General features: G+C 37.0%; 3 protein-coding genes across 3 annotated transcripts; 2 read left to right on the forward strand and 1 right to left on the reverse strand.

Moving 5' to 3' along the window:
* Positions 1–14,974: 14,974 nt before the first annotated feature.
* LOC100431565 (olfactory receptor 6K2) lies at positions 14,975–15,952 on the forward strand. Its single transcript, XM_002809965.3, has one exon. The coding sequence runs from the start codon at positions 14,975–14,977 to the stop codon at positions 15,950–15,952; it is 978 nt and encodes a 325-aa protein (XP_002810011.2).
* Positions 15,953–31,222: 15,270 nt separating this feature from the next.
* On the forward strand, positions 31,223–114,264 carry SPTA1 (spectrin alpha, erythrocytic 1). Its single transcript, XM_024255030.2, has 52 exons — positions 31,223–31,469; positions 32,617–32,856; positions 34,474–34,599; positions 36,301–36,441; positions 37,237–37,383; positions 45,077–45,210; positions 45,777–45,921; positions 47,311–47,465; positions 48,930–49,065; positions 49,175–49,276; positions 51,400–51,537; positions 52,142–52,252; positions 53,808–53,885; positions 54,031–54,186; positions 55,517–55,721; positions 57,128–57,309; positions 60,951–61,194; positions 62,488–62,610; positions 65,875–66,092; positions 66,913–67,005; positions 68,806–68,943; positions 70,128–70,279; positions 70,899–71,085; positions 72,114–72,215; positions 73,640–73,731; positions 74,933–75,077; positions 75,866–76,047; positions 77,990–78,089; positions 78,199–78,396; positions 79,188–79,331; positions 80,162–80,265; positions 80,611–80,773; positions 81,046–81,177; positions 83,544–83,681; positions 83,865–83,969; positions 85,309–85,517; positions 86,663–86,783; positions 87,391–87,512; positions 88,745–88,877; positions 95,692–95,790; positions 96,510–96,678; positions 97,302–97,378; positions 101,989–102,198; positions 104,495–104,791; positions 105,635–105,747; positions 106,911–106,928; positions 107,379–107,430; positions 109,562–109,749; positions 110,657–110,710; positions 111,096–111,242; positions 112,002–112,146; positions 113,578–114,264. The coding sequence occupies exons 1-52, from the start codon at positions 31,263–31,265 to the stop codon at positions 113,701–113,703; spliced, it is 7,443 nt and encodes a 2,480-aa protein (XP_024110798.2). The 5' UTR covers positions 31,223–31,262; the 3' UTR covers positions 113,704–114,264.
* Positions 114,265–117,604: 3,340 nt separating this feature from the next.
* Positions 117,605–118,579, reverse strand: LOC100438911 (olfactory receptor 10Z1). The gene has a single exon (XM_024243950.2). It carries the CDS (start codon positions 118,577–118,579, stop codon positions 117,605–117,607), a length of 975 nt encoding a protein of 324 aa, XP_024099718.1.
* Between the last annotated feature and the right edge of the window lie 25,600 nt (positions 118,580–144,179).

The raw sequence follows: 144,179 nt of genomic DNA on the forward strand, positions 1-144,179 counted from the left end.
AAACCATTACAATTAAAATACTGCTGTTAAAAGCAGCTAAGAAAGGGGAGATGGTCTTTCAATCCCATATGACATTTTAACCTGTTTCCTTCCCAATCATTTTAAACATGGTTCATACTAATTATAAATAAAGAAAACAAAAACTTACATCAAAAGACTTGTACTTGACTAAAGGTTGTATTTCATGGCTTCATGGTGGCCTCCTCAGGAAACATATTATTTTCTCATGGGAATTTGAACCTGCTGTATTATCATTCCCAGGTTTCCAGCAACGTGAGTTGAAGAAGAGGATGGACCAGGGGTGCTGGAGAATCCACAGAGAGACCGTAGAGTGCAACTTTTACCCCAGTGGATACCTTTAGGAACTGTCCTCACAAGTACCTGCATGCATAGTAACCAAACAATTTAGCCCAGAGAGAGAGAGAGAGAAAGAGAGAGAGAGAGAGAGAGAGAAGGGGGAGGGAGAAAGGAAGAAGAAACTTGTTTCTTCCCCTTCTGTGACTAAAAGATTTACAGGAGGTATTCACAATGTCTTATATAATTCAACCAGAATAGTTCTTCTTCTATAAGAATTAGCAAACAGAAAATTAGCCTAATTAAAAATATAGTTTTGGAGGTGATATTGGTATATATCTGAATAAAAACAATCAACATTTACAGTGACCTTAGGGATGTCTTCATTAGTTTAGTTCTTTAAACAGAACCCCAAAAGAGGTAGGGTGTAGCAATTTGTGCTTTCTCCTCTCAAAAGCATATTTATGAGCCAGAGAGGTGCTTGCTTACTTCATGCTCTAACCTCTCAATATATGATTAGAAGACCAACTCAAGGGTATCTTGCCCCTGAAAATCCCAATAATCTATAAAAAGGTACAAAGTGTTCACACACACTGAAATACAACTGTTCTGAATCTTAAGTGAAGCATTATCCAAACTCACTTACTGATAATATTTCATCTAAAGTAAAATGTAAATTGCCATCCTGAATTTAGAAGGGGGTTATATAGGGTTGATTTAGTGGCCCTTCTGTCTCTTTAGAAACTCACCCATGAAAATCTGAAAGGATGTCTCCCACTTTCTCTTTATCAATATCCTTATCTCAAGGACAACAGCAACGGGGATGAACGCATGTGAAGTCTCTCAACACCCACTCTAAGGTGTAGGAGGCTGAATCTACAGGAAAGTCAATGTTTCCTAAGTGGAACTGTGGCTTTTCTCATTTGTTTGAAATCCTCAGGCAATGGGCGAGAAGGCAGCTTTTCCAGGGTTAGTGTCTCCTGAACTTCCAGTTTGGTCTTCCTGACTCAACGTGGCAACCAGGACTTCACAATGCAGCTAACAGGGAATGTCCACATGCGATTGATTCAGAGTGCCAAGCAGAGGCCCTGGTAGCAGCTTACATGGGTCAGGATTTTCCTCAGGAATGGTTAATAATTAATGGTTTACCCTGCATGTCAAAATGTATTACAAATAAATTCCCAGTCCTTATGTCCTCAACTGATATCTGAGGCTGGTAACTGCAATACATGCTACCATGAACCTCAAAACAATCAAGTGAGCAACTGGCAGGGCTGTTAACAGTGTTAACCAATTTTCTGGATGCCCAGTCACAAAGATATGTTAAAACAAAGTCTTCTGTATTTGATTTTACTGTTATGGGGGAAAAAATACCTTTAAACCACTGGAGGAAGTTCCTCCCCCGAAAAAAAATTATGCATGAGAAAAACATAAGGAACTGTGTTCTTAAATCTCATTGATGAAAAATTTGATGTCAGGTAGGGAAAAATTTTATTTGAAAGTCCTTTACGCATTGTATTCATTAGTCTTAGCTCTCTCAGTGTTGCATTTTCTTAGGCTGATAGAAAACTTGGTCATAACATTGTTTTCAGTTCAGACTATCATTGGAGATGAACTAACACTGGTGGCTGGAATTCTCTGGTGGGAAATAGAAGGACAATTAACATTCATCCAGCATTATCTAGGCACCAGGCACTATGCTAATATTTTACTTATGATATTATTTAATTTTTAAAGCCTCAAATTAATTCCTACCATTCTACTTTTTTCCACAGCAGTCCAGTCCACAGTTTTGTGGGTTGTAAACAGCAGAGCGGTTTTGGAGTATTTCTCAAACCATTCCCCAAGTTGAATGCTCTCTGGGTGACCAACAGCCGGTTAAGAGCTCTGGGCCACTTTTTGGCCACATTACACGCAGTTTTTCTTGTCTACTTTAAGCAACCATAATTCCTACAGACTAAGCCACTTGGCACTTGCCTTGTTGACTCTGTAATTTTTTATGTAACACTAGGTTATCTCCCGATTAGAATTAAGAAGTGTAAATGAGGGATAAATGGAGGAGATATCAAACTTTTATGAACTGCCTTCTAGCTGCCAGGGGCCATGCAGTCATTTGCATATGGCATATCTTATTTAGGCATCACCATCCTAGTTTACAGATGAACAAATTCAGGCTGAAGGAGTTTAATTAGCTTGACAACATCATATTGCTGGTGATGCAAATGTCAAAGTGTGCACTTTTTCTGCACCTCAAATGCCTCCCTGTAAATCAGTGGTCTCAACCAGAAGGGATTTTTGTCCCCTATAGGACATTTGTCAATGTCTAGAGACATTTTTGGTTGTTATATTGGGCGAGGTGCGGGGGGAGTGCTATTGGCATCTAGTGGGTAAAGATGAAGGATGTTGCTAAACATCTTACTATACATAGGACAGCCCCCATGACAGAGTTATCCAGCTCCAAATATCAATAGTGCCAAGGTTAAGAAACCCACTCCAAATCAATAAACTTTGAATTTACCAAAAAAAAAAAAAAAAAGGTAAATCCATTATATCTGCATTCTTTAAAAGATTGTAAATCAAACCAAAAGGAGAAAACCAAGGAAAATTCATGTGCACAACATACTATATTTCTAGCCAGCAAACATTAGTTTGAAAAATGTTAAAACATGATGCATTCTATATTGCATAAAACTCTTGAGACATTTTCATCAGGAGATTAAGATCTACAACTCTTTTTCGTGATCAGTTGAAAACATGATTTTGGAAAGAAGTGACCAATCAGGTGTTAATGTCTATATATTCTTTTTGCTTGTTTTGAGGGTATTTATGTCCCCTAAACACCTTCCCAAATGCTTTGTATATATATGTGTGTGTTTGTGTGTGTATTTAGCATGTGTCGTTTGGAGATTTGTGTGTGTGTGTATGAAAACTACATTGAAAAGTGCATTTTCAGGTACGTGATGCACCTTTGGACACAGGCTAATGTAATTTTTAAAATGAAAATGTTCTGTTAATAATACCAAATCTTTTGCCATTAATCACTCTAAGCACATGCATACATATGTAAGTAACCTGCACATTGTGCACATGTACCCTAAAACTTAAAGTAGAATAATAATAATGATAATAATAAAAAAGAGTCACAAAAATAATTTTAAATATATAATGAAATCATAGAGAACTCTTACTATTAATACATGAAATAAATTAGTTTGTGATGGCAAAGTTAGTGATAATAAAAAACATTACAGAATATAAAAATGCAATGGAAGAAGAAGAAAATGGAATGCTCCAGAAAACTAAACTAGAGAGTTAGAATTTGACTTCAGAAAGTATCATAAAGCTCAAAAAATAATAAATAAAGTGCCCTATCAAGATTGATGACAAAAAAACTAAATCCTAGAAATGCAATATTGATGACATACGTATTCCAGAAAGAGAAGGCATAGCAGACTGAGAATAAAATGAAAGTGCTACAACAGTTAGCAATAAAAAAATTACCTTAAAACGAAATCAGACAACTATTTATGCTTCTAATCAAAGTAAAATAGCTTGTGGTAGACCCAACTTTTCACTGAAAATAATGAGGAAGCTGAATAAAATAAGATTAAAAACTGCTTAGAGGTATTACAGATAGAAACACTATGGGCACTTAATCCCCATAGACACTGAGGATTATAATTCAAGATAAGATTTTAGGTGGGGACACAACCAAACCATGTCATGCTTGCATTAGGTAGCTCCTTCCCTTTCAACACTAAACCCATATGAAGCCATGCCCCGAGAGCCACTGGTTCACAGAACGAGAACATGTAAAGGTCACCTGAACCCAACCTGCCTAAAGCCTGGTGCCTGGGGTCCAGAATCTGAAGCGTAGCCTCTCTCATCCTGTTGCCTCTGACTTACAGATTTACTAGCACAAAGCTAATTAATTGTTGTTTTAGTACCCATGTGTAAAACATTTGATAAGTCACTATATTTGGTTGTGTGTGTACTTCATTTGACAATGTACCTTTCTGAGATTGCATAAATTTAATATATAGTACTTACTATCTGAATCTTAAGATATTCTATTGAGTTGTATATACTTTTGAATTGTATTGTTAATTTTTAAAACAATTCTATCATTTTCAGAAAGATTATCTGTGTCAAATGTGTTGTTATTTAACCACACGCTGCTCATTTATATGCTGAAGAGTTTTTACCCCTTAAAGAGATTTTAGCTTATTTATCAATAGAGCAGGTGCTGAAGATTTGAGACTGAGTGCTGGGTTGTGAAGAAATACAAGGGAGTCAATCTTTGAAAGTTGCATTCTCCTTTTTGTAACATTTTCTTCATCATTTTTGTGGCTCATAATCATCTTTACTTGATCTGTGCTTGAAAATAAAGTTATGGCATTTAAAAAGTCTTTTAAAATAAAAACTAAATCCAAAAGCTCTTCATACCATATAGAAATAAGAAATATGTACAAGAGATGAAAGAATTATAGAACATTTTACTTTATCCTTATTGGTTACCATCCGTATGTAAGCAAATGTTTTGGGTTATTCCAAACAGCACAAAATTCAGATGTATTTTACATGATATTCTATAACTAGAAACTGCTGTGTTAGGTAAGTTGGTCAGTGTATCTTTGTCTGAAATCATAATACTACCTCTTAGTTCACATTTATTTAGTTTGTTTTGGATGGAAAATTCATTGCACTTTAATGAAAAAAATATGACCTCTTTAAAGAAGTGAGAAAATAGAGAAAACAGAAGAAATTTGGCAAATGATATAGACAAACAATTTACAGGCACATAAACTCGAAAGTCTAGTAATTACATGAAGAGATGCTTAAAAATCTTTATTAAGGCCAAGTGTTAGAGCAGATGAAGAGACAAAGAAATACATGCACAACTGATAAGAATGTAAACTGGTGTGGCCATTTTGGAGAAAAATCTGGTAGAAATGAAGTTCAAGTGTATCGTCTGTTTTAATAATCCTGCTTCTAGGAATATTTGTCAAAGACGTTTTTACACATGTTTGTAAGTTGACATACATGAAGATGTTCTTCAGAATGTAAGGTATTTGGAGGCAATCTGGAGCTTATTATGGAGAAAACAGGTACTTAACATATGCCAAATGAATAGTTCAGAGAATAATGCAGGTGTTAAATATTATGAGCTATTGAACACAAAGAAACAAAAATAATTCCTGTAAATAATACTAAAAGGTAAAAATAAGCAATACAATGAAATCAACACCATTTACATAAATAAAAAGTACATGCGTATGAAACAAAAGCACGTGTTTTATAAGAATACATAGAGAAAATATTTGTCAAGTTAATTTAAATAGCGTATAAAAATGAGGATAAGTAGAATTAGAGGGAAATACATAAAAATATGCAGAATGGAGTGCTATTTAGCCATAAAAAAGAATGAGATTCTGTCATTTGAAACAACATGGATGTAATTGGGGGTCATTATATTCAGTGAAATAAGCCAGGCACAGAAAGAAAAACTTTGCATGTTCTCACTCTTTTGTGGGAGCTAAAAATAAACACAATTGAATTCGTGGAGATAGTAGAATAACGGTTACTAGAGACGGGGAAGGGAAGTGGAGAGGTTGGAGGAGGAGTGGGGATGGTTAATTGGCATAAAAAATGGAAAGAATAAATAAGATCTAGGACGTGATAGCACAAAAAAAATAAATTTCAATATAAACTTAGATGTAAACATGTATTTTTTTAAAAAAACACATGAAATTAGTGTTTTGATATTTGCTTTCTGAGTTGACAATATGTTTATGTCTTTCCAATATTTGTTTATGACTCTATTTTTATAGTCACAGCATACAGATCTATTATTTCCCTATAAAACAGCTGCAGCATAATATTCTGTGTTGTGTCTGCATGCACCTTATGTTATTTATTCCTATCGATGGAAATTTAGATTGTTTTCAAACACTTCTAATTTTAAATGGGGCTACAGTGAAACTTGATATACAAATTTGAATACTGCAATATTATTGTGAGATCAATTTTTAGAAGTATAACTACAGTATCCAATATTATTCAAGATTAAAAATTGAGTAAATAATGACAAATCACCATTCCAAATATTTTAAAACACTATATCTATCCAGTAGCATTCATTGGAAGTTCCTATTTCAACACGTTATCCCACATAGTGTATATCGCTTCTTGTATTCATTGTCAATCTAATTAGGCAAAAAATACATGTATGCATATATTTAAAAATTACCAGAGAATAATAAACTGACATATATCTAATAGCCAATCATAGTTTGTTGTTGTTGTTAACTACTTTATTATTTGTTGCCAATTATTTTCCATTGAGCTCTTTATTTTATGAATTTCAATTCATTCAAAAACAACCACATATTTTATTCTTTTATAATTATTCATAATTTAAAAATTAATATTTATACACATAATTTAGTAAAATATTGAACTTTTAAAATAAATCTAAAATGGCTGAAATTATATACATTTCCTATACATGCTTTTATAAACAACTTGAAGGCTACCACTATCTGATTTTGTAATCTATAACAATAATAGAATTAAATGTAATCATATATTTTCAACTAAATGTGTTACTATGTTAAAAACTAATGTTTCCTTATAAAGTCTCATAAAACAAATTTAATACTTAAAATTGTACAGATCTTTAAATTCCAAATCTAAAAACTGGCTCAACTGTCTGTTGCAAAAACCATATTCAAACCAATTACTCTTTGTCCACCTTTGTAAATGAGTTCTTCCCGTTGTGTTACAGGCAGAAATCTACTAGGGTTTTCGGGATAGCTTTTGCTGTTTGCCTCCCAATCACACAACATTTTGCCTTGAATATGGAAGTGATGCCTGAAACTTAGAGATTTACTTTGTAACCATAAGGAAAAGTCCAGGAGAATGGTTTTTTAAATTAGGAATTGAATAAGCTAAGAGCATGCCTAACTGATATAAGTGTAAAATATAGTTTAATTACAGAATTACTAAACCATTGTATGTTGAAAAACAATGTTAGCATCCAGTTGAAGTTGTCAATGTGAAACAAGTTTAGAAAAATAAATTTCTAGCTGTCTATTCTCATATGAAATAATACTCAAAGGACAAAAAAAATGTCATTTATTTCCCTAACATGTTCGTTTGAGTTACTAATAGTTATTTTTAATAAGGAAACTGGAACTTCTTGAAAAAGAGCTTACTCCATATCATGGGGCAGGATAAATTTAAGAAGAGAATGTACTGTCTTAAGGGCTCAAAGGATGTTTACATTAAAAAAATCCTGCAGCATTTAGGTTGGTTCCAAGTCTTTGCTATTTTGAATAGTGCTGCTATAAACATAGGGACATAGATGAAACTGGAAACCATCATTCTCAGCAAACTATCGCAAGGACAAAAAACCAAACACTGCATGTTCTCACTCATAGGTGGGAATTGAACAATGAGAACACATGGACACAGGAAGGGGAACATCACACACCAGGGACTGTTGTGGGGTAGGGGGCGGGGAGAGGGCTAGCATTAGGAGATATACCTAATGCTAAATGGCGAGTTAATGGGTGCAGCACACCAACATGGCACATGTATACGTATGTAACAAACCTGCACATTGTGCACATGTACCCTAAAACTTAAAGTATAATAATAATAAAATTAAAAAAAATTCTGGAACAAAACATAAAATAATAAATAACAACTGAAACATAGATGTTTCAATTAAAAATAAGCTTATAAAATCTATATGTCAATAAGGATACTCAAAAATGAAACAATTCAATTTAAATGATTTTGTCAAATAATTAATATATGTGATTTGAATTTATACAAAAAAAACTCTCATAAATCAGTTATGCGAACCTTAAAAATATGATGAAAAGTCTATTCAAGCACATTTATACTCAGGAATAGGTAACTAAATAAATAAATGTCATTACTCCTAGGTTTTAAAACACCTACGTCCTTCATTGTAAAACCATTTTAAGACTTTCAGCATGCAATTTCATCTTTTATTACTGTATCTTCCCTAAAAGCTAGAATGAGATTAGCCCTTTGGACAGCCCCCTGAAAAATTCTATTCTATTAAATAGCCAAGTGCTTACATGAGATTAATATATTAGACAATGATAAAGTAGATTATAAAAAACATGTAAAACTATTTTCAAGTGTTTTACTCACAGATGTTAAAAGCCCTTTTAATGAATAAGAACAGTCTATGCTATTATCTTTATAACATACAAGTTAAATTCATGTCAAGTTTCCTCCAGAGACATTTTAAACAATGTTAACAATTACAATGAAAGGACTGTAAGGCCTACAAGAGTCTCCATATTTGCCTACTTTCATAGGAGCACTCCGCTATTTTCCAGATTACTGAGCACCCCATATTTTATTCTTTTTATCCAATGCTATTAAAATTCCAGGAAAAGTAAGATACTTCTTATTACCATTCTTCAGGTAAAAGAAAGTAGTTAATCATTTCTCCCTCATGGGACAGAGAGTAGATTTTCTTGAAACATTCTCTATGACTCGGAGCACAGAGCTAAAGCAACAGTTTTAGCCCAGTAGCCACTCTTCTGTCAAAAAAGACACAGTCCAAATAACAGAGACAAGGACAGTAAAGTATAGCAGAGGCTCTGACATTAAACTTCTAGAGCAGAACTCTAATTCTAACGCTTACCAGTTGTGTGACCCTAGGAAGGATTCTTAACCTCTCTATACCACACTATTCTCATTTGTAAAATTGGCATAATCACAGTTCTTAAATGAGTTAAATGGAGTTCCTGACCCATAGTAAGGGTTTAATAAATGTTCTTTTATTATTAAGGTCATCTGTATAATGACCTAGTTTGCCTAGTTTTCTTTCAGTCAACAAATAATGTTTTCTGAAGGTATCTGTAACCACTGGTCTTTGATCTTCAACTCTTGTTATCCATATTACCTGTGGACTGCCAAACCTTCTTGGTTAATTCATTGCATTGCTGTCTTCATTATGTTGATAGCACCCTCCTCATCTCAAGTCTGAAAATTCACAGAAATTTACCCATTTACTTTTCCCTTTCCCATCCAAAACACACATGAAAAAACTAACAGGAGGAAAGCATAGGAAGAGTTGTATTCCTGAACATAATTGTGTGTGTGTTTGTTTGGTTTTAATAACAGATATTTTTGATTAAAAGTGAACAAATCCAGCACTTTAGGACTTTGACTTTGTGAATTTTATATAAGAAACCCCTTAACAGTGTTAAAAGTCAATAGAAAGAGAAGAGAAGAGCTGGAAAAGGAAACAGGGACCTTGGTTCCTAAAACGAAAGGTAAGATCTGTCTGTCAGATCCTGATTTCCTAAGACAGCACCTAGGAAGAGACAGCTCTGCAGAGCATAGGAAGCGAGCACACACCCTACTGACACCAGTACCTGCAGGCAGGCCATCTGCTTTTCATGCTTCTGATACTTACCTACATAACAGTGTGTTCTTCGGGAGTTGAACAGAGCTGAAATTGGATCTTCATCGCACCATTTCAAAGTATGGGATCTTAGCAAGCTATGTTCTTTCAGATGCAGTTATTTTTGGTCAAGCCTCCTCTGAATTCATGAGGGAGAATTAATTGCCCCCTTCCAGCACTTTGTTTTGATATCTATTTGGGAGATTAACATTTTGCAAAATGCAAATTTGCCAGCATTTCTTTATTCTATAGTAGATACTGATTTTATTAAAAAGGGAATCATATCACATTAATCTTTTTATTCTCAAAGTTTTCATGAATAAATGAAGGAAAGTGGAAACAATTTTGATGGGACTAGCACACAATGCTGTTAATTTGCTTTAGCCTTGGGAGTCCTCCCTGCCTGTCATTTCTCTGCCTAGAAATGTCTCTGACCTCTGTGCATAAAGAAAGTAAAACAAGAGAAAATCAATATTATTAGATAAAATATTGGCCCCAAATTTCAATAGGAACTAGTAGATGGAACATGTGGAAGATCAATTGTTTCTTCTAAGGTGGGGAAAACGGCCTGGAAAGAAACAGAATGTAAGTCTAGCTCCCTCCTTTCATTATCTCCTTCCCTCTATTGTATGAACATCCCTCAAACCTGGGTCTTGGATTTTAGCATTTTGATTCATTAACAATTCAGTCCAACAAAAGGTGCCACAGAAAAAAGAAGTTTTTAAGAAGAACATTTATTCTGATGCCTACGACTCTGTGAATTGGAGTTCCCTGGGAGTAGTAGGGTTTCCCTAATTACCAGCCTAAATTGCTTTACCTAATTGGACCCATTATAGGGATAGTTGTTTTCCTACTTAAATCTTGAGTCATCTGTGTAGAATTCCCAAGAGAGTCTATCTTCTTATTCTAGTTATGCTTAGGAAAACATACCCACATACACACATACAGAGGGAAAGAGAGGAGACAAAGACAGAGAGGAGAGGCAAAGAGAGAGAGAAGAATTCTACAGAAAGAGTCAGATCTATACATCACTGAATAAAGGAAATTCATCTTGAGGGACTCAGGGTAGAAAGATGGCAGAAGAGCAAAGAAAGTTTGTCTTAGTAGCTCTATATACCCCTTAACAAAGTAGAAAAGATAGTCTTCATCCATGCTTATTTTAACTCCAGAACCCAACAGCAGCAAGGTCAGTGAATTAACTCATTTTGGGGAATAAGAGATAGAGGAAAAATAACATAACTGTGTAAAAACAGATATCCAAATATGCCTATAGATATTCAGAATAGCGGTTGGGAAGGTTCTGAGCGAGGAGAACTTAGGAAAGAGTATTATAGGGCACGTTAATACAAAGCGTAAAGATTTCAGTTACTAAATATCCTAGGTAAGGGGTGGGATTCAAATAGGGTCAAAGCTCAAAGGATATCTTTAAAACCACAAATAAGTATTGTGATTAACTTCTGATATATTTCAGGAATAAATGTTGCAGCAATCAGGTGAGATTTCCAGTTATCTGTTGGTCATTGAATGTCATTGACATTTGCACTAGACTTACTATTACTCAGTTTTGCATGTAGATAGAGTGTTCAATAGGTAAAGCTGAAGTTGAAGGTGTTTCTTTTTGGTTTAAATCTTACTGATTATTTCTTTGTCATAATTGCATCTCTTCAAAAGATTAGGGAATTAGGTCTTGGTCTGCTCAGAAGACACCATCTTGAACTCATAGCCCGATTCAACTTGTAAAATCCTGTCCTGAGGGCCATAGTTAGATGTGGTGACTACTTTTAGAGACATCAAGACTTATGGAAAAATCAGAAGAGTATGTAAAAACTCAAGAATACTTAAAAATATTTTTATAGGAATATATATATATGTAACACACACATCATCTCTATATATGCACACGCGTGCATACACACACACTTGTTAAAACTAGAAAAGACACATGTAGAACTTAGGAAACATAGAGGCAGAAATTCAGAAATTGGAGGGGAAAGGAGAGGAAGGAGAGATTCCTTTTAGGAATGTTCAGAGACCAGAAAAACATATGTTACATGTTTGAAATAACAGTTTTGCTAAACTGGATAGATAATTTGCAAGTTTCAATAGCAGCAGGAGACAAGGTCTCCCTGTTTTCTGCAGAAAATAACAACAAATAAATTTTAGGACCATATTAAAGGAAGATGATGCTATCTTTTGTGTGTAAAAAAATAGGAGTTTGATGGGACTTAGTCATATAATCAATTAACAAATACATGTATAGCTAATATAAATAGGAAGTTATTAATAAATTTCCATTACCTAAAGCATATAGAAAGCAAGACAATTATCAATGCCAGACAATAAAGGGAATTTATTATTTCCTGATTCAGTGATTAGGAAAGAGTTACCCTAGAGGATATGAGGTTGTTTCACTTTTAAAGAAGAGACAATTTGGATGAAGAAAATGATGAGAAAATGATACTTAAGTATAGATATGAGAGGAGAGTCACAAGAGGAAACAAGCTTCACAAAGATGACCTTCAGAGAATGGAGGCTTGGGTAGCCAAAAGTAAGACTGGATGCAGAAACTTCTGGAAACTCATGCAATAGTGTATACATTATGACTAGGCATCCAATTAGGGTAAAAAGAGTGGAAATAAAAGATATTAGTGATATAGTAAAAAAATAAATAAATTGTGCAAACCTTGATGATTAATTTGGTTTGAGAGTGTAAGGAATAATAGACATAAAATGAGTAAAGTTGTTATCTAGGTGGACAAAAATTTAAAAAGTCAGCAAGAGAAACTGGTTTAGTGCTGAGGGTAAGGGTGTTATATTTGTTTGCTAGGGTTGCCATAAGAATCACTACACACTGAGTGGTTTAAACAACAGAAATTTAATTTCTCACAATTCTAGAGACTAGAAGTATGAGATCGAGTTTTCAGCAGGGTTGCTTTCTTTCGACTCCTTTCTTCTTGGCTTGTAGGTGGCTGTTTTCTTACTGAGTCTTCATATGGTTCTCCCTCTGAAACTGTGTCTAAATTCCCTCTTCTTTATTATTATTATCATTATTATTATTATTTTGAGACAGAGTCTCACTCTGTTGCTCAGGTTGGAGTGCAGTGGCACAATCTCGGCTCACTGGAACCTCCACCTCCTGGGTTCACTCATTCTCCCACCTCAGCCTCCAGAGTAGCTGGGACTACAGGCGCCCGCCACTACACGGAGCTAATTTTGTTTTCGTATGGTTAGTAGAGACGGGGTTTCACTGTTTTAGCCAGGATGGTCTCGATCTGCTGACCTCGTGATCCACCCGCCTCAGCCTCCCGAAGTGCTGGGATTACAGGCGTGAGACACCGCGCCCGGCCTGTTTCCTCTTCTTGTAAGGACACGACCATCCTGGCTAACACGGTGAAACCCCATCTCTACTAAAAATACAAAAAATTAGCTGGGCGTGGTGGTGCACACCTGTAGTCTCAGCTACTTGGGAGGCTGAGGCAGGAGAATGGCGTGAACCTGGGAGGCGGAGCTTTCAGTGAGCCAAGATTGCGCCACTGCACTCCAGCCTGGGAGATGAGTGAGACTCTGACTCAAAAAAAAAAAAAAAAAGAAAAAAAGAAAAAAAAGAAAATGTGGAGGTCATGAGAGATATCAAAAACAAGGAATTCTGGAGTCATAATAACTACCGAGAATAGAAGGCCAATACAAGTTGATAAATAATCTTGAATAAATAAGATCTTGAAACAATAGATTCTTCTGTGTGAAAGGAAATATAGAGAAAAGAGAAAATGATCACACAATTTGGGGTTATGTTTACACTTGGGATATAAAACATTGAATAATCAATGAGAAAAACCAAGAGAGTGTGGTGTCAAATAGGCAAAGAAAGGAGAGAGTTTCAAACATTGGGCAACTGACCTTTGGAAGTTAGTGGCAATGAGACAGAGGGAGGCCATTAAATTTCAATGGCAAAGTCGCTAGTATACCTTAAGAAAAGAGATATGGGAAGTTGAGGGTGGATAAATTATTCAGAGATTCAAAGAAGAATGAATAGAATAAATACCTTTTATACATTGGAAAAATAATGCAGTTGTTACAAAGGAGGGAAATAATCTGAATAGAAACAGTATTTTCTCCCAAGATAAGAAGAAATGTGGATGTTTGATTGCAGAAGAGACAAATAAATAAAGTAAAACAAAACATTCTGAAAAGAGAATAAGTTAATAGGACAATTTCCTATAATGTGTGTAGTTTAAATTGTATTCTACAGCGCACTGCAGCTCTGCCCTTCCTTCTAACTACCACCATTCAATTGTACCAGAGCAAGTGTATAACTATATTAAGGATTTATTTATTAATATAGTTAGTTTTCATAAATTACTTCATTTGACCAAAGGCTTCTGGTACAAAACCCCTTCAAGATCTCCTTACCAAGAAGACGTGGAAGAGAAGGAAAGGAAGGAGATAGAATAGACCATCTTATAAAAGAAGGTAAAATAACTTATGATTATTTATATAGCTTTTCTTCTCCAAATATCCTCTGAATTATGGTTAAGAATATACATATGAAGAGAGGAAGAGTTATTAGACAGAGAAAGAGGGTTGAAATAATTCACCAGTAATGGCTTTGTCTTTATTATAAAAACATGCCAATCAAATCATATGTCAAGAATCCAATAAACTGGGAGCTTGAAAAAAAATATATGGAACAGTGTGGGGAGATTATTAGGGAATCAATAAGATTTAAATATCAAAAAGAACGTCCTCTTAATTATTTGTTATTCCTTCAATGCCCTGTCTAATTCTATATTTGCCTAAACAAAATCATTTTAAAATACAGTCCCCTGACCAGCAGGACCACCATTGCCTGAAAATTTGTTGGAAATGAAAATTTTGGGGTCCTACCTCAGAACTACAGATTAGGAACAAACTCTCAGTATGAGGACCAGCAATGTGAATTTTAACAAGCCCTCCAGGTGATTCTGATGCATGTTAATATTTGAGAATCTCACATCCAAAATATTGACTGTGCTTTCTGACTGGATTTTTTCCACACTACAACTTAAGTCGTAAGCAACTATGGAATATGGACCATGTCCTTCTTCCTTGTCTTCCTCTCTATCCCCATTACAGGGCTCTATTCAGAGGCTGGCTTCTTGTAAGTGTATTCCTTTATCCAATAGTAGATGCCTCCTAGAAGGCTTGAGTGAACTGGAAATTGAAACTCTCACTTCCAACTTGGAGATGGAGAGCCCCAATCGAACCACCGCTCAGGAGTTTATCTTCTCCGCTTTCCCTTATTCCTGGGTTAAGTCTGTTGTCTGCTTTGTTCCACTGCTCTTCATCTATGCTTTCATTGTTGTTGGAAACCTGGTCATCATCACAGTGGTCCAGTTGAATACTCACCTCCACACTCCCATGTATGTTTTTATCAGTGCTCTTTCTTTCCTGGAGATTTGGTATACCACAGCCACAATCCCAAAGATGCTGTCTAGCCTGCTTAGTGAGAGGAGGAGCATTTCCTTCAATGGTTGTCTCCTGCAGATGTATTTCTTCCATTCCACTGGCATCAGTGAGGTGTGTCTCTTGACAGCTATGGCCTTTGACCGCTACCTGGCCATCTGCAGCCCTCTTCATTATCCCTCTGTCATGACCCCCAAGCTATGTACCCAACTGACTTTAAGTTGCTGTGTTTGTGGCTTTATCACACCCCTTCCTGAGATTGCCTGGATCTCTACACTGCCATTTTGTGGTTCGAATCACCTTGAGCATATCTTCTGTGACTTCCTCCCAGTGCTGCACCTGGCCTGCACAGACACACGAGCCGTCGTCATGATTCAGGTAGTGGATGTCATCCATGCAGTGGAGATTATTACAGCTGTGATGCTCATCTTCATGTCCTACGTTGGTATTGTGGCTGTAATTCTACGTATTCGTTCAGCTGGAGGCCGCCGCAAAGCATTTTCCACATGTGTCTCTCACCTCATTGTCTTTTCGCTCTTCTTTGGCAGTGTGGCTGTCATGTACCTACGCTTCTCTGCCACCTACTCTTTGTTCTGGGATATAGCCATTGCTCTGGCCTTTGCAGTTTTGTCTCCCTTCTTCAACCCCATTATCTATAGCCTGAGGAATAAAGAAATAAAAGAAGCTATAAAAAAGCACATAGGTCAAGCTAAGATATTTTTTTCCATAAGACCAGGGACCTCAAGTAAGATATTTTAGTTGAGGTCTTGTACAGTTGCTGGCTCCTCTTCACCTTCAGCTCTCAGCAATCTGTCTTTTCCTATCAGCCTTTTATTCAAACTGGTCTCCCAGAGCTCACCAAACCAAACCAAACCAAACCAAACAAAAGAAAACAAATTCAGTAATAGCTAACATGAATAACTTCTATTTAATCTTTACTCAATTAGACATATTTTTCAATCTGACTTTATTAATTACACTTTCTGCCACTCAAGTTATTCAAAGTAAATTCATTTTGTTGAAATGTTCTGCATAAACATTTACTTTAATTTTAAAGCAATTAAAATATTTGTCTGTAAGACATGGTAATTTAAAAAGTATCCTTCATAAGACTAAGTTTTATCCATGGTGCCTCCAGTTTCTATAGTTGAAGAATGACTCAGATTTTTAAATTAAGTATCCAAGTATTGATCAATAAGCAATTTAATTACGTTACTCATTAAATAATCAGTTTTTTCATGATAAATGAAAAACTTAGATGTTGCATTCACTGTGATCAAATGCATTGTACATATTAAGTAATAAACATAAATATTATCTGTTGAATGAATAAACCAACATACCACCATGCTGCATTCTGATTGTTTTAGGCAATCAAGCAATTGTGTTAGGCAACAATGCTTTCAAGCTCTCTTCTTTGGCTTTTAGGATTCCAGACTCTTCTTTATCCTACCTCATTGACACTTCTTTCTCTTGCTGAGTCTTCATGTCATACATGCTTTATAAAAAGCGATTTTTCTCCAGGGCTCATGATTCAGCTGGGATAGGATAAAGCTTATTACTGTGCAAATGTTAATAAATTTTTACCCTTCTCTAGCCTGCCAACACAAATCCTATAGCTGTCAGTATGATTTCCCCACTTTTGTGCCACAATCCTTTCATTACTTTTACTCCTAAATCTTATGATATTTTAAAATCAAATGGAAAGACAGAAGTTAAGGAGATATCTTATAAAAAGGGTTAATGCCATCAAATGAAAGTCTGGGATACAGAAGAGAAGAAAAATCAGAGAAAACCTGTTGATTGTGGGTGCAGGGGGTCTGGGTAAAAGAAAGGCTTTAGGGGATACTTGGTTTAAGAACAGGAGGACAGAGGGAAAAAGAAAGGCAAAAAGTATCACTGAGTTTAAGTCGTGTATTTTTGATATTCTTCAAATGACATGAAAAACATCATTATTTTTCCAATTTATTGACTAATTGATGCTATTGTAAGTGCAATATTGTTACAGAGCTGATCTACATAAAGCTCCATTATATGAAAGGGTCACACCATTTTTTCTCTGTCCTCTCTATTTTTAATTTTTGCAATAAATCATTTCCTAAATATTATCAACATCCCTAAAAAGTAATATAGCTAACACTACCTGCCTTACATCCATACTTTCTCAACTTCAAGCTTCTTTCCCCACTGCAAACTGAGCTGTTCTTACAACTTAAATCTGATTGCTTTATTAGCCTGCCTCAAAAACTTCTGTGATTAAACATATCTTCATTTCAAATTATGAACATAAAGTAATTTTACTAGTTCTGTGTGTGTGTGTGCATGCATGTAATAAAAAAAATTCCAAGCTGTGGAAAAAACAAGAGAAAATAAAACAGAGAAAAAAAGTTCATCGTGTGTTGATGTTCCTGTTACCTTGTAAATGTGCTCTTAGTGAATACACAGGATTAAGGAAATATATGCCTTCCGGCCTGGAGAGGACAGAAACTGCTAACTTATTCCCTGTTAATTTTAAATATATTTATTTTACCTAAAATTGCACTGCATTTATTAATCAAATTTTTACTAGTAATAACAAAATATCATATGTGATGTTTAATATTGAGTGTCAACTTGATTGGATTGAAGGATGCAAAGTATTGTTCCTGGGTGTGTCTGTGAAGGTGTTGCCAAAGGAGATGAACATTTGAGTCAGTGGACTGGGAAAGGCAGATCCACCCACATTCTGGGTGGGCACAATCTAATCAGCTGCCAGTGCAGTCAGAATAAAAGCTGGCAGAAGAACGTGGAAAGACTAAACTGGTTTAGTCTTCTGGCCTACATCTTTCTCTCATGCTCTGTGGTTCTTGAATACCAGACTCCAAGTTTCTCTTCAGCTTTGGGACTCGGACTGGTTTCCTTGCTCTTCAGCTTGCAGATGGCCAATTGTGGTACCCCACCTTGTGATAGTGTGTCAATATGCTTTAATAATACATCTATCCTATTATTTCTGTCCCTTTAGAGAACCCTGACTAATACACCTAGTATATTCACAATTGTAATTATATTTATTGATAATAATATTAATGCAATTTTCCTCTTATTGGGCACTCTTCACTTTTAAGACATTGTCATACACACACACACATACACATATGTTATTTTATAGAAATTCTTTGCAATAGGTATTAATATCAGTACTGCTTTAAGAGGGAGGAAACTATAGCTTATAGGGCGTAAGCTTTCGTCCAAGGATACACATTTAGTAAGAAGCTGAGTTATAATTTGAACCCAGGTCTATGCTTGTTCAAAAGCCTTTCTATTAACTACCATGCTACATTTTTTAATATTCTAGCTATATTCTTGAGGAAATAGAGAGATGTATTATCTAACATTCTTTGGAAACACCGAACCAATAGGATATTTATCTATTTATCTATAAAGATGTATTATAAATATTGGCTCATGTGTTTATGGAGACCAAGAACTTCATGATCTGCTGCCTATAAGCTAGAGAACCAGGAAACTGGTGACATAATTTAGCCTGAGTCTGAAGGCCTGAAAACAAGGGAAGCTGATAGTATAAACCCAGGTCCAAATCCAAAGGCCTGAGAATCAGGAGCACCCAGTGTCCAAAGGCAGAAGGAGATGAAAATCCCATCTCAAAACAAAAACAAATTTGCCCTTCCTTTACCTTTTTGTTCTATTTAGGGTTTCAAAGGATCAGAAAAGGTGGTAAATCCTTGAGTGATGTTTACTTTTTTCTTAATATCTCATAACTTAAATACTATGATGTAAAATTAACAATTATTAAATATTGATATAAAGCAATGTGTCTTATATGATAAAAGTAAGAGAGGAAAGAAAACACATTTGCTAATGTGTGTGTATATATATATGTGTGTGAGTATATATATAAACATGTTCACAACAAAATAAGGAGGAAACACTCCTGGCAATTATAATTATAGTTTCCATTTTTATAACTAGTCATGTTATCATAGCTAGTATTTATAACTACCTTCTTCTACTACTCATTCTGTATTCACTTTGCCTTCATCAAGCACGTCTATTGGTCATAGTTCCATAACTGATATGGTGACCTGAACATTAATTCCTCAGGGATCTTGGTCATCAGTAGTCCTTTCTGGATTGTGGTGTTGTAATGTTTTATTGTACTTAATCACAGGGCATGGAAATATTAAAAGACATCCTAAAGAATCTCCTGTGTACCAGACATACTCTTCCCTTCACTGTGGAATCTGTGGAATAACAGTCCAATTTCAGGCATTTCCTCTGCTTTTGGTGGGTCATCTTTTGAGCCATCTTTCAACCAGTCAACCAACCAACCAACCAACCAACCAACCTATTACAGCCCTTTCCTACTCCCTGAGCTGGAACATTAAATTCAAAATCTCTGCTTAGTGAGCCCATATCAATAAATTTAACTTGATCCAACTTTATGTTCCTTCCACTATTTTTCCATAACCTTATTATCTATTCTTATATATGTTCTCTAGATTTCTAATCGTATAAACTTGAGCTTAAACAATGTAGCACACTTCTTCATGGGTTGCATATTATACCTAACCTTTGGAGACCTCCTGGGTCTTGAGTCTAGCTCTAGGTCTAGAAGAAAAGAGGAATAGTGGGGATGGGTCCTAAGGAGAATCTGTATTGTTTTGCATGGCAATTGCTTCAGGGGCAATTTTCTCAGCAAAACAAGGTTAATTATCTCAGAAGGAAGTAGAAAGGCTGATATCACTGTGAGTAGGGAGGCCACTTCCATTGGCAAAAAAAGGCTCGTCAGAATTTAGGAGCACAATTTCCCCAGATCATCAGAATTTTCCCACGTGTCCCCATCCCAACTTAGAGATAGATAATATGTATATTATCTACTATGTGCTGGAGAGTGTTTTAAGTGTTGGAACAACATGGGTCCAAGGTTTATTCTCTGATGTCTAGAATCTCATAATTCAGGGGGAATTAGGGCTTAAGAAATAGAAGAAACTGAAATAGTTCTTTGGCTTTTCCTTGTCCATTTAAGTAACCACTCTCTACTCTTTCCACAGTAAAGAAAAAAGATCAGAGTACATAATATTAGCAAAAGCATTCCCTAAGTGGTAAAATAAAATGAAATATCTTTATTAAAATATGGGGCTGTCTTGACATTTGCTCTTTTCTGTCTTATTTTTGGTGGAGATCAGCTATGTGCCTATTCTTTTATCCATTAAACAGTGTGAAGGCAAACAAAACTCTATTTCTGTTTAGGATATTACTAAAGTGATAGAGAATAGAAACCGAATATCCTAATATTGGATGTGTTTGCAACATTTACTTTCTATCATCTCAGATCTTTCCCATTGGTGCTCAGATGATTAAGATAAGTGATCTGGCCATAGGTGACAAAAGGACATGATGATCAAGTCCAGCTTAATTTAGATTTCATGTTAGAGAAGGAAGGTGAAAATTGGTGGATTAAAAAAAAGAATCTAGACATCAAAAAGTAAAGAAAACTCGAGATCATCGTGGTGGACGGGAGGCATGACCAGACTGCAGCTCCGACTCATACAGACAAAGCAGCGTGTGGAGATGCACATTGTGAATTTTAGCTCAAAATCGACTGCAAGAACAAACCAGCAATCCCGAGAGGACCCATAGACCCTCTGAAGGAAGTGGACTGCTCCTGCAGGATCCAGGAAACACCCCAAATACTGTGAGTGCCCCAAATGCGGAAGTGGGAAAAGGAGAACCTCCTCACCCGAACACACACTCCCACCGGAGAAATTGAAGGTCTGTTTGTAGGAGTTTCTGACATTACCTGGAGCTGAGTCAATTTAGAGAGCTGAGTGAAATACAGGGGTAGAGGAAGTAGCAGAAAGGCCCTGGGAGCTCGCTGGATCCCCAGGCAGGTCATTCCTGTCTGGCACCACAGGGATCCATTGGGAGGGTGGCCACAGGAGCAGGGGAGAAAACACCACAGGGAGAAGGAAATCCCCAGCTGAACTTTGTAACAATTTGAATGGGGTGAGAAACCTCCTGGCCAGAACTTGGGGGAGGGCACGAATCTGGTGTGCAGATTCCACAGGCAGGAGAAGAACCAAGCCCTTTTCTTTCGCAGCTAGAGGCGGGTAGCCTGGGGCAAGTTCTCAAGCCCTGCTTGCCCACTACCTGGAAACAGACTCGGGGCTGTTGGGAGTGCACAGTGGAAGTAGTGAGATCAGTCATTCATTTGCGTGGGAGCTGGGTGAGGCCTCAGACTGCCAGTTTTCTCCCACTTCCCTGACAACCTGCATAACTCAGCAGAGGCAGCCATAATCCTCCTAGGTACACAACTCCATTGACCTGGGAACCTCACCCAGATCCCCAACAGCAGCCGCACTAGACCCGCCCAGGGAGAGTCTAAGCTCATACACACCTAGCCCTGCCCCGACCTGATGGTCCTTCCCTACCCACTCTGGTAGCCTAAGGCAAAGGGCTTATAACCTCGGGAGTTCTAGGGCCCCACCCACCACCAGTTCCTCTCAATACTACCACAGCTGATGCTCTTTGGAAAGCGCCACCTACTGTCAGGACGCCAACCAGCTTAAAATAGAACATTAAACCACCAAAGATAAGAACCCTCATGGAGTCCATTTCAACCCCCTGCCACCTCTACTGGAGGTGAATCTTATGGTGTGGCTGGCTAGGACAAATGCAGCAATTTATGTATTTGGAATGCTGGCTTTTAAAATAGTGGCCCTTTTCATTCTGGCATATTATACAGTACATGGAACATAGTGAGCGCTTGCTAAATATTTGAATAAACTAATGAAAATGTAATAAATGAATAAATTGAATATCCAATTAGTTTTCTAAACTAGACATCCAGGAGCCTCATTTCTTCTTTTTGCCTCACAGCTGAGAAGATGATAAATAAGAATCAGACAGCTGTGATTGAATTTGTATTCACTGGCTTTACTTGCTTGCAGGAGGGTGAACTGGGTCTTTTGTTTGTTTGTTTGTTTTTTGTTTTTGAGACAGAGTCTCTCTTTGTTGCCCAGGCTGGAGTGCAATGGCACCATCTCGGCTCACTGCAACCTCCACCTCCCGAGTTCAAGTGATTCTCCTGCCTCAGACTCCTGAGTAGCTGGGATTACAGGCGCCTGCCACCACGCCCAGCTAATTTTTGTATTTTTACTAGAGACAGGGTTTCACCATGTTGGCCAGGTTGGTCTCGAACTCCTGGCCTCAGGTGATCCACCCGCCTCAGCCTCCCAAAGTGCTGGGATTACAGGCATGAGCCACCGCGCCCAGCTGGCTTTTGTTTTTTATCCTTCTGCTCCTCATTTACCTATTCACCATCATTGGCAGTCTTATGGTGTTCTTTGCCATCAAACTGGATTTCTGCCGCACAGCTCCTTGTATTTCTTCATCAGTGTCCTCTCCTTCCTAGAGATCTGGTATACCACCATCACCATCCCCAAAATGTTCTTCAACCTAGCCAGTGAGCAGAAGACCACCTCCCTGGATGGTTGCCTCTTGCAGATGTATTTCTTTCACTCCCTCGGCATCACTGAGGTTTGCTTGCTCACCACCATGGCTATGGACAGATACCTGGCCATCTGTAATCCCCTTTGCTGCCCCACAGTCATGACACCTTAGCTCTACACTCAGGTGATTCTGGGTTGTTGCATCTGTGGCTTTTTCACTCTGCTCCATGAGATTGCTTGGATATCCACACTGCCATTTTGTGGTCCAAATCAAATCCAGAATATTTTCTGTGACCTTGATCCTATCCTGAATCTATCATGTGTGGACACTGGCCCAGTTGTATTAATCAAGGTTGTGGACGTTGTACATGCTGTGGAGATCATCACAGCTATAATGCTTGTGACTTTGGCTTACGTCCAGATTATTGCAGTGATCCTAAGAAACTGCTCTGCTGATGGATGCCAAAAGGCATTTTCTACCTATACTTTCCACCTTGCTATTTTCTTAATCTTTTTTGGAAGTGTAGCCCTGATGTACCTGCTCTTCTCCGCCAAGCACTCCTTTTTCTGGGACACAACCATCAGCCTAATGTTTGCAGTGCTGTCACCGACACAATTATCTGTAGTCTGAGGAATAAAGAGATAAAGGAAGCAATAAAAAAGCACATGCGCCAATCAATGATATGCACACATCATGTCAAATAAGACCAAATACACACCTCTTAATTACCAAAGAATATTTATGCAAATATTTACATTAATACGTTCAGTGTGTTTGTTGCTGCTGTGCTTCCTTTTTTGGTGTACAGGTAGTAAATGATGTTTAGCAGTTCTTATTATCTCTGTGGACTTAGTAAATGTCCTCAGAGGTTGATTAACCATAGAATTCAAAGAAAGTAAGATAAAACTGTACACAGGTCCTTGGTTTATTATTTTTTGAATTCAGCGAGAGTCATAAAATATTGTCTCTCCCCTGAGGTCTTCTCCAGCTTATCATAGAGCAGTAAACACCCATTTCTTTGTTTCTATAACACATTGTTTGGACCCTCTATTTGGCATGATTTTTATACTTTCTTATGTCACAGTTTATATATCTTATGTTTTTCTAATTTGTATGCTACTTGAAAGAAGGTATCTTACTTTGTTTATCTCCACATTCCCAATGCTTAACAGAATGCTTTGCCTGTAGAAACTCGCTATAATAGTTTGCTGAATGAGTAAATGAATAATTAGAGGCAGCCTTTATCTCTTGAAGCTATACATTATAGAAAAGGAAACTCAGACTATTTTCATATTCAACAGAAAATGGCAGGGATGGAGAGAGAATGCGCAACGATAAGATGCAGAGTATATTTTCACTTAAAGACAATTTTTTTTTTTGTTAAGACAGAATCTTGCCCTGTCCCTCAGACCAAAGTGCAGTGGCACAATCTCTGTTCACTGCAACCTCAGCCTCCCTGGGTTCCAGTGAACCTTGAGTAACTGGGATTACAGGTATTCACCACCATGCCCGGCTAATTTTTGTTTTGTTGTTTGTTCTGTTTTGTTTTGTTTTAGTAGAGACGAGGTTTCACCATATTGCCCAGGCTAGTCTTGAACTCCTGACCTTAAGTCATCCACCTACTTCAGCCTCCCAAAGTGCTGGGATTACAGGCATGAGTCACAGCACCTGGCACATAAGAGACAATTTTTAATGGTAAAATGAAGCTATACAACAGGTAATCCACTTAGATTTGTATGACTGACATAAACCTAGATGTTAAATGGGGCTTTCATTAATATCTTGAGACTCTAGTACCATCAACATAGTAATTAAACTTCATAGTTTAGTCATGGCTTTGAAGGCAATGATACATTTAGTTCCACACTTGGCTTTATTTCCTACTTGCCTCTATTCAAATGAGAAATTATATTCTTCCATTGAGCTCTTTTTAAGTTTATTTCCCTGAGTGGGACCACATCACCAAGTATGCTGGTTTTGTAAAGCTTCTGAAAATTTAGGCTTAGATAATTCCCTTCAGGGTTGCTGTAATCAGAGATAATTATTAGCGGACAGGAGCATGAAGCAATTTTATGCAAGATATGCTAATGATACATTGCAAAATTATTCTTCAAGAGATAAGTACTTAGCTTTATGAGAAATTATCCCATATCAAATCCCTGTCTTTTACATTCTGGTTTTCAAAATTGAATGATTCACAATGAAATGTATAAATTTAAAGGCTTAAATGTATGTGGTTGACATTATTCAAATCAGTTTACAATAATAATTATTTTACTATGTAGACTTACATGCAAATGCTTTTTAGTCTGCCACCTAAATTGAGCCATATAATGATTTTCTGGAATAGGGATTAGTCATTACTGTACTTATTATATGCTTAATATATTTTAAGTAATTTATTTTTTATTAAGTAATATATTTTAAGTAAATTTCCAATAATCTGATCATTAAATGCTGGAACCAGAACTTAAATCAGTGTATGTTCTGTTGGCCTAAGCTGTCTTCCAATTTCAATTACATAGTTAATTGCATTAAAGAAAACCATGGTTTTAGGGTTTTTCTTACTCAAAGCAGTAAAACCAAATAAGTCAACAGAAAGATAATAAAATAAATAAGAAAGTGAGAGATGATTAAGATAAGAAAAGAAAAGAGTTCTATTTCATTGATTAGAGAATTATAAATGAGCAATATATACATCCGATAACTTATATATTGCTCAAGTTTGCAGTTCTGAAAGCAAAGAGTCAAGGGACAAACAACCTTAGAAGACCTAAAGTGATAAATCAAGGTGGCTACAGTAAACTGCAAAAGGCCCTGTAAAATTTTTTGAATGACATTATCTACTGTTCTAACCCATTTATAAGTCAAAATTGGAGGAATTTTAAAACAAAAACTATTTCTGGAGAAACACAAAGTAAAAATTTAAAATAATAAAACTTTTATGAGAAAAAATAGTTTTACATTTAAGTTACAATATTTGTCTTTATTGGTAATCAGCAGAAAAAGCTGAACTCCAAAAGATCCACAGAAAATAGGTACGGATTTTAGTGATTCCAGTTGAGAAGACTTTAGAATTTTTGGATATAAAGCATCTCTTAAAGTTTCTGAGTCTAGGAGAAGATCAAACAGATCACTTTGCTCTGATGCCTAAACAGAGGCTGAGGTAAGCTGTTCAGTGCTGATTAAACTATCATGTAAAGTACAGACCCTCCCAGAGGTGATAACCATGGCCAAATACAGCAGCCCTCCAAATTATTCCTGCCCTTGTAAAGTGGTGTAAAATATATCTAAATATATAATTCTCATTTTAAAATCTCTTTAATTTTTGACTTCTAAATGGGCCAGAGCATTTAGATAATACAATTCAAAAAATAGTTTTTTTTTGTTTTGTTTTTTGTTTTTTGCAGATAACTGTATTCACTTTAACTTCACTTCAGGTCCTCTAAGATTATTTACCCCTTAACTTTATTTGAAAATTTACTTATTACTCAAGTTCGTAATTCTCTAATAAAAAAATAGAACTCTTTTCCAATTTTTTAAAAATAATCTGTCTGTAACAAACCCTAGTGTCTCCTGTAACCTCTCAGCACCAATTTATATAGCATAGCATGCGGTTTTTATTCATTTTATTTTATTTATTTTACTTTACGTTATGGGATACATGTGCAGAACATGCAGGTTTGTTACATAGGAATACATGTGCCACGGTGGTTTGCTGCACCTATCAACCCATCATCTAGGTTTTAAGCCCCGCGTGTATTAGGTATTTGTCCTAATGTTCTCCCTCCCCTTGCCCCTCACCCTATGACAGTCCCCAGTGTGTGATGTTTCCCTTCCTGTGTCCATGTGTTCTTTGTTCAACTCCCACTTGTGAGTGAGAACATGCAGTGTTTGGTTTTCTGTTTCTTTTAGTTTGCTGAGGATGATGACTTCCAGCTTCACCAATGTCCCTGCAAAGGACATGGACTCATTCTTTTTTATGGCTGTATAATATTCCATGGTGTATATGTGCCACATTTTCTTTATCCAGTCTATCATTGATGGGCATTTGGGGCATGCAGTTTTATAGATTGTACTTCCTTTTATACTTCCATGGTATTTGCCATCCATTTTTTTTTCCTGAGTCCTTTTAAATAAGGGTATCTATGTGATCAGAGCCAATGAATATTCTTGGGAGACTGTAGAAGTATAAGAAGAAAGTCAGAGGTCCAAGTGTTAAACCACCAAGGTATAAGACTTTTTCATCATGCCCTTCCTTCTATCTCAGCGACATGCCTTGTTATGTGGACTAATAATCATAAACAATGCTTAGAGACTGGAGAATCAATGTTAGTTTCAAGGGACTTTGAGTGCACGATGGGACTGAATTTTAAGTCACTAAATGCCAGAGTAGCAGCCAGAGTACTGTCAGAGCAAACTTTACCATGAATCTCTGCTGTCTACAATGACGGAAAACTCAAGGAACTCACCAGTTTTTATGTATCAAAACTTTCCCCTGAATGTCTCCTGTGTATTTCCATATTGCAGTTTTGCTCTAAAGACTATGATTCTGGCCAGGTGTGGTGGCTCACTCCTGTAATCCCAGCACTTTGGGAGGCCGAGGCAAGTGGATCACCTGAGATCAGGAGTTCGAAACCAGCCTGGCCAACATGATGAAACCCTGTCTCTACTAAAAATACAAAATTAGCCGGGTATGGTGGTGCATGCCTGTAATCCCAGCTACTATGGGGGCTGAGTCAGGAGGATCACTTGAACCTGGGAGGTGGAGGTTGTGGTGAAGTGAGATCGTGCCACTGCACCCCAGCCTGGGCAAAAGAGCAAGACTCCACCTCAAAAAAAAAAAAAACCAAACGAACAAAAACAACCAACCAACCAACCAACCAAACAAAAAAACCTCTATGATTCTTATACACTTTGTTTTCTAATGTGGTGAGAAACTTAACATGAGATCTATCCTCTTAACACATTTTGAAGTGTACAATACTGTATTGTTAACACTTATACGACGTGTTGTACAGCACAGCTCTAGAATTCAATCATCTTTCATGGATAAAACTTCATACCTACTTAATACCTATTTTTCCTTCCCTCAGCCTCTGACAAGCACTATTTACTCTGTTTCTATGAGTTGGACTATTTTATATACTTCATATAAGTAGTATCATGCAGTATTTGTCTTTCTGTGACTGGCTTATTTCAGTTAGCATAATTTCGTCAAGGTTCACTCGTGTTGTCATACGTGACAGGATTCCATTTGTTATTATGACTGAATTATTTCAATTGTATATACATGCCACTTTCATCAGTCATAGACATTTCAATTGTTTCCATTTCTTGACTTTTGTTAATAGTGCTGTGATAAACATAAAAGTGCAAAAGTGCAAATACCTCCTTACAATCCCGATTTTAATTCTTTTGGCTGTATACCCAGAAGGGGGACTGCTAGATTGTATGATAGGTCTATTTTTAGTTTTTAGGCAATGCTACACTGTTTTCCACAGTGGCTGCACCATTTTACATTTCTATCAACAGTGTACAATTGTTCCAATTTCTCCACATTTTCAGCAATACTTATTTTTCTATTCCTTTGAGAGTAGCCATCCTAACAGATGTGAGATAATATCTCAGTATCGCTTTGATTTGCATTTCCCTGATAATTAGTGATGTTGAGCACGTTTTCTTATACCTGTCAGCCAATTGTATATCTTCTTTGGAAAATCATCTGTTCAAGTCCTTTGCTCATTTTCTAATTTTCATTTTTGTTATAGATTTGAAGAAGCTCCTTGTATATTTTGGATTTTAACCTCTTGTTAGATGTATGCAAATATTTTCTTCCATTCCATAAGAGAACTTTTTTTTATTGTTTATTGTTTTCTTTGCTGTGCAGAAGATGTTTAGTTTGATGTAGTCCAATTTGTCTATTTTTGCTTTTATTGCGTTTCTTTCTGGTACCGTATCCAAGAAGTACTTGGCAAGACCAAACAGATCACTTTGCTCTGATGCCTGAGCAGCGGCTGAGGCAAGCTGTTCAGTACTGATTAAACTACTATGTAAAGTACAAACCCTCCCTGAGGTGATAACCATGGCCAGATACAACAGCCCTCCAAATTATCCCCACCCTTTTAAAACTGTATAATATGCTAAATATATAATTCTTATTATATATGATAAAAGTCATGAATCTTTTTCCTTGTGTTTTTTTTCCAGGAGTTTTACAGTTTCAGGTTGTAATTTAAGTCTTTAATCCCATTTGAGTTGATTTTTCTACATAACATAAGGGTCCAATTTCATTTTTTTATGTGAATATGCAATTTTTCCAACACATATGTTGAAAAGACACTTTTATTTCCTTATGATCAGTTCTGCTGATTGGGCCATGCTATTTCTTTTTTTTAAAATAAACATTATAGAATTAGTAAGCATTTTTACTTTCTTTTTATTGTGATGATTATACTTTAGTTCTAGGACACATATGCAGAACATGCAGGTTTGTTACATAGGTATACACATGCCATGGTTGTTTGCTGCACCCATCAACCCGTCATCTACATTAGGTATTTCTCCTAATGCTATCCGTCCCCAGCCCACCACCCCCGCAACAGGCTTCAGGGTGTGATATTTCCCTCCCTGTGTCCATGTGTTCTTATTGTTCAACTCCCACTTATGAGTGAAAACATGTGGTGTTTGGTTTTCTGTCCTTATGATAGTTTGCTGAGAATGATGGTTTTCAGCTTCATCCATATCCCTGCGAAGGACATGAACTCATCCTTTTTTACGGCTGCATAGTATTCCATGGTGTATAGGTACCACATTTTCTTTAGCCAGTCTTTCATTGATAGGCCTTCAGGTTGGTTCCAAAGGGCTAATATCCAGAATCTATAAGGAATTCAAACAAATTTACAGGAAAAAAACAAATGACCCCATCAAAAAGTGGGCAAAGGATATGAATAGACATTTCTCAAAAGAAGACATTTATGCAGCCAGCAAACATATGAAAAAAAGCTCATCATAACTTGTCATTAGAGAAATGCAAATCAAAACCACAATGAGATACCATCTCATGCCAGTTAGAATGGCGATCATTAAGAAGTCAGGAAACAGCAGATGCTGGAGACAATGTGGAGAAATAGGAATGCTTTTACACAGTTGGTGGGAGTGTAAGTTAGTTCAACCATTGTGGAAGACAGTGTGGCAATTCCTCGAGGATCTAGAACCATAAATACCATTTGACCCAGCAATCCCATTACTGGGTATATACCCAAAGGATTATAAATCATTCTACTATAAAGACACATGCACACATATGTTTATTGTGGCACTATTCACAATGGGCCATACTATTTCTTTGGTCACAAGGTTATCACATGTTTGGCATTCTTGCTAAGATGATTCTGGAACAGGGAAACAGAACAAACAATGTTGATGGACTAAGAGAAGATTGACTAAAAAAATGAGGAGCAGAGTGCCATGATAGTCACATTGATATGGATTTGACTATTTAAATACTTTCAAACCAAATAACCATAGAATGAAACTTTTTTAGGGACTGTTTTCTCATATAAAAATGGGTGTGATAATACTGCCTCACAGAATTTTTAAAGATTAGAAATTAATGTAAATTGATCATGTTAATATATAAATATTTCATAGATGTTGGTTCTTTTCTCTTAAAGATAAAATAATTTCCTCTCCTTATCCCAACTTCAGACAAATGTTCCTCAGTGCATGTGTTATAGTGCAGTATCTAAAATTATGTTCTTTACTACTAAATTTGACTTGAATATAATGAAACTATATGGAAAAGTAAAGTAATCCAGACTTTCAAGAAGAGAATGTAAAGGACTCTCAGTTTTTCTATGTGGGATCCAAGAACAGGGGAAACCACAAATGTAGAATCAAAATCTACTCTTGTAGATCATGGAAGTTAAATTATTCAAGCTGTATTTACACTGGAATGAAGTTTGGCATGGATAGCCCCACTGGCTTGTAGAAAGGTCTAAGAGCACCCCACTATTTTCTTTTTTGCTTGTTTGTTTCATTTTTGTAAGTTAGTCTAAAATAACTATGCCTATGGAAAAAGTCTACCTCCTTTTGTTCTCCATTAAAATTAATACATACAGTAGGATGATTTATACCATATATATCAGAAGTCAGCCATATTTTCAACTTCTTTGTGACATCATTAGTTTGTCAAATAAGGTATCCTAATTTTTGTTTTACAAAATATTAATGAACACATCATATAACTTTTTTTGTTCCTTCCATTTAAATGATTAAGAGTACAATTAATCAGATTTTTAAAGACCAAATTGATGAGGTTAGGAATAAAATCTTATTTTGTGAAAGACTCTATAGAAAAAGCCAGGATAATTCGTTGACTTAAAGACTGTGAAAAATCTGCAGTTGAGTTGGATGAAGTTGTTGAGCTGTATTTCCTAGAAATATATGGGTTTTTTTTCTAATTTTTCATCCAAAAACCTTACTTTCATTTTTTAAGTCTTATTGAGTAACTTTGAAAGCCAGAGCCTCCCAAAACTGCTGAGTCACCCAGTATCTGTAAAAGTTAGCAGTTGCCTCAGCTAAGTATGTCTTCTAAAGATAATGTCGATTGTGTATGGCTGATGGGATTCTAGGACCAAGCAAAAGGTTTTTTTTTTTTCCCCCACCCCACATACTTAACGTTTCTATATTTCTATTTGAATTCGACTGGACAGTTCCATTTGAATTATTTCTCTCTCTCTCTCTCTCTCTCTTTCTGACACATTTTATCTCGCCAGGTTCTAAACCTTTAGGAAAAATGGAGCAATTTCCAAAGGAAACCGTGAGTACATATTTCTCTTCCATGCAATTTGTCACTAATATTATTAGGAAAGATAGTTCCTTTAAACTTTCTATACTATCTTTCCCAGGAACATTAATAATTATTTTGGCTTTTAACAAGTAGGTAATTTTAATTTTAACTATTTTTTGTGAACAATAACCTTGAGCTTATGTCTGTGCAGCACCAAGACCCAGTAATGACTTAAGTCGGTTCCCATAGAGAATAAGTAGGGAGCTTGAAGCAAAATAACACCTAGTAACAACGTGAGTCTCCATGGAATGATCTAATTCTATAGCCATGCCAGTAATGGCAATTCACAGAGTAGCAATTATACTTAGGAGGAATAATGGGAGATTAAAATTTAAACTTTATGTTAAACATTTTGGCTGAGGTAAGCTAGGGAAAATGGTATCCATATCCAGATGAATGAAGGTGAACCCTATGGTGATTTTGCTGGATATTGTCACAAACAGGTTGGCTCCCTCTCTGGGAAAAGGATACTTATATATTGTTTTAGAGTAAAAGGTTTTATATTTCAAAAATCAATTGCAGACATGCTAATAATTTGAAATTTGTGATAATTGGGCAGAAGATAGCTGAACTTTTGATTTATAATGTTTGTGAGTAAAGCAAGTAAAGAGTAAATATATGAGATTTATTTTTAAGTATGAAGAAAACAAAATTTTCAAACTGTTGCATATGCCATTAACTAAACTAATTGCAAGCCATTCTTAATTATTTATTAAATTAAGTTAAAAATAATAAGCACTTCTCAACACCTTTTTAGCCCTTGAAAGCAATAACATTGTATTTCTTTTTATCTATCTGAAATTATGTGATTTTGCTAATTTAAACTTGCTCCATGATCAGTCCAATTTAATTCTATCTGTAGAACTTAAATGCTAGCACAAATTTAGGTAAAAAGTGGGGAGAGTCTTCTGGATAATCAAGAATTTTTAACCTAAACAGTAGCTATGTCTGGTTAAAAATTACATAAATATACTACAGCTCTTCTGACAATAGTCCCTACAGACTTCAGGATATCTGAATATAGGTCCAACATGAGTAAACACCTTGACACATATAAGCGGGGCAACACGTTAAATATTTGAGAACTAGCAATTAACAGAATCTTGTTAACTTGCAGGTTGTGGAGAGCAGTGGGCCAAAGGTTTTGGAAACAGCAGAAGAGATCCAGGAGAGGCGTCAGGAAGTGTTGACTCGGTATCAAAGGTTCAAGGAGCGGGTCGCTGAGAGGGGTCAGAAGCTTGAGGATTCCTATCACTTACAAGTTTTCAAGCGAGATGCAGATGATCTGGGGAAGTGGATCATGGAGAAAGTCAATATTTTAACCGATAAGAGCTATGAAGACCCAACTAATATACAGGTCACTCAGTTCTCTTGATTGCCCCAGAGCAGACCCTAAGATCTCTAGAGAAGGAAATAGGTTTTTCTTTATGTTAATGTTAATGGATATGTGTGGGTACAATTAGATTCCATTTAGAAACAAAAATAAGTCGGTGGAGTGGGAAGTTAAAGAAATGAATTAATAGAAAATCTAAAAGTGCATTTTCCCTTATGAAGTTGGAGAGGTGAGACTGAGAAAATAAGAATCAAACAAAAAGCGGCAGTTTTTCAGTTATTGAAAACACAGAACTGTTTCTTACAATGAACTTCCATTCAGAATATACATTTTTTAATCATTAACCAAGGATATTGCTTATTGATAAGGGCATAGGATACTTTTCATATTTTCATGGTGAAGCATTCATCAATGCCAAAAGTAAAAAATTACATCAATTTTTTTTTCAGATCCAGCACAAATATTATGGTAATGTAAGTGTATATCTGGTTAACTGTAGTGGGAGTGATGTTATAGAAAAATTAGACTGTCTGTTAGAAACAGTAATTCTGCCTCTAAATAGTCCATGTCTTCAACTTCATAAACATCAGGGTGTTATTTGCAAAGGAGATTTATTCTATATAGAATTTGATGGTTACAATACTCATCTGAAATTGATCTACAGGCAAAACAGCAACTGCAAATTCAAGAAATTTCTGACAAACCATGTGATTTTTGATATTTTGGGACATTAAGAAGGGAAATAGAGTGAAGAGTCATCAATGCTTCTGAAGCAACTGTTCTCCACTCTTCTCAGAAAGATAAGAGTTAACCAGGTTAACTAAAATCCAATTTAGTTAACCTGGTTAACTCAATTGCTATTCATGGCTCTTAAGTTTTTCCTAAAATGTTACTCATGGGTCTCAAGTTCTAATGAGAGGTTTCAGTAGAAGTTTGGTGAAAGCTCCTACCCGTTTCTGATCACCTAAAATTATAGCATGTGATACCTGTTCTCTACTCTTCTCAGAAAGCTGAGTTAACCAGAGTTTTTTTTTTTTTTCCCCCTAAATTGCTATTCAAGGCTCTTAACTTCAAAAGAGAGGTTTCAGTAGAAGAAATTTGGTGAAAGCGCCTACTCCTTTCTGTTCACCTAAAATTATAGCATGTGGTGTTGTCATAATCAGAAGCAATTGATGTTGGACAGGAAACACCTAGAACAAGAACAAAATAATGTGCTATATTGAATTGATCAATTTATAGATTACAAGAACAGGCACAGCATGCAAAAAAAAACTCTCAATTTTTTTTTTAAAAAACCATTATTATAACTATCATCTTTCTCATTGTGCTCTACTTCCAAAAAAAATCAGTTATTCCTCTTTTCTGATGAGGAAGGACACTGTGTGTTACACTCTTTTATTCCTATGGCAGTCTATTGAGCCTTTAAAATAAGGCTCGGCATAGATCATAAGGCTCAACATAGCTCAGGACAGTATTTACTGAAAACTTCCTAAAGCCAGTGGGGACAGGAAAACACTCTCTATGGCCTCTAACTGAGTCTGGGACCCTTTGAGAACCTGTGTTTGGTGGCTCTACATAGAGTGAACATTTCCCATGAAGACTGTGCTTCATTAGCCAAAAACTCTGATTTCTAAACTTTAGGGGAAATATCAGAAGCATCAATCCTTTGAAGCAGAGGTGCAAACAAAATCAAGACTCATGTCTGAACTGGAAAAAACAAGGGAAGAACGATTTACTATGGGTCATTCTGCCCACGAAGAAACGAAGGTATATGTATGGGCCCTTGAAGTTTCCAATTATTGATTATGTAATCAGGGTTTTAATTGATTATATGAGATATAAACCTTGAGGTGGCTGGCTTGTACCCAGGACTCCTGCCTCTTATCTTCCCCTGGGGTTGAGGCAGAAAAAATGATGGGATATCTTTGTGTTTCCTGGTGTGAAGAGAGCTGTGATATTAAAGCTGTCATTAAATGGCATAAAATTCCTCCTATAACAGTGCAGGATAATTTGGCTGAAGATCAAGCCCACTTAAACCTGTTCCACATTATCCAGATCAATTAGTTTTTTCCATTGTTCTTTCTAATTATTTCCTCTAACCTCAATGTCCTTGTCTCTTAACTTCTCCAAAGAAGGAATGCTCTCTCATTTGAATGTTTTCCAAAGTATTTTTCTTTTGTCTATGATGCCTCTTTCTTTTCACACACCATTCCCTATGACTACTATTGCACCTCTCCAAACTGTCCCTTCTTATTACTTCTAAAAACTCCTAAATGTCATGTATTCAGAAAATTTTCTCTGAACATCTAGAACTGAAGATCATCACTATTTCAATAAGCATTCATACTCTCTAACCTATTATTAATGTAACAGCTATTTTTGGACTCAATCTATGAACTCTTCCAAATGTTTGTGCTAATATTGTCAATTCAGTTTTTTTGTGTGTGAGTGAACTTTTTACTGTTTATGTATTTTTTAAATTGTCAAAACAAATTTGCATTATGTATCTTAAAACTGGGTCTGGTCTTTCTATATATAGCATAAAAATTCTAGCCCATTCTGTCATCAAAATATGGTCAAGGAACACAGATTTTAGCCAGAATAGAATCTTATTTTAAAGAAGAACCCATAAAAGGAAAATTTCAAAACTTGTTTATTTGTATAAACTATAAGTAACTTTTGTATTATGCACAGTTTTGCATATAACCAGCATCTACATTAATTACAATATTTGAGAAATGTTTGAAACATCTTCATTTCTGTCAGAATCACTGGGGCTATAGCAAATGGTACCATTTCAGGGTTTAAAGACATATGTGGTCCACACGCTACCCAGAGCAACGCAGTAGTTGAAAAATATAAGATTCTTGAAGATATGACATAGGTGACAATTTCAGTTATATAAGACAGGTAATACATAATGTTCCAAGTTAATCTGGCATTCAAAGCCCTCTGTAGAGTCTCAAACTGTATAGTCCCAAAACACTGTTATTGTTTTGGTGCCAATGATTTCCTTATAACTTATAAAAATTATAGCTCTCACACTTTCTGGCAGACAATTCATGCTAAGTTTCTCCTATGCCTTTGCTATTGCTGTTTACTCTTCTTAGAACACGCTACGCTTATTATTGACCTGTCAAAAATCTTTCTGCTCCATAAGGCTGAGTTCAGATGAACACTTTTCCATGCTTTCTTCCTCCTTCCCATCTTCTTGTTTGTAATTATTCCATTCTTTAAAACTGCAAAGCATTTTTACAAATTGTTCTCTTATGTAAGATCACATTTGGCTTGGCTTATTAGCTATTTCCATATATCTATCCTATTTCCTCTTTTAAATATTTGTTGAGCAACTAATGCATTAGTAACTAGGAGAAGAATTTTTATCCAGGTCTCTTTCTGCACAAGTCTCTGAGTGTTTCCCTGCTCCCAGTGTCTGTGGCTGAGTGGTTCTGCCCCTCTTTCCTAAAGGCCCATATAGAGGAGCTACGCCGCCTGTGGGACCTGCTGTTAGAGCTGACCCTGGAGAAGGGTGCCCTGTTGCTGCGGGCCCTGAAGTTCCAGCAGTACATACAGGAGTGTGCTGACATCTTAGAGTGGATTGGAGACAAGGTATCGAACTTAAAACAGCAATCACATAGGGCCTCCCACTCCTCTGTCCCAGGTACCCCATAGCAAATTACCACAGACTACTCACAAGGAAGTCAGGTTGTCTGTTCCTGGCCTTTGTTCTTTGGAACAAGAGGAAATTGGGGCCAAAATTTAGGGGTATCTGGAGATTAACATTGTATGGAAGTAAGTCTTAACATATGGATCTGAATATGAAAAAGGCAAGACTTACACAAAGACCATGCAATGAAAGATAATTAGGCTCATCCCTCTTCCACTTTCATGATTTTTAACTCCTTTTCCTATGTTTTTGCTCTTACTCTGGAGTCTGGCTGAGAGTATTAACAGCTCTTTTTCTAATCCTTTGTGTCTCAGTGCCTATAAAGATGGAGGGTTTTATTTTTCTAAATACTTAAGGAATAATTTAATAGTTAGGACTAAAGATTTAGATAAGCAAATGCCAAACAAAATACTTTCGTAGATACTATGTTGAATTGAGTAGAAACAGGATGAATTTATCCCTCATGTTTCAAAACACAAAAGGGTACTTTCAGGGTCTCTTTCCAGTAATGCCACAAACTTGCTAAAGAACTGCCCGAAAGAGCACTTTCCCTTGTGCCAAGGTGCTACCTTAAGAAATATACTTCTGCTGCTGGCCTTTCCCAGGAGAGCTTCTCCCAGTCTCCCCCAGTATCTCCATTTGGGTTATCCTGGGAATGCAAGCAGGAGTTTTGAGTTTTTGACCTACAGAAACTCCTAAATGTTTGCTGGCAACTCAATAAACTTATGTGTCTACAGGAGGCTATAGCGACATCAGTGGAGCTAGGTGAAGACTGGGAGCGCACAGAGGTTCTACATAAGAAATTTGAAGACTTCCAAGTGGAGCTGGTAGCTAAAGAAGGGAGAGTTGATGAAGTGAACCAATATGCCAATGAGTGTGCCGAGGTGAGGTGGGAGCAAAATATTCACTCCGTGCAAAGGGTTTTGATCCTTAAGAATAACTTCTGGCCATTAGTAGATGGATATGAAGGAGATGGGGCATTGTGAGAAAACAGAGGTTGGCATGTCCCTGGAGTAACACACTCTGAGCAGTTTCCTCTCCCCTGTGGACCCACCCCTTACAAGTCTATTGAAATGGAGGGTTGAGAGAGAAAGAGAGAGTGTGTTTTTGTGTGTTTGGAGGAATTAAATACACAATGGGCAGTGAAGCTATTGCCATTTATAGTAGCTCCTGTACCATGCAGTACACTGATTACTCATGTTAATGGGGCGCTCTTTATTTATTTATTTATTTATTCATTTATTTATTTATTTATTATTATTATTACACTTTAGGTTTTAGGGTACATGTGCGCAATGTGCAGGTTAGTTACATATGTATACATGTGCCATGCTGGTGCGCTGCACCCACTAACTCATCATCTAGCATTAGGTATATCTCCCAATGATACCCCTCCCCCCTCCCCCCACCCCACAACAGTCCCCAGAGTGTGATGTTCCCCTTCCTGTGTCCATGTGTTCTCATTGTTCAATTCCCACCTATGAGTGAGAATATGCGGTGTTTGGTTTTTTGTTCTTGCGATAGTTTACTGAGAATGATGATTTCCAATTTCATCCATGTCCCTACAAAGGACATGAACTCATCATTTTTTATGGCGGCATAGTATTTCATGGTGTATATGTGCCACATTTTCTTAATCCAGTCTATCATTGTTGGACATTTGGGTTGGTTCCAAGTCTTTGCTATTGTGAATAGTGCCGCAATAAACATACGTGTGCATGTGTCTTTATAGTAGCATGATTTATAGTCCTTTGGGTAGATACCCAGTAATGGGATGGCTGGGTCAAATAGTATTTCTAGTTCTGGATCCCTGAGGAATCGCCACACTGACTTCCACAATGGTTGAACTAGTTTACACTCCCACCAACAGTGTAAAAGTGTTCTTATTTCTCCACATCCTCTCCAGCACCTGTTGTTTCCTGACCTTTTAATGATTGCCATTCTAACTGGTGTAAGATGATATCTCATTGTGGTTTTGATTTGCGTTTCTCTGATGGCCAGTGATGGTGAGCATTTTTTCATGTGTTTTTTGGCTGCATAAATGTCTTCTTTTGAGAAGTGTCTGTTCACATCCTTCGCCCACTTTTTGATGGGGTTGTTTGTTTTTTTCTTGTAAATTTGTTGGAGTTCATTGTAGATTCTGGATATTAGCCCTTTGTCAGATGAGTAGGTTGTGAAAATTTTCTCCCATTTTGTAGGTTGCCTGTTCACTCTGATGGTAGTTTCTTTTGCTGTGCAGAAGCTCTTGAGTTTAATTAGATCCCATTTGTCAATTTTGGCTTTTGTTGCCATTGCTTTTGGTGTTTTAGACATGAAGTCCTTGCCCATGCCTATGTCCTGAATGGTATTGCCTAGGTTTTCCTCTAGGGTTTTTATGGTTTTAGGTCTACCATGTAAGTCTTTAATCCATCTTGAATTACTTTTTGTATAAGGTGTAAGGAAGGGATCCAGTTTCAGCTTTCTACATATGGCTAGCCAGTTTTCCCAGCACCATTTATTAAATAGGGAATCCTTTCCCCATTGCTTGTTTTTCTCAGGTTTGTCAAAGATCAGATAGTTGTAGATATGTGGCATTATTTCTGAGGGCTCTGTTCTGTTCCATTGATCTACATCTCTGTTTTGGTACCAGTACCATGCTGTTTTGGTTACTGTAGCCTTGTAGTATAGTTTGGAGTCAGGTAGAGTGATGCCTCCAGCTTTGTTCTTTTGGCTTAGGATTGACTTGGTGATGCGGGCTCTTTTTTGGTTCCATATGAAGTTTAAAGTAGTTTTTTCCAATTCTGTGAAGAAAGTCATTGGTAGCTTGATGGGGATGGCATTGAATCTGTAAATTACCTTGGGCAGTACGGCCATTTTCACGATACTGATTCTTCCTACCCATGATCATGGAATGTTCTTCCATTTGTTAGTATCCTCTTTTATTTCCTTGAGCAGTGGTTTGTAGTTCTCCTTGAAGAGGTCCTTCACATCCCTCGTAAGTTGGATTCTTAGGTATTTTATTCTCTTTGAAGCAATTGTGAATGGGAGTTCACTCATGATTTGGCTCTCTGTCTGTTGCTGGTGTATAAGAATGCTTGTGATTTTTGTACATTGATTTTGTATCCTGAGACTTTGCTGAAGTTGCTTATCAGCTTAAGGAGATTTTGGGCTGAGACAATGGGGTTTTCTAGATATACAATCATGTCATCTGCAAACAGGGACAATTTGACTTCCTCTTTTCCTAATTGAATACCCATTATTTCCTCCTCCTGCCTAATTGCCCTGGCCAGAACTTCCAACACTATGTTGAATAGGAGTGGTGAGAGAGGGCATCCCTGTCTTGTGCCAGTTTTCAAAGGGAATGCTTCCAGTTTTTGCCCATTCAGTATGATATTGGCTGTGGGTTTGTCATAGATAGCTCTTATTATTTTGAGATACATCCCATCAATACCTAATTTATTGAGAGTTTTTAGCATGAAGGGTTGTTGAATTTTGTCAAAGGCCTTTTCTGCATCTATTGAGATAATCATGTGGTTTTTGTCTTTGGTGCTGTTTATATGCTGGATTACATTTATTGATTTGCATATATTGAACCAGCCTTGCATCCCAGGGATGAAGCCCACTTGATCATGGTGGATAAGCTTTTTGATGTGCTGCTGGATTCGGTTTGCCGGTATTTTATTGAGGATTTTTGCATCAATTTTCATCAAGGATATTGATCTAAAATTCTCCTTTTTGGTTGTGTCTCTGCCCGGCTTTGGTATCAGGATGATGCTGGCCTCATAAAATGAGTTAGGGAGGATTCCCTCTTTTTCTATTGATTGGAATAGTTTCAGAAGGAATGGTACCAGTTCCTCCTTCTACCTCTGGTACAATTCGGCTGTGAATCCATCTGGTCCTGGACTCTTTTTGTTGGTAAGCTATTGATTATTGCCACAATTTCCGCTCCTGTTATTGGTCTATTCAGAGATTCAACTTCTTCCTGGTTTAGTCTTGGGAGAGTGTATGTGTCGAGGAATTTATCCATTTCTTCTAGATTTTCTAGTTTACTTGCATAGAGGTGTTTGTAGTATTCTCTGATGGTAGTTTGTATTTCTGTGGGATCAGTGGTGATATCCCCTTTATCATTTTTTTTTGCATCTATTTGATTCTTCTCTCTTTTTTTCTTTATTAGTCTTGCTAGTGGTCTATCAAGTTTTTTGATCTTTTCAAAAAACCAGCTCCTGGATTCATTAATTTTTTGAAGGGTTTTTTGTGTCTCTATTTCCTTCAGTTCTGCTCTGATTTTAGTTATTTCTTGCCTTCTGCTAGCTTTTGAATGTGTTTGCTCTTGCTTTTCTAGTTCTTTTAATTGTGATGTTAGGGTGTCAATTTTGGATCTTTCCTGCTTTCTCTTGTGGGCATTTAGTGCTATAAATTTGCCTCTACACACTGCTTTGAATGTGTCCCAAAGATTCTGGTGTGTTGTGTCTTTGTTCTCGTTGGTTTCAAAGAACATCTTTGTTTCTGCCTTCATTTCGTTATGTACCCAGTAGTCATTCAGGAGCAGGTTGTTCAGTTTCCATGTAGTTGAGCGGTTTTGAGTGAGATTCTTAATCCTGAGTTCTAGCTTGATTGCACTGTGGTCTGAGAGACAGTTTGTTATAATTTCTGTTCTTTTCCATTTGCTGAAGGAGAGCTTTACTTCCAAGTATGTGGTCAATTTTGGAATAGGTGTGGTGTGGTGCTGAAAAAATGTATATTCTGTTGATTTGGGGTGGAGAGTTCTGTAGATGTCTATTAGGTCCACTTGGTGCAGAGCTGAGTTCAATTCCTGGGTATCCTTGTTGACTTTCTGTCTCATTGATCTGTCTAATGTTGACAGTGGGGTGTTAAAGTCTCCCATTATTAATGTGTGGGAGTCTAAGTCTCTTTGTAGGTCACTCAGGACTTGCTTTATGAATCTGGGTGCTCCTGTATTGGGTGCATATATATTTAGGATAGTTAGCTCTTCTTGTTGAATTGATCCCTTTACCATTATGTAATGGCCTTCTTTGTCTCTTTTCATCTTTGTTGGTTTAAAGTCTGTTTTATCAGAGACTAGGATTGCAACCCCTGCCTTTTTTTGCTTTCCATTTGCTTGGTAGATCTTCCTCCATCCTTTTATTTTGAGCCTATGTGTGTCTCTGCACGTGAGATGGGTTTCCTGAATATAGCACACTGATGGGTCTTGGGTCTTTATCCAATTTGCCAGTCTGTGTCTTTTAATTAGAGCATTTAGTCCATTTACATTTAAAGTTAATATTGTTATGTGTGAATTTGATCCTGTCATTATGATGTTTGCTGGTTATTTTGCTCGTTAGTTGATGCAGTCTCTTCCTAGTCTCGATGGTCTTTACATTTTGGCATGATTTTACAGTGGCTGGTACCGGTTGTTCCTTTCCATGTTTAGCGCTTCCTTCAGGAGCTCTTTTAGGGCAGGCCTGGTGGTGACAAAATCTCTCAGCATTTGCTTGTCTGTAAAGTATTTTATTTCTCCTTCACTTATGAAGCTTAGTTTGGCTGGATATGAAATTCTGGGTTGGAAATTCTTTTCTTTAAGAATGTTGAATATTGGCCCCCACTCTCTTCTGGCTTGTAGAGTTTCTGCCGAGAGATCCGCTGTTAGTCTGATGGGCTTCCCTTTGAGGGTAACCCGACTTTTCTCTCTGGCTGCCCTTAACATTTTTTCCTTCATTTCAACTTTGGTGAATCTGACAATGATGTGTCTTGGAGTTGCTCTTCTCGAGGAGTATCTTTGTGGCGTTCTCTGTATTTCCTGAATCTGAATGTTGAACTGCCTTGCTATATTGGGAAAGTTCTCCTGGATAATATCCTGCAGAGCGTTTTCCAACTTGGTTCCATTCTCCCCATCAGTTTCAGGTACACAAATCAGACATAGATTTGGTCTTTTCACATAGTCCCATATTTCTTGGAGGCTTTGCTCGTTTCTTTTTATTCTTTTTTCTCTAAAATTCCCTTCTCGCTTCATTTCATTCATTTCATCTTCCATAGCTGATACCCTTTCTTCCAGTTGATCGCATCGGCTCGTGAGGCTTCTGCATTCTTCACGTAGTTCTCGAGCCTTGGTTTTCAGCTCCATCAGCTCCCTTAAGCACTTCCCTGTATTGATTATTCTAGTTATACATTCTTCTAAATTTTTTTCAAAGTTTTCAACTTCTTTGCCTTTGGTTTGAATATCCTCCCGTAGCTCGTAGTAATTTGATTGTCTGAAGCCTTCTTCTCTCAGCTCGTCAAAGTCATTCTCCGTCCAGCTTTGTTCTGTTGCTGGTGAGGAACTGTGTTCCTTTTGAGGAGGAGAAGCGCTCTGCTTTTTAGAGTTTCCAGTTTTTCTGCTCTGTTTTTTCCCCATCTTTGTGGTTTTATCTACTTTGGGTCTTTGATGATGGTGAAGTACAGATGGATTTTTGGTGTGGATGTCCTTTCTGTTTGTTAGTTTTCCTTCTAACAGACAGGACCCTCAGCTGCAGGTCTGTTGGAGTACCTGGCCGTGTGAGGTGTCAGTCTGCCCCTTCTGGGGGGTGCCTCCCAATTAGGCTGCTTGGGGGTGAGGGGTCAGGGGTCAGGGACCCACTTGAGGAGGCAGTCTGCCCGTTCTCAGATCTCCAGCTGCGTGCTGTGAGAACCACTGCTCTCTTCAAAGCTGTCAGACAGGGACATTTAAGTCTGCAGAGGTTACTGCTATCTTTTTGTTTGTCTGTGCCCTGCCCCCAGAGGTGGAGCCTACAGAGGCAGGCAGGCCTCCTTGAGCTGTGGTGGGCTCCACCCAGTTCGAGCTTCCTGGCTGCTTTGTTTACCTAAGGAAGCCTGGGCAATGACGGGTGCCCCTCCCAATGGGGCACTTTTTCTTCATGAAAAAACACAAAAATAAAGTAGCAGAGCATATAAAATAATGTTGAGCTATCATTATTTATACATATATATGCATAGGTAATATCATTATACAAGATTATTTCGGAGGATTGAGGAAGGAAAGGAAGCAGTTTTACTTTTATTTACTTAAGAAAATACTTAAGTTTTTGATGTATATATATATAAGTTTACATGTGTACGTAAGTATATAGATGTAAAATAAATAAACTCCAACAGTTGGCTATATTTTGCTTTTCCATTTATAGTTTCATTATGATTGCAGCTCTATAGTGAGAATGATTTTCCTGACTTAATAAAAAGAAGACTTCAGAATGAATGAGTGCTGGAGTAGGAAAATAACCTATGTTTTCCTATTTTTCTTTCAGGCCATATTTCCAGTAGTTTCTAAATTTTCTACCTCCATCACTTTTCTCTTGCTGTGGAAGTTTTTCATTTATCTATTACTGTCTAACTAATCAAGAAATTTAACATCTTACTTGTTAATGACTTTGTGAGTCAGATGATTGAGCTGCTCTGCTGGGCTGTTTTCCTGATGTTACCTGGCATTTTTATGTGTCTGAAGTTATCAGGTGGCTCAGCTGGGGTGAAGGATCTAAGGTGGCCTCAATCCCACGTCTGGGACCCTGATGAGGATGATTTGGGAGGATTGAGGAGATCTCTGGGTGACCTCTCATCATGCAGTAGACGATGCTTCTTACATACCAGTGTTACAAGAGTATGAGAGTAGAAAATGAAAGTTTTCTTGAGGTCTAGGTGCTGGAACTCATAGAAAATTACTTCTGCTACTTTCTATCAGTAAGCAAGTTAAAGACCATCCAAGATCCAAGACTTGAGGAAACATACTCTACCTTTTGAAGGGATGAGCAGCAAAATAGCATGCCATTTTTTTTCCAATCTATCACAGAAAGAATAAATCCAACACAGCTAGATTATATTCTGTGCTCTTGAGTGGGGCCTACACTGCTGTAATAGAAAGAACCATGTACATGAGAAGGAGAATGTAGAAAATTCTGTCTGGAGAGACTTGGGAATGGGAATGAAAATGGAGAGAAACAGGGACAGGAAGAGTAAGGAGACTTAGGCATATGGGAATGCCTCAAAATTGCAAAGTATCAAAACAGACTGATGCTTCCAGCTTAATCTAGTATTCACAGATCTCACTACTTTGGATGGTTTGCAAAAATGCCTGAAATTTTATGCAAAATCGTATGTGAAAGCATGTGTGTATAATTCTGGGAAGAGAAAAATAGCTTTTATTGGATTCTCAAAGGTGTGAGGACCACAAAAAAGTTAAGACCCACAGTACTAGTCTTTAAGAAAATTAAGTCATATTTCATAAAAGGAATTTCCTCTTCTTTTCCTTGGTTTCCAGGATTTCAAGGAGATTTCAAGCATTGACAAGGTGGAGCTCTAAAAATAACATTAGGGCTGGGCAACCTGTGCTAATAGGCTAGTCCACTGCTGTGGGCACAGATACAACATCTGGCAGGTTTTTTTTCTAGGTTTTGGTAATGTACATCAAGTTGGAGCTAGGGAGGAGGGCTATGATGAAGTTCAGTGCCTGGCTACAATGGTCAGTTTTCACTTCTGAAAAAGTATGAACTAATGTAAAATGAAAAGTGTTTGAATAATTTTTTAAATATAATCTCTTCTCTGTGTAACTCCAGTGTTGTTTTCCTTCAACAGGAAAACCATCCTGACCTACCCTTAATTCAGTTTAAGCAAAATGAGGTGAATGCTGCCTGGGAGCGCCTTCGTGGTTTGGCTCTCCAGAGACAGAAAGCTCTGTCCAATGCTGCAGACTTACAACGATTCAAAAGGTATGGATCTGGCCACTGCTTTATGGAAAACTTTGAAGTGCTTTATAAAAACTGTGTCTTTGTATTAGGCTCTTTCCACTTCTGTTAGCAATTAGTGGTCAACACTTCAAACAAAAGTGGATCATGTACTTGCCTTTGGGACAGCAAAGGGGAATGTAAAGAAATCTGTGACCTCCTCTATGGCCAAGGATGTAGAGATTGGAGATCAAAATAACTAAAAAAGTAGCACTGGTGACTTAGGAATGGAAGCGCTGCAGAGGGAAGGGAAGCAGGTTAATAATTAAATGGAAGATGGAGTTAGGAAGAAGAAAAGCATTCCTAAAGAGCTGACCCAGATATGGAACATATCTCTAGAGGCTCAGCTGTCAAGAAGCCCAGGACCTTAACATCTTAATAGAAATAACCATTAAGTAAGAACATTTTATATTACTTTTTGCTAGTATGTAGGAAGAAAGGATAATTGCTCCTGGGTCAACTAGGATGGTCCTTGCTGTGAGTTCTGTTGGACTGTTTGCCCTGTAATGCCTGCTGTCTTCTTTGGTTGGAGCTCTTGTTAATGTCTGCAGGGATGTGACTGAAGCCATCCAGTGGATCAAGGAGAAGGAACCTGTACTCACCTCTGAGGACTATGGCAAAGACCTTGTTGCCTCTGAAGCACTGTTTCACAGTCACAAGGGACTTGAGAGAAATCTTGCAGTCATGAGTGACAAGGTAAGGCGCTGTTAGAGAAATGGCTAGCCCATTGAGCTAGAAGAGGCAATTGTTGATTATCTTGCCTATTACCATGCCTCCAGAGGGCACAATAAGTTCACTGTTTTCAATGGAGAAGAAATTGTGTGCACTTGAATACGCTTCTTCCTTCCAGTTCTTAACTTATACGTGGATACTGGATATACCTTATTTTCATTTGAATTATTTTTATTTAAATATACACATATGTTTTATATGCTCTTGTGATTTCCTAACTTATTTCACAATTTAAAAACAAAACAAATATACCTCCAAGGTTGATTCCTAATCTCACTGAGTAAAATACACCGTGGCCAGACTCTACCCTTTCATCTAACCACATTTTGTTCTGTTGCAGCTGAATCCTGATTCTTTTTGTACTCAGTAGATCAGAAAAACATTGTCTTCTCCTTTTAAAATAAACTTCAAGACACTTAATGCTAAACCTACCTTTAGGTTTCCTTTTAAAACCTGGAAAATCTCAGGCACACTAGAACTTAGAACAAGCCTATTTTCTTAAATGATTTCCATCCTTTACTTCTTCCCCTCACAAATGTAGCCAGAACGTAAACCAATTACTATTGAGAGTGCACAGGGGAGTCAGCCCACAGAAAGATCCACATTTGCTGTAATTTAATTTTAGGCCTATCCGTGTTTCCAGTTTCTGCAAACTTCCACCATTCTACTTTTTCTTTCATTCTTCCTTTTTGTTGTTGTTGTTTTGGTCTTTTTCTCTAATAATGAATAATAAAACCCATAATTTGACAAATAATGGTGTGGAAATTCCAATCCCTAGACATCATCTGGTTATAGTTGAGTATAATGAAAGGGCTAATAACATGTGAAAAGCCACCCATGTCCACATTTTGCCCTAGTAACCCTGCTCCTCAGAGGTTGTGCTGAAAATGATCCAGCATTACTGAAATTTTCTTGGCCTTGTGGACAGAAATGTCTTTCTGCCTCCCACAGTAATATTTAGGGAAATGGCATAGAGGGGTGGGGAAGGAAAACTTAGTTCGGAACCTTGCTTCTGACGTTTTCTAGCTGAATGATCTTAAGCAAATAAAATACTTAATCTCTCAGTTTTCACATAAAAGAAAAATAAGAACAATTGCTACCTCATGGTATTATTAAATGAATAATATAAAATGAGAACATTCATGTAAAGTGCTTAGCATAATGAGAGACTGAAAATTACTTAGTGAATTGTAATTATCAATATAGTACATTAGTATATTAATAGAAATCTATTCGTATGTCTATGTCTAAATTATTATTATTCATATGACTTTTTATACCTCTCCCACAAAGCTTTGCCAGGGGGAGTCAGAGTACTTGGATTTCCTACTAGGTTTCTTTTTCATCCCAAAGGTGAAGGAGTTATGTGCTAAAGCAGAGAAGCTGACACTTTCCCATCCTTCAGATGCACCTCAGATCCAGGAGATGAAAGAAGATCTGGTCTCCAACTGGGAGCACATTCGTGCCCTGGCCACCAGCAGATATGAAAAACTGCAGGCTACTTATTGGTGGGAAATCCCTCCCCTTTATTGCTCTACCTATCTCTACAGGGCCCAGATGTAATAGCAAGAGAAGAAATAAGAGTAAAGGAAGTCAAATAGCGAGAGAATCAGCTCTCCTGCCTGCTCAGTAGAGACGAAAGATTTAAGTTGCCAAAGGAAGTCCTTTGTGACTGATATAATATAGTAGTACCCCCTTATCTGTGGTTTCAGTTAACAGCAGTCAACCACAGTTTGAAAATGTTAAATGGAAAATTCCAGTAATAAATAACTTACAAGTTTTAAATTGCTTATTATTCAAAGAGGCATTATAAAATTTCTGGCTGGTCCACTTTGTCCCACTGGAAGATGAATCATTCCTTTGTCCAGCATATCCTTGCTGTATATCTACTCACTCGTTAGTCACTTAGTAGCAGTCTAAGTTATGGATTGACTGTCTTAGTATCACAGTGCTTATGTTTAAATAATTCTTATTTTATTTAATTGTTCTATTTTATCATTAGTTATTGTTGTTAATCTCTTGCTGTACTTAACTTATAAGTCATACTCTATTATAGGCATATAGGTATAAGAAAAAACGTAGTGTATATAGTGTTTGGTACTATCTGCAGTTTCTGGCACCTTCTGGGCATATTGAAATGTATCTCCCACAAATAAAAGGAGACTACTGTGATCAGCATCACACCTCCACTCATCTGCAAATTTCCATCTTCCCCTGCTTGTATTATTGTGGGATGCTATGAAGTGGCTCAAAAAGCTGGAAAAGCAACTGAAGAAACATTTCAAAATTCTGACTCTAGATAAGGAACTGAAAGACATGAAATACAAGCTGAAGAGCATCAAAATAACTTCAGTATTATTTCCTGAATGTGGATTACAAGCTTACAAAAACCCCTAATAACCAGGCATCATTTCAGTATTAATTCTTATGGTTAGTCCTTAAATACCCAGAGGACAGTGCTTGTCATATGGTTATGATTTCAAAACAAAAGATGAGCATTTAACTTTTTAAAATAGGTAACTGTTTTGCAGCTCTTGCTTCTTATTAACAGGGTTAAAGATGAGCTAGATACACGAGGAATCCTAACGCTAATTCTAGTTCTTCCTTCCCACAAGGTGATTCTTATTTATATAGCAACACGTATTGTTTGTTGGTTGCATTGTGAGCACCTTACTCCATTTTAAGTACCTCTAGGGTAGGTGTGACCCTGAGGTGGTGGAGGTGTAATGCTCATGGGTCACATCCCACAGTGACATACCTACCCTAGAAATATAAAACCTGGGGTGAAGGACTTACAACCTGCACCACTAATCTCTGACTGTAAGTAACAGGAAATAATCAGGAAAAAGGGAACCTAGGATTAGAGTAAGGAGCAACTCATACATCTTACCTCAACCCAAACCTAAATCTTTGTTCAATGTCCTTTCATATCTGGTTTCTCCTTCCTGTCTTTTACCTCACTTTTCCCACAGGTACCATCGATTCTCATCTGACTTTGATGAACTCTCAGGCTGGATGAAGGAGAAGACTGCTGCGATCAATGCTGATGAGCTGCCAACAGATGTGGCTGGTGGAGAAGTTCTGCTGGACAGGCATCAGCAGCATAAGGTAGAGAAGAAAGGCTCGCCAGTAGGAGGAGGGGGCAGGTTATTTGGCTGAATACCAGAAATGCCAGGTTTCTTGCTGCATTTTGAGACATTTTGTTTTGTGGCCACAGCATGAGATTGACTCTTACCATGACCGATTTCAATCTGCTGCTGAGACTGGTCGAGACCTCCTGGATGCCAATCATGAAGCCTCCGATGAAGTTCGGGAAAAGGTAATCTAGTTTAATAGAGTTTGTTAAATTCCAATTATATATGTAGTCTTTACATAATCTCACAATAATATGATAATCTCTGAATGGGAAAAGGATAGAAGTCATTTAAACATGTTAATAATATGAATCAAACTTTTACACTGCTTCCTTTCATATACAGTTATCACTTATTATCCATGGGGCATTGGTTCCAGGACCTCCCTCAGGTGCCAAAATCTGCAGATGCTCAAGAAACGGCATAATATTTGCATACGATGCATGTACATTCTCCTGTACACTTTAAATTATCTTCAGATTACTTATAATACTTCATACAATGTAAATGCTATGTAAATAATTGTTATACTGTATTATTTAGGGAATAAGCAAAAAGTCTGTACATGTTCAATAGAGATGGAATTTTTAAAAAATATTTTATACCCATGGTTGGTTAAATCTACAGGTGTGGAACCTACAGATATGGGGAGTTAACTCTACTGTTTTGCTAAATTGAGTCACTTGAAATTTTCAAGACATGATGTGTGCTTCCTCATTTCTGAGCCTTTATTTCATCAACCCTCTGACTTCTACCTAATTTGAAACCTCCATTCCATTTTGCCTCCTGACATATGCCCAGTTTCGTGACCTTCCCATGCTCATCTCTAGACTGTAAACTCCAGGAGGACTGCACCTGATTCATCTCTGGGTCCCCCACAGTGCCTCTGCATGTTCTTCTTTCCTCTATCCAATCTCAAATTAAGCTGACATTCCTGCATCTGTGATTTTCAAATTTACATTAAATAACAGGACAATCTTAAACACCCAGAATTCCACTGAATGAAGAAATCAGTTTTATCATCATCCTAACCTCCTACATCACAGGGCTTCACCTCTGCACCTTGACCCAGAGAGATTTTGCACCAGTGGCAGAGTCTAGGCACACCTTGGAATGATAGTTACAGTAAGATCCGCATGCCTCTTTGCATCTCACTAGATGCCAAGCACAGCCTCTAGCACTGTTCAGTGGATGAGGTTGAGATGACCAAGTTTTGATTTCTCCCAGAACTCTGTGGGGGACATTATAATACAGTTTTGTTTTTTTTTTTTTTTTTTTTTTTTTTTTTAACAAGGCTCTGTCAAAGAAAAAGCAGAACTCAAAGAAGTCCTTAAAAACTTAACAGTTATCCTGGGATTCTGATAGTTTATTCTGCTTTTTTGTTGTTGTTGACAGAGTATCACTCTGTCGCCCAGGCTGGAGTACAGTGGCCAATCTCAGTTCACTGCAGCCTCTGCCTCCTGAGTTCCAGTGATTCTCCTGCCTCAGCCTCCTGAATAGCTGGGACTAGAGGTGTGCACCACCACATCTGGCTAATTTTTGTATTTTTATTTTATTTTACTTTTTTTTTTGTAGAAACCAGGTTTCACCGTGTTGGCCAGGCTGGTTTTGAACTCCTGACCTCAAGTGATCCATCCACCTTGGCCCCCCAAAGTGCTGGTATTACAGGCATGAATCACCGCACCTGGCCCTATTCTGCTTTTTTGATGGAGATAATACAGTTGCAGGTGTAACAAGCTGGAAATTCTTAGGCATATGCTTGACCAGAAACAAAGGCTTTTTCATGTGTTTGAGAATGTCTCTTCTCTCTTTCCCTGATGGTTTTTGTTTGTTTTGGGAATAAAATGCAAACTTCTCAGTGTGATGTTTTATGTGCTCTATGAACTTGGATTTCATCGACTGTTTACACTTTTTTAGACACTGCACTTTTCTCTAGCTCACATTACATTATCTAACAATTATTTGCAGTTCATTTGCTTATGGCATTAAGTCCTGATACCCATTCCCTACCTTTTAAATCTCTGTTTGGTATGAGATTTTCCATGCTTTCCCATGCTTCTACTTCCTGGCTCTCTTAATTAGAATTAGTCTTTTTCATTTCCTTATACATATAGTGTTTTACCTCTTTTATGGAATTTATCCCATTCTTCCTATAGTACAATCATTTGCTTAAATGTTGGAATCTTAAAAGCCCATTTGCTGTTTATTTTTGTATCCTTAAATGGCTTTGCGTTTATTATATGCATAATAAATATAGAATAAAATAAATGAATTATCTTCCATATACATTATCTCCTTCTTTCCAAAGATGGAAATACTTGCCAACAACTGGGCTGCCCTGCTGGAACTGTGGGAAAAGCGTCATCATCAGTATGAGCAGTGCTTGGACTTTCATCTCTTCTACCGAGACAGTGAGCAAGTGGACAGTTGGATGAGTAGACAAGAGGTAACGGGAGGGGTCCATGCCATCTCTAGAAGTCATTTCTCTCACCCTTCATTTGCCACCATGACTACCGTGAGTTCCCTCACAACCACTCCTGTGAGTCAAAGCTTGTCTTGGGAACTAGAGGGTGATCCACAAGAAAAAGAAAAGATGGGCCCTTTCTATAAGGCTCCTACAATTCCCTCATCAACAAAAGCATATGTACTTAAATACATAGCAGAGAGGCTTTAACTACAATTGAAATAAAGCGAAATAAATATCAAATTGGTAAAGGGTCAGGAAGAAAAAACTGATGAGTCAGGCAGGGTACACCATAGTGGAGGTGAGTAGGCCACTTGAGGCAGTTTTGAGAGCTCAGTATAATGTCTAGACTGGTTGAGGAATTCCATGTGGACAGACCCAGAAACATAGGTGAGAAAATTGTATGAGAGTGTCAGGAAGGAGGCCTGAAGCTCCTGCTGTTTAAAGTTAATCTCTATCCATTATCATAATGTGTGCTAATTCCCACCTTGTTCCCTCCTGCCTTAGTCCTTGTCTCAGAGATATGCCAAGAGGAATGTTCTTACTGGTCAGACGCAGCTTAGGTGTGTCTTTCTGTCTTCTACAGGCCTTCCTGGAAAACGAGGATCTGGGAAACTCACTGGGCAGTGCAGAAGCCCTTCTTCAGAAGCATGATGACTTTGAGGAAGCCTTTATTGCCCAGGAAGAGAAGATCATAGTAAGAAATGGGCCCTAGTTTGGGCATTGGCTCCCTCTCTGTATACATAATTTTACACAATACTTGTCCCCAGACAGCATTGCTCCTGTAACTACCAGACATAGCCTGAGCATTATCCATAATCAAGTTGCATCTCTTCTTTCATTGTTGGTGTGTTTATTTGTGTCTTTTTCAAACTCTTTAATTTTATAAACATAAAATGTTTATATAGTGAGAAAGCCAAAACCTAATACTAATCTTTAGGAAAAAAGTGAAAATAGCCAGAAAAATACTCATACCAATTTTTATCACACAATTCTTGTTCTACAAAGGATATTTGGAAAGTTTTTCTAGATGATAGGCCATGTTTTTTTTTTTTTTCTGATGAAGTGTATGATTTTTTTTAATATTTTCTGCAGTGTAAATAGAAATTATTGAATTCTTATTCAGTATAGAATCATTACTTAGAAATTTTATTTTTTTCATTTCTTACTCTCTAGCAATCTCTTAATATAATTTTCTCTTCCTTGGTAACATCTAGATATCTAAGTACTGTCTACTCTTTTCCTTTGCAGCATATTTTTCCTTTATAGTATATCTTTATCTCTGTTTTTCATCAAATACGACTACAGAGTTTTCCCGTGAGCCTTAAGTTACGATGTCCCAGAAAGCTGGTGAATGTAAAGGCAGGACTCAGAGAAGTGAAAGGAAGACTTCATGGGTCCAATACATTGTATGTCTCTGGCTGTTCCTAGGATGCTGCTGACTTTAACACCACCCTTGCCACATACACATACATACCACTACCTCCACCACCAGCAGCAGCAACAACAAAAATAACAGGCAAATTCCTAGTCTTCTCTGTTAATCTTAAATCAATATGGTGAAGAGGTGGAAGTCCAATTAATATCAAGTCCCTCATTAATTGATATGTGTGTCCTTTCTGTTGATTCTCATTGGTCAAAGCTAACAGTGTAAAATAATTTATTGTTTATAAAGTGTTATCATTTATTTTAGATCATTTTCTTATTCCAATCAATTAATTCTGAGCTCTAGTAATTTGGGGGATTTCTGATTAAACAAGGGTGAAAACTTACCTCTACAACTTCTGACTCTTCTCCTATGTAACTGGAGATAGAGATAGAGATATAGCTAGAGCTAGAGATAGAAGGAGATAGAGATAGAGGTAGAGATAGAGATAGAGATATATTTGAGAGATGAATACATGGATAGATAGATAGATGGACAGACTGGCTATGGACGTGGCTATATCATTGGTAGTGCTTACTCTTGAAGACAAGAATAAATCAATCATCTCATAGCGACATCTGCATTCATTTACTGTAACCTGTATTTAAAAAATATTGTGGTACAGAGAATGTAATTGACATGGCCTGAGGTATATATTTTGAAATACAATTTATAACAGAAACCTGAATAAGGACTTACATCTGCTGGCCTTCAAACTTCTCTTCCCACATTGCTATGCTTCATCTTTAAACAGCTACCCAAACTGTGGCCACTTACTCAGTGGTCACTGAGGGAATAGCATTCATTTTTATTTTTATTTTTTCAGACTGTAGACAAGACTGCAACCAAATTGATTGATGATGACCATTATGATTCAGAGAACATCACTGCTATCCGTGACGGGGTATGTCCAAGGGCCTAGAGCTTCTGTGTGCCTATGCACCAGAATCAAGAAGAGTTTTGGTGGGCATGGTGACCAGGGTGGTCAGCAAATCTCACGTGTCCATATTTGGTTTTGCTGACAGTAAGTTTATTCATGGTTTTTGCAGCTGTTAGCCCGGCGGAATGCACTACGTGAAAAGGCTGCCATTAGACGTAGATTGCTGAAGGATTCATTGCTTCTGCAAAAACTGTATCAGGACTCAGATGACCTAAAGAACTGGATCAACAAGAAGAAAAAGTTGGCAGATGATGAAGATTACAAGGTAGGCAGAGTTTTCAGGAGCTGGATGTAGTCATCAGGAGTTCCTTTCTTTGGAAGTACAGTCTTGAAGTAAAATGAACTTTAGCATTCAGCTGCTGATCCTCATTTTATAGATGACAAAACAGAGGCTCAGAAAAGGGCAATGACTCCCTGAAGGCTATTTATACAGTTAAATATCAAGGATCTAGATTTTGGTTTTCCTATACTCTGATGTTCTTCACCTCTTTCCTCTGGCACAATTTTTGGTGATTCTTAGCCAAATGGGGGAAAGTAGGGAATGTTCCTTATTAAGCTGCTTATTGCCCTTTTCTCACCTTTTCTGCTCCTCTCTGCATCCCTATAGTACGTAAATGTTGTGTCTAATCCCACCAATACATTTAAAGTTTGTGAAAACTACTAGGAACTCAAAAGTAACCTAAATATTTGGTATAATATAAACTTATAAAATGTTGTAGCTGGAAGAGAACAGCCCCTTATTTTATAGTTAAAGAAACCAGGATCTGAGTTGCCCAAAGTTATCCAGTTATTTAGAAGGTGGTTTAACAAAAAGTTAGAAGCATGAACTCTGGAGCAGGTAAACCTGGGCTTGAATTTTTGCTTTAGTTTGTTTATGGAAATTCCTGAATTATCTCTGTGCCATAGATTCCTCTTCCTTAGGGTTGTACTAACACATATATTGCACTCAAAAATATTATATAATATAAACTATTATGTACACACTTGTATGTTTACAAACCTTCACATTTACCATTAGGACGAGAATTAGGCTTTTGATTTCTAGGCCAGTATCTATTGAAAGTATTTATTTTCCTTATATTATTTAGTCTTAAATGTATACTTCTGATCCTTTTGTTCTTATATCTTGATAGAGCTATGAACATCTTATCCTTGCATTTCATTTTGTGAAGCTTGTTTGTATGTGTTTGCATTCACTAGATGAGTTATGGCTCCAGTATATGTTTAATAAACAGATCTCTATATGGGTCAAATGGATGGAAAGTTCATGTATGCGGTGAGGAATGGAAGATAATTTTCACCTTTCATGACAGCTCTGATTGTTAGTGCTTGAATGGGGTGTCATATTCAAAATGATCTTCAAGCCATATCTAAGTCCAGCAAAAAAAATTGCCAGCTTAGTTTGCCATGTCTGCCACATGTAGAAAGAGGGATTCATTGCATGAATTTCTCAAACGCTGGACTAGGAAGGTTCCCCCTTTTATCTTATTGTTAGCATTGTTCATTAGATTTATAGTGAGAAGTAACCTCTTATTTTCAAAATTTCTGTTCCTCATTCTTCAAGTAATTTTTTTTTTTTTTTTATCTTATCTCAGGACATACAGAACTTGAAGAGCAGGGTTCAAAAGCGGCAAGTCTTTGAAAAGGAATTGGAAGTTAATGAGACCCTGCTGAAAAACATACAGAAAACTGGCCAAGAGATGATTGAAGGTGGTCACTATGCCTCTGACAATGTGACCACTCGTCTGAGTGAAGTTGCCAGCCTCTGGAAGGAGTTGCTGGAGGCTACAGAACAGAAAGGTAAAAAGCAGAGGTTTTGGTGAAAGGTCATTTTCTAAATTCTGAAATCTACTACATTTATATTTACCACTGTAAATTTATCTAGTGGCCTCTATGAGAAGGTATACTACTCATTTGCTTCCATGTGTCTTTCTTTTATTTTTATTTTTATTCTTTTTTATATCTTTTATTTTTATTCTTTTATTGGTAAAATTTTAAAAATCCAACCTGAATTTATAACACTAAATATTAACACAATTTTATGTTTCCTTCAAGTGTGTAGGGTTTTTTAAAAAAATTTTTTTGGCAGTGGCAGGTGAGCTGAAATTGCTTTTGTTTTCCTCACTTTTTTCCTACTTTGTTGTTTTTCTTTCCTTTGAACAAGTATTTTTGAACCATGAGTTTTACATATTTTCTTTCTATAAGCTAGACAAGATATTATGACTCATTAGACATTAAAAGATTGTTGATGTCAAACATGATTTTCCTACATTTTATTCTCATAGAACCTGATGACTTGTTGATCTTTTTAAACCTATTTGAAAGTGTTTAGGCTCTGCTATAAGCTCTTAAAACAATCCTACATGTCTTCTTGGAGAGTCTTCACTTATATTTTACCCCTTACTTTGGAAAATGAATCAATTTTTAGTAATTAACACAAATAATGAGTTTTCTATTCGTGTGCCCCTTGTTATAAACATCATCTATAAACATAACTTTTCCTTGATTACAGAATAAATATGTCATACTGATTTTTTTCTGGATACCATCCTTAATTTTGGTTTAGAAAAACAAAATCAAACTTGGTATGACAATATATCACTGCTACTCTTCACCATCAGGAGACACAGCAATTCCTTTGCAGAAATAATGGAAATAATTGCAATAAGATCATAGTACAGAATCGATCTGAGCAGAGTGTGAATGAAGACATTTTCTGGAAGACAAAATTGTGGGGAACAGTTGGTGATGAAAGACAGGCACTAAGGGGGGAAAGCAAAGTTCAGTGAAATAATTTTATAAAAAGAAACTTACAAATTTGAAACTGAACCAACCTCATTATGCTTCTCCTAGAAAATAGAGTGTTTGGATTTGAATTTCCTTGAAAAAGAGGTCTGGATAGAGAGTAAAAATCACATAAGGAAACACCCAAGATGGTTAAAATCTGACACAGCAGCACTAGATCTTATCAGGCAATATAACTTCTTATTTATTTTTGCTTTGAGAACATTACTATATTCAGAAACAAATATTATCAGAATTCTACAAATTTAAGATGACTTTTTGTGAGACATGTGAGACAGTTATATTTCCCTCTTTGCAATACTAAAATATTATATTGATCCTTCAATTGGAGGAAGGTATATTATAGTGTAAAGAGGAATAGTTACGGTACCTAATGTCTTCTACCTGATGTCTTCTCCCAGGGACCCAGTTGCATGAGGCCAACCAGAAGCTGCAATTTGAAAATAATGCAGAAGATTTGCAGCGCTGGCTGGAGGAGGTGGAGTGGCAAGTCACCTCTGAGGATTATGGGAAAGGCCTGGCTGATGTGCAGAATCGACTCAGGAAACACGGCCTCCTGGAGTCGGCTGTGGCTGCTCGTCAGGTTTGTTGTTAGCTCTTTGGCCAGCCATAAGCAATGGGTGTATATGCTCTGAGCACACTCATTATTAAGCAATAAGTAATTATTACTTATTAATTACCTAATAAGTAATTATTACTATTAATTACCTAATAAGTAATTATTGCTTATTAATTACCTAATAAGTAATTATTGCTTATTATTACTTAATAAGTAATTATTACTTATTATTACTTAATAAGTAATTATTACTTATTATTACTTAATAAGTAATAATAAGCAATGGGTGTATATGCTCTGAGCACACTCATTATTAAGTAATGAGTAATTATCACTTATTAAGTAATTAATAAGTAATTATCACTTATTAAGTAATTAATAAGTAATTACCACTTATTAAGTAATTAATAAGTAATTATCACTTATTAAGTAATTAATAAGTAATTATCACTTATTAAGTAATTAATAAGTAATTATTATTATTCAGAGAGCAAAAGAGCAAAGAACCAAAGGTAAAAATTCAAAATTTTTAGTAAGCCAACTGCCTTTTCCCAAAATCTCCTCCAATCTAGCCAGGGGTGCTGGGTGCTCAGTGTCTTTGGTCAGAACCTCATGGTTGGTGTAAGGCTTTATTGACTTTTCTAAACATAAACTCTTCTTTCAATCTAGAAATCTGGGTTGTATATACATCCTTGTGGCTTACTAGTTATGTGATCTTTGATAGGTCATTTCACTTTTTGCATCTCAGTGTCCTCACTATCCTCACCTATAAAATAAGGGGTTGGGATAAAGTTGTCTTTTCCTGTTCAGGTATTCTGTGATTCAAAGCTTAAAAATATTTTAAATCTACCTTTTTTTTAAATAAGGAAAATTGAAACCAATAGAAGTAAAGTGACCTTCCCAATGTCACAGCAAAAATTAACAACAGAGCCAGAAAGAACTATGAACTGATATCAAGGTTGCTAGTTTCAGAGATATTTTCTCCAACATCATACCAGACTCTTATTTAAAATGAATTTATTCCAAAAGTTCCTAGGTTGTGGATATTCTATATGAGGTTTGGGAGATTTCAGTGGAAATCCACTTCCGGCCAACTCAATTTCTCATCCCAGGAATCCTAGCTTGTATTTAAAAATGATTTCGCCATTCCCTAGAAGACCCCACTAATCTGCCTTTTGAAAATACACTTTCATGATGCCTACTCTATGGTCACTCTGAGTTAAATGGAAAAAAAACAGAAGAATCTACAGAAAACAGGAAAAAAGTCATTTGTATACCTTTAGAGATGGCTCTCTGGGGCTTTAAATAAAGTAAAAGACTGGAGTAGGAAAAATCATACAAATATAGCTTTGAAATCTACCCGGAGAACAGAGTTTCAAAGGATGGAAGGGTATAATTTGTTTAATTTTTTTTGCTTAAAAGCAAACAAAAAAGGCCATCTTGAAGAAGATAAACTGTATGTGTAAGAGCTTAAGAAATAGGAGTGTGTGACACCATTTGGGAAAGTTAGGGTGGCTGGTCACCAGGAATTGGAACTCCTAATGTGGGTAGAGGCAAAGAAATGATACTTGCAAAGGAAATTTTAGATATAGAATGTTAAAGTTGAAAAAGATCTTCACTATCTTCTAGCCCAAAGTTTTCATTATATAGTTTAAGAAACTGAGATCAAAACAGGTGAAAGAACTTTCCCCAAGATCAAATGGCAATGGACTGGCAGCCAAGTATATGAGCCAGATATCCTCTCTCCCTCGCCTGGTGCATCCTGCACTACATTAGAGGTTTTCAAAGAGTACGGTGGATCTATAGTGATGATGATAATGATTATGTTTGAAAATCCTTCCATTATGTTCTGATTTACAAAAATGTCCTAAGAAATGAGAACAGTTGGCTACTGAGGGATTTTAGTTTTATTTCCTTATAAGTTATCTGATTTTTGGTTTTAATTTATTTTACTTTAAGTTCTGGGATACATGTGCAGAAAGTGCAGGTTTGTTATGTAGGTATACATGTACCATGGTGGTTTGCTGCACCTATCAATCCATCATCTAGATTTTAAGCCCTGCATGCATTAGGTATTTAAGCCGTCGACAGGCCTCGGTGTGTGATGTTCCCCTCCCTGTATCCATGTGTTCTCATTGTTCAACTCCTACTTATGAGTGAGAACATGCGGTGTTTGGTTTTCCATTCCTGTGTTAGTCTGCTGAGAATGATGGCTTCCAGCTTCATCCATGTCCCTGCAAAGGACATGAACTCATTCTTTTTTATGGCTGCACAGTATTCTATATTGTATATGTGCCACATTTTCTTTATCCAGTCTATCATAGATGGGCATCTGAGCTGCTTTTAAGTCTTTGCTATTGTAAATAGTGCTACAGTAAACATACATGTGCATGTGTCTTTATAGTAGAATGATTCATAATCCTTTGGGTATATACCCAGTAATGGGATTGCTGGGTCAAATGATATTTCTGGTTCTAGATCCTTGAGGAATCACCAAACTGTCTTCCACAATGGTTGAACTAATTTACACTCCTACCCACAGTGTAAAAGTGTAAGGCCTCTAATTTTTTATGGAGAAGTGAGTATGTGCTTTAACAAGTTACTGATAGTCCATATTTGTAAACTTTTTTCCAAATTGAGGAGCCATAGATAAAACCCTTTATAGATTGAGCACTGAATGGCAAAATAGCAAAAATAAAACAAAATGCCAGATGTTTCTCTGTATCTAGAAGAACTTCTTTTTTTATTATTATACTTTAAGTTCTGGGATACATGTGCAGAATGTGCAGGTTTGTTACATAGGCATACATATGCCATGGTAGTTTGCTGCACCCATCAACCTGTCATCTAGGTTTTAAGCCCTGCGTGCATTAGGTATTTGTCCTAATGCTACCTCTCACTTGCTTATGTGCCACTCTTATACCCAATGAACAAACAAGAAAAACAAGCAAATAAAAATCCTGGGTACTGTGTCTGCCAGGCCAGGTATAGTTTACCTCACTAATAAAAATGTAGTGTACTATTGTATCTATTTCACCATATAGGTAGACAACTAAAATTTGATTTCTAGGAAGAGCCTTCAAAATCCTGTTTCTGTATCCCTCCTTTCTCAGATATGGCTCAAAGGAGGACAACTAGCTGGTGGCAAGGCATTCCGTTAAATTTATCTTTCTGAGCTTCTGACAATTTTTATAACATCACATTTCATCTCATAGGTATTGTTTCTGCTATGCAACAAACTTAAGCCTGAGAAGTTTCCATTTATTTGCAGTTATAGCTCATTTTAAAGAGAGAGAAAGAATACAGAAGGTGAACTGAGATAGAAAAACACTTCCAGTTTTTTCCTTGGGGCCCAGTTTATCAATACTCTTAAACAATCAAACTCTGCAGTTCTAATTTTTCTGATTTCCTTGAAGCATTCTATAAATATTTTGATGTTTCTAAAATATGTTTTGAGAACTACTTTCGTATGAATAGCCCTCACCTGATGTGGTGGTCCCCAGTGTAGCAACCCCTCCAACTCCATTTCACTGATTTAATTAGAGATCAGAACAGAGTGCATATGGGAACTGATTTTCCCATGACCACGTTTCCACCACGACAAACTCCTATTACTTCCTACTAAATGATGGGATTTCTTGGCATTCATTCTATTTCTCCCTTAGGATCAGGTGGATACCCTTACAGACCTGGCTGCATATTTTGAAGAAATAGGCCATCCTGATTCTAAGGATATAAGGGCAAGGCAGGAGTCCTTGGTACACCGATTTGAAGCTCTGAAAGAGCCACTGGCCACCCGAAAGAAGAAGCTCTTAGACCTTCTCCATCTGCAGCTGATTTGTAGAGACACAGAGGATGAGGAGGCCTGGATCCAAGAGACTGAACCTTCAGCTACTTCCACCTACCTTGGTTAGTACAGCCCGAGCAGGCTGAGCCATTAGGAAAGGACCAAGGTCTATAGATTGAGAGATATCTGGGGTACAGTAGTTGGAGTCTAGAAAGCTTGCTCTTAGCTGTTTCTTCTCACATTCATGAAAATTTGTCCAGTCCTTCATAAAAAGATTTTTTAAAATTATACTAAAAAATTACACCTCCTAAAACTGGACATGAGCAATGCCATGAATTTAGGGCCCCTGGGAAGAGCTAGAGTGCTCAGCGTTTTGTTGCTTGCTCTAAAACTGTGAAGGTCTTTGAACAGCCATGGTTAATGTCTGAGATACTAAGTGTTTGTGTTTAGGTTGTAGCTGGCCCCTTCTTATAAATTATATGAGATTTTTCTTCTGACAATAGCAGGGGTGAAGTAGCAGATAAAGCACATATTGTCCTTTCCTTCAGAAGCTGCTAGTTCACCAGTGTCAAAGCCAGTACACTTATACTGAGGCAGAGAAAAAGGTGTACACAAATACAGTGCAACTTAGTATGCATATTTTGGAAACACCTATGAAAGGCTGGACAATGAGGACAATGGAAGGGTTGGTCTGGGAAAACTTCCTGGAAGATAAAAGCCTGAGGCTTATTGGAAAGGCATAGAAAGTTTCTAGAGAGTATATTTTGAATGGGAAGTAGTAAGAAAGAAAGTTTAGAGGGAAAAGAGATAAAGCATGGTTAGGATACAGGGAGGATAAAGCAGACAGCAGGATTTCGGGATCTTAGAAGATAAAGGAAATTCACAGTAAGTAGTATTTATTGTTTGCTTGTTAATGCTATGCAATCAATGAGGCACTTTTTGTAAGTTATTTCTAATGATTACAAATAGATCTTCAAACCAGTTACACTGTGCCTTTTTCATGATGAGAAAACTTGGGCATAGAAGATTTAAAAACTTTCTGAAGCCCATAGAAATTAGCAAGTAGAAGTTCCTTCCTTCTACATCACAATATGCTGAAAGACAATTGTGTGCATAGTATTGGACATTTGAACTAAGAAGTTACTTGCCTTTGTACCTATTTTTCAACAAAAATAGTGATGTTTTCATTATCTGTTGTATAACAGTGAATTGAAATTTATTAATAAAAAGAGGCCAGGGGAAGAACAAAGATAAGTAGAGTGAATTCAGACAGATGATATAAATTTAAAGAATCTTACTCAATGGTTAGAACTTCAAAGGGAAGAACCTGTGAGTCCAAGAGTTCTAAAAAAGTGAGGTATGCCACTTCCATACACGAGGATAATCCGAAACTTTGAAATTCCTTTCCTCTGCAGGAAAGGACCTGATTGCTTCCAAAAAGCTTCTGAATAGGCATAGAGTCATCCTGGAGAACATTGCCAGCCATGAACCACGCATTCAAGAGATAACAGAAAGGGGAAACAAAATGGTAGAGGAAGGTATGTATGATTGAGATTCAGTTGGACAAAACATCCCCAGGCCAGACCTCTGGGAAGAAGTTTGTACTATCCTAGGGTTTCAAGGGAATTTAAAAATATCTGACTCATTTTCCCACTTAATGATCTTTTGGCATTTCTGACAAATGGGCATATGGTTTTGTTTGTATATTTCAATAACAGGAATATTCCAGTCCTGTGAACCACTATTTGTTTGTAAAACAAAAATTATTAAAGTAAAATGTCTTTATCCTAATCATTAATATGTTTCTCCGTAGAAGTTCCAGAATTCAGAATCTAATTTACAAAGCCCTATGAATTAAATCAGGTCTCTTTTCCATATGGGAGCTTCCAGATCTGTGAAGGCAGATCTTAGTTATTCAGTGTTGAACTATTTTTATAGTAAACTGTTCCATTTCTTTAGCTTCTCACTTCATATAGTTTCAATACCTCTGTTCATTCTTTTCATCCAATTCAGAAATTCCTGATGCTTAAGTATGATGTTCAGTTCTGAACATCATAAGCCAGGTATGGTATAAGTAGTGCAGATTACATTGGGATTTTCCCTCTGTTGATTGAAGAATCAGTTGATGCCAACCAATATCTAGTTTTCAAAAGTATAGGTTAAAATTCAGTTTGCTGAGCAAAACTTCAGATCCCAACTGAGTGATTCAAACCAACAACTGTAGAAATTCGCCTGTTTTTTAAATCTTCAACTATACTTGTAGATTTTGTCTTCCTCTCTTTTCAGTTCTATCAGTTTTTGTTTCATATATTTTGAAGCTCTGTTATTACATGCATACACATTTAGTATTGTTATGTCTTTTTGATGAAGTTAAGTCTTCACATTATGAAATATCAATCTTTATCCCTGGTGAAATTCTTTGTTCTGAAGCCTTTAGTAAACTTTAATAAAAGCCACATGAGCTATCTTTTGATTAGTTTTTGCATGGTGCATATTTCTCCATCTTTTTGCTTGCACTCTGTTTCTTATATTTAAAGTGGGATTCTTATAAATAGCATATAATCAGGCCTTGTTTTTATTTTATTCAATCTGGTAATTTTTCTTTTTTAATTGTGATATTTAGACAATTTACACTTAGTGCAATCATCGATATGGTTTATTTTAAATTTGGCAAGTTGCTATATTTTTTCTTTTTATCTATCACTTTATGTCTCCTTTAGATCAATTTTGTATTTATTGTGATTCCATCTTATCTTCAAATTGGCCTATTAGCTACAATTGCTGTTTTGTGTTTGTGTGTGTGTTTATTATAGTGCAGTGATTTTGCCATTGTGATTTGGAGTCCTTTTAGGGTCTCTGACACACTTTTAGTGGATTCACAAAGTTAAAATATTTTCATAATAACGCTAAGACTATTATTTTCTTTTACAGATTTATTGTTTTATAAGCATAGAATGGAGTTTTCCAGAGCCTACAGATGGGTGATGATGTCACTGTTCTGTCTAATGGAGTATATACTTGTACATTCTTTTCTTTCAAAGCTTCTTGTTTTGATTTCTGATATGGGAACTATTAATCAGTCTAACTATATAAGCAAAAGATATTTTGCATCCTTAATAATTTTTAAAGTTGTAAAGGGATCCCAAAAGCACAGATTTGAGAGCCACTATTCCAGGAATTAAAATATAGATTTTTTAATCTATCATAGTCTAATTTCAAATAATATTATGCATTTCATGTTTAATATAAGATTCTTAAATTGATACTTCCATTTGTTTTCACCCTTATGCTATTGGTGTCACATATTTTAAATTTTTACATGTTATAAACCCTATAATTCAATGTCATTATTTTTGCTTTGGTAGCCAACCGGTTTTGAATGAGATTATTAAATGAGAAAAAATTCAGCCTCATATTTCCCATTTCCAGTGTTCTTCATTTCTTTCTTTAGGTTAATATTTTCATTTGTATTATTTTTCTTCTGCTTGAAGAACTTCATCTAACATTCCTTATACTGCAGGTCTTCTATCCATAAACTCTCTAGACTTTTGTTCATCTAAAGGTCTTCATTCTACCTTCCTTTTTGAAATATATTTTCACTACATATAAAATTCTCGGTTGACAACTTCTTTCTTCCAGTACTTTAAAGATGCACTGCCTTGTCTTCTGACTTTGCAGGCTTCTGATAAGAAGTCTGCTGTCATCATGATCTTTGCTCCTCTGTATGTAATATGTCTTTTTTTCCCCCTCAAACTGTTTTAAAGCTTTTCTCTTTATCACTGGTATTAAACAATTTGATTATGCTATAACTTGATGGGGTTTTCCTTGTTTCTTCAGCTCGGTGATTGTTGAGCTTCTTGGATCTGTTTTGTTATGGTACTCCTGGGGCAGGATTTATTCGGGGACTGATTTAGAGATGAGCATAATATTGAGATATGTTACTCTTCTGAGGACCCTATCTCATGTATTACAATATTTTTCCACTTTGATGGGTTGGATGTTAACTATTTTCATTCTTAATTGAGGCCTAGAAGTTGTTTGGCCACTGCTTTTAAGTCATTCTTTTCTCACCCTCCAGGATTTCCTTATACATGTGTGCATATGAGTAATCAGACAAATACTCTAGGGAACTTCTCTGAAAAGTTCTCTCTCTCTCTATAACACCCTTCTCTTTGACACTCAGCCTCACAAGTTCTAGTTCTCTTGTCTTTCCCAAATGTTGATCTCTGTGTCCTCAATTCAGTGTGACTGGTGGTTCTATTTGGGTTAACTCCCCAGGCCTACAGCCCAGAAACCTCCCGAGGCATAAGCTTGGCAATTACAGAACATATCTCATTTATTTCCCTTCTCTCAGGAATCACAGTCCTGTCTCCATTGTCTGAAAATCATTTTATTTTACAGCTTTTCCTGTTTTCTAGTTGTTTAGGGTGGAAGAGCAACTCTCACAATAATAACTCCTTTATGGGAAGAAATGGAAATCAGCTGATTTTTCTGCTTCATCTAAAGAAGACATGATTTTAGACCTCTTAATCACCCACACATTAGTATTCTGTTTTCAAGTCTGTATTTGTCAGACAATACCAACCCATTCACCACCACATGCATATCTCCCATTAGTACCTTTTTTTACTTAATCTCACTTAGGATATTTCAATTCCCAGGTAACTCAAGAAAAATATAACGTTGACTAAATAAGATACCATTTTTATCACTTCCTTTCTCTTTTCCAAGGTACCAAAAGGATTAGAGTATGGTAAACACTCATGAGGATCATACTCACCTTTTCTATAATTACTCCATAGGACACTTCGCTGCAGAAGATGTGGCCTCTAGGGTCAAGAGTTTGAACCAGAATATGGAGTCTCTCCGGGCTCGAGCTGCTAGGCGACAAAATGATCTTGAAGCCAATGTCCAGTTCCAGCAGTACTTGGCTGACTTGCATGAAGCAGAAACATGGATCAGAGAGAAGGAGCCTATTGTAGATAATACTAACTATGGGGCTGATGAAGAAGCAGCTGGGGTAAGGTGGGGGTGGATTTAACATTGTGAATCCTTAACAAATGCAACCAAATTATCAATTTAGGGTTTGCTTAGGTTGTGGGATAGCTACAGATTCTGTCAGATTATTTGGGGTTTCCAGAGTGGTCGCCTTTGGCCTTCATCTGCTGAGACTCCCTCAGAGTTGACAGGAATCCCAAAAGATATGCTACATTTTTGTCATCCCATAGAGATTCATATATTCTTTAGAGATTATTGAAATCAAAAAAGTGTGATCAGAGTCATAGTCATAATCCCATCCTAAACCTTCCAGAGTAACCTTGAGCATTTATAAATTAATCATGGTTTTAAGATAGAGACACCTTAATTACTTGATTAAAATAAAATTGGACAGCTATGTTGGGGCAAGAAGAACCGCAAAGGTTATAATCACACTTTTTATCCATTTATTTGTTTTGCACATTGTCCTATAGGAAGTTGGTATAGTATTTCACAAACCTTTGGCACTAGAAATAATTGGTATGCATATTTTAAGTTACGCTAATGTTTATCCTATAAAGTAACAGTATCAACAGCATCCTCTTTTCAGCTATAATCTGTGTTGATAAAAATACTTTTGCAAGTTTGAGTTAATTTTGATTTTAGTAAACATATTGAAATTATAATTTATTAACTTCTATTTCCTTCATGCTTGCAAATTTAGGGTTAAAAAGAACTTTATAATAGATGGAAAGTAGCTTTTACCAGGATTTAAGACAAATAGCATAACCCAAAATAATAGTAGTTGAAATAATAATGTTCCTTCTATATTCATTCTGATGATCTTCCATCAATAAATGCAGGCTCTTCTAAAGAAGCATGAGGCCTTTCTATTAGATCTCAATTCATTTGGAGACAGTATGAAAGCTCTACGGAATCAGGCAAATGCCTGCCAGGTAAGACTAACTTAGTGAAGACAGGATTCATACTTCCCACCACAGAGAAAAAGAAATTGTCTTTATTGCTGATGTTTTACTTTCTACAACCCCAAAAACAATGACAAAGAAAACACTAAGTTCTATGACCCTTGTATGCAGGAACTGTAGCATCCACAATTTAGTCCAAAGGAGACTTTGTCCAAAAGTTTTTGATAAATGGTATCATGTCTTCATTGATGTATTTTTGGCTTTCCTTTTTCCTTCCTTTTATATTTCTACCCTTCTTTCTTTCTTACTTTTCTTCATTTATATCTCTCCTTCTTATCTTTCTTTATTCCCTTCTTTTGTTTCTTAATTTTCAATGCCAAAACTTATTAAATGTCTACTATATGTAAGTATGAATAAAAAATCCTGATTTGCAGGAAAATTACAGTCTATTAGGAGGCCAAATGTTTAACAGTAAATGCATATAATAGATGTATGAACAGGACAAAGAGTCTCAAAGAAAGGACTCTTGTGTTCTCTTGAAATAACAGTACTGGAAAATAGGAACATTTTCGTAAGCTAAGGGAAACCACCTGATGTGAATTATTAAGGAAAGACAGATGGGTAGTTTACTGTGTAGAGAAAGAGTATAAGGGTTTTTCTAGTCAATAAACCATGAGAGCAAATGCACTGAGGCACAAAACAATCAAGTTTTGTGGAAAATGCAATTGGTTAAGAATGTGAGAATGGAAGACGCAATTGGTTGAGAATATGAGAATGGCTCAGGTACAAGGCCAAACTGGGTGTCATGAAGATTAATTGAACTGGAATCAAATAAATGTTATAACAATGTCTACTGTATGTAGTGGTAGAAAAAAGAGACACACTTCTTACCTTCAAGGAATTCTTTCTAATGAGAGGTTGTTAATCCACACATTCAGAGTAAACAAAAGACGTAGTTTCAGTCTGTCAAATCAGTGTATATTTACAGACCTCCTATACTGTTCCTTCACCAGGCTCTGCACAGTGGGTGCCTAAACAAGAACAGAAGGATTTATACATTGTGTGGTATGAGGAAACATGTAACCTAAAGGAGATGAAATCAGAGGGCTCTGTCGGCGGAGGTGCATATTCAACTCCAACCTGAGGAAGGGGTTATGCTTAGGAAGAGGGGTTATGCTTTGCTTGATTACTCAGAGACATGAAATTGGCAGAAAGTAAAAATCAGAGAAAATTCTACCTTAGAATGCAGGCTGCTTACTAAACAGAGACACAAGATATTTTTAATGATCTCAGTTAATGTTCTCAATTTTTAAAATTCTGTAGCCTTTCCTGTGCTATTGATCACTCATATCTCAAATAGAAGGTCCGGAGCTCCTGACATAGTAACTTAAAGGCCAGAAGGAGTGGGAAGAATTATCACTGGAGGTACAGGGAAAGGTGATGACAGACAGCAGGTCTTTTCACTTTCTCAAACAATTTTCTGAAATGTTGATGTGTATAATCCTTTTGGACCTTCTTAAGGGGTACACTTCTTAAAATGTACTCCTCCCATTTTAAGAACTGATGGCTTAGAGCATTTAATACGTTTCTGACAAATTATGTATTTGCTTCCTTGCTTTGGGTTTATAGTTCCCAACCTGCCTGTCACCGGTAAGTGTCAGAATGGAGCCGTCTCTCTGAAGACCACATACTTTAATCTCTGCAGCCAAGTAAGAGGTTCCAGCCAGAGGCTCTTTTCTCCTGGGAAGATTAAAGGACTGCTCATCCCTGGTAAGCTGTACAGGGAGATATTTCCAGTGAGTGACTGACACCTGCTTCCTGTTTGTTCAGCAACAACAGGCTGCACCAGTGGAGGGAGCTGCTGGAGAACAAAGGGTCATGGCTTTATATGACTTCCAGGCCCGCAGCCCCCGAGAAGTCACCATGAAGAAAGGTGATGTCTTAACGCTGCTCAGTTCCATCAATAAGGTGACTTTTCCTTCTAATCTTTCCATCAAAAAGTGGCTCTTTCAGAACCATCTGTTCCAATCCTGCCAGCTATTCATATTTTTACCATCTAACATTTATTTTATTATTTTATTTCTTGAATAACTATAACTGATTAAGTAGTATTTTTCCTGTAGAAATTTTGCAGGATCCTATACATATCTTTTGGAATTATAATCCCAATGTTGCTGTTAAAATCATAAAGAATTGAAGTTACATAATTAGCCCAAAGATATAGAAAGTATGAGTGGAAATTCTATAATATACTTAAAGGGCTAAGCTGTCTCTTTCTTTCTTCCTCTTTGCTTGTTCTTCTTCTGTGCCAGTATTTCTAGTGATGAAATAACAATGTCTGGGGTTAGAAGGAGCCTACTAAAAGATGACTCTTGTCAACTTGATTTTCTTTAGATCTTGTGCCTGGGAGAACAGTGATAAAATATTGGTTGAGATTTTTAAATATATTTTTCATAAAAACTGAAGTAATTTTTTATACTCTGATACCTAATTAATCTACAAAAATTCTTAAGAAGAAAAGAAAATAGTTTGGGCTATAGGTATTCCAAAGACAAGTAAATGTTCGGAGCGGCAGATGTTTCATTATCAAATAATATGTGCCAGTCCCTTTTTTCTTTGTCTAGGCCTCTTCATTATTTTTTGAGGAAATTAACCTCAGAGTTGTGGTAGATGTGGCAACAGTTCAAAAATAAAAAATAAAATAACACTCAGGTATATAAATGTCAGAGCAATTCACATTTTTCAGACCTCTGCAAGAAGAATAGGAGAGAAGACATTTTTGTGTAATATCCTCTTACACAGACGATCCACTGCCAAGAAATCCAGCTAGAGCCTGGCTCCGTGTGTGTTTTGTAAATTCCTCATGAACAAAGTGCCCCATCATTAAAAGAGCTGTCTTGGGTGTTTGAAAACCTCTCCAAAGTTAAGGGTCTAACATTAGGTATCAAGTTACTTGATTTTAGGGGCTTGTCTATGCAATTCTTCATTTCATTTCTTGGTCATATATGAAAATTATGTGCCACTCATTAGACATGGTTAGCTTATCTTTGCCATTAACCAGTGCCTGGGCCAAGAGACTTAGTGTTGAAGTCTCTCCCGTCTGTTACTTTTCCAAGAATTAATGAAGAAGTGGGGATGTGCTCTCCCTTCAGGACTGGTGGAAGGTGGAAGCTGACGATCATCAGGGCTTTGTCCCAGCTGTCTACGTCAAAAGACTGGCCCACGATGAGTTCCCTATGCTCCCACAGCGGCGACGAGAAGAGCCAGGCAACATCACCCAGCGCCAGGAGCAGATTGAGAACCAGTAAGTTCTAGAGCCTGGAGAACTGAACAGTATTTGGCCAGACATTTTTGGCCGATGACATTTCTTCTCATGACCCTGCATCTGTTAGATTTGAGATGCCACAGAAAATTTGAAGATTTTAAGAATTGAAAGTAAACCTAGAATCTTTTAAATGTTTCAATTTCTTTTTGAGGAAAGGCAATCCCAGAATCATTCCATCAATTTCCTGAGGTCAGACAATTCACAGAGCTCTTCTGATTCCCTGTCCCACATTCTTTAAAGGTTATTAAAGTCTCCTGACCTCTATATGAACTTTGTTTACTATGCCAGGCTTTTCATATCCAGTTGTCAGTTACCATGTAAAAATGTCACTTTTATGAAATGGGAAAGGAATGTTGCCAGTCATACTATTGGGTCACTGGCATTTTTACTATTTTTAAATGCAATACTATGTGTTTATCTTTTTGCCCCCAAGGTTGTTTTCCTTCTATGTTTATTTCCTCCTCTCTTCTACTGTTCTTTTGCTTTGATTTGTTTTCCCTTTCATTTTTGTTCCTTTTTTCTCTATGTTTGTCACTCAGCCTCTACTCTTCTGTATTTTCTCCTTCTTTTATTCCACTTTTCCCAATTCTCCATCCAGATACCGCTCCCTCTTGGATAGGGCAGAAGAACGCAGACGTCGTCTATTGCAACGTTATAATGAATTTTTATTGGCCTATGAGGCAGGAGACATGCTGGAATGGATTCAAGAGAAAAAGGCAGAAAACACTGGGGTGGAACTAGATGATGTTTGGGAGCTGCAGAAAAAGTTTGATGAGTTCCAAAAGGTAAGAAAGAGGAACCTTCTCCAGACACCTTTTTGAAGGTTGTCATTGTTTCCTTTTATCCCACAGCGTATCCTACATGATCTTTTAATTTATTTCACACTTGTTAAATATTCTCCCCAAAGCTATTGGCAACTCTGTGGCTGAGATCTCCCTCTAGGTATTGCAGTTGTTAATAATTGGAAGGGAAATGCAGAGAAAACTAGTTACCCTAACTGCAGCTTTCAGTGTCTGCCACTCCAAAATCCTCACCGGAGTGCTGGTCTTCCTGAATTCTTCACAACTTGCCTTATACTATACTTTGTTTCCAGTGCCCAGGTTGGGATAAGGTATTGTTGTACCATGTGTAAAGTTTAATTATGGAGCAGAGTTTGGGGTGGAAAAAGGAAGAACCTGACTTGACAAATAATTTCTAATTTTTTGCCTACCTAAAACCCTTTCAACATTCTTTCTTCCCTTAGATTTTTTTCCATTATCTTAACTAGCAATGAGTGTACAGTCCTTCTTTTCTTTCTTTTTCTTTTGATATCTTCCACATGGGATTTAACACACACACACACACACACACACACACACACAGAGAGAGAGAGAGAGAGAGAGAGAGAGAGAGAGCACTCCCTAGAGCTGTTTCTTACAATATCTCATAATATAGGCAGATAATAACTCAGTTAAAGAAATCTTTAAAGCTGGAGTTTGTACTGGTAGAAAAGGATGTTACACAGCTCAGGTATCAATCCCTTTAATGGTGTAACTTAATCCAGGGGAGATTTTAAGAAATCTAGAAAAATGGCTATGCTTCATACTGCAGATAAATAATAGTTATCTTGACAAGTTTTGGACAGCCACTAGGTGTCAAGATCTTTAAGGATACTCTTCTCAGTGGTGGATTGGAGGAGAGGGGCTTGGTGTGTATTACGGTGATGTTAGCAATGTTTTGCTATTTAGCCAAGTAGGGGCAGAGATGGACAGGTAAGTACGGTAGATTCTTGATGAGGGGATTTACACTGCTTTGGATGAATTTTCCCATTCAGGATTTGAAGACCAATGAGCCTCGGCTAAGAGATATCAACAAGGTAGCTGATGATCTACTATTTGAAGGACTTCTAACACCAGAAGGAGCTCAAATACGGCAGGTAACTAAGGCTCCCTCCATTCCTCCTCACTACCAGGTTGGGCTTTGGGAGTCCTCATTTCACTTCAACATGGAACTTTATATTCTGCAGATCCACTAGAACGTGCAGAAGGTAACAGCAATGTGGAATTAGCCACAGGAAAGGCCAAAGACAATAGCCCAAATAGTCCCTGTATTTTTGTTGTCTAAATTAACTTAATTAAAGCAGGCTCATTTGTTAACATATATTGAGTGCCCTCCATGCCCTCACATATGTCATTTCATGGATGGGGTGGGAAAGGAGACAAAAGTATTGGTAGCAGAAATTAAGACGTAGCTTTAAGAGGCAGGATTAGGAGGTTTAGATAATATTACACTGGACATTAGGTAAATTAGATTTACATCATAGCTGTAGCTGTATTCTTGTCTGACTGTGTGTCCTCAGACAAGTCTCTTCATTTCTAAAAACCACAGTTTCTATATCTGAAAAGCAAATATTGGATAGCACAATATCCAAATTACAATATCCAAACCTCTTCTTAATCTTCTGTCCCGGGCTATATCAAATTAAACTAAAGTTTTTCCTTACATGTCCACCCAATAATATAATTGAATTTGAATTGCAATTTTGGAATATATACATTTGAAGTGACCTAAAATTCTTAAATTACAACACATACTCACCTCCCTTTCACTGTCACACACACAAGAAATTCTCAATTACATGAATGCAAAGACAATGCAGATAAAGAAGCTTTGATAGTGGGAAGAGGTTGATCAAGAAAGTTTACTGGAAGACACAGGTTCTGATCAACGTGCTGAAGAAGGAGAATATAGGTCAGTAGAGATAGAGGAGAGGTCATTCTTGACCTGATTCAGATCTGGATCTATGATTCCATAAAAGATCTAATGAACATTAATAAATGTTCAGTCTAGTTCTCTGGATTGCCATAAGTCAGTGAGGATGAGTTTTCTGCCTGTTTTTATAGTGGTTGTTATGGGATAAGAAGGTGAAGAAATATGAAGGGGAACAATGTACTTACCCCCTATAGAAAGTAGGTCTTTAAGAGGCTACCTGGTTTATTCAATTCAGGATACAGAATTGTGTGTCTTAGAGAAATGTGATCACTTCTAACTACCAAGGCAACACTTTCCACTCATTTTTTGGAGTTTACAGTGTAGTCTTTGTAATAGCAAGCACTTATTACTGCTCCAGAGTTGATGGTTTCACCCTTTAACATCAGTTTGGGAAGAAATCACTTTCTCTGCTGCATTGGCAAAAATGAGGCCCAAGCTCAAGCTGTCCAAGAAAGAAGCAAAGCTATGCAATTTCTGAAGAAAATAACGTAAAAACAACTATGGTTTAAATCTTGTCTGGTCTTCAGACACCACTGAGCCATGTGAGTTAGTTCTCCATCTCAAGTCTGATGTTTTTGCCTCTTTTAGGAATTGAATGCCCGCTGGGGTTCCTTGCAGAGGCTTGCAGATGAACAGCGGCAGCTGCTGGGCAGTGCCCATGCTGTTGAAGTGTTTCACAGGTAATAATTATAACTCGAAAAAGCAGTGCTGCTTTAAAACCCACTCACTAAACTTCTAAGTCTATTACTATGGTGGAACCATACTATAGTCTTTCTTTCTGAGATGGAGACAATGTACCAATAGAAAATTAGGTTTTTTAGTAGTATAATTCTCACTTCGCAAACAGGATACTCCCAGACAACTAGCTTCAATTTTCTAAAGCCTAGGCTTGGGCCTTGGAACATAATTAGTAGTCTATATATGTTTCCATGAAAATGAATAAAACTTAGGCTGAGGGCAGTGGCTCACAGCTGTAATCCCAGCACTTTGGGTGGCCGAGGCAGGAGGATTGCTTTAGGCCGAGAGTTGTAGACCAACCTGGGCAACAAAGCAAGACATTGTCTCCACAAAAAATAAAAAATGAAAAATTAGTCCAATGTGGTGGCACAGGCCTATGGTCCCATCTACTTGGGAGGTTGAGCTGGGAGGATCACTTGAGCCAGGAGGCTGAGGCTACAGTGAGCCTTGATCACGCCATTGCACTCCAGCCTATTGCAACAGTGAGACCCCTATCTTTAAAATCAAAACAGAAAGAAAGAAACTTGAAGTTGAAACAAGAGGTTTAAGTAATTACATTTCTGAACTAGAAGCTGACAGTAGAGGGCAACAGACATCACATTGACTATCAGCTCATTCAACATTTTTCTTGTTTGATTTTCAAACTAAGAAACACAAAGACACATACAAAAAAGTACACAAACAAACAAAACAGAAACCAAACACCTTCATTGTGTATAAATGTATTTTTGATGATGCAGGGAAGGAAAAACAGACTCAGACAGGTCTATGTGTGTAGAATGCTTAAGACAGAAAGCTATGGAATATGATGGTTAAGCATGTGACTGCCGTCAGATGGCCTGGTTCAAGCTTAGGCTCCACCATTCAGCAGTGGTATAATCTTGAGAAAATACTTAACCTCTTTAGTCCTCAGTTTTCTGATCTATATAATGGGAATAGTAATAGTAATTATGCTTCTTGGAGTTGTGAAGATTAAATGAGCCTAAGTTTCTAGCACATAAAAAACAATGATGATAATTGGTTGGGGTTGGGTGGGGGTGGGAGGGTGGTGAGTGGTAGTGATGATAACTTTCTTGTGATCCCCGTGAGCTTGCCTCTGGTACATATCCTTACTTTTGAACTCTCTACTCTCTTGTATACCAGAGAAGCAGATGATACGAAGGAGCAGATTGAGAAGAAATGCCAGGCCCTCAGTGCTGCAGACCCTGGCTCAGATCTGTTCAGTGTTCAGGCTCTTCAGCGACGGCATGAGGGCTTTGAAAGGGACCTCATACCCCTGGGAGATAAGGTGAGACAGGTCCTTCAAAGCTTTTCCAACACTTTCCACTTTATATTTAGCCCTATACCAATGCCCTCTTCTTTGGTTCTCTTTTTCAGTCTTGTATTCTTATATTTCTCTTTGTCCTGTGCCATATTTATTCTTGTACACTGTCCCTAAGGCAAGACCATGAAAAGGATATGCCCCATGACCATTAACATGGGGAAAAAACTTGTTAAATTCCTGCTGTCTGAGTGAGCACCCTATATCCCCTTGTCTCTTTGGTGGGTTACAAGTGACCAGATCTTGTGGCAGCTAGGTGGAGGCCAGTAGCCCAGGAGAAATAGCAAATGTCCATACCCAGGATGATCAGGCCAATATCTGAGTATGGTGCATGTTTTTCTTAGCAAGGAATTGAATGAGTTGTTTAATTCTGTTTCAACCCAAAAGTGTACTCTGCAACTTGTCAGATACACTCAGAGGCTTGGCATTATCATGCAGAGCAAAAAGAAGCTCCTCGCATGAAGAATCAAGACCCTTGGGTTTCCTAATTGAGGTTGCCACTAATCAGCAGAGTCACTTAACCACTCTTCCCCACAACCCTCTTATTTTTAAAAAGAAATATGGTAATGCCGATTATAACTACCTTAGGGAGTTATATGGACTAAAAGGTTGATATTATTTCGTAAACTATTATGACATACTTGTACATCACTGATGTCTATTTGAGGAGCTGAATACTGGGACTCAGGATTCTCCTTTTGCTAAGATTCAGGTGTGTCTCTAGGCTGATTATCAGAGGTATTGTACCTCCCCAGGTGATCATACTGGGGGAGACAGCAGAGCGGCTCAGTGAGTCCCATCCAGATGCCACTGAGGACCTGCAGAGACAGAAAATGGAGCTGAATGAGGCCTGGGAAGACCTGCAGGGGCGTACAAAGGAGCGTAAGGAGAGCCTAAATGAGGCCCAGAAATTCTACCTGTTCCTCAGCAAGGCCAGGTAGAGTGGGGTGGGTAATTTCCATGTCTGGCCTCTAAGTAGACTGTCTAGGAGCAGTCTGGGTACAGATGCTGTTCATTGCTGGTTTTGGAGGGCACTGCTATGTTCAAGTCTCACCTCTTGCAAGGCATAAAAAATTTCAGATTTGAAACTAGAAGCAATAAAATACAAAGTTTGAAAGAGTATGAAGCCATCTAGGCCAATTAAGTAAGCTTCTATAATGTGGAAGCTTTTTTGTTCTACTGAAGAGACAGTAGTATTCAGTCTTCTACTGTATTCAGTATTCTGTTGAATACAAATAACTGTGGTAGAACATAATGAGGCCCAAAACACACATTGTAACAAACAGCAGTGTGAATTCAGAGTCGGGTAGAATAGATGATGCACTGTAGATAAAGTAACATTTTATTACACCTTATCAGTCAAACTTTTAACAGAAGAGAAAATAATTCATGTAGACTGAACTGTGCAAACAAAGACATAATCATGAGAAAAGAAGAATAAGCATAAGAACATGTTTGGGGAGGGGGTGGTAAGGAGAAGTAGTAAGAGATAAACTTAAAAATATTGGGACCAAATTCCAGAGAACTGTGAATATCTTACTAAAGTCTAGACATTATCACAATCCAAAATTCACCTCTCAAACATATACTTTGTGGAACAGTTCCCACGTTCAGCTCTATCACATCAGTCTGCTGGGAGGAGCATTAGAGTTGAGGGTCCAGGAAGTCGTAGCTCTCAATGCAATGCTTTTCAAGAAAAAAGGAGGCAAATTTTGGCAAATGACTAGTTCCTCTTGGAAATCCCCTCCCCAATTCAGCACTAGAAAGCTATAGTTTTTGACACAGTTTAAATAAATAGCACCCACACCCATTCCAATGGTGCTTCCTTCCATTTATAAAGCTGTACTCCTCAGTATTTCAAAGTAGTGTTCCCACCCCTGAGCAACATTAATATCTTATTTTACCCCTATATGATACTTTTGCTTTCAGTTTTGTTTTTTAATTGCTATTAGTTCCTATGCTCTGTTTTTTGTTTGTTTTTTGTTTTGTTTTGTTTTGTTTTTATCCATTCTTAACCTAAAGTATGAGTTCCTAGAAGGCACAGATATGCCTTTTTCACAAGGTTTGGTACTTAGTAAGCACCCAATAAAACTTAGTTGCTTGAATAAATAAATTTACAAAAGAAGAGACCTCTCTTTCCTAGAGCTAAGGGTTCCTATTGAGCAAACAAGAGTAATGACATTCTTTATGAGATGCTTAATTTATCCACCATATATGCTTTACAGTTAATGCGTGGTTAAATTTTGCCTTTTAAGAAGATAGACCATAGTTTTGCTTGTCTAACTTCCTGACTACTAAAAGGGTAGGGAAATAGACCTTGATTTAATCAACAGTGTGGAGGCCTGTGTGTGTATGTGTATGTTGGCCAAAATATGTGCTAGATTGACCTGAGAATAAAAGTAAAAGGAAAGACATGATTTCTTTGAGACTCTGTAATAAGATGTATCTTCAAACCCTAGAAACCACTTAAAAGGAACAGTAACCAACAGAAATATGAAATATATAACAGTCCAGGATTCCAGAGGTCTAGGTTCTACTGAAGATGTCTGCTTTTAGTTATATCACATAGGCAAATTAATTATCTTTTCTAAGCTGACTTCTTTATCTCCATAATGAAAACAAAAAATTTCCAGAATCTCTGCAAGATTACTGCAAGAATTGAAAAAGATAATAAAAGTGAAGAGGCTTTCAAATACAAGGGATTGTTATCATTAGGTGATATAATAAAAACAGCAAACCTAAGATCTGTAAAGCATATAAAGCCATATAAAAAATGTTATTCTGGAAATGTTTTCTAGAGAATGGAAAACTGTAAGACAAACAGCACTGTAGCAAGTTGCAACATTTTCTTGTCAATTCCAATGTGTCTGTTTATCTAGGGATCTGCAGAATTGGATCAGCAGCATTGGTGGCATGGTATCATCACAGGAGCTGGCCGAAGACTTAACTGGCGTAGAGATCTTGCTGGAGAGACATCGGGTAAAACTACAAAAGCCATAGCCACTGATCAGTTGACCTGAAACCTCTACTAATTTTAAAATTTCCAATGGAGTTGGCCTCACTGATTTCTTCCCCCTTTTTCTCACAGGAGCACCGTGCTGACATGGAGGCAGAGGCTCCCACCTTCCAGGCCTTAGAGGACTTCGGTGCAGAACTTATAGACAGTGGGCACCATGCTAGCCCTGAAATTGAAAAAAAGCTTCAATCTGTCAGGCTAGAGAGAGATGATTTGGAGAAGGCTTGGGAACAACGCAAGAAGATCCTAGACCAGTGCCTGGAGTTGCAGGTACAGCAAATTTCCCAATTGTTAAGCAGGTTCAGTAGTCTGTTTCTCCTATGCAATTTCATATGGTCATTACAGGCTCAGTTTACTAGACTTTCCATGATAAAAACACAAAGGGAGCTCATCTCTGAATTACCTAGCATTGTACTATGCTTTCTATACCGATCATTGTCATATTCTCTGCTCTTTCCTATTAGAAGAGCCAAACAAGATGGTGATCAGTCCTGAGCATGAGGTGGGTTGATTATCATTTGTTAATTGATTGATGAATTGATTGGCTGATTTTTGTTGAGACTCTACTCTGTGGAGGCTCAGAGTGCCACAAAGATTAGTAAGATAGTTTCCCATTTCTTAAATAGTGAAATTAGACATATAGATAAATTTTACTAGTACAGTGAGATGATTATTAATAAACCAAAATGTACGAGTGCTTTGAGGCTAAAGAACAAGAAGTGATTAAAGCTTTCGGGGGAGGTAAGTGGTTGTGTCACAGGCTACCCTGAAGGTTAACATTTCACAAAGTCTTAAGGAAATGACCAGCCAATATTAACAAGGTTTAAGAAGTAGGAAATAGCACCCCAGGAATTGGAGGTAGCTTATACATAAATATAAAGTGTATGTTTGGAAAAGAGGAAAAGTTCCAGTACGGATAAGATTGGTCACATGAGTGTTTCTTGAAAGATGGTAAGTACTCCTTGTAAAAACCTTTGTGTCACGATCATGAAAGAGGTGTAACATCATTTCCTCCACACCACCTGGACTATACCATACTCCTCTCATTTAATTCCTCATAGATGTTCCAAGGGAACTGTGATCAAGTTGAGAGCTGGATGGTGGCACGTGAGAATTCCCTGAGGTCAGATGACAAAGGTTCCTTGGACAGTCTGGAGGCCCTGATGAAGAAACGGGACGATTTGGACAAAGCAATCACTGCCCAGGTAATAATGACTAGTAAAGGAGTTAAAATAATAATCCGTAGTAATAATAACAGAAATCCTACACATTTGTCTGGTTTTATAATTTACAAACATTTTGATTTACTTTTTTTTTTTTTTTTGAGATGGAGTCTCATTCTGTCACTCAGGCTGGAGTGCAGTGCTGTGATCTCAGCTGACTGCAACCTCTGCCTCCTGGGTTCAAGTGATTCTCCTGCCTCAGCCTCCAGAGTAGCTGGGATTATAGACACCCACCACCACACCCAGCTAATTTTTGTACTTTTAGCAGAAACAGGGTTTCACCGTGTTAGCCAGGCTGGTCTCGAACTCCTGACCTCAAGTGATCTACCTACCTCGGCCTCCCAAAGTGCTGAGATTACAGGAGTGAGCCACTGTGCCCAGCCCTGATTCTTGTTTGCTTCTCACAGAAAAACTGAGGCAGGCAGGGCAACCTGACACTTGACATTGTTTCACCCAAGTCACAGGCAGCAAGTGGACTCTCTTACTTTAAATCCAGCATTCTAAACTCTGACTTTTAGGATTGATGAAATAGTCATTTCATCATCTCACTCAATACAGGATTCACCCTCTACAATGGTCATGAGAAGTGTCTGTTCTTTAGGGAACTCCGTACCATACAAGTAGCCCGTTATTAGATGTTTCTCCTCCTATTAAGTTGAAACCCACCTCCCTATAAGGCATTTATTGTTTGACCCTGAGTATATCTTCTGAATCCACAAAGGATACCTTCATTCTTTTCTAGGAGGGAGTCTGGGATTGCACCAAGGGCCTAATCTCCAGGCATCTGGGCTCTTTCCTTTTCCTTTATTTAGGAAGGGAAGATCACTGACCTAGAACATTTTGCTGAGCGCCTCATTGCTGATGAACACTATGCCAAAGAAGAGATTGCTGCTCGGCTCCAACGTGTACTAGACAGGTCAGGCCTGAGTGATTGTTTTATGTGCTACAGGAAGATGTAGCAAACTGACCTCTTTGCTAGCATTGAGATGGGGGAATACTCTGACTTCCTGTCATTTCTAGGTGCCTAAAACTATCTTGACACCTATGCAGACTTTCTGACTTAGATTTATAGAATGAAAGACATGAAAGATGAAAGATACCTTAGAAATTAACTGGCTTTAGCACTGCATTTTATAATGAAAATAATAAGACTATGTGAGAAGAAAAGAGGCATGTTGGCAAATGGGAAGATTTATGGATATGGCATCAGAGCATGGGAAGGGTAGAGGAGGGCATAGAGTGATCTGGCTCCATCCTGTAGGTGGAAGGCTCTCAAAGCACAACTGATTGCTGAGCGGACAAAGCTTGGAGACTATGCCGACCTAAAACAATTCTACCGAGACCTTGAGGAGCTGGAAGAATGGATCAGTGAGATGCTGCCCACAGCCTGTGATGAATCCTACAAAGACCCCACTAACATTCAGGCAAGTTCAAAATAGGAACCTTGGAAAATTTCACCATTCCGAGCTTGTTGGTTGGATAGTCATCACCCTTGATACTTTAACACTTTCTGACTGTTGAGGCTACCATGCCTGCTCTCAGAGACTTCAGAGTCTGATGTGGAGCAGGTTCTTCGGAAGTCACCATCACCTCAGTTATGATAGAAATATTAGCCCTTCCTTTTAAATAAAATTTACCTTATCTTGTCTCCATAAATAAAAAAGATAATATAATTTCTGTTTCGTTTTCCCTTCAGAGGAAATATCTGAAACACCAGACCTTTGCAAATGAAGTCTATGGCCGATCTGACCAGGTGAACGGCGTCATCAACCTGGGGAACTCCCTGATTGAGCGTAGCGCTTGTGATGGCAATGAAGAGGCCATGAAGGTAAAGCTCAGGATGAGTTTTGGGCTACAAAGTCACATGAAGAGGAATTGTTTACTCTTTTTTTTTTTTAATTTTATTATTATTATACTTTAAGTTTTAGGGTACATGTGCACAATGTGCAGGTTTGTTACATATGTATACATGTGCCATGTTGGTGTGCTGCACCCATTAACTCGTCATTTAGCATTAGGTATATCTCCTAATGCTATCCCTCCCCCCGCCCCCCACCCCACAACAGTCCCCGGTGTATGATGTTCCCCTTCCTGTGTCTATGTGTTCTCATTGTTCAATTCCCACCTATGAGTGAGAAGATGCGGTGTTTGGTTTTTTGTCCTTGCGATAGTTTGCTGAGAATGATGGTTTCCAGCTTCATCCATGTCCCTACAAAGGACATGAACTCATCCTTTTTTCTGGCTGCATAGTATTCCATGGTGTATACGTGCCACATTTTCTTAATCCAGTCTATCATTGTTGGACATTTGGCTTGGTTCCAAATCTTTGCTATTGTGAATAGTGCCACAATAAACATATGTGTGCATGTGTCTTTATAGCAGCATGATTTATAATAGTTTGGGTATATACCCAGAAATGGGATGGCTGGGTCAAATGGTATTTCTAGTTCTAGATCCCTGAGGAATTGCCACACTGTCTTCCACAATGGTTGAACTAGTTTACAGTCCTACCAACAGTGTAAAAGTGTTCCTATTTCTTCACATCCTCTCCAGCACCTGTTGTTTCCTGACTTTTTAACGATTGCCATTCTAACTGGTGTGCGATGGTATCTCATTGTGGTTTTGATTTGCATTTCTCTGATGGCCAGTGATGATGAGCATTTTTTCATGTGTCTTTTGGCTGCATAAATGTCTTCTTTTGAGAAGTGTCTGTTCATATCCTTCACCCATTTGTTGATGGGGTTGTTTTTTTCGTGTAAATTTGTTTGAGTTCTTTGTAGATTCTGGATATTAGCCATTTGTCAGATGAGTGGATTGCAAAAATTTTCTCCCATTCTGTAGGTTGCCTGTTCACTCTGATGGTAGTTTCTTTTGCTGTGCAGAAGGTCTTTAGTTTAATTAGATCCCATTTATCATTTTGGCTTCTGTTGCCATTGCTTTTGGTGTTTTAGACATGAAGTCCTTGCCCATGCCTATGTCCTGAATGGTATTGCCTAGGTTTTCCTCTAGGGTTTTTATGGTTTTAGGTCTACCGTGTAAGTCTTTAATCCATCTTGAATTAATTTTTGTATAAGGTGTAAGGAAGGGATCCAGTTTCAGCTTTCTACATATGGCTAGCCAGTTTTCCCAGCACCATTTATTAAATAGGGAATCCTTTCCCCATTGCTTGTTTTTCTCAGGTTTGTCAAAGATCAGATAGTTGTAGATATGTGGCATTATTTCTGAGGGCTCTGTTCTGTTCCATTGATCTACATCTCTGTTTTGGTAACAGTACCATGCTGTTTTGGTTACCGTAGCCTTGTAGTATAGTTTGAAGTCAGGTAGCGTGATGCCTCCAGCTTTGTTCTTTTGGCTTAGGATTAACTTGGCAATGTGGGCTCTTTTTTGGTTCCATATGAACTTTAAAGTAGTTTTTTCCAATTCTGTGAAGAAAGTCATTGGTAGCTTGATGGGGATGTCCTTGAATCTATAAATTACCTTGGGCAGTATGGCCACTTTCATGATATTGATTCTTCCCACCCATGAGCATGGAATATTCTTCCATTTGTTTGTATCCTCTTTTATTTCATTGAGCAGTGGTTTGTAGTTCTCCTTGAAGAGGTCCTTCACATCCCTTGTAAGCTGGATTCCTAGGTATTTTATTCTCTTTGAAGCAATTGTGAATGGGAGTTCACTCATGATTTGGCTCTCTGTTTGTCTGTTATTGGTGTATAAGAATGCTTGTGATTTTTGCACATTGATTTTGTATCCTGAGACTTTAATGTTCCATTAGTAGAAATATAAAATATGTTGTGTGACCATATCACAGAACAACAGTCTTCCCTCTGACTGTTGCACAAAGAAGGAGAAAAGGAGTTATGCCCAGACCTTATCACTCCCATCATACTCAGTACCTGGAACCCTAAGAAAGCTTCAGGCTTAATTCCAAAGCCTTATCATGCTTGTTTTACATTTTGGCATTTGTATGTCAGTCTCTTTACTCAACACAAGACCCTTTTTTAAACTTTCTCTTTTGTCCAACAACTCCTATTGTTTTCCCAGATAAAGTATAACTGGTTTGAAATGTATGATATTCAAGTATCAGCAAATTTTGGCTAGTTCCTGCCTTCACAACCTTCCTACATTATTCTTTCAAGTAGTCACAGGGCCCAGGATCCTAAAGATTGTAATGACTCCTCACTGTCCTTGGGTTAGGAGCAACTCGAACGGCTGAAGGAACATTGGGATCATCTGCTTAAGAGAACAACTGACAAAGGGCAGAAGCTCAATGAGGCCAGTCGTCAACAGAGGTTCAACACAAGCATCCGGGACTTTGAGTTCTGGCTCTCAGAGGTAATTGCACCCGGAAAGAGTAGAGGCACAAGAGTTTAATACATACTTGTCAGACAAATGAATTTATACATGGGCAATTTCCTTGAACTTTCCTGGGAAAAGTTTGGGGACATAGCTGCTGATCTTATTCTCCTTAAAGGCAGTTTCACCTGGCAGCTTTATTACTTATTTCTCTATTTTCAGGCAGAGACATTGCTGGCCATGAAAGATCAGGCCAGGGACTTGGCTTCAGCAGGAAACCTACTCAAGAAGCATCAGCTATTGGAGACAGAGATGTTGGCTCGAGAGGTAAGTAGTGCTGGGATTCCTCTCCTCTGGGCAGAATAGAAACATTTCTGGCTTTTCTCCCTCCTGTCTTAGGAGACCATTTGAAAACGTAGCCTTGCAAAATTGTTCTTAGTGTTCTCAACCAGCAGTCATTTTAACTAGGTAAAATTAATGGGCTGTGAAGACATTAAAACTGTCACTGATAATCAATTATCACTAAACTGTAGACTCTAAGATTCCAGAAAGTGGACTCTAAAAACTATCTTTTTTATCTTTTACTGATGCATACATATAAGCCAATTATCTTTAAGCTATATATTTGATCTGGTATTTGAAAGAAAGTGGAAGTTTACTTTATAGAATTACAAACAAAAAATCAGATGGGGGCATGTGAAATGAAGTTGAACTACACATACACTCTGGAAATCCTGTCAGGGATTCCAGTTGCATCCTAATAGCAACCAAAAATTTGTGCTGAGAGCAGTGATAAAAAGGCTGACAGTTGTTAATTTTATACTAAAGAATTTTATAATTATCATTTTACTTGATAATACAGACACACACAGAAAAGGCAGGAAGTCAAAGGCCTTGGGACTTGGTGATGTTTCCTGTGACATCACTAAGGGCTGGGTTAGAATAGGAGTAGACACAGAAGAGATAGGTGTGTTCAATGGGCAGCTAAGAATGTTGCCCATAGAGTAGTTCTTGCTGAATATTGAATCAATCGATCTGTGGCTGCCAAAGTTGGTACTGTCAAATCAATCAATCTGTGGCTGTCAAAGTCAGTATAAGACAGTCTTGTATGGGAACAAATGATTGCCCACCAAGATTTTCCTTTTTTTTTTTTTTTTTGGTACCAGTTCAAGCAATTCTTCTGCCTCAGCCTCCCAAGTAGCTGGGATTACAGGCACACGCCAGCATGCCCAGCTAATTTTTGTGTTTTTAGTACAGAAGGGGTTTCACCATGTTGTCCATGGTGATCTTGCACTCCTGACCTCTTGATCCACCCGTCTTGGCCTCCCAAAGTGCTGGGATTACAGGCATGAGCCACCGCACCCGGCTGATTTTCTTTTTTAGTTGAGGAGAGAAGGCAAATACTGAAAACATCAGAAGGAGAAACAGGACACAGGCTAAATGTACAGTTTGAGTAATGTAGTCATGCTACCTCTATTGCTCCCACATATGGCCCTTCTCCAACCTGAACATGTGCTAACATGTATAACACATAATCAAACTCCATATCTTTAAAAGCAATCAATCCATTTGGCCCAATCTTTGAGCCAGACCAGCTGTTTTTAAAGTGTGGGATCTGAGTAATGCCTATACTATACTATTCACTGAGTATCCTGAGACTTTCTAGGATGCACTCAAGGACCTGAATACATTGGCTGCGGATTTGCTCTCCAGCGGGACTTTCAACGTTGATCAGATTACGGAGAAAAAAGATAATGTCAACAAGCGTTTCCTGAATGTCCAAGACCTGGCAGCTGCACACCATGAAAAATTGAAAGAGGCCTATGCCTTATTCCAGTTCTTCCAGGATCTAGATGATGAGGAATCCTGGATAGAGTATGTGCCACCAGCTCAAAAATGTGTGAATAATCCAAGCGAGTAGATAATCCACCAAACTTGTTCCAATTTATGCTGAAATGAAATATGTAATCATTTCTTGAAGATAGCATTACTTCATGTTTGCCTCAGCTTAAAGTTAACATTGGTTTTATTTTTCCCAAATTCCCTTACTGGATGCAAGCCAGAGAAAGAGAGGTGTGGAGGAAGTGAGGAGCAGTTAACATACGTGACAGGAACAAAACTAAGAATCCATCTGCATTTGCTCTATAGTTCATAGAATAATATGCAATACTCACAGAGACATCTGGACATTTACACAGCTGATCAGATCCTTGTCATTCTATATCTAGTATATTTTATATGACACTGAATTGGACACTCTAGAGAATATTACAAAGTATCTGTCATGGTTTCATTACTCATTCTATTTTTGTTGTAAAATATGATTGGGAAAATCTTAGCAAATTACAATATTTTGCCTACTTCCCATTTAACCTGCCTCATCATGCTTCTCTTCTACAAAGCTGCTTGATTATTATGAGTAATCAATAAATTAGAGAGAAGCACAGTGCATAAGGCAACAAATAACATGTTTTAAAAACCTTTTTGGGTAAGACCATAAGATAGAATAATCTCGTCCATGTAGTCTTCGACTGTGCTTCGTGGTGATGCTCAAACTTTTTACACTTGGAAACATCCCAACTGCCATGACTCCTATGAAATCAGCTCTTTATACCCATTCTAGCTGAATTTATTATTGACATTAATAAATGAAAATAACAAAACCTGTGGAGGTCATATATAATTTTCACATTTTTTTGAAATAGGGAACATTAGTGTATATTCTTGATCAAAAAAGAGAAGATACACAGGTGGACAAGCAAAGGGACTAATGGAAAGGCTGTTACAGTTGTGCCTATGGTGGAGATCAGTATGTTACTTTAATTTGTGTTGGCTCAGTCAGAAGTTTTGCTGCAAGCCTCTTCCACTAATTATATTTTTGGTCATTGGCACCAGGGTATTTCAGAATTTACAACCACCTCCCTCACCACCAGCCACACACATAGTCATAGAAAGCTATTGCTGCAGGATGACATTAGATGTCTAGACTCCAAACTTTCTGTTTTCTTCCTTGATTTTAGGGAGAAGTTGATACGAGTGAGCTCCCAGGACTACGGGAGAGACCTTCAGGGCGTTCAGAACTTGCTGAAGAAGCACAAACGCCTAGAGGGGGAGCTGGTGGCACATGAGCCTGCCATCCAGGTAGGAATAGAATACCAGATCTGAAAATATAGAAATCATCCTACAGCAACCCCTTGTGTTACAGGTAAATAAAAGGGTGCTACAAAATGTGAAAATTGGATGTCAAGGTCAGAGAGAGTTAGTCAAAGAGTTTACAAATATTCTTTTCTCTTCCACATTTAGTCTCCTATAAGTAGAAGAGTTCTGAACAAGAACCCATGCTCTTCCCTGCAAGGATCACTTTTAACACTCCTGGGGAGTGATTGACAATTGGGATGCAGGTTGGGACATCTGGGAAAACTGTACTTGAGCCATCTGGGAAGAAGGCAACTCTGGGTCTGACTTGGCAGCAGGGTCACTCTGTGACCATGAATAGACCAAAAAGCAGATTATGGAGAGTAGACTAGTGCAAGTACTGATATATTTGCAAAATACTTGGGAAAGTTTAGCATAGCAAATCTTCTTGCAACTTTCATCATTCTCCCTGGACTTTCAGAACCCTCACAAAGTCCCATGGAGTTTATAAATAATCTGGAGGGTAGGGTGGGCTAGATGCTTTGCTCAGGGACTATGGCTAAATGGGGAGAGATTGTGGGGTAATGGAACATGAATTGGGGTTGTTCTTCAGAATGTGCTGGATATGGCAGAGAAGCTGAAAGACAAGGCTGCTGTGGGGCAAGAGGAGATCCAGTTGCGGCTGGCTCAGTTTGTTGAACACTGGGAGAAGCTCAAAGAGTTGGCCAAGGCCCGGTGAGTGGGGTACAGAAGGCCCAGTTCCCTTCCTGGATTTTGGATACTGGGCAGGTGTTGGGAGGATACTTAAGTGCCTGCTCAGCATTGTCTACTATCCCCAACTACCTATCTATCTGCTTAAGTCCCTTCTCAAATGCCAAGTCTACACAAAGCTTTCCTCCATATACCCCAGACACAATGATCACTGCCTCTGTTCTAAATCTACCTCTCCTTCTGCATTTACATGCAGCTGTCTTTTATTATTGTTTTCCTACATGTGTTATCCTTCATATCAGGTTACTAGCCACACATCTGTTTTGCTTTATCTCCCAGTTTTAATATTATATGCAGCCCTTAGTAATGTAAGGATGAAGAATTATTTTCCCCTGTAGCCATATAGCCAATTTGAACTACATACACAATGTATCAGTCCGTTCTCACATTGATATAAAGAACTACCCGAGACTGGGTATTTATGAAGAAAAGAAGTTTAATTCACTCACAGTTTCATAGGCTGTACAGGAAGCATGATTGGAAGGCCTCGGGAAACTTGCAGTTATGGCAGAATGCAAAGAAAGAAGCACATCTTAGCAAGGCAGGGAGCGGGCAGGGGCGGGGACAGTGCTAAACACTTTTAAACCATCAGATCTTGCAAGAACTCACTCACTATCATGAAAACAGCAAGAAGGAAATCTTCCCCCATGATCCAATCACCTCCTACCAGGCCCCTCCCCTGATACATAGGGATTAGAGTTCAAGATGAGATTTGGGTGGGGAAACGGAGCCAAACCATATCACACATATAGCCAAATATAACAGTTTTTGTCTGTAGTTCCATTTTTCCTGGGGGGCTAAAAGGGAGATTCTGGCACTTTGTGGTGTCTTCATCATATACGAAAGAAGGCAGTGCTCAGAGTAGAAAGAGACATTGTGTCACTGCTGATATTCTCCAACACTGAAGTCATCATTTCCCTTTTTTTGTTTAGGGTGGGTTTCCTCCCTCCAACAAAGTTTCTTAAGACAGTAGATGGTGCCACAAAATGAACTTCTAGAGCAGGTGTCTCCTCCATTTCACAGCAGATCTTCACCGCTGAGCAGTAGGCACATATTATATTGTGTTGAGGCCCACTTCAACTGGCTGCCTTGTGAGAATAAGCTGGTCTGCCTGAGTGAGATTGTGCCACCCCACTGTACTCCCACTGCTTACCAGTTTGTTCTTATCCTCACTGGGGCTTGCCACCTTGTTATAGAGGACTTAAGTTGGAAGAATCCCTAGAATACTTGCAATTCATGCAGAATGCTGAGGAAGAGGAAGCTTGGATCAATGAAAAGAATGCTATGGCTGTCCGAGGAGATTCTGGAGATACATTAGCTGCTACTCAGGTGAGGAACAGGAAGAATTAATCAATTTTCTTCTCTTCAATTTGGTTATTTTCTTGGATAGTCAATGTTTTTACCTGTAATATTAGGACATTTTTCTGGTGAAAGAAGATGAAGGAAATACGAATAATCCTGACAGTTTTAAATACGAAAAATTAAAGTCCAAGCATGTAAGTGACTTGCCCAAGATTATGGAACCAATCAGGCGTGAAGGCAGGACTCAAATCTTAATTCCATAATCTGTGATCTGTCTATGAGTCAAAGAAATAATGGTTAAAGACCTTTCCTTACAAGTTAGATCCCTTGTAGATTATAGATTTTGAAAGGATTCCCTTAAATTTTCATGTTACATTGATTTGGAAAAAAATCTTCTTATGTCTGGACATTGGCTGCAGTTTCAACAAAATATAATTTTATAAAGAAGGGCTTACTGGACAAAATAGTTCCACAATTTATAGACATCCTTTTAAATGCAGGATTGGGTTTCTCTATAAAGAAATAAACAAGTAATCAGTGTGATCTTGAGTTAATGTAAATTTTGACAGCTTTTGAGAGTGATTACAAAACAATAATGTATTAGGAGTTTGGGAACTGTACTTAGTAACCCTAAAAATTGGGAATTTACCAATAACTCTTTGTAGAGATTAATTCACTTTAATGTGATGACATAAGGAAAGGCTTAGACTTGCAAAAGATAGCTTAAACCTATACAACATATAATTCAAATTATCATCTCCTCTTATTTGTAAGTCTTTTGGATCATGCATGTGCACCCCACTGCACATGTTCAAGCATTTTAAGACTTCCTATCAAATGCTCTCAAAGGCTTCTCTTTCTTTAAAACAGAACTTTTTCTTTTTTCTTTTCTTTTTTTTTTTTGAGATGGAGTCTCACTCTGTCTCCCAGCCTGGAGTGCAGTGGTGTGATCTTGGCTCACTGCAAGCTCTGCCTCCCGGGTTCATGCCATTCTCCTGCCTCAGCCTCCCGAGTAGCCGGGACTACAGGCGCCTGCCACCATGACAGGCTAATTATTTTGTATTTTTAGTAGAGAAGGGGTTTCACCATGTTAGCCAGGATGGTTTCAATCTCCTGACCTCGTGATCCACCCGCCTCGGCCTCCCAAAGTGCTGGGATTACAGGCATTAAAACAGAACTTTTTATTTTGAGAATTATAGATTCACATGCAGTTATAAGAAATAATACAGACAGATCTCATGTCCTTTACCAAGTTTTCTCTAATGGAAACATCCAGAAAAGCAGTATATCATAAATGGGATATTGACATTGTCAAGATTCAGTTAAGATTCAGAAGGCTACCATCATCACAATGATCGCTGATGTTGCTTTTTTATAGCCACCTCCTCTTCCTGCCTCTTCAAACTGCGGCAACCACTAATCTGTTCTATATTTCTGTAAGTTTGTCATTTCCACACTGCTATACAAATGAAATCATATAGTATGTAACTTTTGAAGATTGACCTTTTCACTCAGCACCATACTCTGGTGATTAATTCTGGTTATTGTGTGTAACAATAGTTCATTCCTTCTTATTGCTGAGCAGTGTCCTGGTATAAGTATATCACAGTTGAACCACTCACTTGTTGAAGGGAGTCTGGGCTGTTTCCACTTTTTGATGACCATGAGAAAAGCCACTATAAATATTCATGCACAGATTTTAATGCAAACATAAGTCTATTTCTCTGGGATAAATGTACAGGACCCCAATCACTGAACCATATGGTAACTGCCTATTTAGCTTTGGACCAAAAAAATAAAAAAGCCAAATTGCTTTCCTGTTTGTATGGCTATAACATTTTACACTCTTAACAACAATGCATAAATGATGCAGTTTCTGTGTATCCCTGCTAGCATCTGTGTTGTCACTACTTTTAATTTAGCCATTCAAATAGATATATAATGATATCTCATTGTAGTTTGTATGTGCATTTCCTTAATGGGTAATGATGTTTTACATTTTTTGTCATGTGTTTATTTGACATCTGTATATTTTCTTCAGCGAAATGTCTCTATTTTCTAATTGAATTGTTAGTTTGTTCATTTTGATTTGTTTTATTGTGACAAGAACACTGAACATAAGATCTACTCTCTTAATACATTTATAAGTGTATAACATATTATTGTTGACTATAGATACAATGTTGTAGGCTGTATAGAAACGTTCTCGAGCGTTTTCATCTTGCTTGACTAATTTATGCCTTATGATTAGTAAAACTTCAATTTTTTTCTCAGCCTCTGATAATTAGCATTCCACTCTTTGATTTTATAAATTTGTCTACCTCATATAGGTGGACTCATGTAGCATGTATCTTTCTATAACTGGCTTATTTTGCTTAGTGTAATGTCCTCAAGGTTCATCTATGTTGTCATACGTTGCACAACTTTCTTATTTTTTAAGAATAAATGGTATTTTATTGCATGAATATACCACATTTTTTTCATCCATTCATCTGTTGATGGACATTTAGATTGTGTCCATATCTTGGCTATTGTTAATAATGCTGCAATGAACACATGGATGCTAAAATCTTATTGAAATCATTATTTCCTTATCCTTTTGGATAAATACCCAGAAATAGAATTGCTGGACCATAGGTAGTTTTATTTTAAATGTTTTGAAGAATATTCATGTTGTTTTCCATAACAGCTGTGCCATTTTGCATTCCCACTAACAATGTGAAAGGGTTTCAATTTCTGCATATCCTCACTAACACTGGCCTTTTATGTTTTGTTAATAGCCATCCTGACAGGTGTGAAGTGATATCTCATTGTGGTTTAATTTGCATTTTCCTAATGGTTAATAACGTGAAGCATCTTTTCATATACCTGAGGGGCATTTACATGCCTTTTTAGGGAAATTTCTATTAAACTTCTTAGCTCATTTTTATTATTTTTAAATTTATTTATTTCAATACTTTTTTAGGTACAGGTGGTTTTGGTATATGGATAAGTTCTTTAGTGGTGATATCTAAATTTCTGGTACACCTATCACCCGAGCAGTGTACACTATATCCAATATGTAGTCTTTTATCCCTGACCCCTTTCCCACCCTTTCCCTCAAGTCCTCTAAGTCCATTATATCATTTTAATGCCTTTCCATCCTCATAGCTTAGCTCGTATTTATAAGTGAGAACGTGACATTTGGTTTTCCATTCCTGAGTTACTTCACTTAGAGTGGCCCCCCCAACTCCATCCAGGTCACTGCAAATGCCATTATTTTGTTTTGTTTCATGGCTGAGTACTATTCCATGATGTATACATACCACATTTTCTTTATCCACTCATTAATTGGGCAATAAGTTGGTTGATTATTTTTGCAATTGCAAATTGTACTGCTATAAACACAAGTATGCATGTGTCTTTTTCATAAATGACTTCTTTTCCTTTGGTAGATCCCCAGTAGTGGGATTGCTGAATTGAATGGTAGTTCTTTAAGGAATCTCCATACTGTTTTTTATAGTGGTTGTACTAGTTTACATTTTCACCATCAGTATAAGAGTGTCCCCTGTTTACCACATCCACACCAATATCTATTATTTTTTGACTTTTTAATATGGCCATTCTTTCAGGAGTAAGGTGATATCTCATTGTGGCTTTAATTTGCATGTCCCTGATAATTAGCGATATTAAACATTTTTTCATGTTTGTTTTTAGCCCATTTTTAAATCAAGTTATTAGGAGTTTTTTTACTTTTATTTTTATTTTTTATTTACTTTTTAGTATTGAGTTATATTGGTTCCTTATATATTTTAGAGATTAACCCCTTATTAGAGAAATCATTTATAAGTATTAACTCTCATTCAGTGGGTTGCCTTTTCACTCTGTTGATTATTTCCTTTGCTGTGCAGAAGTTTTAGCTTTATATACTCCCATTTGTTTATTTTTTCTTTTTGTTGCTTGTGCTTTTAGTGTCATATCTATGTAATCATTGCCAAGACTAGTATCATGAAGAGTTTACCCTATGTTTTCTTTCAGGAGTTCTACAGTTTCAAGACTTACATTTAAGTCTTTAAACAATTTTGAGTTGATTCTTGGGTATGGCATAAGGGTCTTATTTCATTATTCTGCAAGTGAAAAGCAGTTTTCCCATCACTGTTTGTTAAAGAAGCTGTCTATTCGCCATTGTATATTTTTGGCACCCTTGTCAAAGACCAGTTAACTACATACACATGGGTTTATTTCTGGACTCTCTATTCTGTTTCATTCATCTATGTCTGTTTTTGTGTCAGTACCATACTCTTAATTATTGTAGCTTTTTAATGTATTTTAAAGTCAGGAAGTATGATTCCTTCAGCTTTGTTCTTCTTTGTCAAGATTGATTTGACTATTTGTGGTCTTTTCTGATTCCATATAAATTTTAGAACTGATTTTTCTATTTCTGTGAAAAATGTCATTGGGATTTTAATAGGGATTTCATTGACTTTGTACACCACTTTGGGTAGTATTCACGTTTTAACAATATTAAATCTTCTAATCCATGAACATAGAATGTTTTTCCATTTGTTTGTGGCTTCTTTAATTTCTTTTATCAATGTTTTGTAGTTTTCAGTGTATAGGCTTTTCACCTCCTTGGTTACATTTATTTTTATATATTTTATTATTTTTGATGTGATTGTAAAAGGAATTATTTTCTTAATTTCTTTTTCAGATAGTTTATTGTTTACAATTTCTAAACCGACTTTTATGTTTTAAGTTTTATTCTGTAAATTTGCTGATTGGTTTACTAGTTCTAACAGTTTTTAATGGAGTGTTCAGAGTTCTCTGTATTTAAGATTATGTCACTTGCAAACAAAGAAAATTTTACTTCTTCCTTTCTTATTTAGATGCCTTTTACTAGGACTTCCAGTACTATCTTGAATAGAAATAGTGAGAGCGAGCATCTTTGCCTTGTTCATAAACTTAAAGGAAAAGCTTTTAGTTTCACCATTAAATATGATGTTCACTGTGGGCTTTTCATACATGTACTTTATCACGTTGAAGTAATATCCTTCTGTTCTTAGTTTGTTGATGGTTTTTATCATGAAAGAGTGCTGAATTCTGTCCGTTTTTTTTCAGAATCTATTGAGATGATGATTTGGTTCTATCTTTTATTGTGTCAATGTGTTGTATCACATTTATTGATCTGCATATGTTGAACCATCCTGGCATCCCAGTGATAAATTCCACTTGTTTGTGGTATATAATCATTTTAATGTGCTGCTGGATTCAATATGCTAGTATTTTGTTGAGGAGTTTTGCATCTATATTCAATAAGGATATTAAGGATATTAGGCCCTCTATATTCAGATAGATAGATAGATGATAGATAGATAGATAGATAGATAGATAGATAGATACATAGATATTTTGTCTCTCTTGATAGATAGACATATCTATCTATCTATCTATCTATCTATCTATCTATTGAGAGAATTATTGCCTGGCTTTTATATCAGGGTAATGCTGACTTTGCGAAGGTGTTTAGAAATGTTCCCTCCTCTTAAATTTTTTGAAACAGTTTGAGAAGAATTGGTATTAATTATTTAAATGTTTGATTTAATTCATCAGTGAAGCCACCTGATCTTGGGATTTTCTTTGTTGAAAGGTTTATTTCTGATTCAGTCTCCACAGTAGTTATAGGTCTGTTTGGACTTTCTTCATGATTTAGTCTTGGTAAGTTGTCTGTTTCTAGGAATTTATCTATTTTCTCTAGATATTCTAGTTTATTGGCTTATAACTGTTTGTAATTGTTTCTTGTGATCTCTTCTATTTCTTTGATGTCAGTTCTAATGTTTCTTCTTTTATTTTTGAATTTATTATTTGAAAATAGAAGGTGAAGGTGAAGATGTTAAAGATACTTTATTTCATGCAGTATACATTTATAAAAACGTGATTCATTCAGGCATTCAGTCATACAAAGTCAATCACCTTTCCAATATTCATTTACCGTTTCTTCAGAAAATGAAATGTAATACAGTCATAATATATAATGTAGTCCATCTTGTTTTACAATGAGTAACCATCTTATTTTAGTGCCTCAACACCATGAACTGAAAGTTCTTTTATTTTCAAAAGGGATTTTGAAAAAGTATAATAGTCATAGAAATTCTGTTTCTTCCTTTAACCTGAGTTACTATGTTGTATAGGAAAAAAATTGACAGAGTGCTGTTATGACAAGAGGGAGGTGAAGGCAGTAGTGGGAGCAGTGGCAGTGGTGGGTGGTCACAGTGGTGGTGATTATGGGCTTCTATAGATATTTCTCTGGAAGGTACAACAGAAGACAAAGTACCACTCTTCATGCTTCAGTCTCACTTCTCCTTTCATTCTGCCAGCTACACAGACATCATGTTTCCAGAAAGCAGTCAGAGAACTCTTGGAGTAATAGTCAATGGCAGCTCCATGTTCCCCTTAACTTCTCTTTAGGATCAGGGCTTAGTTTAGGATGTTCTTGATACTAAATTTTTTCCTGCTAGACACATTGTTTCATTGAATTAGATAAATCTCAATATGGAGGAATCTTTATATATGACCCCAGTCAACACCCTTATTCCAAAATCAAAATAAGATTAGTCACATAATAAATTAGAAAGAGTGTCACTTGTATATCTTTGACTCTTTTTTCCAGTAAGTTGCACTCAGTGACAAGTGAGAATTTGAGAAAGCAATTGAGTATAGTTGTTCCAGAAAAAGTGTGCATTCACCTAGTCTGCCAATTTCATTGAATCAACCCTAGGGAATAATATCACAGTAAGGCTGAATATGGGTGAAAATAGATTTTCCAGCTTTGGATATCTTGATTCTCACCAACTCGTTTATTCAGAGCTTGCTAACGAAGCATGAAGCTTTGGAAAACGACTTTGCTGTCCATGAGACCCGAGTACAAAATGTGTGTGCACAAGGAGAAGACATCCTAAATAAGGTGAGCCAGTTCAGGAATTCCAGCTCAAACTTCCATTCTCCAAAAGGGACTGGCCCAAATGTAGAAATGCTAAGATCATATGCAGAGAGCAGTGCTAAGATCATATGCAGAACTTTAACAATCTCTTCTAAACTGCCTTTTGTTGTTGTTGTGGTTAGCAAATAATTATCCATTCAATTGCTGTAATTCTTTTTTCAAGTTCTTATATGTACACATTTCAGTTTTCCTTAAATCCTTTGTTGACATCTTGTTGTCCTATACAGAACATGGTGTTTATAAAAGTCTTATCACTAGCTTTGGCCATAGAATATTATAAGAATTTGAAGAAATTGCTTTCTAAGCCTCTAAGAGGAAAACAACACTGAAACCTCTTTTAAATTTGAGAATTATTTCTTTGTTTAAATGTAGTTTTTAATAAATCCTCATTGATCTAACTGCTGTTATAAATACCATTAAACAGAGATGACTCCCTACCTCCTAGAAACTTACACAAACTAAGAAGGTCACACTTACACAGACAAACATGAGAAGATCATCCAAATGCTGGAATGGAAATGACCTTCTTGGACATGAATGAATAATAAAATAATTACACTAGACCAGAGGACTGTGGTTATGTATTTGAAATGAGAGAGATGAGTGCTTTCTATTGGTACTAATGGATTCACATTTCTAGCCCTGCACATTCATAAATATATTTGTCTCTCCCCTTCTCACAGGTGTTGCAGGAGGAAAGTCAGAACAAAGAGATTTCTTCTAAGATAGAGGCTCTGAATGAAAAGACACCTTCTCTGGCCAAGGCAATAGCTGCTTGGAAGTTGCAATTGGAAGATGATTATGCCTTTCAGGAATTCAACTGGAAGGCTGATGTGGTAGATGCTTGGATAGGTATGATGTGTCAGGTTCAGGGTCCCTTTGGTTTGAGAAATCCTAGTAAATCCTATCCATGTGTAGAATGGTCTCTGGGACTTTTACTGTATGAAAGGAGGTGTTTCCATCACTACCCATTACTATCCTTTCTGGACAGAATTACACTCACATTTGCGCACACACACACACACACACACACATAAACACACACACACAAATTGAGAAAGAGATAGATTTGATGATGCAGTAATTATGTACCGTAACTCCAGAGAACACATTTTTGGGGAATTGGAGATTTTGTGTGTGATATTCAGAAAGGGAAAGCCATAGCAAAATGTCCTAAGAAACAGTCTAAAATGTTTATTTGATTTATTTACAATTCATGTCTAATCTACAATTTCTCTTTTTTTTTTCTACGAAGCACTCAAAAGCTCTCATGACCCTAGCTCTGTTTCATTAAGTTTTATCCTGCCTAGGTAGAAAAAAGATCCATTAGTCCCACTGCTCACATATTCCAATGAATCATCAACTTTGAGAGTCAAGAAGCTTTCTTGTTGTGTATTGTAAATATTCCTTTTCTGCTTCCCAGGACTCAAACAAGACCAAATGTCTTTCTCTTCTTAATTATTTTTGACTTTTAGCTGATAAGGAAACAAGCCTAAAGACCAATGGCAATGGTGCACACCTTGGTGACTTCCTCACTCTCCTGGCAAAACAGGTGAGATTGATAGATGTTAGGTAAGCCCAAGACCTGATTCACACAGAAGCTCATCCTCCATGATTATTTATTTCTGAATTTTGGGATTTTATTGTCTGTAGCCTTTGTAAGATTTTCCCTTCTTAATATTAATAATTTCCTAATTATTATTTTTCCCTCTCTCTCATGAATCTTGCTACTGGGTTTTCATCAATTTTTTTTTTAGAGAACCAACATTCAGCTTTTTCATTTTTCTCTGGGTTTTTTTTTTGTGTATTCCATTCCATTAAAAGCTTTTAATATCATTATCTTTTTTTACTTTATTTGGAATTACTTTAATGTTTTCTTTTAATTTCTTGAGATGTACAATTAGATTATCCAAATTTTAGCCTTTCATCTTTTCTAACATATGGATTTTAAATATATAATTTTTTCCCAAAGCAAAGCTTTAGCTGCATTCTGCAAATTTTGTCATTTCTTTTATCATTCAGTTAATTTTTTTTTTTGAAATTTCTTATTTGGTTTGTTCGATTATCTATTTATTATTTGGTAGTGCATTATTTCATTTCAAATATTTGGGACTTTTCTCATCTTTCTGACATTTATATCTAGTTTAATTCCACTGTATTTTAAAAATATATTCTATATTTTTCAGAAACTTGATTTATATCTAGCAACAGTCTATTTTGTTGTATATTGTATGTACATTTGAAAAGAATGTGTATTTTGCAGTGCTTTATATTACCAACCAGATTTTCATTTTTAATCATGTTTTTTAAATACTTCATTATTTTTATAAATTTTGAGGATAGGCTAAAAGTTGTGTTGACATTTTGAATTGTGAAATCATCTTGACAGACTGATACCTTTAATTACAAAATGTTCCTCTTTATCTTGAATTACATTTCTTGATTTAAAGTGTACTTTTTCAGATACCAGTATACTGCACCAACATTTTTTTAGTGTCTGCAGAAATATCTATTTCCACTTTTTAGGGCCTTTTGAAACATTTTTGTCTCCATATTTTGTATGTGTCTTTTGTAAATATTGTATAGTTGGGTATTACTTTACTTAATTTGATAATTTTATGGAAAAAGTGAGTCTGTTTATATTTAAAGTATTATAATTAACTCATGAACATTGGTTTAAAGCTATAACTAAACACCCTCTGCCATCCAACCCCTACTTTTTGGTCAGGGATTGAAATGATCCAGGACATAATTTCAATTTCTTTGAAGACTTACCTTTTTCACTTTGCCCCTGTGGCCTTTCAGGCATTTCAATGGAAGCCCTTTAACCAGGGCTGCTCCTACCTGATGGGTCCTGAAGTCAGCACTGTGTCACTACTGAAAATTCTAGTTAGGATTTTACATTTTTAGCTACCATTTCTGCTTGGTTTCTAGACTTGTGTCCTATACAGTTTTGGCATCTAAAATGCTTTGAGGGGAAAATACAATATTGACTACTTTTCTGCAGTTTCCTTATTATAGCCCCTCAAGTCCTGGCTGCCACAGTTACCCATTATGCCAAGTTATATCTCTTTAGCTCCATGAGATTGTCAAATGGTCTGAGCAATGCTTACTCCTCACCCTCTAATGCTTCCATGTATAAGAACTTGTACAGCTTATACTTTAAAGGGAATTGTGGAGAGACTATTATTTGGACTTCAATTATGTTCCCTTCTGTCTGGAATTTTAGTCACTTGAGTTGTAGCTACCTATGTTTCATTCTGATCCATTTCAAGCAGCTGATTTTTTGTACCTTTATCTAGCTATTAATAAAGTTGTCCAATTAGTCAAATACAAGCCACTCTATCAAAACTGAAAGGGGAACTTCCCAAATTTTGTGTGATTTTGATATCAATGTTTCTGCAAAAAATGTATTTGTATAATTGGCACATCTAGGATATCTTTTGTTAGTGTATGTCCAAAGCCCCTACTAGTGCACTGCCATTAATTAGAACAAAGAATATAATAAGTAATATAAGAGAGTCTTGGAAAGGTGTGTGCTGTAGGAAATATTTCACTTTTACTGTGAAAATTTAGAATGTCATTTCATGCTCCAGTATTTCCTTAATATTAATGTATTAGTCCATTCTCAAGCTGCTAATGAAGACATACCCAAGACGGGGTAATTTATAGAGAATAGAGGTTTAATTGACTCACAGTTCAGAATGGCTGGAGAGGCCTCAGGAAAATTACAATCATGGTGGAAGGGGAAACAAACACATCCTTCACATGGTGGTAGGAAGGAGAAGTGCCAACCCAAAGGTGGAAAAGCACATTATAAAACCATCAGATCTCTTGAGAACTCACTATCATAAGAAAAGCATGAGGGTAACTGCCCTCGTGATTAAATTATCTTCCACTGAGTTCCTCCCATGATGTGTGGGGACTATGGGAACTACAATTTAAGATGAGATTTGGGTGGGGACACAGACAAACCATATCATTCAACCCCTGGCCCTTCCAAAATCTCATGTCTTCACATTTAAAAACACAGTTATGCCCTTCCAACAGTCTCCCAAAGTCTTATCTCATTCCAGCATTAACTCAAAAGTCTGAGTCCAAAGTCTCATCTGAGATAAGGCAAGTCCCTTCTGTCCATGAGTCTGTAAAATCAAAAACAAGTTAGTTACTTCCTAAATACAATGAGAGTACAGGCTTTGGGTAAATATACTAATTCCAAATGGGATAAATTGGCCAAAGCAAAGGGCTACAGGCCTTATACAAGTCTGAAATCCAATAGGACAGTCATTAAACCTTAACGTTCCAAAATGATCTCTTTTGACTCCATGTCCCACATCCAGGGCACACTGAGGCAAGGGGTGGGCTCCCATGGCCTTGGGCAGCTCCACCCCTGTGGTTTTGCAGGGTACAGCCTCCCTTCTATGTGCTTTCATGGGCTGGCATTGATTGTCTGCAGCTTTTTCAGGTCCATGTTGCAAGCTTGTTGGTGGATCTACCATTCTGGAGTCTGGAGGACACTAGGCAGTACCCCAGTGAGGACTCTGTCAGGGGCGGGTGTTCCAATCCCACATTTCCCTTCTGTGCTGCCCTAGCAGAGGTTCTCCGTGAGGACTCTGCCTCTGCAGTAGACTTCTACCTGGACATGTAGGTGTTTCCATACATCCTCTGAAATCTACAAAGCTCCCAAACCTCAATTCTTGACTTCTGTGTACATGGAGGCTCAATGCCACATGGAAGCTGCCAAGGCTTGGGGCTTGCACCCTCTGAAGCCATGATCTGAGTTGTACCTTGGCCCCTTTTGACACGGCTAGAACAGCTGAATGCAGAGCATCAAGTCACTAGGCTGCACAAATCAGGGAGCCCTGGGCCCAGCCCAGGAAACCATTTTTCCCTCCTTAGCTTTCTGGTCTGTGATGGGAGGGGCTGCCATGAAGGTCTCTGACATGCCCTGGAGACATTCCTCCCCCCTACCCTTTGTCTTGGTGATTAACATTCAGCTACTTGTTACTTATGCAAATTTCTGCAGCTGGCTCGAATTTCTCCGCAGTAAATGGGTTTTGCTTTTCTATTGCATCATCAGGCTGCAAAATTTCCAAACTTTTATGTTCTGCTTCCTCTTGAATGCTTTGCTGCTTAGAAATTCCTTCTGCCAGATACCCTAAATAATCTCTCTGAAGTTCAAAGTTCCACAGATCTCTAGGGCAGGGGCAAAATGCTTCCAGTCTCTTTGCTAAAGCCTAGGAGGAAAGGCCTTTATTCCAGTTCCCAACAAGTTCCTCAAATTCCATCTGAGACCACCACAGCCTGGATTTCATTGTCCATATCACTATCAGCAATTTGGTCAAAGCCATTCAACAAGTCTCTAGGAAGTTCCAAATTTTCCCACATCTCTTTGTCTTCTGAGCCCTCCATGTCTCTAGAAAGTTCCAAACCTTCACATATGTTTCTGTCTTCCTCTGAGCCCACCAAACTGTTCCAACCTCTACCTGTTATGCAGTTCCAAAGTCACTTCCACATTTTCAGGTATCTTTATAGTAGCACTCCAGTCTCTGCTGTACCAATGTACTGATTAGTCTGTTCTCACACTGCTAATAAAGACACACCCAAGACTGGGTAATTTATAAAGAATAGAGGTTTAATTGACACATTTTAGCATGGCTGGGGAGGCCTCAGCAAACTTATAATCATGGCCGAAGGGGAAACAAACACGTCCTTCTTCATAAGGCAGCAGAAAGAAGTGCTGCACAAAAGAGGGAAAAGCCCCTTATAAAACCGTTAGATCTTGTGAGAACTCACTCACTGTCACAAGAACAGCATGAGAGTAACTGCCCACATGATTCAGTTACCTCCCACTGGCTCCCTCCCACGACACGTGGGGACTAGGGGAACTACAATTCAACATGAGATTTGGGTGGGGACACAGTCAAACCAAACCATATCAATTAATTTTATATCTAACATAAAATCTAATTGTAAAATATACATAAACTGGAGCTTTCAGCCCCAAATGTTTGCTTACGTCTCTAAGTTATATTTCCTTTTTCTTAATCATCATCTTAATTCTTGCCTAGCCTTATCTATGATTAAAATCTGGTGGAACCCAGATGTGAATGACCCTTGCACCATTTTCCTGTTCACGGCCTCTCTCCTGATCTTTCTCAGGACACTCTGGATGCCAGTCTGCAGAGTTTCCAGCAAGAGAGACTTCCTGAGATCACTGACCTGAAGGACCAACTGATTGCTGCTCAACACAGCCAGTCTAAAGCCATTGAAGAACGTTATGCCGCCCTGCTGAAGCGCTGGGAACAGTTGCTGGAAGCCTCGGCAGTCCACAGACAGAAATTGCTGGAGAAACAGCTGCCTCTACAGAAGGTTTAAAAAAATTACGAGGCGTGATCAGTTCTCTGTTACCTGTATATTAGCCATCAGATTCGGAAACAGATATTGGAAACTCAGTTTGGATAATACAAAAACCTTTTATTGCATTGAAAGATGTTGGGAAGACATTCTTACTGAGCAAAAAGTAGATTGAAAAGAAGCTTTAAAAAATTTTTTTAGATTGATTGATTAGTTGCATAACTAACTTGAGATGGAAGCCAGGCAAATATAGTGGAAGAGGTGGATGGAACAAGAGGATGGGAGGTCTTTGTGTATGATAGAATTAAAACTGTCAGGCAAAAGTCAAGGTTGTCCCTGTGCTTTTCCTAACCCAAATAAAAGGAGCACTGGACAAGTTGTCATAAAACATGTTCTCACCTTATATCAAGCTTTCCTAGGTTGAAGACCTTGTAAAAGTCACTTAATATCTCTAAACCTTGATATCCCCATTTAGAAAATGGAGTAGCATCACCATTCTATTCTGCCTTTCTGTTATTACTGTTAAAAAAGATAATGAATCTAAAAGTGTAATATAAACCCCTAAATTCCATATAAATATGTAATCAAAATGTTCCTTCAAATGTTGGCTGCTAAGGCATTGGATGTTGATCATAAAAATATCAATAATGGAAGGAGACCAGGCGCAGTGGCTCACTCCTATAATCCCAGCACTTTGGGAGGGCAAGGCAGGCGGATCACTAAATCAGAAGATTGAGATCATCCTGGCTAACACGGTGAAACCCCGTCTCTACTAAAAATACAAAAAATTAGCTGGGCATGGTGGCGGGCACCTGTAGTCCCAGCTACTCGGGAGGCTGAGGCAGGAGAATGGCGTGAACCTAGGAGATGGAGCTTGCAGTGAGCCCAGATCACGGCCACTGTGCTCCAGCCTGGGCGACAGAGCAAGACTCCGTCTCAAAAAATAAATAAAAAGAAATCAGAATGGTCAGTGGAATTACTGAGCACTCCTAGACCCTAAGAATCATTGTACTTGGTAACAAATTAAGTCAAGGAGTTAGGGAATTTAGGAAATAACACATGAGTAAAAGTCAAGTTAGATTCTTAGTTAATTTCTACACTTTTGAAAAACATAGGGCCTACATCAGATAAATCTTAGGTGAAAAATTAAAACAATTAAGTGGGCAACTTTACACATATATGCACATTCTACATAGGAAGCTCCTTCATATTTTTAATCTTCTTTTAAAAAAAAATTTCAAACTGCAACTACTTTTGTTATTTTATTTTCTGGTTACAAAATACTTATAAAATATTCACTCAATCTATAATATTATGAAAAAGATATTAAATACTTTATAGGTTTCTGTGTCCTTTCTGTGTAGAGGTCATGCTAATTTTCTCTATATTGATCTATTTTGGCATATAGTTTAATACCTTTGAAATCCTCCCTCCATTTGGGCCAGTTTTCTTCTTTTTAATTCTTGTATTTGGGAACAAAAAATTCATTTTTATGTTTGCTCAAGACAAACCTCTTTAGAAATACAATCTGCTGACCCAAAATCTGTGATGTATTTTAAGTATAAAAGTATCTTTGATTACTTGCTGTTTGAAAAAATTCATGCTTTTTCTGTCATTCAGTAATACAGAAAATTCAGAGCTATTCAGAGCACTTGGATAACGTCAGACAGTAATACAATGATACATATATTTGTGCTAAGGATACAGGTTAGAGGGTAGAAAATAAGTTTAAGCAGTGGTTTGAAAAGTTTTGGGCATAAAATGAGGTCTGAACAAGGTTTAAAAGGAAGGTAGGAAAATGACATAGCCTTGTCAAAGAGAAGTCAGCTGGGGGTGGTCTACAGAAGCTTGTAGGATAATAAGATAAAGGAGATAACAGATTTTCTTGGTTTGTTTATTCAATTATTATTTCATCCATTCATTCAATGCTTTTTTTTTTCATGTTTACTACCTGCCAGGTAGAACTGGAGCATAGACTTTAGAATAAGAAATCATATAATTGAAAACTACCTTTGCTACTTTTGGAATTTTAAAACTGAAATAATTTTAGAAATAATTTGACCTCCCTCATTTGTAAATGATGGAAGACTTAAACAATTTCACACAATGAGAAAATGCCAGAACCAGGGCTCGTACCACTAACTCACATGTTCAACCATCAAAGTACACAGTTCCTATTGGTTTTAGTTCTGCCCTTTTAGATTGGTGGCCCTGCAGATATTTAAAGACAGGCATTATTTTTATCCTCAATCTTCTTTCTGCTGAGAGGCTTTATCAGGAAAGATGGTAGTGTCTTTTTTTCTCTCTGCAGGCTGAGGACCTGTTCATGGAATTTGCACATAAGGCTTCAGCTTTCAACAACTGGTGTGAAAAGGCGGAAGAAAACTTGTCAGAGCCTGTGCACTGTGTCTCCCTGAATGAAATTCGGCAGCTGCAGAAAGACCATAAGGACTTCTTGGCCTCCTTGGCTGGGGCTCAAGCAGACTTTAAATGTTTGCTGGAGCTAGACCAGCAGATTAAGGCCTTAGGTGTGCCTTCCAGCCCTTATACCTGGTTAACAGTGGAGGTGCTGGAAAGGACCTGGAAGCACCTATCTGACATCATTGAGGTAACCTGGAACACAGCAGAAACTTCCTTTCACTACAGTAAACATAACCACTTTATTATCCAAGTAAATAGACTTTTGAGATAGAAGGACCACTATTAATAACTATACTTGGACAGCAGTCATGAAACATGACTGTCTAAGAAAAAAACTGTAAAAAATGTTTATAATAAGTATACCCTATGCCCCATAATTTGGGCAGTTTCCTGTTTCTGAGTATTGAACAATGATTCTGAGAAGCAAACAGAAGCCCTAAGATATGGTTCTAATGATGAGCAATGAAAAGTTCATGAGGCTTGTACATGTATTCATTGTCTACATAACCCCTTCATTCAAGGCATTTTCTTTTTTATATACACCTCCAAAAGTGCCTTGCTACGTATGTATTTTTAACTTTTGTCTGTGTTAATAATGTTCATTATTGAAACTATGAAACATAAAAAAGTGTAATAGAAAACTAACCACAATGTCACCATTTTTAGATAGTAACTATTGTTTCTAAGGGTAGCAGGCCCTTTAAGGCTGCTTTTGTGTTCATTTAAATTAAATTTCCCCAAAAGAAATTATAAAGAGGGGGAGTTTGCTTTTACTACTAGCTTACTTGTTATGGGACTTGGTCTCAGAGGACCCTGCAAGTACTCTTGGGAAATACACAAGCTATCTTCACATTTTAGAGGTGAGAGAGGTAGGTTGACTGCATGAAATATGAGCACACAGGCACATACCTGTGGAAGATAGGTTAGACTTGAGAGAGGAAAGATATGCAGCTAAGCCTACAAACCAATTCTCTTATGGCAAATAAAGGCCTTCAATGTCAGTCACGTTGTCTATGATTTGGGGTTTTAGGAACGGGAGCAGGAGCTGCAAAAGGAAGAGGCAAGACAGGTCAAGAACTTTGAGATGTGTCAGGAGTTTGAACAGAATGCCAGTACCTTCCTTCAGTGGATCCTGGAAACCAGGTGTGCTATGGTACATCCCAAACCATGACCCCTATGCCACCGCCATTTGCGATAGGGATGAAATACATGCTTGAAGGGAAGAGGAGAGACTCCAACAACATGTATTCTGCCCTAAAGTCACCATATCTTGCCTATGCTTTATATTTGGAGTCGACTGTTTTCTGGATCAATTCTTGGAAAACCAAGAAATGACAATTTCATCCTCCTGTTTATTATGTACACTTCTGTATTCTCTTCTTGATACTCTCACGTTTCTTTCTGTTGCCTGTAATTTCAGTCCAAAATAATAACAATTTCTTATGTTTGCATGCCATATTGTACTTTACAGAGTACTTCCATATCCATTACCTCACTTAACTGTCAAAGCAACCTTGAAAAGCATACAGAGCAGCTCTTATTAGCTCTGTTTCCAAGTTTGGAAAGTTCAGTAGATAAATTTACTTGCTCAAGGTCACATATATATTTACTGGCACAACCAGAAGCAGAATCTTCTATGAATACCTCATATGAAGCTATTCTGTTGTGTACCTACTAAAGTTCTAATGAGAATCAAGTGAGATAATTTATGTTAATTGTGCTTATTAATAGCAAACTGTTCTGTACCTGAAATAACATATGTCACATCTTCTGGGGTAAATGACCTTGAAAAAGGAGACTTAGAAGAAGTAATATGTTAGAATACATGGTCAAAGTTGTATCCAGTAGGTGGGTCAAAACTGTGGTGTTTTGAGGGTTAATGTGGTGGTTTAGACAATTCATGATATATACTTTTCTACATACTCACTGACAATGATAAATGAACAAAAAGAAATCCTGTACCATGTCTAAACCATCTGACAGAAGGCAGAGAAGACACAGGACACCCTTCTCTTCCTCTTTTCTTGGTGACTTCATCACATCCTGGTGGTGTGTGTCCAACACCAAGCATATTCCTTGACATTGGTGCTCCTTGTCCTGAAGCAAGGAGCTTTATGGGAGACTCTGAACTTCTCAGAGTGGGAGAGGCCTTGGGAACCAGTGGGTGGACAGATTGATGTTTTGTGGCAACAAAAGATTTAAAATGTTTCATAAATCTGAGGAAATGAGATCTTTAAAGTAATCCATTTTAACATATCATCTCCCTTTTCTCTCATGTGATTCCTGTTCCGGACCTCCATGTCCAGGGCTTACTTTCTGGATGGGTCAGTATTTTATGTCATCATCATGTTCGTTTTATTATATTATTCTGGAAGAATTCGTTAAGAAAGACTTAGTGCTGAGACATCTTCATTCCATTGTAATCTGGTAGTATGTAAATAAAAATGTGGAGTGAGAAGGAAAAGCTCATTATATTTCATTCTGCCCTTATACTTCATTAGATGGAATCTTGCCTGCATTGCTTAAGTGTGTATTTAAGAAGAATAATTAAGAGGGGTACGTGAAATCCTTCTCCTAGTCAGAGAAGAACTAGGGAAAGTCTTCCCTTCTCATCAGTCTGGCAAGGTTGTGAAAATTTGGCTCTGTGAAATTTTGCTTCATGGAAGCCACATAACCTTGGAGAAATTGAAACAGAGGAGCTTTGAGTTGGTATGCATGTATGAAATATTGACCTGTGATGTGATGCATAACGATTTCTTTCGGTTCTTAACTAGATCATTGCTCAAAGAAACAGGAACTCTGGAATCCCAGCTGGAAGCAAATAAAGTAAGTATTGTTTTTTCATTAGCTGAAGATATTGCCAAAATTATAAGGGTGTAAAAATAATCACTTAAGGGAAGCCCAGGTGATACTATTAGGTATGTATCACCTAAAGTCCATTTTAATCATAGGCCACCACATCATGAATATAAACCTCAGTCTACTTAAATCTCTGAATATCAATTTCTGTATCTACACAATAGAGTTAGTACCCATTGTAGAGTCACTGTTTGCCCTGAAGAAAGGATTTCATGGGAGACTCTGATCTGCCCAGAGTGGGAGAGGCTTTGGGAACAGTGGATGGGTGGGTTCATGTTTTGTGGCTACAAAGGATTTAGAACATGATGATGAAGTAAAGGAGCAAATGTAAAAGCGCCTAACACTGGCAAATTTCTGTTATTATATGATGTAGTAAGATGATACAATTGAATCTAAACATCTCTTGACAATTGAGCGAAGTAATGGGTTAGAACAGTGTTTCTCAACATTTTTTTTTTACTATTATTCTTGCAGGAGAAAAAAATTAAGTAATTACATTTAATTTTTTTCTAACAAAAAAATGAAATACTAAAGAATACCATGTCAGGTAGTTTTGACTGTCATCTCACTTGAGTTAAAGTGGCTTTTATCAAAAAAACAAGGAATAATGGGTGCTGGTGAAGATGTAGAGAAAGTGGAAATAGTACAGCCACTATGGAAACCAGTATGGAAATTCCTCAAAAAATTAAAAAGAGAAAGACCATGTGATTCAGCAATCCCATTACTGGGTATATATCTAAAAGAAGGGAAATTAATATATCAAAGAAATATCTGCACTCCCATGTTTATGACAGGAGGTAACAGGGAGACTATTCACAATAGCCAAAATGTGGAATCATCCTAACTGCTCATCAATGGATTAACTGATAAAGAAATCATGGTATAGACAATGGAATATTATTTGCCCATTAAAAATGAAATTCTGACATTTTCAGTAACATGGATGGAAATGAGTCATTATATTAAGTGAAATAAGCCAAGCACAGTAAGACAAATATTGATTGCATGTTCTCACTCGTAGGTGGGAGCAAAATAAAATGGATCTCATGAAGATAGAGAGTATATTGGAGGTTACTAGAGGATAGGAATGGTAGGGGGAGATAGATAGAGGAATGAAGAGAGGTTGATTATTGGATATAAGTGTACAGTTTGATAGAAGAAATAAGACTAGTAATTGATAGATCAGTAGGGTGACCATAGTTTACAATAATATATTGTATATTTTAAAATAGCTAGAAGAAAATACTTTGAATGTTTCTAGCATAAAAAGACAAATATTTAAGGTAATAGACATCCAACATATACTGATTTGATCTTTACAAATTATATGAATGTATTAAATTGTCTTGTATACCCTGAAATATGTACATCTATTATATATAACTGAAACTTAAAAAAAAGATGTCAGGCAAATTTGACCTTTGAAGGGCTACAAGCTTTGTCATATCCCACGTTTTTTTCACTGCACTCCACAATCATCAGAATAAATTCACACTTACCCTTATGAGCAATATTCCCTCACTGAGACAGCATGGGCAAGATGCAGAAATTTGGCATAAAACATGTCTGCGTGGCAGGAGCAGCCCATGAACATCATCCCAAGTTGATGAAAGCGGCCCAGGAGTGAACATTGTGGAGTTTAATTGAGCCTGAGAGCTCAGCCACAATCAGTGTTGCAGATAAGTCCCAGTGCAGATCACTGTGAGCCAATGATGATACATGGACTCTGGAAATTTTATTTTTCTTTATTTGCTCTCTTGATAGATGACAGATGATAGACAGACAGACAGACAGACAGACAGATGATAGATAGAAAGAATATATAGATATAGATGCATGTGTGTGTGTGTATAACTACTAACTCTTAGATTTATATATTACAGAATACCAGAATGACAAGTTTTATTCACCTAAACTTCCCATTATTTTATAAATGAGGACTATAGAAGTGAAGTGGTTTTCCCGAGTAGTTCATCTTTTCACAGAGAACAAGAAGATCCCTGAAAATAAAATCAGCCCGTTATCTCCTCTTCCACCTCTAGGTTTTGAGCTGGTAACCTGAGCAACTGACTGTCTCTCTTCTCTGTCATTTTTCCAGAGAAAACAGAAGGAGATCCAGGCGATGAAGCGTCAACTAACCAAGATTGAGGACCTGGGGGACAATTTGGAAGATGCTCTGATCCTTGATATCAAATACAGCACCATTGGATTGGCTCAGCAGTGGGACCAGCTCTACCAGCTTGGGTTGCGGATGCAACACAACCTGGAGCAACAGATCCAGGCCAAGTATTGAGGGCATGTGGCCAGAGCAGGGAGGGGTGCAGGTGGTGTTAGGTGTTAGGACCTTAACTAAGGGCGAGAGTTTGGTGCACCAGATAAAAGAGTTGCTTCAGAGAACCAATATTCTGGGTCTTTACTGCCCCACGGAATGACCATTTCTCTTTATACTGAAATCCATCATGAAACAAAAGACAGTGCTCTCCATCCACCTGAGCCTACTCATCACCCATTTGGACAACAACTGACTTTTATACCCAATTTCTCAGATCCAATTTCACTATCTTATGTAATCTCTTAGGAAACCATTCCCTTTCATAGAATTTTATCTAAAATGTAATGTCTAGAATAAAAGAAACATTTAAAGTGTGGCCAAATAGAGCAGAAGGGCAGAAATTCATTTTCTAGATAAATTCACTATATCAAAGCAGCTCTAGGTCTCAATAGCATTTTGGCAACATTTTTATCTAGATTAGGATTGGCAAAGTTTTTCTGTAAATGGTCTGATAATAAATAATTTAACTTTGTAAGGCACATATATTTTCTGCTGTAACTCCTTGATTCTGCTGTTGTAGTGAAAAAAGCAGCTATGATAAGTGAATGACCACGGCCATGTTCCAATAAAGCTTTGTATATGGACATTGAAATTTAAATTTTATGTAATTTTCATGTTTCAAAAAATTTTCTTTTGATTATCTTCAACCATATGAAAATGTAAAATCTACTCTTGGCTCATGGACTGTACAAAAGCAGGTGGCAGCCTAGATTTGGCCCAGGGACTATAGTTTGCCAACTCTTGAACTAGATGACTCAAATAGCATATTGTCCATTAAAATTCCTCTGTCATCCATGTGGCTTGTGTTCTGCTAACCTGTGTTTTATATACAGGGTAAATTCATGTTTTTTTTTCTTTCAGGGACACCATAGGTGTGAATGAAGAGACTCTAAAGGAGTTTAGCACAATCTATAAGTGAGTATAATTTCATAGTTAACTGCTTCTTTGTTTTTCAGACTATTCAGAATGAGTCTACAAATAATGTTTCTCTCACTCTATGAGGCTTGGTGGAATCTTAAATGAAGATCTAGATATGCTCATTAGCTCCAGTCATGGCTTTCTGTGAGATTTTCAGATTTCAAAAAATACATTTCTTCATTCTCAATGTTTTATGCTTTTCTCTCTATCCATTAGGTTAAAAAAAATGTACATGACACAGACAGGCTTTCTATTCAGTCCTCTGGTAGTTTTATGACAGGTCAATAAAGCTTCAGCTGACACAATAAAACATATTTTTTTCTGTTTTCACTTGGTTTTTCTATTGAGTTTGATAATTTTTTTTTCTTTTTTTATTCTTTAGACACTTTGATGAGAATTTGACAGGGCGCCTGACTCACAAAGAGTTCCGGTCCTGCCTGAGAGGACTCAATTACTACTTGCCTATGGTGGAGGAGGATGAACATGAGCCCAAGTTTGAGAAGTTCCTGGATGCTGTGGATCCAGGGAGGTAGGAACAAGACTAAGGATCAGGCCGCAGCAGGGATGGGGGTTTGGAGGGAGAAGCACAGAGAGTAAAATGATCCATAAAACATGAAATTAACTCATCTGAAAATAGGAAGAAATAGGCAGCTATATATGAATTAGGCAGCTCTTGGTGCCCTTTCAAGATTAGCTCAGCAGTGAATGGTGCTAACTTTAACTCAAGGACTAGCTTTACAATTTCTCCAATTCATGATTTATGTTCAATCTACGAATTTTAGCTACTTTAGAGGATGAGACTAGAGAGAAGAATCCCTTCATGTATGTGAGATTTTAAGGAGACATAGGTGATTCAGAGACCAACACATGGGATTGGGGTTGTTATATGCTTATGAGAGTGTGTTAGAATCATCAAGAGATCAAGTTACTGTTAGGGAATAATTTTTGCTAATACTAAAAACCAAAGAAGACCAGAAATTATTTGAGGACTGGTGCTGATAGGAAATTTCAAAATTCACCGAGAATCAGGCTGAATGACACATGTCGAAACAGAGTCTGGAGCTTAGTAATATTTAGTAATATTTGGCTTAGTAATGTTTGGCTGTAAGAGGATGACGAAGGGGAGCCAAAATGGAGAGCATAACCCATCTCATCCCAGAAAGCTTAGTTGGAAGAGGCACTTGGAGAATCTGGCTTTCCTCTGTTTCTGAGACACTGAGTAGGATAAAAAAGGGGCCTTAATTCTCTGTCTTGAGAAGGCTCAGCTCCTGATCCATTTCTCCCACAGGAAGGGCTATGTCTCACTGGAGGACTATACTGCTTTCCTGATTGACAAGGAGTCAGAAAACATCAAGTCCAGTGATGAAATAGAGAATGCCTTCCAAGCCCTGGCGGAGGGCAAGTCATATATTACCAAAGAAGACATGAAGCAGGTCCGATTCTGGTTGCTTCCCTTACTACACTGTCATCCTAATTTGAATTTTGGTCATTTCAGGCCCAGTGGCCTACTTTGAAAAAACCCACCCACTTTTTTTTTTTCAGACCTCCTCTTTCACAAGATGTCGTTTGTTTTGGTAACCACTTCATTTTGTCTTGACCCAACTAAAAACGTACTGTAATACTCTATTGAATGTGAGAGTCAATTCAAAATCTGCAACTCAGTTTTTAAGGCTATTCCTTTTTTTTTCTCATTAATTCAAAGAGCATTTATTGAATGCTTACTATGTTCCAGGCATGAGGAGTGCAAACTTTAGTAAGACACAGTCCCTAAATTCAGGTGTAGTGGAGAAGACAGAACTTTCCAAGTTAAAAACACTGTAACAGAAGCAACCATATCTGTCATGGGAACAAAGATGTGGGGAATTTTATTACAACCAGAAGTAATCTCTCTTCTCTCTGATTCCAAGAGCTTTCTTCATTCCTCTCCTTAAAATACTTGCATCAGGGAAGGTATCATCTATGATTAACACAGGGTGAGTGTTGAAGGACATGCAGGAACTCATCAAGTCACCAAAGGAAAGCCTAAGTGTTTCAGGCAAAGGCAAGTGTGTGTGCAAAGGAACTTGAAAAAACATGTTTTCCTAATACCTAAAGCATAAAGTAAGAAGATAGTAACAGGAAGTGAAAGGGAAAACAATTAAGCAGAAACCAGATTACAAAGGGTCACATACATGATGGTATCATTTTACACAAACTCATCCAATTGTCTAAACTCATCAAACTGTACACATTCAAGGTGCAATTCTTTATCAATCATACCTTGACAAAGCTGTTACAAAAAGAAAATGATGTGGTCTTCCGGACACTATCTAGAGCCCACCATCCACCCACCCACAAGCTAACTTATTGGAGTCTCTAGGGATCCACTTGGTAGTCAAACAGCACAGCGAATAGAGGAACTCTTTGGCATAAGAGGATCATAGGTTCAAGTCCCAGCTCTGCCACTTTCTGGCAGTGTGACCACTGGTGAGTTATTCTACCTTCTTGAGTATTTTACCTTACTCATAAAACATGCTAGTCCCCACATCTCAAAGCAGCCAGGAAGATGAAATAGATCAAGTGGTCAACAAATGTTGTTAGGCATATAATTTCTTCTATTTAACAAAACAACTTTAGGGAATGAGATTTACAGAATAATCAAAGTGAGTAAGCTCTCTTTTCCAAGAAAGGGCTGAGATTAAAAGTTAAATTACTCATTAGAAATTATAAATTTATGAGAAAAAAAAATTGTGTGTAATAGAAATAGGGCTTGCGTCTTCCAGAGACTCTCCATCTCCTGCATTTAGGGCGTAATATGGGAAGCCCCAAGGAACCAGCTATTTTGAATCCCTATAACTGTATTTTTCTCTTTTTATACTTTTCAGGCCCTTACCCCAGAGCAAGTGTCATTCTGTGCCACACACATGCAGCAATATATGGACCCACGGGGTCGAAGCCATCTCTCTGGCTACGACTACGTTGGCTTCACCAATTCCTACTTTGGCAACTAATAAGCAGCTCCTCGTGGATCATAGAAAATCTTAGTGTCGTGGGAAATTTACTGGGGGGTAAAGAGTACAGGCAAATGTGGAAGATAAAGATGGCCTCGTGTGTGTGTGTGTGTGTGTGTGTGTGTGTGTGTGTGTGTGTTTGTGTGCATATTACATTTATTGTAGGATCTTAAAAAATCTCAAGGGTAGGAGATAGAAAGGTTAATAGAGTTGGAGGAGTGGAAGCTATTTTGTATGCAAGTAGTCACTGCTGAGGGGTGTCAAAGTTTCTATTTTTATTTGTTCTGTTTTGCATGTCTTTATCATTTTGCTTTATTCCAATTATAGAATAAAGTAATTCTTTTTAAAAATATTTTTTGGGGCAAAGTTAAGTAAAATGTTGAGCTTCTATATTTCTGAGAACTGTACTCATATAAGAGCGGGCAGCTAATTTTACTGTAAAGAAGGGCCATGGTATAGTAGATAAATAAAATCCAAGGCAATTTTCAAACAATTTTTTTTAAACTTTGGAATGTGTTTAAATTTAAATTTGAAAATAAAGATATTTGATTTTCTGGCAAACATGAATATTTTAGTTTGTACAATGAAACAACACACAGATCAGCATAGCAACTGTTTTCTTCTTGTTTTTTTTTCCATACTTCGAAATTATTGTAGATGTTATTACTCTCAGAATGACAAAATTCCAGCATAGCAGGGCTTTCTCTTGTCCTCCAAGCTCCCGTATTTTCTCTTAAGTTTTAATGTGATAAAAATAATACTTCAATATCTTATTAAAGTAATAGTTAATATAATTATTGATAAAATTAAGAATTAATTTTAAAAAAAGAAGAGGTGATACTATCTTCAAAAATTTCCAGGCCAGGTTTATTCTGAATAGGTTTACATGCCAACATTCTGATTTGATTTATAAAACGTAATGGTGTCATTTGCTGGTGAGAATTCTTAGATCACTTAATTGCTGTGTATAAAACTGCTAGCATTCTGCACAAATAGTCCCCACTTACCAGTCCATTCATGTTGCCACCTGATTACCATCTTAAGTCTCAGTCCCTTTCTCTGCATAGAAATGAATCTGTGCAGGACAAATCCTGTTATAGGAGACTTTTTTAAACAACAACTTGGTTAAAGCTAAAAAGTTATCATTGATACTAACAACATACAGGTATTTTAGTGATTCTTTTCTTAAATAGTCAAATACTATGGAATATAACAAGCAGAAAGTATTTTCAAAATTAATGTTCACAAATGTCTAAATTGTCTGATTATAAGTTACCAAAAATAGTACAGTTAGAAAAGATATAGGCCATCGAAAATTAGCATCGTTTAATATCACACTTACCACGTATGGATAGTCTAAAACTGTTTGTGCTGAAAATAATCACAAGCAAATGTGGATGTGATTCCATTCCCCCAATGCTAACCCTGCCAAAAATTTTCAAGGCCTAAATCAAATTATTAGTCATGTAGTGGGTCAAATGTGTGTACCTGGAAGAAGAGTTTGCCCTTTTTAAGCACATAGTCACATATTTAATCAAGAGAGGAAATTTGAATCACCAAACAAGATTTTGAAGACTATTATGTTGTCCCTATTCCAAATCAATTGTTTCAAGGTAGAAACAAATAGAGATAGATTCCAGAAACACCTATTTGGAAAAATCCCTCCAAGTGATTTTATACCCTTCCATACTTAAGACTACTACATGTGGAAGTTAGACCTTTAAGTATTACTTAGCAATACTTGAAACATCCTTACTAACCATTGGTCACTGTGCATTTAGGCAATGTTATGCTGGGCAGACTGAATGAATTGGTGAAATGAATTTGCTCACATGGCGTCAGTGCAATGAGGGATTACTTCTTCCAATATTCAGAACTTCAGAGTAGATGGCCTTTCTCCCCTAATGAGGCCCTTTTGGCTATCTGACTAACTTATCTACTTGTCTTCATCCTGTTCTCTGAGCTCTAGCTTCCTTCCTCTCAAATTCAGTTTTCATCAAATTCCAATTAGAGGATGTGTTTCTTTCCTGAGAGCATGAAAAAATATGGATTTCCGTCTGAAAAATATCTTCTCAGCCTAAGGTCTTTCCTTGTCTCTCAAGCCATGCCCCACTTCTATCTCACTGCCAAATCCTATGAATTCTACCTTCTCAAAATCTCATGTTTGTGATTTCCTTCAGTCTCTGAATGTCACTATCCATATTCAAGCCTCTTTGCCTTTCTTTAAGCTGATATCCATGGGTTTCTTGCTGATCTCCTTGCCTCTGGTTTCTCTCTGCTGAAATCTATCATCCCCTTTGCTGCTGGATTAATCTTCCTGAATCCCTTCCCAGATGCCTCTCTCTGTTCAACATTTTACTGTGCCTTATCTCCTATGGACAAAAGGACCATGTCTGAAGCAAGGTATTCAAATTCTTTCAACAAGTAAGTCTTGACTCAAACTAACTTCTCAGCATCATTTGTGAGGTGTTTCCAGCCCCTCTGAATAACTCACACACTCTGAAACAGGCCTATATTGTCTTACCATCAAGCCTTTGGCTATTACGTTCTTTCTTCTGAGAATGTACTTTCTCCCCAGTCAGTGCATTCAAAGCTCACCCATCCTTTAGGAACAAGTTCAAATATTATTTAAGACATGAAGTCTTCTCTGATCCTCCACCTAGAGTAAACTCTACCTAAACTAAAAGCCAATATCTTTTTCCTTCACACATTTTAATAGTAGCAACTGGAATTTATTGGAAGATCACTATGATCCAAGTGTTGTGCTAAATTCTTTGTATGCATGATCCTGTTTAGTCACCAACACAAAACTGAAGTTACAACCATTGTAAAGATAAGAACTCGGAAGCTGAAAAAATGTTAAATAACTTACCTAGAGTCACACAGCTAGTAAGTTGAAGAGTTTGGATTCAAACTCCTGCCTGAAGGTCTTGTGAGTTCATTGCACTTTCTCTAATAATGTCTGCTGCTATATATAACCACATTATATGTGGAAAGTAAAATAGGCAGAATAGATAGTTCTGCAATAGATTCAAAAGAACAGTATCCAGTTTGGTGAGTGACCCAAAGGAGAAGGGTCTTTGACACTCAAGATTCTGAAGCTACCAGAGAACGTTAACAATTATAAAAAAAATAGGAAGTAAATATATTTTCTGAAATAGAATCCACCCAGCTTGGAAAATCAATTAAAACAAAAAGGGCAAAGTAACAGAGTCAGAGATAGTGAGGACAACTATATAAAATGATGATTCCATGTTTTTGCTACTGTCAATAGCAAAATGAGGAACCTATAAGCACATGTGCCCCACTGTATATGAAATAAAAGTTGAAATTAAAAAAAATAAAAACATAGAAAGATGAAAGACACCCAGTGGGGGTAAAAATGACCCACCTGTTCATTTAACAAAGCTTTAAACTAACCTGTCAAGCTGATATTCCCCAGGTTTCAAATCTTGGAAGAACATTACAGGTCAAATAGTCTGATTATGTAATGATTTTAGAAATCTCTACAGTATCCCTGATGGGCTCCTGCCAGCCCTGCCTTGAATTTGAACACTCCAAACTTCCCTCATTTTGTTCAGCTCAATTAAAAAATTCTTGATTATGTTAATTAAATTTTTAATTCTTAATGGGTTTCAGTAACTAGGGGTGGCATCTAGGAGGCTGAAAGTTAAAATTCAGATTTTGGGCTCATTTTGAGTTGTGCACAGTGAGCAGAGCAGGAAGCCCCGCCTCCGCATTCCAAGCAGTCGGGGGGAAGGGCAGGAGGCAGGATAAGGCTCTTCCAGAAGATTGGGGGTAGGACAGCTTTGGCCTGAGGCCTTGAATACCTGGCCCTTTGGCTTGGGTTCTTGGTCTATGCCCAGCTTACACAAAAGAAAGTGTCCTATTGGGGTAACCTTCATCCTTTACCCAGCAATCTCCCTCTGAAAGCATTCCTCAGAGCTGTCTGTACAGCCGTATTCCTTAGACTATAAACAATGGGGTTAAGGAGGGGGGTCACTACAGTATAGGTCATGGCAATAAGCTGATCTCTCTCAAGAGAGTAGCTGGCTTTGGGCCTCAGGTACATGAAGGAGGCACAGCTGTAATGAATGATGACCACTGTGAGGTGCGAGGCACAAGTGGAGAAGGCCTTCTTCTGCCCCTCAGCAGAGGGGATCCTCAGTATTGCTGCCAAGATGTAGGCGTATGAGATGGTGATGAAGAAGAAGGAGACCAAGAGGACCAAAAGACTGAGGATAATGATCCTCAGCTCACTCGGGCCAGTATCCCCACAGGCTAGGCTCAGCACTGGTGGCATGTCACAAAAAAAGTGCTGGATTTCATGGGAGCTGCATAATGAGAGGTGGAAAATAACTAGCGTCATTCCCAGTCCAAAGAGGTATCCAATCAGGAAGGAAGTAACAACCAGGTGGGCACAGAGGGTAGGATTCATGCGGCTGGCATAGTGCAGTGGAGCACAGATGGCCACATATCTGTCAAAGCCCATGGCAGCCAGAAGGAAGCAGTTAGTACAGGCCCATGAGGCAGAAAAGAACATCTGGGCAGCACAGCCCACATAGGAGATAGTCTGGTCCCCCATAGCCAGGCCAGAGAGCATCCTAGGGATGATGCCCAAAGTGTAGCAGGTCTCAGAGAGGGATAGGAAGGAAAGGAAGAGGTACATGGGGGTGTGCAGATGGCTATCCAGCCTAATAGCTATGATAATGAAGACATTGCTGGTCAGAGTGACGAGATACAGAGAGAGGAACAAGGCAAAGAGAAGGAGTTGCAACTCCCCAGAACTGGAGAAGCCCAGGAAGACAAAATCCCTCCAGGAAGTTACATTGGTCTGCCCCGTTCTGAGAGATATATCCCTGATAGATTTGTTCATTTCTTCCACCTTGCCAGTAGATGCCCAGCTTCTTTAAAAGGTGGATGATATGGATTCTTTTTCTCTTGTTCCTGTTGTAACTTAAAAAGGAAGCTCTGATTTAGACTCTACTCAAACTTCAAAAAAGTATTTGTTAAATTAGACAAAAATGTGTGGGTCCATTCTCATATGACTGTATGTACGTATACACATACACAGATGCACAATCACAGACATTCATATGCACATACTTGCACACAAACATATATATGACTACATACATGCAGGTGTATATATGCTTTATAGCATTCACACATAATTATGCATATCTTACACATTCAAAACTATAAATTGTACATTTGCTATGAATGGCCATATCCACAAATATATCAGGCATGCACATACATTACAAACACATATGTATTTAGATAGCATGCAAATTTGTAGATACACATATCACATATAAAGATACACACACCACATATACGTTTATATTGTCTTTATACATACACTGTCACATAAGAAAACACATATGGACACACCCATATTGCTTGTTAGAACTTTGCGGGGAGGTGGGGAAACTTGATCTTGATGGATTTTGTTTTATAGATCAGGTAACAAAGATCAAGAGACGTGAAGTGACTTTCTTGTAGTCACACAGAACCAGGATTAGAAAACAAGTATGGTGAGTCTTAATCTATCCTTATTTTCCCCATACAATGATGACTCTCTTTAGAGACTATGGAACACACACTAATATGAATATGGAATAAGAAATAGTTTGTTCAACAATAATCACTGTATCTATACAACCCCTCTTCCAAGCCATTTTACCCTTTCCAAATTACTTGGGCAGAGTAGGGCAGGCTCCTTTTACCTGTGAATCTACGTTGAGCACTGAAGAAAAAGTCAGGGCTCAAGGCAGGTTGTGCAGCAGGCATCTTTCAGCCCAAAATCAGGTACTGCTGCCTCCAAAAACTCTACTCTAAACCAAAGCGTAAGTCAAGGGAGAATTCTCCACTCACCTGAACAGACTCACACTGACCTGAAGAGGCTCACAAAGCAAGTCCTGCCTTTTAGCTTCCATGCACTAGACTGCCTCCCAGCAGGCTAGCCCACAGGAGAAAGACCTGAGATGCATCTTGAAATCTCCTATTCTGAGCAGTGTGATGTCTCCAAATGACACCAAGAAACCTTCTTCCAGACCCCTAGTTCCAGATGGTAAATAATATCTTCTTCCATCCAAACAGCTTCTTTCTCAGAGGATTCTCTAGTCCCAATGGGTGCTGTCTCAGGAAGCACATCTAATTGTGTTTTTTTTGTCATTAGTTGGGAATATCCTTTTGGGGAAAGCAGAAAGGGGAATGTGAACAAGAGATACTAGGATCATGATTTAAATGATAAGTATGGTATCGTGCTAAATATTACACTAATTTTTTCACAAGATAAATCTCTTTAAAAATTTACAGCAGCCTAGTGAGATAGTGTTAATAGTTACACTTTATAGAAGTGTAACTGAGCCTAATAGACTTTAAATAACTGGTCCAAAATTACAGAACTAAGGACTTATGCTTATAAATTTATACCATAAGATGTATAATTTAAAAATGAAACAAGAATTCACCTGTTCCCCACTGTTGTCTCAAGAGTTTGATATAACTACTTTGGATATGTGTCTGGTTTCAAAGTCATTCTGAAGAAAATTCTGATCTCTTTCAGGGTCAATTTATTCCTGCATCCTCATTTGTCTATTCCATTTTTTTTTCAGATGCATCATTTTAAAAGCAACTTTACCTTATTTTCATTCTCTTCCTTTGTTTCAACAATGCTGCAATATCTGCATCCAGACATGTGATGTACTTTCCACCTTCAGATTGTTCTGAAACCTTAAAACATCCCAAAAGTCTACCTACAACTAGGTTAATCTGACTTGTCACTCTTAAAATGCATGTCTCTCTGATATACTAATGGTGTAAATAGTTGCACCTTCAACATACATCTTCACTCATTGACTGATTTAATAGAAACAACAATGATAATTGGCAACATGTATTCATCAACAGATATCGACTAATTTCATTATATAAATTTAATAAAATATGTATTATTATTATTGTTCCTATTTTTCCGATAAGAACACTGAGGCATGAAAAATATTAAATAACTTACCCAAGACACAGTCAATTGGTGATGCAGTAGCAAGTAGACTTAAGAAGCCTTTCTTTTGTTTACCATACTATTCCCAGGACCCTGCTTTGGGGTTAGGAAGACCCAAAAGATGAGTTAAATGTTGGAACAAAATAACAATTGATTTTATAACTATTTTTCTTGCAATGTTGTTTCAGTTGTTGATCTAGCAATTACAGCATGTATTTTTAACATAATCTACTTAAACTTAACATTGAATTATTTCCAGTTAAATGTAGAAAATTTGCAATGTCTTAGTCCCAATTATGTAAATCTACTAACATGTTGTCATAATTTTTGAACAGGCATATGCTATTATAAAGAAATTAAGAGACAATTACGTTTGTGCATAATCTTTTATATTTAACCAATGTTTATCATTTCAGTGCTCCTCATTCTTTCCTGTATAATCAGATTTTATGTTCCTTCATCCTTAAGGATTTCTCTTAGTATTTCTTATGGTGTAATTTTGCTAGCAATACATTATCTACATTTTTATTTATTTGAAAATATCTTCACTTTTTCTTTATTTGTGAAATGTATTTTTACTGGATATAAAATTACCAGTCATCAGGGTTTTTCTTTCATCTTTCTATGCCATTTTCAATGTCTCTGTCTTCAAAAGTTTCTGTTGAGAATGCTACCATTAATTGTATCATTTTTCCACTCTTATGTAACGTGTCATTTTTCTCTTGTTGCTTTAATATTTTCTCTTTACTATAAGAAATTTAACTAAAATGTACTTGAAGGTACCTTATGTGTTTCTCTTACTTGTGGCTTCTTGAACATCTTGAACTAGTGAATTAATATTTTCCACCAAATTTGGGAAGTTTTCAGCTATTATTTCTTCAATATTTTTCTTTATCTTTTTATTTTTTGTTTGTACAAATGTATAGGGTACATGAGATTTTTTTTATATGTACATAATGCATAGTAATCAACTCAAGGTATTTAGGTCTTCTGTCACCCTAGTACAATACATTTTTGTTAAGTATAGTCACCCTATTCTGATATCAAACATTACTCCATCTTGTTGTATATTGGCTCTGGGTGATAGTTATTATTGTGTCAACTTGATTGGATTGAAGGATGCAAAGTATTGTTCCTGGGTGTCTCTGTGAGGGTGTTGCCAAAGGAGATTAACATTTGGGTCAGTGGACTAGAAGAGGCAGACCCAACTTCAATGTGGGTGGGCACAATCTAATCAGATGCCAGTGTAGCTAGGATAAAGGCAGAGGGGTGTGGAAGGACTAGACTGGCTGTCTTCTGGCCTCCATCTTTCTCCTATGCTGGATGCTTTCTGACCTCGAACATCAGACTCCAAGTTCAGCTTTTGGACTCTTGGGCCTGCACCATTAGTTTGCCAGGGGCTCTCAGGCCTTCAGCCATAGACTGAAAGCTGCACTGTCAGCTTCCCTACTTTTGAGGTTTTGGGACTCGGACTGGCTTCCTTGCTCCTCAGCTTGCAGATGGCCTACTGTGGGTCTTCACCTTGTGATTGTGTGAGTCAATACTTCTTAATAAACTCCCTTTCATATATACATCTATCCTATTAGTCCTTCTCCCTAGAGAAACCCTGACTAATATTATTTAACAGAATTATCTTCATGCAACCCTTCCTTCTGACCTTTCCCAGTATTTTTATCTTTCCACTATCTACTTCCATGGGATCAAATTTTTTAGCTCCCACATAGAAGTAAGAACATCCAATATTTACTTTCTGTGTGTCTGGCTTATTTTACTTAAGATAATCACCTCCAGTTCCATCCATGTTGCTGCACATGGCATGATTTCATCCATTTATGCCTGAATATTATTTCAATGTGTATATCTACCACATTTTTGTTTTTATGCATTCATCCATCTATGCACACTTAGCTTGATTGCATATCTTTGCTGTTGTAAATTGTACTACAATAAACATTTGAGTGTAGTAGTTATCCCTTTGATATATCCATTTCTTTTCCTTTATGTAGATATCTAGTAGTGAGATAGCTGGATAAAATAGCTGAGAACTCTTCATGCTGTTTTCATAGTGACTGTACTTGTTTACATTCCCACTAGCAAATGTGTGAAAATTTCTCCACATCCTCACCAACATGTTGTTTTTAATGACAGCCATTCTGACTGAAGTAAGATGATAGCTCATTGTGATTTTTATTTGCGTTTATCTGATGATTTCTGGTGTTGACCATTTTTTCATATACTTGTTAGCCATTTGTATGTCTTCTTTTGAAAAATGTTTATTCATGTTCTTTGCCCACTTTTTATTTTATTTTTTTTAACTTTTGTTTTTATTATTATTATTATTATTATTATTATTATTATTATTATACTTTAGGTTTTATGGTACATGTGCCCAATGTGCAGGTAAGTTACATATGTATACATGTGCCATGCTGGTGCACTGCACCCACCAACTCGTCATCTAGCATTAGGTATATCTCCCAATGCTATACCTTTGCCCACTTTTTAATGGGATTATTTGGGGTTTTATTTCCTGCTGAGTTGTTTGAGTTTCTTGTATATTCTGGATATAATTTCCCTGCAAGATAAATATTTTGCAAATATTTTCTCCCATTCAAAAATTGCTCTCTGCTTTGTTGATTGTTTCCTTTATTGTGCAGAAGCTTTTTAGTTTAATGTGGTCCCATTTTTTTGTTGTTGTTGTCACCTGTTCTTTTGATGTCCTAGTCATGAATTATTTGCCTAAACCAATGTCTAGGAAATATTTCTCTAGTTTTGTTCTAATGTTTTATCATTTAAGGTCTTATGTTTAAGTCCTTAATCAATTTTGAGTTTATGGTGAGAAATAGGGGTCTAATTTCATTCTTCTGCATGTGGCTATCCAATTTTTCCAGCACCATAAATTGAAGAGCATGTCCTGTTTTCAATGTAAGTTCTCACTGGCTTTGTTGAAGATCAGTTGGCTCTAAGTATGTGACTTTCTTTCTGGACTTTCTATTCTATTCCATGGATTTTTATGTCTATTTTTCTACAAACAGCATGCTGTATTGGGTACTATATCCTTGTAATACATTTTGAAGTCAGGTAATGTGATGCCTCCAGCTTTGTTCTTCTTGCCCTGAATTGCATTAGCTATTCAGGCTTGTTTGGGGCTTTACATAAATTTTAGTATATTTTTTCTTGTTCTTTGCTATTATTTCTTCCCATCCATGAGCACGGGATGTTTTTCCATTTGTTTGTGTCATCTTCAATTTCTTTCATCAATGTTTTATAGTTTTCCTTGAGGAGACCTTTTACTTCCTTGGTTATATTTATTCCTCTGTATTTTTTGGAGGAGGGTAGCTATTATAAAGGTATTGCCTTTTGATTTCTGTATTGGCTAGATAATTATTGATATATAGAAATGCTACTGAATTTTGTACATTGATTTTGTACCCTGCGACCTTACTGAATTCAGATCTAGTAGTTTTTGGTGGAGTCTTTAGATTTTGCTATATATAAGATTATATCAACAGCAGAGAGGGATAATTTGACTTCCTCTTTTCCAATTTGGATGCCTTGGTTTCTTTCTCTTTCCTGATTTCTCTAGCTGAAACTTCCAGTATCATGTTGAATAGTTTTGGGGAAAGTCGGCATCATTGTTTCATATCTTAGAGCAAAGGTTTTCACATTTTCTTCATTCATATGATGTTAGCTGTGGGTTTATCATATATAGCCTTTATTATTTTGAGATATGTTGCTCCTATGCCTACTTTGTTGAAAGTTTTTATCATAAAACAATGTTGAATTTTAGCAAATGCTTTTTCTACATCTATTGAGATGATCATATGGTTTTTATGCTTCATTCCATTAATGTGAAGTATCATGTTTATTGATTTGCATATGATGAACCATCCTTGCATGCCCAGTATAAATATGTTGATCATCATATGTATATTTCTTATGAGCTCCAAGATTCCATTTGCTAGTATTTTGTTGAGGATTTATGCATTTGTGTTCATCAGGATATTGGCCTGTGGTGTGCTGTTGTTGTTGTTGTGTCCTTATCTGGTTGTAATATCAAGGTGATGCTGGTCTCACAGATGAGTTAGAAAAAAATTTCATACTCTTTAATTTTTTAGAATAGTTTCAGAAGAACTGGTATTAGTTCTTTGTACATTTAGTAGAATATATCTGTGAATATATGTGCTTCTGGGCTTTTCTTTGTTGTGAGACATTTTATAACCAATTCAACTTCCCTACTTGATATTGGACTGTTCAGGTTTTCTATTTCTTCCTGACTCAACCTTGGGAGGTTGTATATTTCCAGGAATTTATCCATTTCCTTTAGGTTTTCCAGTTTGTCAGCATATATGTCAGCATAGTGTGTGATGATCTCTTGAATTTCTGTCGTACCAGTTGAAATGCCTTCTTTTTAATGTCCAATTTTAGTCTTCTAAGAAGTCTTCTAAGAAGAAGTTTGAATCTTCTCTCTTCTTTTCTTCATTAGTTGAGCTAGTGGTTTATCAATTTTGTTTGTCTCTATAGAAAACTAACTTTTCATTTTGTTGACCCTTGTAATTTTTTAGTCTCTATTTCATTTACTTTTGTTCTGATCTTTATTCCTTCTTTTATTCTGCTAAATTTAAGTTTGAATTGTTCTTGCCTTTCAAGTTCCTTGAGGTGCATTGTTAGATTGTTAATTTATCTTTCTATTTTTTTTGATGTAGGCATTTATTGCTATAAACTTCCTTCTTAGCACTACTTTTGCTGTATTCCACTGGTTTTGCTGTATTGTGCTTCCATTTTCATTTGTTTCATGATTTTTAAAAAAATTTTTCTTAAGGTTTTCCTTAAAGCCAGTTTTTTCTAAGCAGCATATAGTTTGATCATGTTTTTTTAATCCATTCATCCACTCTATATTTTTAAATAGAAAATTCAATCCATTTACATTCAAGGTTATTAGTAATTGTGAGGCTGTCATATCATTAGTTGTTTTCTGTTTGTTTTCTATATTCTTTGTTGCTTTCTTTTTCCTATATTGACTACCATTGTGATTTGGTGGATTTCTGTAGTAGTATCATTTGAGTCTTTTCTCTTTATCTTTTGTGTGGTTGCTTTACCAGTGAGTTTTATACCTTCGTGTTTTTCCATGATGTTCTCCTTTTGCTTCCAGGTTTAGGACTTCCTTGAGCATTTCTTTTAGGGTCAGTTCAATGGCAATGATTTTCCTCAGCATTTGCTTGTCTGGGAGAGACTTTATTTCATCTTCATTTATGAAAGATAATTTTGCTTGACATAGCATTATTTGTTGTTAGCTTTTTTTTTCCTTTCCACACTTTGAAAATGTCCTATTCTTTTCTGGCCTATAAAATTTCTACTGAGAAATCCACTCTTTATCTAATGGATTTTCCTTTATAGATTACTAGATGCTTTTCTCTTCCAATTTTTAGGATTCACCTTTTTTCTTTGACTTTAGAAAATATGACTATAATGTGCCATGGGGAGGCACTTTTCCCATTATATCTTGCTAGGGATCACTGAGCCTCTTATATCTGAATGTCTACATATCTTGCTAAAGTAGGAAAGATTTTAGCTATCATTTGTTAAAATAGGTTTTTGAGTTCTTTTATTGCCTCTTTGCCTTTGAAGACACTGATAATTTGAGTATTTGATTGCTCTATATTATCTCAAATGTTACAAAGGCTTTGTTCATTTTTTTATTATTTCTTTATTTTTGTCTGGCTGGATTATTTTTAAAAGACCCGTCTTCAAGTTCTGAGGTTCTTTCTTCTGCCTGAACTAGTCTATTGTCCACACTTTCAAATGTATTTTGTATTTCCTTCAATGAATTCTTCAGTTCTGGAGTTTCTATTTGGTTTATTTTTAAACAGCCTATCTATTTCTTATTTTCATCCTTTATTGTTTTTGTAGCTTTTTATGTTGTTGTTCACAATTTTCTTGATCTCACTGAGCTTTTTGAAAACAAATATTTTTAATTCTTTTTCCTGAATTTTGAATTTTTAAAAATTTAAAAAATTTTTTTTAAATTTAAGATCTATTGCTGGAGATTTAACATGTTTCTTTGGAAGTGTTATATTTCCTTGATTTTTCATATTTTTTATGTCTTACATTTATATCTGCTCATCTGATATAACCATCGCTTCTTTCAATTTTTTAATTTACTTTTGTAGGGGAGGACTTTTTCCTGAAGATGTATCTATGGTGTTGGCTGTGTAGGGTACTTTGGCTTTGAATCTAGGTGTGTGCATTAGTGTAGTCTTTGTGTGATTTCTTTGCTTACAAATAGGGTTAGTGGCATTTCCTTGGTGGATTAAGGTGTGGTTATTAACGGAGGCTGTGGTAAATGGTGCTGCAGTCTAGGATGCCAGTTGGGCTAGTCATCAGTCTCCAGTGGTGGCAGCTGTGGGCTGAGAGTGCCTATCTTTATGCACCAGGGTGGTATATACTGACACCTGTGTTAGCAGTTACTGGCGAGCCAATTATTTGGCTTCCATGTGACTTATTTGGATTCAGTAGTGGCAGTAGTAGACTAAGTGAGTGGTGAGGTTCTCAGGACACAGGGAAGCTGGCATGGTGTGAGTGACGGCAATAGCTGTGGTTTGATGATTCTCTGGGTCCTGTATGGTGTGTGTTAATGTTGGCACTGAATGTGATGGGCTTTGTGGGGCAGTCTTTAGGCCTTCAGGTAGGTGCCATCTGAGGTGGTGATATGGTTTGGCTGTGTCCCCATCAAAATCTCATCTTGAATGGTAGCTCTCATGATCCACATGTGTCATGGGAGGGATCCAGCAGGAGGTAATTGAATCATGGGGACAGTTTATTCTCACGCTGTTTTCATGATAGTGAGTAAGTCTCATGAGAACTAATGGTTTTTTTAAAGGGCAGTTCCCCTGCACATGTTCTCTTGCCAGCTGCCATGTAAGATGTGACTTTTCTCCTCCTTCACCTTCCACCACGATTGTGAGTCCTCCCCAGCCATGTGGAACTGTGAGTTCATTAAACCTTTTTCTTTATGAATTACCCAGACTTGGGTATTTCCTCATAGCAGTATGAAAATGAACTAATACAGGTGGTAACAGCTAGAAGTTTATATCAAAACTTGGGCACCCAGGAGTGCTCAGGTGTCCAACATGGTGGATTAGATTGGGCAATTTCCAGGACTTCAGGGGATGTGATCTTGGGGTGGGGGGCAAAACCAGGCTTGGTCGCCCAGTGCTCCAGCACCACCAATGATGAGAGCAGGCACTAGCCTGCTGGGAGGGGCAATCATCAGGCCCCAGGTGGAGTGTTCAGTGAGGGGTAGTACCATCCTTGTTGAGGCCCTGCCAATGGAGAGGGTTGGGCCATCCTCAGTGACCAGTGCCAAGGCCAGAAAAGAGTGTCCTTCTCATTCCCCTGTCTCAACAGAGCTTGCTTCCCAGGCTTAGTGGTGATAGCCCATGACTAGCTCACACTCCTGCTCCTGCTACAGAAGCCCCAACCAGCTAGTGACCAAGTTTCAGTGGCAACTTGTACCCCACTCAGATTCCCATCCCATCTCTGTCCTGGTAGCACTTGCTTCCTGGCACTGGCAGCTGTAGCCCACACCTTTTTCACTTCTTAGCTCCAGTGTTGGGAGTAACCCCAGCTAATTATTCTATTCCAGAAGTGATAGCTTGAATTTCTGAAATACCTCAGTCCCAGCATTTCTTGGCCCCAGGAAAGCATGGGAGTCTGCCAAAGATTAGTTTTGAAGCTGGCATTTTACTGTAGCCAATTATGTCTCAGACAGTGTGTAGGACCCATCATGAGTTCTCTTTCTGGAACAGTTCCATCCCACAGTCTCCCAGCAGCTCCCTATGTTCATTTTAGGAGTTGGGAGGATCAAGGAATTCTTTTGTGGCCAGGTTTGTATGATTCCATTGTACAAATGTGGGCTGCTAGAAGTCTCTCACTTACCCTTTGCCCATGATTGGAAGTCACTCCTGGCTCCCAGTTGATCTTGGCCAGGCACACTACCACTCTCCCTTCTGTTTCTCTGCTTTTGATGTTTCCTGTTGCTTCTGTGTTGAATTCCAGTGTTCCCTCTTGGACAATGCATGTGCAGTGTGACTGTCTACATGCTATTTTGGTTCTTCTAAATGAAGGATACAGGCATGAAATTCTTCTGGTCAGCCATCTTGAAGTCTTCTTTCTTTTTGTCTTTTTCTGAGATTTCAATTACACATATGTTGGATCATTTAATATTGTCTCAAAAGTCTGAAAGAGACTGGGCATGGTGGCTCACACCTGTAATTCCAGCAATTTGGGAAGTTGAGGTAGAAGAATGCTTGATTCCAGCCTTGACAACATAGTGAGACCAGCCTTGACAACATAGTGAGACTCTGTCTCTACAAATAATCAAAAAATTAGCCTGGCATGGTGTCACATGCCTGTAGTCCCAGCTGCTCAGAAGGCTTAGGCAAGAGGATTGCTTGAGCCCAGAAAGTCAAGGATGCAGTGAGTTATGATCACACTTTGGCCTGGGTAACAGAGTGAGACCCTGTAAAAAAAAAAAGGTCTGATTTGTTTACTTCATTTATATTTTCTCTTCTGTATTTTTTCAGATCAGATAATTGCTACTGAAATTGCTTCAGATTCACTTATTCTTTTTTCCACTATCTCTAATCTGTTGTTGAGGCAATTTCATACCCTTTGCAGTTCAGCTATTGTTGGACTTGTAAGCTCCAGATATCCAATTGGTTTCTTTTTATAATTTCCACTGCTCTACTAATTATGTACATGTTTATTCTTTATTGGCATATTTTCCTTTTATTCTTTGAGCATATTTCTAAAACACCTGAATGTGAAATACTGCAAAATGCAAATTTTGAGTTCACTTGAAATCAATTTCTATAGGCTATATTTTTTATTGAGTATAAGTAGTTTAGAAAACTTTTGTATTAGTAAATATTTTTGGTTGAAAACCGAACATTTTAAAAAGAAATTGTAGTAATTCTAAAATCTGATTTTTTTGGGGAGTTATTCTTTTTTTGTGTCTAACAGGCAGTTCATTTTTCTGGACCAATGCAAAATATTTATCACCAACTGCTTGCAGCAATTTATGTATTTCTTCATGTTGTTTGGCTTCAAGATGCTGCTTTATTTCTGTTATCTTTCTTTTCTAGTCTGGCCTCTTGATTATCTCCACTGAATGTATAGTTTAGCTATCTGCATATAGTTTAGCTGGCAGCAAATATTTGTACAGAATTTATCCTCGGATCTTGAGACTCTTTCTCTCTGTATTTTCCTAGATCTGTAGTTCCTTTAATACTTCTGAATTCTGCTGTCTAACAGCTTAATCCAATATGGTGTCTGCTTGCAGCCTTCAAATCTGTATGGTACCAGAAGAATACACTCAGGCAATGCTTATAAACTATCAAACTCACAAATATTACCAAGTGCCATTCAGTCTTTCAAGAGTATATTCCTTTTTCCTTGTCTATGTGTTTTATCTTCCACTGAGCTCCCCATGATAAGGCAGGGCTTTTGCAGAGATAATAGTCAGATTTGGTATTATAGCTCTTCTGTAGCTCTCTCATTTACAAAATGGCCCTTCTAAATTTCCAATTTTGTGTCTGCTTTAAACTCTATAATCTGCCCTCGTGGGGGTTGGGTTGGGTATGCTGGAGACTGTTCCTAAACAATAAAGCTTCAAACCCACAGTTCTTACTGATAAGATAAAATAACAATATTTTAATATTAACTGCTCCTCAAGTTCATGACTGCCTTGTTTTTTCTAATGACTTCAAATCGTTTCTAATGCTTTTGTCCATGTTTCATAATTTTTACCTATGGGAGGAATAACTGGACCTTTTCACTCCATTCTTACTATCTCTATTTTATTTCATATACAACATCCCTATTCCCCATGTTTACTGCTTAATATCCTTTTCTCTCAACTCATGTCTCAATCTAGGAGGGCCACCTAATATTAACTGGGCTTATCTGAGTACATACGTCTCTGGATGCAGTAATTGGTACAAGTGGTGGGCAAATGAAGAAAGCCAGGCTAATAACTGTCTCTCTCTCTTTTTTTTTTTTTCATAGTTTATGGCCAAAAAGTAATACACAAGTTCAATAAGGAAACATTTCTACCTTAATGATAATAAAAACAAAAATTGTTTTGTTTATGAAATGCACCTAAAAATTGCTTAAGGGAAAATTTATAGTTTAATGTTTTTTTAAATTTCAACTTTTATTTTAGATAGAGGGGATATATGTGTAAGTTTGTTACATGGGTGTATTGCACCCAGGTAGTGAGTATAGTACCCAATAAGTAGTTTTTCAACCCATGCTGCCATCATTTCCTTCCTCCTCTGATAGTCCACAGTTTTCTATTGTTCCCATGTTTATGTCCATGTGTACTCAATGTTTAGCTCCACTTATAAGTGACAGCATGCAGTATTTGGCTTTCTGTTCCTGCATTAATTCACTTAGGGCTATGGCCTCTAGTTCCATCCATGTTCCTACAAAGGACATAATTTTGTTCTTTTTTATGGTGGCTTGGTATTGCATAGTGTATTATGTACCACAGTTTCTTTAGCCAATCCACCATTGATGGGAACCTAGGTTAATTCCATGTCTTTGCTATTGTGAATAGCATGGTGATGAACATATAAGTGCATGTGTCTTTTTGGTATAATGATCTATTTTCCTTTGGGTATATATCCAGTAACAGGATTGCTGAATTGAATGGTAGCTCTGTTTTAAGTTCTTTGAAAATTCTAAACTGCTTTCCATAGTGGCTGAACTAATTTACATTCCAACCAACAGTATATAAACATTACCTATTCTTCTGAGCCTCACCAGCATCTGTTGGTTTTTGAATTTTTAATAATAGCCATTCTGATTTTTGGGAGATGGTATCTCATTATGGTTTTGATTTGCATTTCTTGGATGATTAGTGATGCTGAGCATTTTTTCATATGTTAATTGGCAAATCGTATGTCTTCTTTTGAGAAGTATCTGTTCATGTTCTTTGCTCATTTTTAATACAATTATATGTTTTCTGCTTATTGACTTGTTTAAGTTCCTTATAGATTTTTAGATAGTAGGCCTTTTTCTGATGGCATAGTTTGTGAATATTTTCTCCCATGCAGTAGGTCTCAGTAGGTTATCTGTCTACTCTATTTATAGTGTTTTTTATTTTATTTTTATTTTTGGCTGTGCAGAAACTCTAGTTTAATTAGGCCCATTTGTCCATTTTTTGTTTTCATTGAAATTGCTTTTGGTGACTTAGCCAAAAATTATTTGCCAAAGCCAATATTGCAAGGGTTATTTCCTAGATTTTTTACTAGGATTTTTGTAGTTTGGGTCTTACCTTTAAATCCTTAATTCATCTTTAGTTGATTTTTATATGTGGTGAAAAGCAAGACTCCAGTTTCAATCTTCTGCATACGGCTAGCTAGTTATCCCAGCACCATTTGTTTAATAGGGAGTCCTTTCCCCATTGCTTTTGTTAGTGTTGTCAAAGATCAGATGGTTGTAGGTGTGAGGCTTTATTTCTGAGTTTTTTTCTGTTCCATTCATCTATGTGTCTGTTTTTGTACCAGCACCATGCTTCTTTGGTTACTAGATTCTTATAGTCTTATAGTTTTATAGTATAGTTTGAGGTTTGGTGTTGTAATGCCTCCAGCTTTGTCTTTTTACTTCAAATTGCTTTGACTACTTGTGATCTTTTTTTGGTTCCACGTGAATTTTAGAATACTTTTTTTCTAATTCTGTGAAGAATGATGTGGTAGTTTGGTAGGGATAGCACTAAAATTACTTATCCGTTCTAGTGGCCTTTTGGTGGAGTCTTTAGTGTTTTCTAGATATAGAATCATATTGTCAGTGAAGAGAGATGGTTTTAAATTCTGATATTAGTAAAGAAGATAGTAATAAAATAATAATCTAAGCTTAAAGTTAAGAATGTAAAAGAAAAAGTAAATTTAACCCAAAAATAAGGAGAAGGAAGAAAATATTAAGGATATGAAAAGTAAACAATTAAAAAAGAGCAAAAAGAAAATCGGCAATATCACAGTTTGAGTCTTTGCGGTTCTTAGAGAAATTGATAAATCCCTAAGAAGACTGATCAGGAATAAAAAGAAAGAAATTGCAAAAGCAGTGATGAAAGAAGGAATATTAATTCAGGTCCTACAAATATTGGGAACAAGTTATTGTCAATAAATGAGAAAACTTAGATTTTAACAAATTCTCTTAAAACCATAGCCTACCAAAAATAAAAAATATGTTTAAACAATTGATTTTAAACTATAAAACTTCCCAGGATGAAAACTCTAGTCCAAGGTTGTTTTATTACTTAAGAAAAAAGATAAAACAAGCTTACACAAATTCTTTCAGGAAATAAAATGTTGGAGAATCATTAATATCTCATTTTATGAAAACAGAATAGCACTAAAACTGAAACCCAAGAAGCATATTATCAGAAAACAAAATTAGAGACCACTATAATATATTAAAATACTTTCAAAAATGTTTCTAACAAAATAATAGAAAACATATTACATCAATGTATATAAAGGATAATATTCCATGTCAAAGGGGATTTATTCTAAGAGTGCAGGACTGATTTACTTTTTGAAAATACGTTAGTATAATTCACTACACTAACAGAACAAAAGGTGAAACATTAATCTATTCATCTCAATATTTGTGAAAAAATGTATTTGTAAAAATCAATATTTATTCTTGGTAAATACTTTGTTTCTATGAAAAACATAAAGCTAACATCACACTTCAATGCAAAATATTGAACTCCTTCTCCTAAGATGTCCATTCTTGCCAACTATGTACAATATCTTATTAAAAGTCCAAACCAGTGCACTAATGCAAGAAAAAGATATAAAAGGTACAATTATTTGGAGGGAATAATTAAACTTTCTTCATTTGCAGATGAGGTGACTGAGTACCTAGAAAATATCACTACATCTACAAAAACAGCTACTAGAACTAATAAGTTCATTTTGCAAGATCTCAGGTTATGATAGATTGATAGGTAAATAAATGGATGACAGATCAAATCAATTTTTTATATTAGTAACAGAAATAATGAAATTTTAAAATGTCAATTTTAGTAGCATCAAAAATATAAAACAATTAGAATTAAATTTAACAAAAATGATAAAGTATCCTATACTTAAAACTATAAAATTAATGGGTAAAAATTAAGTTAAACCCATATAAATGGAGATACATGTGATATTAATTTATTTAAAAACTCGATATTGTAAACATATGAATCCCTCAAACTTATCCATATATTTGATGCCTTCTTAATCAAAATTCCAACAAACTTTGCTATAGAAATTAATAGGCTAATTCTAAACTCATACATATATCCCAGTTTTAACTTCCACAAATGTGCCTGTGCAATGAAATGAAGAAAGGAAAATCTCTCCAACAGATGGTGCTAAAATAACTGCATTTTGGTATAAGAAAAACAAAACCAAACCCCTAATTCCTATTTTGTTTTATATACACAAGTTATACAAAATGGAGCACAGGCCTAAATGAAGAAACAAATAAATATAGAGTGGCTACACTACAACATAGGGGAATATCTTCATTATCGTAGGGTAGGAAAAGATTTTTTAGCCAGAACATAAAACACATAGACTTAGAAAATTAACAAATGAAACTATGAAAATTAAAAACTGCTCATCAAGGAGCAGAAAGGCAGAGGAAATTATATAACTACTTTAAAAGAAATACCCATTTATATTTAGCTAAACATAGATGAGTATATATATTTCCACAGAGTTGTAGAAATAAGTTTTAGTGTTTAAATCATAATAATGAAAAACTAGAAATAGCCCAATGTTCATAAGCAAGTAAATAAATAGGTTGTGGAATATTCATACAATGAAATAATACCTAGCAATTAAAATGAATCAATATGCAACAGCATGGATAAATCTGAAAAACATGTTGAGTGAAAGAAGAGAGAAGCAACAGAGTACATATACAGTATGATTCCATGTATGAGTTTACAGAACAAGAAAATGTTATAATGGTTACAGAAATCAGCTCAGTGATTGTCTCTGGCATTTTGATTGGAAAGGAACAGGAGGGACCTCTCTGGAGTAATAAAAATGTTCTGGATCTTGCACTCAGATTTGATTTCCCATGCGCATGTGTTTGTCAACACTCACTCTACACTCGTGATCTGTGTATCCTACTGTATTAAATAACATCTCAGTTTTAAAATACGTTGTCTTCTTGATGTGAATTGCAGATACAAAAGCTTGACAAGTTCTTCTTGGAAAATGATTCTTTTTTAAAAATCTTAATTTAGTTTACTTCAATCATTACATTTTTCATAATTATAAGACAATAACAAAACCAGGAAATTGATATTGCAATATGTGTATATTTTTATGTTATTTTATAGCATGTGTAGGCTTATGTAACCTTCACCAAAATCAAGATGTATTCCATCTCTCCTGTGCTACTTCTTTATAGTCACATTCACCACCTACCCTCACCATTAATGACCACTGACAAACACTAATTTGTTTTCATTCTTAATAATTGCTATTTTCAGAATTTTATATAAATAGAATCATAAAGTATGTGACCTTTTACAATTTTTTCCCTCAACATAACACACTTGAGAATCATCTAAATCAATATCAATAGTTTATTCACTTTTAATGCTGAGAAATATGCCATGATATGGATATACCACAGTTTGTTTTACCATTCATCTATTGAGGGACATCTTTTAATTTCCAATTTTGGGCTATTACAAATAAAGCTGTTATTAACATTTGAATACAGGGTTTTGTATAGATGTAAATTTTTATCTCCCTGAGAGAAAAGCCCAAAGTAATTATAAGGTGGTATGGTAAGTATACGTTTCATTTAAAAAGGAACTGATAAACTGTTTTTCCAAAGTAGCTACACCATTTTGCATTCTCACCAGCAGTTTATGAGAGATTCTTTGTATTCACAGCCTTGTCAGCACGTGGTATTGTCGCTAATTTTTTTGGGTTTTTTGCTGTTGTTTGTTTACAGTCCAACATTTATTTTAGGTTCAAGGGGTATATGTGCAAGTTTTTTACGTGAGTAAATTGCGTTTCACAGGGGTTTTACGTACAGATAATTTTGTAGCCTAGGTAATCAACATAATACCTGACAATTTTCCAATCCTCACCCTCCTGCCACCTTTCACCCTCAATTAGGCCCTGGTGTCTATTTTTTCCTTCTTTGTGTCTATGTGTATTCAATATTTAGCTCCCACTTACAAATGAGAACATTCAGTATTTGGTTTTCTGCTACTATGTTAATTCGCTTAGAATAATGGCCTACAGCTTCATCCATGTTGCTACAAAGGACATGATCTCATTCATTTTTTTTTCTTGATGATAATCTTTTTTTTATTATTATTATTATACTTTAGGTATATCTCCCAATGCTATCCCTCCCCCCTCCCCCCACCCCACAACAGTCCTCAGAGTGTGATGTTCCCCTTCCTGTGTCCATGTGTTCTCATTGTTCACTTCCCACCTATGACATGGTGTACATGTACCACATTTTCCTTATCCACTCTACCATTGATGAACATCTGGATTGACTCCATGTCTTTCATATTGTGAATAGTACTGTGATGAACATACATATGCTGGTGTCTTTATGGTAGAATTATTTATATTTCTTTGGGTATATACCCAGTAATGATATTGCTGGGTCAAATTTCTGCCTCTAGGTCTTTGAGAAATCTCCAGGCTACTCCCCACAGTGCCTGAAGTAATTTACATTACCACCAGCAGTGTATAAGCATTCCCTTTTCTCCACAACTTTGCAAACATCTGTTATTTTTTGACTTTTTAATAGCCAGGAAAACAATTTTCCATTGAAGAGAGAATCAATAAATATTTGCAGTTTAGAGAAAATATACATTGTAAAATTACCTTGGTTTATGATGCTTTTTAAAATGAAATGTGATGTTCACTTTTGGATGAGTCAACTCTGTTTTTATGACTGTCATAAACCTAACTCTTATTTCCATTAAAAGCAAATATGTGAATTGGTGTTTAAGTTAAATAAAATACTATATATGTTAGTTCCTAAAAAAGACATATGTTCTTTGAGACAAGTAAACTGCATTACAACTATACCTCTATGTGTCTTACTTATGAGTTCGTATTCTTTTTGATGCTAAAAGCTTGAAATGAGATGATTGTCAGAGTTAGAGCATTTGTATCTGATATTCAGACAATTAAATGATATTAAGCTGGAGCTGTTGGCTAAACTGACAATTTAGTTTTCCATTAAGGGCTCATGCTTTAATGGAATACTGAAAACACATATCACTCATCAACTGCCAAAAATGTTCACTTCTTTGCTAAACATGTTTTTCCCTGTAGGTAAAATGTCACTTTTTCTTGCTAATTGCAAGATATTTTTGTCTTTAGTCTTTTGGAATTTCGACTATGATGTGTCTTGGTATAGAATTATTTGGTTTTATCCTGTTTAGTATTTGCTCAACAACAACAAAAGAAAAAGTAAATGGAAATTTTCTTGGTTTTTAGCATGATGAGCTATTTTCTGTTGGAATCTGGGTATTTATCTTGTTATGACACTTTGGATCTCATTTAAACCTTCTGTTTTTTTTTGTTGTTGTTGTTGTTTTTAGTTTTTTTTGGAGACAGTCTCACTCAGTCTCCCAGGCTGGAGTGCAGTGGCACAATCTCGGCTCACTGCAACCGCCGCCTCCCAGGTTCACGCCATTCTCCTGCCTCAGCCTCCCAAGTAGCTGGGACTACAGGCCCCTGCCACTACTCCTGGCTAATTTTTTTTTTTTTTGTATTTTTAGTAGAGACAGTGTTTCACCATGTTAGCCAGAATGGTCTCAATCTCCTGACCCCGTGATCCGCCTGTCTCAGCCTGCCAAAGTGCTGGGATTACAGGTGTGAGCCACCATGCCCAGCCTAAACCTTCTGTTTTACCTTGCTTCTTCTAACACTGCTCCAACAGGGGAAAGTGGGAGTGCTAACGTTTGCTACTACATTAGGCTGGAAGTCCAGATTCTCCAGTCAGCCTCTGTTGACTTCAGGGACAGCGAGAGAATCCTCCTTACTGCTGAGCTGGGTGGGATTTCCAGCTCCCCACTCTCTTTTGCTTACCCTACCTTGACCATTCTGAAGGGGTGCCCCTTTAGGGCTCCCTTAGCCTCCACTGACATCACTGAGGATTATGTTGGGAATGGGTATTTGGTGTCGTAAGAATTGACACTGAGACAAAGGATCTCTCAGCAAGGCTAATTTACTTCCTGCCGAAAGGATGCCACTTGCTAGCAGCCTTGCCACAAGAGCACACATGAACAAAGGAGACAAGGTCATTTATAACCTGATGCATCCACCCTACGGTTGTGTCCAGTTTCCATCAGCTGGAACAAGACCTCACATTCTATCCTTGTCCCGATTGGCTAGCAACTTAGAACTTTCCAAAAGAGGTGAATGTGTCTTCACCTCTTTTATATATATATATGTATATATACATATATGTATGTATGTATGTGTGTGTGTATTAGAAATGTTCAAAACTATAAGTAAATGTTGAAAAGTATAAGTAAAGGTATAAGGCAGTCAACCAAAGATGTATACACATTATATATATGTGCATGTGTGTGTGTGTATGTGTATTAGAAATGTTCAAAAAGAAAAATAAGATATATTTTAATAGAAGATGTAAAACAACAAATTACTGTTGCATTTAAATTGTGTTGAATACATTTTTTTAAATGATCTAAGTTAAAACAGTAATATATATAATATATGATAGGTAGGTATTTATCTCCATATGTAAATAAATATTTAGCAGTCCCCAATATAAAGGGAACTTCCCAAGCAGATCTGAAATAACTTGAGATATTACTTATTATATTTTTCATTTCTGTAATCCCATTTTGTTATTGCTTTTATAATTTTTTTTTTCATGTTTCAAGGAAATTTGTAATTACTTATTGAATCAATCTTATGGAGGCTACTTTAAAATCATTTTCAATTCTACTATCTGGTTCACTTGGTACTGGCATCAAATGGTTGTCTTTTCTCACTTAATTGAGATTTTATTTGTTCTTGGTATCAGGGATGATTTTCAGTTGAATCTTGGCATGTTTAATATTATGGTAAGGTCTCCATATTTAGGCTTAGTGCGTAGGTTCTGGAAACCATCGCAGGCCTTGTTGACATAGACTCTGGAGCCAAAGAGCTCACCACCTATCAACACTGGGCCAAGAGACAAGTTGAGCTTCCCAGGTTTTTCTGGCAATGATCATCCTGCTACTGTCAGCTTGTGTGAGGCAGAAGATAGACTGCTCTTCTAGGCACTGCTGGCCATGCAACTATGGGCAGATGAGGTCTAAATAGCTGGTGCAAGATGGAGATTGAATTAGAATTCAAGCTTTCTTGGTATTGAAGCTACGAACAGATTAGAGTTCTCATTGCCATTGGTGATGAGTCTCCCTGTGAAGCCTCTTTTGGGCTTCCTTTTTCTTTTCCTTTGACCAAAGACAATGGATTTTACCTTTCCTCTCTTTGTTTTTGTCTGTGCCTGTTGCCAGCAAGGTTTTGAGCTGTAGGGCTTTCCACATCCCAGTCTGGGATGAAACATAAAATAAATGAGAGATAAAATAAATCCTAGGGAGCTTACTGTGGTGTTGTTCTTCAAGTCCTGAGGTATGTGGTCAGTCCACCTTCTCTTTCTTTTTCACCTTTTAGAGTCATTTTATGATTGTTTATTGAATTCTTTCCAGGTTATTTGGTTGTATTTAGAGAAGGACAGAAAAATAGTGAATATACATCATCTTATCTGGGAACATGAATAGATTAAACTTTTCAAGAGATTGACAAATTATTTTTCAAAATTCCGGACTATTTTATCACTTACACATCTCTAAGAATAGTGTATGAGTTACAGTTCTTTCAAATCCTCACCAATACTGGTATGGTCAATCTTTTTTTCTTAATTTTAAGTACTTGAACACTTACGTAATAGAATCATATTGTGTTTTTAATTTGTATTGTCTAATAAATGATAAGGCTGAGTATCTTTTCAAGTACTTATTTCCCATCTAATTATATCTTCGTACTGAACTGCTACAAGATAGTACAACCTATAGTACAACGGAAACTGGAATTTCAACTCTATTTTATTTATTATTTTATTTATTTTTAGAGATGGGATCTCACTACGTTATCCAGGCTTGTACCAAACTCCTGGTCTAAGGCAATCCTCCCCATCTTAGCCTCCTGAGTCACTGGGATTACAGGCATGAGCAAACACCACTGACTTGCTGCTTATTTTTAGAAGTCTTTCCTAACACCCCTACTCTATATGTCTTTCTGACAACCTGGTCCAGTTGTTTTTATCTTACCTCATCTAATCATTGTTGTAGTTCTCAGCTTACTACAGTGCTGCTTACTACAATACACTTTTCATGGGCACAATCTTCTTTCTTCCAAAGAAGTATAAACCTCTTGTAAGAAGATATCATTTCTTGTATTTTTCTGAGTTCTCCTGCAATGCTTGGAGCAGTCTTTTATACACTGTAGATCTTTCTTAAGTACCCAGAAAGGGAGTCAGTGATGAAAAGGAAATAGTGAGTATATTTGTGGTGAGTGGTGTCAATGAAATCCAGAACTACGCAGTAGTTAAGATAGCAAAATATATTTTATTCAGGAGCTATTGCAATAGAGAAAAACAGATGTCCATTTAATACTGGGCTCAATTTTGAATACATTGTGGAAAAGTGGGAATCCATAGCCAAAAGATGGGTAGTGGAGTCAGTGACTAGGACTCCAAATCAGGAGTAAGGAGGAATTCTCACTGAACTGATGTAACAGGACACTTGCTGAAGACAGGCCGGGATGATTAGATATTACCCAGAGGATGGTGGAGGATGAGGAGTTTTATTAGATGTTGAGGTGACTGAATTCACCTCAAGGGTAAGGGATTCTCTCCAAACTGACTTAGCAAGGTTCTTGCTACAACTAGATGCTACAGACTCAACAAGGATGGACAATTTGAAGCCCAGTTGAGAAGAGACCTTAAAGGAGTGTGACTAAAGTCTGGTCTAGGTGAGCATTTTTGACAGCGAAAGAATGAATCGAATAAGCATTAGGGTTGCAAATTGTATTCACCCTCCCTGCCAAAACAAAACTTATAAAGTAGCAGAAAGCATTGTTTATGGGCAGGATATAAACTCTGCAAGTTTAAAATCTCCAGAGACTCCCAGAAGAGTTTTACAAGTCACATGTTACACAAGGCACTGTAACTAATGAGAGCAAATTACAAAGTTGGGTGAGGAAGTTATCTGCTTTCTCTGATGAAAGAGAGAGGAATCCCTTAGGATCTCCTAACCAAAACCAAACTTCTAGAGCTCAGGAATCTCAAGCACTTACAATAATCAAACTATATCTCTAAATCAATAGAAAGGAAGGTTCTAAACCATTGTAATTTTGTGGGCAGTGAGGGTTGATCACATCACATGTGGCCTAACCTCACAACTCATGTCACAGAACTCTAAAGACATAGAATATTAAAGCTTGCATAAACTCAGGACCTTTTTTCTTACTTCCCATCTGGAGAAACTCAGCAGATACAGAAGATACAGCAGCTTTCCCAGTGTCACTAAGCTAGCATCAGTGTTTTTCATATTAAATCAATCTCAGTCTCTTTTGAGTGGTGAAAAAAGTATGCTTCCAGCAATATTGTGAAGTTTATCTTTTGGAAGAATATAATCGTGACAGTGAATTGGCTTTGGAGCCTGATAAAATAAACAAGGTAGGAAACTATTCTAGATGGTTTTACTCTCTTCTCCTCATAACTAACTGTCACTACAAAAAGAAAGCGTCATTGGGATAAAATTATATATCTTTTCCATATCACCATTTCTCTTTGGAAAGTGTGTGTGTGTATGTGTGTGTGTGTGTGTGTGTATATATGTCACATATATGTCATATATGACATATATATATGTCAGTGGATTCATAACCCAAATTAAATTTGACACAGGTGGATTTAGGGACAACTTCAGAGATAGATGAGGTAGGGTGGGACATAATATCCTCATAACACACACACACACAAAAAAAAAAATCACGCACACATTTAGAATATACCAGAAGTAGAGATTCTGACATTTATACTCTACTGCTGATGATTCACCAAGGAAATATTTAGCACACAGTCAAGTAAGGACTAGATAAGGAAAGACCTATCTTGGAATTTGTATTGGTGATTATTTGCATTTTCAAAATGCTTATGAATTTAATGGTGACTTTAAAAACAGCACCTCCTCCAACCCGCTCGCTGCCCCCTAGTCCCTGCCTCAAATTCCAGGGCTGTGTTGGAAGAGGTAGAACACATGTAAAATCAGACTTTTTTCTGGTAGTATGTTAGAAAAAGCTTGGGTTTTGTACCAAGGACATCAAGTACTAAAATAACTTATTGTTTTGCTAATCTATTTCATATTTACCCTTTGCTATATTTAATCCTTCAGTTCTAGAATCCACATAATTTCCTTTCTTACAGAGTTACTGTGAAGGGTCAAGAGTGCTTGGGAGCATTGGTGTATGAAGCGCTCTACTGATAGGAGGAATTTTTTACAGTGGCTTAGGAATAAGCAGAAGGAACCTATTGAAGCCTAATATTTCTGGAAGGAAAAAGATGCCTCTGAAATAGTTGAAAATGTAGCAGAATGCTGATCATAGAGAAAAGTGGAACAATCATCTGCAAGTAGATTTGGAAACCAAAGATACTCGTACTGAATGTGGTTACTAAAGAGGCTCACACCAAAAGGCCTCAAGAGGAAGCCCCAGGTTATAATAGACATGGTCCTCTATAATATTCCCTTAGGTAAGAGAACAGAAAAATGGTCTTCTTATTGGGAAATGACTGCTCACTAAGAAAAGTAGATACAGTGAGTGAAAGGGAAACAGAATGGAGAAAGAGTTGATCAGAGATAAGAAAAGATTAAGTCATGTGATTCATGTATGACTGTCAGAGAGTAAGAATCTTGTAAAGTCTAAGAAGACAAAGAACCAAAGGGACCTTTAAAGTAGAGTCCAAAGCGTTGTGGATTATTTTAGGAACCACTTATAATTCAGACCATTTTTCTACTGTGTCTTCTGACTCTCAGTGATAAGTTAAACTCTGCCATGAGAATGCTTAATCTTAGCCTAAACAAAACCTAATTAGAGTGGAAAGTCTGTTAACCTCCCTGCTCAAAAATCAAATGCTATACAGTGCTGATAACAAAGGAAAACAAAAATCATTTATATACTAAGCACTTTTTTGAAGATTAACTCATCCATCTAACATTCACCAGGAATTATTACCTTCTTAAAGTGCTCCATATTATTACTCTGAAAAATACAAAAATATAAGACTTATGGTCTCTTTCTTGAAGCACTAAGCATTGATAAATGAAAAGAATATACAATTCAAGTCAAAACTCTTTGCTTCTAGTCACAAATATGCCACTTCCGAGACATAATTTTATTTCTAAAATAAGTAAAGTAATCACACTTGTCCTACCCATTTCACAACTGTCCCATGCACTTTATATTTATGCTGTGAAGATTAAAATCAATAAACATTTGGAATAATTTGGAAAAATATAAACTCCACAAATGCTAGTTATTAAATATGTTGACATATGGGGCAGGGAAAACAGTAGCTCAGTATACTACAGGGCTGAAACAATGTGTTAAATATAAGGACTAACAACATGCTATAGAAATCAGAGGACTATGAGATTAAATCAGATGTAGCATTATTGAAAAATTTATACAATTATTAAATGCCACTTATTTTCTTTGAATGCTGAGCTGGGAATTAACAAAATAGACACAATCTCAATTGCCACCTGCACTATGCTTGTATAGTCTGCTTATCAAAACCATCTACAGATTTAATTAATTTCTATTAATCCTAAGAGTCCTAGGCTACCCTATCTTTCTTCTTTCCCTCTTCTCAGAGCAGAAATAATGACACATTTTTTTTAACTTTCTTTTAAAATTCTAGGACCTAAATATATTCTCTGAGAAGAGTTAATGACTTTGGGCTTCTCCAACAATTGCAAGTGATTGTCCAAGTTTTGTCCTAAAATTACTCAGAAATCAATTCTCAATATTTACGCAGTAAATATTTACAGACCATACATTGTGTGGAAGTTTCTGTGTTGGACCCTGACTCTATTAGCCACTTAAAAGTTTTCTCTGTATTCAGAAGCTCATCCAAATAAAGCTCACCTAATGCATCTGAACCTCCTTTATCTGAGCATCAACTGGAGTGTTTCCTCCCATATTATACCACATGCTCATAAAATCCTTTTAAAAATAGGCCAGAGCAAGCCTTCTTGTCATATACATAGTGATTTCATATACTAAGTCATCACTAATTAGCTGCTGAATAAAGGAAAAAATGAATGGAT

Source organism: Pongo abelii, chromosome 1 (assembly GCF_028885655.2).
Source record: "Pongo abelii isolate AG06213 chromosome 1, NHGRI_mPonAbe1-v2.0_pri, whole genome shotgun sequence".
In the NCBI taxonomy this organism is placed as follows: domain Eukaryota; kingdom Metazoa; phylum Chordata; class Mammalia; order Primates; family Hominidae; genus Pongo; species Pongo abelii.

What these genes read in the sequence shown, in the direction of transcription:
- SPTA1 (XM_024255030.2), top strand. Translation starts at nt 31,263, where the DNA reads ATGGCTGATGGGATTCTAGGACCAAGCAAAAGGTTTTTTTTTTTTCCC. An exon ending in AAACTGCAGGCTACTTATTG is followed by an intron (nt 47,466 to 48,929) that starts GTGGGAAATCCC and finishes CTTTTCCCACAG; the next exon opens with GTACCATCGATTCTCATCTG. An exon ending in AGTTTGATGAGTTCCAAAAG is followed by an intron (nt 71,086 to 72,113) that starts GTAAGAAAGAGG and finishes TTTCCCATTCAG; the next exon opens with GATTTGAAGACCAATGAGCC.
- LOC100431565 (XM_002809965.3), top strand. Translation starts at nt 14,975, where the DNA reads ATGGAGAGCCCCAATCGAACCACCGCTCAGGAGTTTATCTTCTCCGCT.
- LOC100438911 (XM_024243950.2), bottom strand. Translation starts at nt 118,579, where the DNA reads ATGAACAAATCTATCAGGGATATATCTCTCAGAACGGGGCAGACCAAT.